Source organism: Cyclopterus lumpus, chromosome 9 (genome assembly GCF_009769545.1).
Source record: "Cyclopterus lumpus isolate fCycLum1 chromosome 9, fCycLum1.pri, whole genome shotgun sequence".
NCBI lineage: Eukaryota > Metazoa > Chordata > Actinopteri > Perciformes > Cyclopteridae > Cyclopterus > Cyclopterus lumpus.
In genome coordinates, this window is record NC_046974.1 from 11,038,624 (window position 1) to 11,182,802 (window position 144,179).

The 144,179-nt window shown below is 40.7% G+C and overlaps 2 protein-coding genes across 2 annotated transcripts; one reads left to right on the forward strand and one right to left on the reverse strand.

The window, feature by feature from the left end:
- Positions 1–5,829: 5,829 nt before the first annotated feature.
- On the reverse strand, positions 5,830–96,444 carry si:dkeyp-14d3.1 (transmembrane protein 132C). Its single transcript, XM_034540793.1, has 10 exons — positions 96,405–96,444; positions 94,537–95,425; positions 59,708–59,854; positions 35,721–35,907; positions 21,970–22,113; positions 17,484–17,692; positions 11,692–11,965; positions 9,461–9,652; positions 5,944–7,077; positions 5,830–5,865 (listed from the first exon to the last, which is right to left on the reverse strand). Exons 1-10 carry the CDS (start codon positions 96,442–96,444, stop codon positions 5,830–5,832), a joined length of 3,252 nt encoding a protein of 1,083 aa, XP_034396684.1.
- Positions 96,445–126,986: 30,542 nt separating this feature from the next.
- Positions 126,987–132,115, forward strand: asb6 (ankyrin repeat and SOCS box containing 6). Its single transcript, XM_034542647.1, has 7 exons — positions 126,987–127,098; positions 127,838–127,984; positions 128,335–128,516; positions 129,446–129,552; positions 129,659–129,768; positions 129,864–129,949; positions 130,924–132,115. Exons 2-7 carry the CDS (start codon positions 127,875–127,877, stop codon positions 131,637–131,639), a joined length of 1,311 nt encoding a protein of 436 aa, XP_034398538.1. The 5' UTR covers positions 126,987–127,098; positions 127,838–127,874; the 3' UTR covers positions 131,640–132,115.
- Positions 132,116–144,179: the final 12,064 nt, after the last annotated feature.

The window sequence follows — 144,179 nt, forward strand, 5'->3', positions numbered from 1 at the left end:
ACGGATTGTGCCTTACAGCCTGCCAGGATGCCTTCGAGATTAGGGCTATGCTTTGTTGCTCCGAAGGGAAACTCAAAGTAGACGCTGTAAATGATTTATATTACAGAAAACACACCCTGTGGCCGGCTGTTAGGGGAAAGGTTGCAAACAGAGGTTGAAATCCTTATTTTGCATTCCCAGTGGGGAAGGCAGTATATTTCTTCTTGGTTTCATCAGACACCGATAGAAATCAAGACGTCATCATAGATCATTTTTTAATGCTAAGCCCTCGCAGCCACGAGGCTCGGAGATGGCTATTTCCTGTTTAATTTGGTCAGAGAGCCCACATCACCGTGACTGAGCAGACAGCTTGATGTTGGAAACCAACAAGATGCCTCCAGGTCATAATTCCAGTGTGGCGGCTTCTTTCTCATGTTGAGAGGAATTTCTGACACGTCGAAGTGGTTATGGAGATGGAGCAAAGACCATTGAGATATATAGTTTTGGAGCTGACCTCCAAATATTTAAGTTGATTTACCGTCAGCATATGTTATAATACCTGCTACTCTTTAAGTTTTTTTTCTTTTAAGTGTTGATGTTTTTTGCATGTTGCAGGGCCCAAGGTAATGCACTGACTTTGGACTTTATAGAGTTCTAAATGTGATGGTATTCTTTTGTAAACCATCGTAGGATGATGTGAGGGTTCGAGCTGGCAATGTCGGTCTCTGTCGACCACCTTGGTTCAGTCTGAAATATCGCAACTATTAAATGGATTGTTATGAACGTTTGTACAGACATTCATGATCTTCAGAGGATTCATTCTGATGACTTTGGTAATCAATTGACATTTAAGTTAGTTCTTTAGCCTGTGAAATACCTCTATATCTGTTGGATGGGTTTTGAACAAACATTCATGGTTCCCTGAAGATGCATCCTGATGATTTAGGTGACTCCCTGACTTTCCTTTAGTGCCACAAAGAGGTCGACATTTGTGCTTTTGAGTGGAATATCTCAACAGTTACTGAATAGATTACCATGAAGTTTAGTACACACATTCATGTCTCCTTCAGGATGAAATATGAGACTTTTGGTCCCTTAAATGTTCAGCTAGTGCTATAATCAGGTCAAATTCTGTGTCAAATACTTTGGTTTATGCAAAAATAATGATATTCTCATCAGCCTCAGCTGTACTTAGTTTAGCAACTCAAATCCTTTGATTAGCACAACAACCTTGGCATTCATTCTACAAGTAGAAATACTTAGTGTAAAATTATACAAATTGTGATTTAGTCAGTGACTTTAATCTCCAGATATCTTTAGTTCTAGGTTGAAGTGTATCAACATGTTTTTGTGTTATCTATTAAAAATGTAATTGACATAGACAATTAATAAAGAAGGGAAGTTAGTCCCTGTATTTCCGTGCCTTTGACATTCATTTTCCAATGTGGCAGTATAACATACTACAAAATACTAAACTGCTTGTAATTGTTACTAAGTCTTACCTGTGTAATGAGCAACCGACAGATGCTCCAGAAGATGTTCCTCCAGTAATCGGAGGATTAGGAAGTATCATCACGTTAATTAAGATAAGCTAATGCAGACACAACGTTTAAGAAAACGGCCAAGCAGACAATTCGCCCATCTCTTAAGTACTAATCATCCGCATTTACACAGACCTAATTATCTTATCGGAGCTGTCTTTGTTGGGCGGCATCCTGCAGCCTTTTCTGCATGAGATTTTAAATGCGACAGTGTCGGGCACAAGACAAGTTGTTTAACTCGGGGTTCATCTGTTTCTAACGTGCTATTTACAATTAAGTTTTGCTGAGAATATGAGCGATGGAGGAAAACAAAACGCATGTCGAGCTTCGCACAATCCTGTTTCAGAAAGTGTTTGTTTTGTCTCTTGAAAGTCTGTTTTTCTGTGGGAACCGAGCACGTCTTTTGGTTAGGGATGTTCATTCAGACGGATGATCTGTGAAATGAGCACATGCATCGACATCCATCTGGATTCACGGCATCGACCTCAGATATCATGTGCAGGTCCTGTGGTTCAGACCATCTTATTTGTCCAGAATGGGGCTAGACAAAACCGTACAGGAATCAAAATACATTTATCTCAGCCACTCATCATTTGAGCTCGCCGTATCTCGACTGCCCTCTGACCTTCTATTGTTTTCCGGCAGTAAGACAAATGCCCCGACCTGTCTCAGGTCTCGGGCGCTGGCTGATATGTCGCTCCCCTGTGCCCGGTGCTCCGCTCCTGCTGGGCTGGTATACTTAAATGACATGGTTGGATTCTCACCTCTTGTTGCTGAAGGGCTGCGCTTGCTACTGGAGCTTTTTATTGCCTTTTTGTTGCCAATTTTGAGTCATGGCTCATACTTTTTGCAGTGCATATGTTTATACCGTTGTTTGTGTATACATCACATTGTCAGAATCAGAAGCTGATTGTTAAACGGTGTTGTGGGGATGCACCTTCATGCTGGTCTCCACAGTTTATTTAGGGGGATTTGGATTTCGAGTTAAGCTTACGAGTTATGGCTGGTGGTATTCTATATTTTTTGACTGTCAACAAATCCGAAACCATCAAAACCAACAAAGTCGGACAGGACTTATTCTTCTCTGCCATAGACTTTCATTGTTGTTCAAATACTATTTAAAAAAAAACCTGTGGTTTAACACCGTCTTGCTGTTGTAAATCAGTAACACCAAATATGTATTAGTCCACAGCTAAAAATAGTTTTTCATACATTTTGTAAATTTAGATCTTCAGCTGCAACTGACAGGGAAGTCAAAGTATTGAGCGATTAACATGCTACATGCTGAGTTTTTATGTTTTTGTGGCATTAATTGGCAATTAGAAAACTACATAATAATTTATCCTTATCCTGTATGGTTATGAATAGATGGAGGTAGCGGTCTCGGCTCACTGTAGTCCGTAAAGAGCCCTTTCAGGGCAAACTCTCTGTTTGTGAACATTGGTATGTGTGCCCTGGTGTGTGTCTTCCCACTGTGGTGCAGTGATCAGGTGGGAGATTGTGTTTACAAGACACCGATTGGGCACGGGGTTGTGTGTGAACGCTGTTGTCTTTTGTTCCCTGCGGCTCCATCTGTAAAAGTGTCTCGGACTGGAATGTCGAGCTGACCTTGTCATCCCTCTGCGACTGCTTGTTTGTGCATGTTTAGTTGCTGTGAAACCACTGTGAACTGATTTAAAAAAAATGAATTCACTGGAAGCAACATAAATCAAGCAGCGGATAATCATTTGGAAATTGCAAATACAGACCCGGCACATTAGGACCACAGAGAGCACTGGCAACCATTAATGTGAGTTTGTTGGTCTCACATCATCAATTTAATTAAAAATCCATTTAAGATGGAGGCCTGGGGAAGGCTTTTTCTTTTCCTTTCAGGGAAGTCAAGGCATCAAGGCCAACGCAAATGAGTCTTGAGTTACCACGCTCAAGAGTGGAGGAGAATACAATCTTTACATCTCCTGTGCCGCGTCTCAGCAGGTGTGAACACGTGTCTAAAGCCAAAGCCTCAAGGGGTTGGAGGCGGTAGGTCTTTAATGTTGACGCCGAAGAAACGAAGCCACCAACGACGGCCACAGAAAGAGAGTCGCAGCGGTGTTTTAATTACACAGGGCCCTTCATCAATCATGCCCCTTGTGGCTGACAGTTAAATCCCTCCCAGACCTACACTGGCTCTCCTCGCCCTTCACAGTCCACCAGCTGAGCACAGCAGCTCCGGTCCCAGCGCACAGCACACGCTGCACATGGACTCGCTTCAATCCCCTGCAGTCACTGATAGAGCCACAGAAGCAGCAACATCACACCGGCGAGAGAGCCAATCGCACCATAGGAAGAAACAAAAAAAACAAACATTTCAGGACAGCAGAAACAGAGACAAAAGAGTGAGCATGGAGAGTTTTTCCTCTGTGTGTGTGTGTGTAGAATACATTTTACAATGTAATGTCAAATGTTTTCACTCTTCAGTTGTTATACAGTTTGAATGAATATTATAAAGAATGAATTAGTGAGTTTTAGAGGCGCTGCAGTCAGATTTCTACAGAGCCAGGCTAGCTGTTCCCCCTTTTTCGAGTCTTTATGCTAAGCTAAGCTAATTTCCTGCTGGTTGCAGCTTCATATTCAATGCAAATAAAAGAGGGTGGTATAAATCTTCTACGACGGCAAACAGCAAATAAGCACATTTCCCAAAACGGCTCCCTTCCGTCATATCAATACCTATCATGACTTGTTATCTATCTATTTGAAGTTCATAGATGTTATGTTGTTGTGTTAATTCAGTGGCACAGCATCCAGTGAATCAATAGCAGCATCACAGACGTAGAAAAGAGAATCAGTCGACAAGCTGCTTGAACTAATTAAATAAAAGTAGAAAAAGCCACTGAACTTTCATACAGGTGTCTGGAGGCGCTCCATTCAGTGCCGACATAACTCACCTAATCTAAATGGCATCCCATAATTACACTCACGGTAGTGCTATCATTTGCTGGACTATCTCACCTTCCTTCTTCCAAGCTAATATTGTGAGCGTTGCTGATTAACAATCTGATCCACACTGCAGCAACAGTTAACATAACGTGAACGTTTCTCTGCTTGATGGAAAATAATAACACAAAAGATGCAATCAGCCGACACCACTGTGTTGGTAATAACATTCACTGAGGAAAATGCAATTTTTCAGCCGACTGCCTTTGTTTAGGAAGTTTTCAGAGATGATTATTATTTAAGCAATTATCTGAATACTTAAACATTGAATTTCCAAAAAGGAAACATTTCCCACCTTGCCTGTAATTATCCGTCTTTGTAGCTCCACTCTCCCGAGAGATGGAAAGCACATTTCCTCCCAGTTTGTCCATCAGCATGCTTTTCCTGGAGGTTATGGCACTGAGGTTAACGAGACCTCAATTGGCATTTTCTTCAAAGCTCACTTAACTTTAAACTTGGGGGTTGCAGTAGGAAATGTCAAATGACCATGATGTCCAGGCATTTAGTTTAAACGCTCCTTCATACATTGGCTGTCATGTTAGGGTACTGCATCTAATAGACAAGATGGGAGTATTAATGGGTGCTGCCTTCCTCCACCGACCAGCATTAAAGTGGAACAGATTGTTTTGTGGCTTGTGGGTAAATTGCATCTCATAAGATACTCTTGATACAAAGATGAATGTGTAATTGTCTTCTCTTCGTCAACCACATTCCTCAGCTGACCTTAGGGCTGAGAATTGAAAGGCCTAATGATGCTGCGATCAATAAAAGGTGATATACACTCTTGACATTGTTGTGTATTTTGAAATGTTATGAAAAATACAATATACAGAGCAACAATACAATGCTGTGGATATATATATATATATATATATATATATATATATATAGGTTTTCTGCCACGTTAAGGAGGATGATCATGAACCAGAAAGTTTTTAACCATCGACATGCAGATATTTCTGGTTGCTTGCTTTGCCCTTTCCAGAACTCTTCCATAGAATAAGGATCTGGCACAAGAAATTAATATCCAAATGTTACAAAACTTCCAAAACCATTTAATGTGCACTCACATTCAGAACATCTAACTAGACATGTTACTGTTTGTTTTAAAATCTACATGTTTAATGAATAGTACATAGTCCTGGGATCTAAACCCTGTAGTAATAAAATGATGACAACAAGGTAATCATCAACAAATGAAGAAGAAAACCACCTGACGTCCTAATTCATTGCTATTTTCTTCATTAGTGATCATCAGTCACTTGTGGAATCATGACAATCCTCTTTAATTAAATGACCCTTTGGCAGTTTGGGGATGATTCTGAAGTCAATTTCAGGGTCCGGTTTCTGTCCAGACCCACTTTCCTCTGAAAGGCATAAGGGTGAGTTTGTTACAAGTGCACACAGTACATTATGCCACCTCTTTTAAAGCGCTGTCATTTAATCTTTCCATGTAATTGCGCAACTCCTTGGAGTCTTCCAGCTCCACGTCTTGGCAAACCCACTTAATGTCCCGGCTGTGGCCTCCAGTCAGTGTGTTCACAGTGGGGTAGCTACTGTCTGAGGGGATGGTGGTGAACGTGGTGAACTTGACTCGCTTCCTCTTGGTGGTGGGTGAGTCTCCCTTGCTATCCTTGACTATGCACCCAGTGTCTGCTGCCCGGTGCACTTGGCCCTGCACGTTCTTCTGGGCTGAGCTTCCGTTCAGCAAGTGGCTGCCTTCCTCAAGCCCGCCGCTCGAGTCTATCATGGAGGTCTGTTCCTCCTGCTGGGGCGACAGGCTGATCTGGCTCTCCAGCAGCTCGGCCTCATTCCCCAACCACACCCAATCGTGGGCATGGTTCATGTTCTCCTGGCCCTCAATCGAGAGCTCCTTGTGGCGGTACTTCAGGGTATATGAAATGCAGTTGATGAGAAAGACCAGGATGGCAAGGCAGAAGACCCCCAGCAAAGCGTACATGCCGATCTCCAGGTCTGTGAGCCCACGAGCAGTTTGAATGAGGTCATCGTCCATATTGCGACCGCGGGGCAGGTCCACTTGTGCAGGGAAGTCAGCAAAGTCAATAGGCATGTTCTGCCTATCATCATCTGAAAGTTTATCTCCATTGGGTCTGCGCATTATTGCGCTTCTAGTGGTGGTGGCTCTCTTCAACACCCCATCCTCCATGTCAGAGATGGAGCTGCCATAGTAGTGAGTGTCGGGGCCGGTCCTGTCCTGGGATGGGGAGAGCCTGCCTCCGTTCTCCATGTCGTCTCCATCAGGGCTGTAGTCGCTGCTCCCTCCCCTTGAGCTGTCACTATGACCAAACTTCACTCTGACGTTACAGTTCCCTGCTGCCAGGATGCTGCGCCGCTTGAACTTCTGGCAGACCTCGCAAACAGTCATTTCCACCCTGACCAGCAGGCCTTGGCCCTCCGCCTCCGTCACGATGACAGGCCACTTCCACGAGGGGTTCTGCTGCACTGTTACTATTTCGTCATCTAGGGAGGTGGCCGTCAGGATAAAGAAGTCGGCATTGTACAGGTCTAGAGGAGCCACAGAGCCGTCGCTGAACTGCAGCCATGCGCTGATCAAGGCCTCCTGTGAGATCACACACACACAAACAACAACATGCAAAGAGAGAGAGAGAGGAAAATAGTCAGTGACACAGACAACATGTTGTGCCTTCATATTACAAAGAAATGGAAATGGAATAGATCAGATTGTTTTCAATGCATTAGCTCTGAAATCATCCTCTTGGTTGGAGAGTTAGATCATCCAACAGTTGTTGTTCAGGTACTGTGTACCAGCCCGTTGTTTGTTGCTACTGGCTTCTACACTCAGGAGTACAGTGACGTGGTAAAAATGAGACGCACAGTGATTATTTGCATATAGTTATATAGTTCCTTTTGTCAATGCACCAAATAGACTTACGATCAACACGGAGCGTTCTAGTTGTGGAAGACACTGTAAGACCAATACAAGACCAATACAAGCTCACTAAGTCGCACGGTTCTGATATCTCAGCAGCTATTCTTTCTAAACTAAGGGGGATAGAGATTAAAAGATAAGCAGAAAAGATCAAACTGGAACATTAAACGGGTGAGGATTTCCCACACATAGGCATCTCAATGCCCTCTCCTATTGCAACTTCACAATTTGCCTTTTAATGTTGCCAAAGGACAAATCCCCAAAGGCGCTGAAGTAGATCCCCACGGTGGTCTGTCAACGCTCCCTAATTACTGACACCAGGGGACTTACAGTGCATGCTTATCTTCACAGTTTGCGCGTGGAGATAGGGGAGATGAATGGCCTTCCCATCCTTCCTTACTTGGAGGAAGATGAGGGGAGATGAATGTAAAGGAGCAGTCCGGGGAACTTGTGAGAGGGCTTGATGGGCAGATCAAAGGGACCACAATGAGAATAGACAGGGCAAATGAGAAAGGGAAGCAAAATATGAAAGTTGGGGTTGTGAGTCACATTTTGGTACAAAAGCTGTGGTATTGCTTTTGCATGCGCTGAGATTAAGCTCCCGTTTCTATTAGCTGCCCAAGGAAACACATTCTGTCACACTCTGGCTTTCAGGCCTTGGAGTTAAGAGGGTTAGGGACGGTGTAGAACAAACAAATAGACACGTGTTTACTTGCACACTCGCAGCTTTCTTTGATTATAAAATTGCTCATTCAAGGACCCTGGTAGATTGAAATGGAATCTGGAAGTGAGTCTTTTGTTTTGAAAAGCACAGTAATCAAGGCTGCAGAATGCAAATTTTTTGTCTTCAGTAGATACACAGTAGAGTATAAAAATCTATTTTTCTTCAAATGTCTATCAATAATCAAAACAATTAATGCTGTGAGATAATAGTTACCGGTGTAAAACTACTTAACCGTATTCTCTTTTTTAATCAGACTTTACAAAATTGTGTTTGAAAATAATACTGGTCATTGTATGTAATCTATTAGATTAGAGGCTTTGTATTTAACCGAGGTGGCTAAGAGAGACAAGAGCTCTTAAGCAAAGCTCAAGAGCACTTAATTTGTTTTGAACTTCACCTCAGGTCTCTTACTGGGCTGCAACGATTATCTTCATTATCCATTAACTTACTGATTATCTCCACAATTAATCAATTCATAGCTTGGTCTATAAAAAGTCAAAAGATAAAGGGGAAAATGCATCCGAAAGTGATGTGAGGGCGATGATGAAATAGCTTGTTCTATTAGGCCAACATCCCGAAACCTAGATTATTCTGTCATCAGATATGACAAAGAAAAGCAGTAGATCGTTGATGAAGCTGGAACATATACATTTGGGGATTTCTGCTTAAATTATGACTAAATCCATCACCAAAATAGCTGAAGATAAATTTCTCTTGATAGATTATTGATTAATCAACTAACGTTGAAGCTCTACTTCAATCAGATGTCACGACCCTCCACCCTCCACCTGCGTTTTCTCTTCTCTGCCTTTGAGTGACAAGTGTTTGGTGTATTTAGATTCCCCCCCTCCTCTCTCTCTCTCTCTCTCTCTCTCTCTCTCTCTCTCTCTCACTTCTCACCTGGCTATGAGCTGCAATCAACGTTCCTGCCCGTGCAATCAACACACCTGTCTGTCAATCAAGCCAGGTGCTCTTCCCGACTAAAACCCTGCTCCAACAGCCCCTCTCCACAAGGCTGTTGTGCCGTTGACGGGATGCCAACGTGCCTCGCAGCCAGCGCTCAACTATAGCTTACCAGTTTGACATTATCATACACCTTGTCCTCTCCTCTCCTCTCTCTCCTGGACAACCTACCTGCCTTGTCTATTTGTAGAGCCACCTAGCTCTGCCCTCTTAATTCCCTCTGCCAAGCTTCCTCCCCTGCATCCCTTTCCACTCACCTCAGCCAGCCTCCATCTCACCTCCATTGTTAATAAAGAGACCGGCCAGTCTAGCTCCTGCGTCTGGGTTCAGCCTCACAATCTGTGACCTGTATAACAGTATCCTGACCTGTTTGGGGCTCTGCAGAATCTCCTGTGTGGTTGTGGTGGCCAGGATGGCTCTGTTGCTTCCTGGACTAAGCTGGAGGCTCATGGAGAGGCCCGTCACCAGCTGGACGCCCAGCTCTGTGATGGTCACTTTGTCATCCACCACTGTGATAGTCTTCTCTGCCAGGATGGAGTCGGACAAAGGAGACAACACCTAGGAGGTGCAAATACAGTAAAGAAAGAAAAGAGGCAGAAAATGATTAAAACTGTGACATTAAAGGATTTTTATTTTTTTGATGACGAATTTCGATTTTGTTCCACAACATTTCTCTCAAATACGTGATTGTCAAGCGAAAACCTGTGACATTCTGGTATGATCAATTACAGCTTGCCTACTCTACAATATTGAGTCAACCTATTGTATACCCTGTTCATTAAAGCTTTTTCATTTCCTGCTCTAAACCCCCAGGGCTGGGGAGATCTTTCCCAGGAGAAATCAGCAGCGACAGCAACTGTAGCTTAACACAGAAAAAGAGCTCTACTTAGAGAAACTTCACCAACTCCAAGCAGAAATAAGTCAACGCTGGTCACATCGTCTGACTGACAAGGGATTCCTGGCAGGTGGAATGCAAAAACATCCCATCAATAAGCGCTTAGCAGTAAAGATGTCACAGACATGAAAAAAAGCGGATTACCACACGTTATAGGTGATTTAAGAATATGTCTTTCAAAGTGTTTCATCTAACATAAAAAACTCACAAGCCCTTGCGCAGTATGCACAACTTAAATTTTTTAGCTCTTTACTCAGACTGTGTGGATAAAACAACTGGACTTGGCTGCCATCCAACCTCAAATACCTTGTGCAGGTAAGAATCCATTCCCTTTGATTAATACTGGCAATGCACAGGAAAGGCACACTTTAACCCCAATTCGGAAACAGGAAGAATTTATGATGAATGCCATGTGTGCCGTGTGCACGTCTTGAGCGTCTCCTCGCGCACCAGTCTGTGTGACGCATGGCACAGGTAGTCACAGCTGTCAGACCTTAGCGCTCATTGTGTTTTCCGCTCTGTGCTTGTTTTGTTAGCGCGTGGATGTTTTTTTGCACAAAGATAGACAGATGAGGCCTCGACGCCGGGGAGCAGAGCCCACTCACAGAGATGCCATTAGGAGGCTGATAATTATCCAGTTGGCCTGAAGAACATGACAGACCAAAGGGCTGAGTGGGAGGACCCACTCACTGCTAAGAGCCCGCAGTAGGCAGACGGGCTGTGACGCACCAGCAAGCACCTGTCTGCACTCCACAAAAGGAGGCATCTGTCAGACCACAGCAGCGACTGTGGCAGCTGTTATTGTCCCTGGAATAAACCATATGTTCTACTCTAACATGCATTTGTACTGACAGCACTCAAATGCATGTGGTGCTTTTATAATATCATATTTCAAATCATTCTAAAATAACTTTTACAGTAATAACATCATTAGTATATTAGTTTTGAGCTATCAAAATAATATTAGATTCATATTATATTCTGTAACTGCTAAATCAGACCTTTGCCAAGATCATTGACAGCCTCTAGTGACCTGCACTTTTCAGATTTTGGGAGGAATATGTACAAGAAGAAGCAAGAAGCAGGCAGAGATCTGAGAAAGGAGGGCAAGTGGTTATTCCTTCTTTGAGAGGGGTAACAACAGGGCTCATGGGGAATATAGTTTAAATTTATGAACGCACTGGCACAAGTGGAACCTTGAAATTGCTCGTTTTCCCTCTATGATTAACAATGCCACATTAACGAAGCTTACCAACTCTGATCTTTTTATTTCAGCCTATTTACTAAACCACTGCTGAGTGGAAGAATAGTTCAGGTTTATTACATCTTGGTCTTATTTTCTGAGTGTCAGCCATCATTTCTAATTATTATCACCATATTGTATACTGTGTGCGTGAACAACTACAGAAAGTACAGTAGGCTATAAGTTAAACCAGGAAGTGGGTCTGAATACTATGGTAGATGTTTGCATGCAGAGTTTACGTAGTTATAATACGTTTTGGCAAACTCTCTGATCGTCTGTCATATCAACTTCCTTTAAGCAATGTTGACACATTCCCAGCTCTCAGCAGTGGGACAAATATGAATGTATTATTACCAACAGAATGATGTCCAAATCTATCAAAATAAGACCCGAGTTCATAAACTGGAATTATTATCTAACAATAACATGAAATCCTTTAAAAGTTAAAACATGGCCCACCTGGATTGTTGTCATCCCCATGTCCAGTCCCACCAGGATCCTCCTGTCCAGTAGCTTTGCAATCTGCGGGTCCTCTACTTTTAGGAAGTCCCACACCAGCTCTGTGATGTCCACCTGCCAATCAGTGCCCAGCATGAAACTGGTTTGGCCTCGAGGATCAGCTGACTCAGCTACAAAATGGGTAAGGACTCTGATCATGGCGTGTTGGTACTGAAGAGTGCAGCTTCGCCCTCTTCTGTCTTCATCTTCATCATCCTCGCTGTCCCGTGTGGACCTTTGAAATAAAAACAGAATAAAAACCTGATGTGCAAACTGGGAGGAACTTTTTTTAATGCATAGCAATGTGGGTCGGCCCAATACATTGCTCTCTTAGTCCTGTTCATTACTCTATGCTACTGTACTTTGATTAAGCTCACATGTATCAAAGCTATCATATTAAATTATGTAATTATATGTACTTGGTGATTATTGCTATATTACAGTCTAACAAAGGCACAGTCCAAAATACTTGTTGCATATGTGCATAAATAAATAGATGAGATTAGAAATCTTTGGCTCTGCATTGATGTGTTTTCAGCAGTGTTTAACATAAACTGATCTCTGTCCAACATTCACCCACACAGAGCACAGGAAGGACTCCCCGACACAGATCAAGTAACGATGCAATGTTGTCGATGAAGCCACTAAGGGAGGATAATTTTTCTTTCTGAGTCTCTCCTTCACTATGCCGTGGCACCTGGTCCGGGTTGTGAATGTGCACATACCTTCTTACTGCTTTACTTAATAGCCTCCCTCATTGCTCTGTTGCCAGGAGATCTAATTGTATTACTTTAGGCAACAAATCAGCCAACAGGGCTCAGCTTTTTCTCACCAGGAAAATTGCTTTGAGTGTGAAAAGCTGGGTTTAAATGTTTAACAATGCAGCTTCAATATCATTAGATTTAGCTCATAACTGTTTTTATTTTTATTTTGCTTGAGCAAACAACAGATAAAGCACACTAAGATGTTGAGAAAGCAATGTCTGAACGGCTGATCTGGGAGAATAATTGCTACTCCAGCTCTTCAGTCTTACACTGGGGGATGTTAGGGCTCTTTAAAACAGTAAAAGTGCTTCGTCCACAAATCTGCTATTCATATACTGCATGTAGACACACCCGCCTTCTTTCTCCCTCAATCACACACAAACACACTAGCAAAGGTCCATCATGATAAAGTGGACGAGAAAACAATACAATCTCTTAAACAGTTTTTCTTTGGGATTATCCGCTCTGCTTGTCTCTTTTCTGTTTGAATCCCCTGAGAAATCTGACTGCACATGAAGCTGAAGGAATACAAATTTTAGCTGCACGCTCCAGAGAAAAGCCAGTGAGATTTGGAGTTAAGGGCTTAACACCGATTTCACATGCACCTGAATGAGTAATTTATTCTACTCTGGATATTGTATGATCACTAAAAGGAAATCTTTAGACTCTGATTCAACCAGAACAACTAGTGATCTAGCCAATTGACAACAAGTGCCTTAAAATAGTATTTTCAAATACAAAATATAATAAAAAAACAAAACAAACAAATGATTTCACTATTTGTTCGATGTTCGAGGCCCTGAAAATGTCATATCGTATTTATCCATAACATCAAATATTCATGACCGATTAAGCACAAATCTAAATTAAAAATAAAACAAGAGTTTAACTTAAACCCCGCGGATAACCTGCTAATTGGGTGTGTAGGAGTGTGGTTCGGTCGGATTTAATTCAAGAGTGACCAAACAACTGGCACATTTATGTCTCCATTTCCGGTTATAAGACAATTCCTCTATATGAATGAGGACATAGTCAAATTCAGTGTAGTTTTTTGAAAACTCAATAAAGTGAAAAGGAATGGTGTCATCACTCTACCGGAGTAGGACTCACGTCTGTTGATTTGTTTGTACTGTGCATCTGATGTTAGTCCTTTGCAGAGAGAGCACCGAACATGTTCCCAAACTGTGTTTTTAAAAAGTTAAAGTTTTGGCACAGTTTTAGAAACGCCTGCAACACTAGATTAACATAGCAGATCCGTTGTGCCTAAGCAGGACTGACACATTTAATGCATATTCATGAACGTTAACTCCTCCGCTTATGATTTTTATGTCACACTGCATTAAATCTCCAAGCGAGGAGTCCTTCTGGTCAATAATAGTTTTAGTTTGATCAAACATATGAAGCTTCCTCCCCGGGTGACTCGGATCCACAAAGAACTGCCTTCACACTGAGCACGACCTCAGCCTCCAACTGACCAACATGGATTTTGGTTCCGGAATTAGTAAAATGAATTGTCTCTTACATTTTTCTCTTTTACAATATCCCTTTCTTTGTTAACAGATTCCTGTTCACGACTGACTATTCACTCATTTACATATTATATGCAGACGAGAAAAACATCTGTCGCTGATTTCAGTCACCACTTTCCAATTATTCCAATGGCACTAATTGAAAGTTTCTCACCACTGACTGCTTCAGTAAAATCCCTTTGAATCTTTTTGTAAACAGAATTTGTTATTTGACATTCACACACGATGAGTTGACAAACGGCACTGATGTTACAGGCATCTGTGCCAACATATTGACTGAATCAGCATTTAAGCAGTGTGTTTACAAGTAGGATGCAATGGTTTCGGGAGTAAACAACATGATAGTGAAGTCTGATCGTTTTAGCTCAGGTATAAATCTGATCTGCCAGTGTTTGTGTCGCCACCTCAAAATCTAATCTAAGGTTAATCTAATAAACAAATCACACTCCGTGCCGAGAACAACCTGCTTCACAAAGCAATCTTTATTTCCGCTTCATTCACTTTCAAGCCCAGTTGTGACTTCAGAGGAGATGCTGCATATTCATTTGTGTGTGTCATGCTTATTTTTGTTGTGCCCTGTGGATCGTGTGCTGTATTTGTTTTGCCATTTCGCTGCATATTATTTTTGCTACAATGTGACGAAGGTCATTTCGACAAAAGAAGGCAGCGCTGCTTTTATACACATCCATGAAGCTCCATTTGACGCTTGATTTCTTTTTTTATTATTTTAATCTTGTATGGGATTCAAGTACAAGTTTGTTTTACAGTAGAAAAAGAGCCAAAACAAAAGGGCAACTGAGAGATTTTTTAGTTAACACAATAAAACAAGCAGGAAAAGGAATCACAATATGCACATCTTGAGAGATGTGTAAAAGGAGTGGTGCATGGCTGAGTGCTACGCCTACTCTCCGGTTCGCTGTCTGCGGAGGCTTATCTTGTCCCTGTTCTGACACGGCTTAGGGAGGGAAGGGGTGAGCCGTACAGGCAGTGCCAGTCAAAAACTGTGTGAAGAGTATTTTTTGTGACTATCCAACTTGCCTGATGTCTCTATTTCTCATGTCTCTCTCTCAACCCAACATGCCAGCCTGGCTGATAAAGGAAGGTCCCGCCACTTGCTGTTGTCGCTCTGTGACTCGGTTCCTTGTGGGCTTCTGGACAGTGGAGCAGTGCCCATTCTCACCAACACTTCGCAAGGTCACGCCTGTTATCCCCTGATAAACAAAGACGGGTGGAAGACCGAGAGAAACAAAACTCTATGCTGCCCGTCAGCTGTGGTGCCGGCGTCAACGATGACAACACAACTCAAAAAGATGCAGAAAAGCTGGTTCACGCGTTTGTTACTTCCAGACTAGATTACTGCAACTCCTTATTATCAGGCTGCCCTAATAAGTCTCTTAAATCCCTCCAGTTGATCCAGAATGCTGCAACTCGTGTACTTACAAAAACTAAGAAAAGAGATCACATTACTCCTGTATTAGCTGCGCTGCACTGGCTCCCTGTAAAATCAAGAATCACATTTAAAATTCTTCTCCTCACCTACAAAGCCTTGATTGGTGATGCACCATCATATCTTAAGGAGCTTGTAGTACCATATTGCCCCACTAGAGAGCTGCGCTCACTAAATGCGGGGCTACTTGTGGTTCCTAGAGTCCTAAAAAGTAGGATGGGAGCAAGAGCCTTCAGTTATCAAGCTCCTCTTTTATGGAACCAGCTTCCACTTTCAGTCCGGGAGGCAGACACAGTCACCTCATTCAAGAATAGACTTAAGACTTTCCTGTTTGATAGTGCTTATAGTTAGGGCTGAATCAGGTTTGCCCTGGTCGAGCCCCTTGATATGCTGCTATAGGCTTATAGGCTGCTGGGGGATATTTTAGGATACACTGAGCACCTCTCTCCTCTTCTATCTCTCCTTATGGATACATTTACATCTCTCCATTGCACCTTATTAACTCTGCTTCCTCCCCGGAGTCGTTGTGACTTCACGTCTCATAGGGTCCATTGGACCTGGAGGTGTCTGATGCCTGGTGAGCCGGCCTCCCACCTTGGCCCTGCTGATGCCCCGCCCCCCCTCCTCTCTACCTCCTTCTGTTTCATGGATTGGAGTTCCATTCATACATTGTCATATTCATGTAATGTGTTTATGTAACTTTGTAAATGCTGTTCATTCTGTACACATGACATCTATTGCTTCTGTCCATCCGGGGAGAGGGATCCTCCTCTGTTGCTCTCCTGAAGGTTTCTTCCCTTTTTTCCCTGTGAAAGGTTATTTTTGGGGAGTTTTTCCTGATTCGATGTGAGGTCCTGGGACAGGGATGTCGTATGTGTACAGATTGTAAAGCCCTCTGAGGCAAATTTGTAATTTGTGATATTGGGCTATACAAAATAAACTGAATTGAATTGAACTCAGCTGTCCACGCTGATAAAGGCCGACCGGCACACAGGTGGGAAAGCAACGTCCCCGACAAGCCATGGCATTGGTCGAATGCTGTACCTCTGTCACTCAAAATAAGAGGGGAGCAGGGATAATTAAAGCGGCCACACTGGTGACTCCAAGGCCACAACCAACCTCAATACCTTTCTAGAGGTAATTACTGCAGGTAGGGTGATAGCTGCTCCATCAATTGATGGATTTCAACAGTTGCAGAGAAGCACGGCACAGCGGTGCTGGCAGAGGTGCTGCTAGTGATGAGGCACCCCAGGGAGAGGTCCGACCTCAAGGCAGCTCTAATAATGTTCTTTTCTACTGACGGCTAAGAGGCCAAATGGCAGGCCACCGTAAGCCAGTCCTAATGACAAGCTGTATTGCACAGGTCAGACATCTTGTTATCAGCCAAGAACTGTCAGCAGGACCGAAGTCCAGAAGAGACAAGCGGAGTGGTGTTCTGTCACACGTCTCATCATTATCTTATCTTAGGCTGCTACGATTGAAATCAAATACATCACCTAGATTAAAGGCCATTCGTTACCCTCTTAAGAAGCTAGTGCTGCTGCAAAGGAGGATAAAAGGCTCTGATTGTGAACATTTCTGTGATGCCAACAAGGAAATCTAGAAGGGCTATTGGTAGAGAATGAAAATAAAAACCTTATGACTCAAACTTAAAATGTGTGACATTATGCTGTTTCATTCCATAATTGGAAATTGTGCCTGAATTACACTGCGCAGATGATGACACAAACATATTGAAGTGTGAAAATGAGGCCTTGGCAGAATGTTGAATTGTCACGCAAAAAGAAAAAAACGTCAACTTATAATGCGTCCAATTAGCCAAACATACACGACAATACCTTCCGATTATCTCTATTTCTCTGGTTTAATCTCATCCTGAACAATTCCAGAGAAATACTGAATAAGCTACTATTTCAGGATGAGTCGGTTAAAGGGGAAACGCTGTCGATTAAACACTTGTGTTGAATAAGAGACACATTGCTCTGTAACTGACAGAAGCATGCAGCACTGTACCTCTGACTGGTGGCCATGATGGGTACCCTCCACCCTTTGATCTGGCTCAGCTCCGTGTCAGACACCTCAATCTGGAGGGGCAGTCGAGGGATCCACACGTTGAGCTCCAGCTGAGCACTCAGGTATCCATAGGTGAAGTTCACCATCATCTTCACCTTGCCCTTCATCTCCTTTCCATTCACGAAAACATAGTCGCACCTATCTGACACCTGCGTGAGAGGAGATGGAAGGGTTAAGAAGTTGAGCTCTTCTGACAGTTGCACAAGATGACTACACGGTGCAATATACAGCACAGGGTACACTGTATAGCCTGGGCTCTCCAAGTTGATTATAAGGTTTACACTCCTCACTGATGCAGTATTCCTGTAACTACTTTGAACAAGATGAAAGGTCCTCTATGCGCTCCACACTCAGGACAAGAGTGAGTGGGGACAGCGAGGGCCTCTTTGAACCTGAGGGAAACAGGTCGTGGTCTGCTTTTTTATTATATTTCTGCCTACAGCTAAAAGAGGAACCAACAGATGGAAACGAGTAAGAGGAGAGCAGTTGTCTCTTGACAAAATGACCAAACTCTAAGCCATCTGGTTCATAAATTGCTTTGCAAAAGGAGTGAGTGGGCCAAATGTGTGCTATAGAAAGACAAAACACTTTGTTGCGTTGTGCTGCTCACTCTCTTTGAAGCCCCCCCCCCCCCTCAAAGCATCTTTTGGTACTTGTAACAGCATTTGATTAATGTCCAGAATCCACTCTTCCGCCATCTCTTTAAAAGCATTATCATATGGCCATGCAAGCAAAACAAACACATAACATTATGCACAATACCCAAAAGCCGAAGAAGATCTCCAGACAGATATTCAGAAGACACAGTATGTCTTTAACAGAGATACCCTGTTCTTTTCTGGGCACTTTGTCAATCCTATTGATCCCATCATATGGAGGACTAACACGGCTCGAATCAGATGGAATTAGATGGTCTGGGGAAATATCTTTTTTCCTCTATTCCCAAGTTATTTCTCCACAGCGAGATGAAACCATAAACAGCCATTAATCATGACGCCACGGCAGGATATCCTCTGTGACCAGGAAGAACACTTTCTGTGTGACAGTTTGTGTGAGCTCCCTCCAATTCACATCAGCTCTAGAGTGAAGCCAGCACAATACTTTTTGTGGAAACTAATGTTATCTTGTTGGTATACATAAAAGCAGGTATTTGGAGATTGAGTTCATTTGGTTTTACACTCGGTCCTAAAGAACCACTGACACAATAAGTATCTGTGTGTTTCATCAAAACAGTCAAAGACATTCCAGTTGATTCCCTTCAATGTATATTCATGAATAGGATGCAAGCGTCTACTTTATATGAACATTTGAATAGTGCAACATATTTAACTTCTTTTCTATTTTCTTCTTTGACCTTTCTTGTAAGTGTAAAAAATATATGAACATAATTTCCTGAAGGAATTCATTAATCCTCCCAATCATGCAATATGAGTGTAGTATAAAAGCTCTTTCTATAATTATACAATGAATAAAGGTGCATATTTTCATTTAAAAAGCAAATACATTTTAAAGTCAAGCTATACTACACATGTAAACACACAAATAAAACATTTTTTCCACATATTTGTAGAAATAGCATGAAGAGTTTAATTAAGTCCCACCCACACCGGATTTAAAATACTGAAACACACTTTGTGTTGTGTGAAGGTGCCTGTCACCTTCGTCTGTTAGCAAACAACAGAAAATGCATCACGGCTGCTGTGTGGTGGCTTGAACTACCAACAGAACACACAACTATGTTTTTATAAGCTGTCGAACCCAAACATCTAAATTACATTTATACTAATTTCTCAATTTTAGTACAACTATAAACTTCTTTTTTTTCTTCAGTAGTGGTGACTATAAAGGTTTCCCATCCAACAGCACGCTCACAAAAGTAGTGGACTCAAGACAAGAATCCCCCCCAAAAAAACCCTGTGAGAAAGCTGAAAGCACGCTGCAGGCCAACCATCAGAGGACTATAAGGACTGGAGGATCAGTGGATAGTTGCTCTGTTATTACAGCCAATGAATAGAACAGCGCACACGTGCAGTAGCAGTGCCTTGCTCATGCATTTATACAGCACAACACTCCCCGGCTACAGGCGGTCATGGATCAGATCTTCCAGTTTGAGTGTGGGTTTGATCGGATGAAGATGTCAGAGGAGTCGCTGCTCGTTATCAGCCCCTCAGTGTTTGTCTCTCGCTCTCTCTCACTGCACTCTCACTGTCGGCTGATACTTCGTCTCTGACTTCCCTCACAAGTTGGGGCCCTGCAACCCGTCCGCACAGGCGTTATCTTGCAGGGGAGAAGACATCTGACTGGGCTTCATGTGAAGCTCATGGACCAAATCTAACAATGATATGGATGATCAATAAAAACAATGTTGCTGTCAAATATATTTATGCCTACCGGTCTTGTTTTTCTTGCCACATTCACATAAAGCTGCAAGAAGTCAGTGTACCCTTATTTGTATTAGGTGAAGAAAGTGTAACGAGTGTGGGATTTATTAGCATTGAGGTTTGCTCCAGAATGTCCCATGACAGGGAAATGAACTGCCTGCTGGCATTTCTTTGATCTATTCCTAAATAATCTAAGCGGAAACAATTATGGCAAACATGGCAGCTGCCATCTTACATTACATTTATCACATTACACTGACATACTTACACCTTCCTGCTGAGCTGTATCATTGGCCAACATAGCTCCGAATCAATATTTTAACATAAAAAGACACGCTGAATTAATCAGCAGCCCCTTTAACCCCTCACACACCCTGCCAGCAGGATGTGTGCTGTGGCCGAGGGTGGGACTGTCTCTGTGAATTACAAACTCTCCGTCATTCTGATTCACAAAGTATCATAAACGTCCAGGAGGATCCACTGCCACATTAATCAGACGCATTAGGCAGCTAGCGGGAGAATTCTTACAGAGCACATTAAGGCTGTCTCTGGATCTAGCCCAGGAAATTAACAACTCACCGGACAGATACAATCCACGGCAGATATGAGCAATGGGAGTAGGGAGCATGAAGGTGGGGTGAGCCTGTGGTTTGTACACACAGTTGGCTTGACAGAAGCAATTAAGCCGCTCAGACTCCTCTGTGTAAGATACAGCGCTCACTTAATGCATCGGGAAGGTCTGTTCATATTCTAAAAGCCCTGCTCCCTGGAAGATCGGGTCCGGTCTACATCCAGGACATGGTCAAACCGTACACCCCAGCTCGTTCACTTCGCTCGGCTTCTGCCAATCGGCTTGTAGCTCCTTCACTTCGAGTTAAACACTCAACAAAGTCACGACTGTTTGCTGTGCTGGCTCCTCAATGGTGGAACGAGCTCCCCATTGACATCAGGACAGCAGAAAGTCTCTACATCTTCCGTCGCAAACTAAAAACACATCTTTTTCGACTATACCTTGAATAGGGAAGGTAGCGCCGTAGTAGCACTTTGGTAGCACTTAAATGTCTCTTACTGATAGCACTTTGTAGTTTAACTTTAGTGAAGAAATTGTACTTGCTTGATTCTTGTTGTTCTGAGTTTGGAGTCATGGTTTAGTGCACTTATTGTAAGTCGCTTTGGATACAAGCGTCAGCTAAATGACATGTAATGTAATGTAATGAAATGATCTTGAGATTCAAACACAATTGGAAGGAGGCCTTGGCACAGCAGGGTGCGGTTTCTATACCCAGCAACATCTCAGCCACTTATAATTGGAAACAGAACACAGACAGATGTGATTTATTTCTCTGGTTTTTATTGAGTCTTTCTGCAGATTATTAAAAAGTCATTGGAATTCTGGAAACGACATTGTTTTTTTGGAGAGCAAAGACACTGATACCAGGGCTCAACTTTATAAGGGACTTTTCGCTCTGTTGTGCCTTGTGCCCCAGGTTTGAAAGGGCTCTAAAAATAAAAGAACACTTGAGCAACCTGTCAGCACTGCATATCAAACGCACACTTTCATGTTGTTTGCTTGTGTTTGTTTATCCTTTCTGGAGGATTTATATAGACGTGCTAAACATAGAAAATCTTCTCATCTGTCGCATTTTTAATATTCACAGTATTGCTTTCGCATAAGCTCTAATGCAGTGTCTGTCAAACAAAACCTGCATTGTGTCAGTCATTAAATACACCTATTTCATCTCAGTCGCCAGGAATGATGTTGGCAATGCTTCAGAACAGCCTTGTCTCACGCCTGTTTCACAAACAGTAGTCTTCGGGGTGAAAGTCCTTTTTGGGTTTTATTTGGTCGCCATATCTCTTTTTATTGCACTTGGTTTCCATTTAGTTTTTCAATATACCAACTTTCCATTTCAGCCAAGCGTAATAACTTATTTGAAGATATTACAATTTTATTTTTCAGGTTTTCTTGAGTTTTGCTCAAATTGAAAATGTGCATAAACAGGTGGATGGAAAGGCTAATTTCTCCATAAATGTATCTTACTTACCTTGACCACATCTTCGTCTGTCGTGCGACACTTAACTGCTTCGGAGATGTCTGTGACAGAGGTGTCGACTCCGATGGTCACCACTTTTACAGGGACAGCCACTGTCTTCCCAGTCAGCACGGCGGTGTTCAAAATCTCAGAGTCCTGGAGACGGAAAGAGGCAGACAGATCAGCACAGCAATGTCTCTAATCCACCACCATCTAATAACAGACCCTTCATGATTACGAGCTGAGGGAGAATATACATATTATTGAAAATGAGCTAAGGAGGGTTTGCAGCGCTCAATTTGTGATTATAAACTGCTGGGTGGACGGTGGTGCAGCAGCTAAAAGTTTATGTTTTTATTTAAATTCAGCTGGACCAGGTACACTCTGCACCTTTGTTCTCCTGGAAATACTTTATTCCCATTTTAAAGGCGCAAATATTTTATGTTGATTGACTTTTGAGTTTCTGCTAAATATGAAAGTAACCATAATCTGGTTTCCCTAATTATTGTAATTGCAAGATATGTCAAGATAATTGCAAAACATCGTCCTCACTGCCACGCTCTTCAGCCAGCTAATTGATTAAAGTAATTAGCATAACATTGTGCTTGGCTGGCCACAGAGATTACTGATCGGCAGATAACATTTTTTGATTTCACTTGAATATCAACAGGAGACAAATGAAACGCTTAAATAATCATATTTTCATGTGGGGAATTTATTCATACATCAACATTTCTCTATGAGTTATTCACTCCTCTGCTGAGTCAGCGACAGTGATGCAGTGACATGAAGAGACTGTTCCTGTGGCAGTGGTCGATCCAGCCATTATGCATAGTGTCCTGGATTCACAGCAATTTGATGGCACTCTTGGCAGTAACTGTGGTGGTTGTGATTACCCTCCACTTGTGCATGTATATTTGCCTGGAAGACGTCTCAAACGCTGCCTTGTTTGGAATACATAGTGAATGTCATTCCATATGCTTGGCCTCTATTCTCAATGTGAAGATGAAACAACTCCAGCAAACCCTCTGCCCTAAAGCATTTATCTCCCAGACCACAGGGAGGATGGACAGACTGGAGAGGACTTCATAGAATCAGGCTCATACATAAATGATCAGTGTTACATTTAATTGATGAAGGGCTTTTCTGACAGGAATGCAAAGTGCAGTAAACACAGAAAACACAAGTGGTACCAGGAATCATATGGGGATAGAATGCAAGAACAATACTGCCCTACTAAGTGAAGTTGAGATCAAAGGGTTGAAAGTTTTCAAGTTCGCTGACAAACTGCAGAACTGGTAATGCCACCAGTTTAATGAATTTACTTCACATATATGTGCTAAAGGTATCTTAACCACACCAGATCACATGAATTTCCTGATAAAATCAAAACTTGACTGCAGTTCTCTTATGCTCAGAAATTATAATTACAATAATTTTTCTGTGTAAATTCGTACTTATTGGCCAATCAGCCATAGGCTCTGTCTGACTAAGGCTGGAATTTACCACTGAGCAGTCTAGACAGCCATGGTTCTTGAGGTTTTTTGGCCCGGCTTCATCACTATGAACATACATCTTAACCTTTCATTACACATGCGCACAGTCTCTCACACACAACTATTGTCACAGAAGATAATTGGGGCCAATTAAGATGAGTTTGAGGTAACTTTTTCTCTCTAAGGCCACATTGGATTGGAAAAATGTCTCTTCAATTAGACAGATTGCTATCGACCCCTGGGCAGTTCAGTAAATAGCTGCCTTGGAGGTCAAAGTGTAAGTCTCAATACTTGTACTGTGTAATGAACATGGCTGTTTTGCCATTGTGGAACTGAAATTACTTTCCATAGCTAATTGTGCAGCGTGACAAAGACCTCTTATTGTAATATGGTTTCATTCTGCCTTACAAAAAAACACCTGCTCTGATTTCTTTCATTTCAATGTGAAGGAACCCCAAGATACCTTTTGTTTGGCACTATGTTGAAGCTTTGCCAGCACTGAAGACAGTTCAGTGCTTTTCTGTTGAGGAAGCTATTATTTTGCTACTGAGGATTGATTCCTGTTGAATAAATTGTCACATTTGTTTTGAATAATACTGTTAAACCTGACAAGCGCAGACAGGACAAATCTACAGTGCCCGACTTCCTGTAAGCACATTCATGGGTATCCCATTGTCACCGGGGAAGAACACACGATTTGTACACTGCCCTCTTAACTCGGTTTCTAAACACTTCCCCTTGTGTTTGTGACAAGAAAAAGAGGATTAAGTTTGGTTGAAAGGAGCCTGGTCGTTTGTAAGCATCAATTACTGAGACCAGTCAGCTTTGGAGTGAAATGATTATTAGTTGAGCCAAGAGATAGCTATGAATCACAAAAAAACACTTAATCTTCAAATGGCTTTTCATTACAATTTTATAGACTGTGACAGTGTTATACAGCAATATACCCCCCCACCCCCCCTCTCCCTTTCCCTGTGCCTCTGACTTTGATTCAATTCCCCTTAAAATCGAGTGTTGCTGTAAATTAATTCTGTGTCTACTGGGATTCCTCCATTTCCAGAGGGTCATCTATAATACATGATGGGGTAAATGGTTAGGACCTGGTGAAAGCAGAGGCCAGTCTTATATTACAGCAGCTGGAGATGACCCAGCAGGTTGAGAGCATCAGAGAGGCACAGCGGGATCCCACAGTGATGCATTAATGGTCCAACACTCAGATAGACAGTGCAATTAAACACAGAATGGAGACCTGCAGCGTTACTTGACTGAATATCTTACAGTAGAGTGTGAAAGAAGACGTTTGTGAAACTGGAAGAATGACCCGATGAGAGTGTTTCTTGTGGTCAGAGATTAATGAGTTTCTTACATGCGACGCCAGATACTGAAAAGGGGGAATATCACCAAAATGTATTCAAACATTAGTTCTGTAGCTGCTGTGTTTTTGCGTTCCTTATTTATAGAAAATTAAAAGTTGCAACAAGCAGCAATGTGTGTGCCTGCAGGATGTAACGGTGTTACTAAATGTTCTTATCTGTCCTGAAAAAAGGATAAAAACAATAGTAATCCTTGATAACATCCGTGAAACAGTATTCAGATGAGGTTCATCAACATGAAGTTTGATTTAAACAGCCTGAATAGAAGATACATGATGCAGATGTGTTGTAAGTACATTTTCGGTCATAAAGCACTCAGGAAAATAACACGCCATGCATTATTCTTTCGAAGCGCAATTGGATTTGAATGGATTTGAATGGATTATATCCCTTTCACAATGGCTCCTGACCATCCAAGGGGACAGTGAGGTATATTGCTATTTTTATATTTTGGGGCAATATGCTCTTTAAATAGAATACAAGAGCCATAGTGCCATAATTGTGCCATGTTTTAGGGTCCCTTTTAGATTCTAAGATATAAGAATATGTAATGATGTAGATGCTACATTAAGGCTCCAGTCATTCCAGTTTATATTGTGTTTCTTGTGGCCGGGCCTGGTGGATTAGGTTACTGCCTGTTTCCTGCCTGCCATCGGACATTCAGCTTGTAAATAAAATGTTCTTTATTAAATTATGTAATTATTCCTGCTGCCTCCTCATCCTCCTCATCCTTTATTGTATAGACCTGTATTGTTGAAAAATTAGCATTGAGCAGAAATGTACTTTCTGTCCTTCATCTCTCTGTGATTCCCTATTGCCATGTATCCTCCTTTTGGTTACTCTCTCTTCTCCAGGTAGTATGAATAATAATGATAATATACCACTTCACATAGAAATGCTTAAACCAAGAACAAGTTGCAGTTGTTTGTGCTTTTCTTACTAGCAAATCTGTCCCCTCAAGTCTCACAGATTGTGTTCAATAATCTAGCAGAACTGCCCGTCTGCTTTATCAAGGATCTCTCTCTCTCTCTGTTAGCATTCAGCACGCTGCTGTGGCTGGTAATGTGTTCTGGGCCGTAATTTCTGCCTGTGTCTCAGTTGGATCTGAAAATAAGTGAGATTTATGGTGTCAGCCTGAGTGACACGGGTAGCATGAGAAGTAGCTAAGCTGCTGCCCGTCCTGCTGTAGCTATTAGCCTCTGCTTCTACCCAGCACTAACACATCTACACTCTGGCCTCACCATCCTGGCTATACGACAACAAATGAACAGGTCAAGCCCAGTGTTGAGTTGGGGATTTTAGAGCCTGCATTATTCATGGTGCAGAGAGAGAGGGTGGTATGCACAGTGTTTATGCTTAGTGTGTATTCCTGTCAGCCCCTTATTGTCGTGGCTGTCCCGAAGCCAAATAGCTCACCAGATGAACTCAAAATCACAAATCTGGGTAGTAAAAACTAAACTATAACCAGCTCATCTAACCAGCTTATCACCACAATGAATCCCTCTTTATGATATTTCATGTGATTTCTTGAGCAAAAGCATTAACAGGGGCTATGAAGTATGCCAATAGTCGACTACTCTGAAGGAAATTATCCTAGTTCCGATAAACATTTTCATCCCGTGGCGATATGGGATGCATATGTGCAAGGAAACTGTAATGGGAGTAGAGGGAGGAATGAATGATATGCTGTCGACATTAAACGCCACTCAGACAATGTCCTGAAGCTATTAAGCAGACTAAAAGAGGCATGTCCTTTCATCAGCTTCTTTCTCCACATTGTGCAATGCTCAATGTGGCACTTCCTCCCTTCCATTCCAGTGGGCGTTTAATTGGCTAGCAACTAGAAACATGGAGGAGAGTGGGAATAAAGGCCTTGGTAGCACCATGCAGAGCGATACATCACTGCATGACAGCACATTGAAGTAGTGGGATGGTTGTGAAGCCAACACACTGCCTTTTAATGAGGGTCTCTCTCTTGCTCCCTTCTTTTCTCTTCTCTTCCCACTCTTTGTTCCTCCAACAATGAGCCACTTCCTCTCCAGTCTTCCCGTAGCCCTTTTTCCTCTCTTATTCCCGGCTCACTGGATTAAGGTGGCGGCATTACGGTGCACACAAAGAGCCCGTTTCCAGTGACTGGCAGTGCCCTGCCTGAGGTACATGCCCGTCTGAGATCTAATCTGCTCATTGCTGTTGGCTGTGGCTGGAAGGGAGAAGACTAACTCGATGGCTGCTTTGATAGTGGATCCGCTCCCCAAAGTGTCAGTTTGAAAAGCGGGGTAATGGGAGATTACGGAAGCATCATATGGACAGGATAAATGGGTGCCTCGAAATGGGCAGGCATGTCTGGGGACTACGTTGCCGATTTTCAACAGTCTTTTCAATGCTCTGGGCACTGGTAACACGGAGGAGTCGCCGACTATCATTCATTTAAACAAACCTCCCGTTTGGAACAATACAAAGTAACAGTAATTAATTAATTCAGTAACATTATTGAGAAGATACATTATTCCCTATCAAAGTACGTAGTGGAAGTCAACTACAGAACAATTTCAATATGTGAATGAGCTGAATTGTTAGCCTGGTTTCTGTTATCGACAGGTATAGATTACAGGTTACTGTTAATAGTGTTTGCTCACACGGCTCCCTCCATCACAATCTCATCTTAATGTGCTTTTTGTATTGTTCATTGAACACGTGGGTGTGTATCACAGAAATAATTCGGCATTTTGAAAAAATAGCTTATTTGCTCTCTTGTCGAGAGAATATCGTTCCACTTTCATATCTGAATGGTAAATATGATTCTACAATCAACAGCGAAATATCTTAGCTGAGCATAACGCCTGGGAACAAGTGGAAACAGCAGGCATGGTTCTGTCCAAAGGTAAAATAAAGCTAATTAAATGTTCTCTCTGGTCGGTTTAATTGTTTAAAAAACAAGTGTTAAAACGTCCACTTTTTGTCTTACAAGAAATTATTTGCTGTACTAATTCTTGGCTGAAGTTTTCCAATAGTTTCTGCTGATCATTTCATGGTGATGACAAGTCTCCAGAAAGCAGCTGCATGTCCCAAAATCTCGATCTCTTCCTTCATGGGGGGGATCCAATCTCCCACAGAATCCTTGTTACCGCTCAAAATGTATAACTCCATGCTTTAATTATTCAATACCTTGAGTTACTGTAAGTGTATATGACTGAAATAAAACAATAAACTTCATCTGAATGTCTGACCAGGCCAGTGTGATTGTGGTAAGAAAGAAAACATCTGAAGACAAAATGATTGGCACTGATCCTGAAAAAGTGCAGCAGCATACAATGGACTTAGTGGTGGAATGATTTATGTTGTAGTGTTGCCCTCAGGAACTTAAAAAGAAGGGCAACCAATGACGTTTCAAGAAGTCCCTCCTCTTCATCTGAGCTGCTTTGGTCAGATTTGCATGAGGATTCACACAACAGTTCACTGTATTGATGTTTTAGTCACATTGAAATGCTCTCAACTGTAAATTATTTATGAGCGCACACGATTTATGGGTGAACTTTGACTGTGGGGAACTGTCACAATGACAACATGCTGACAGGACAAATCATCCCCGCCAAATATTAATTATATTATGTACTGGATTGCTGATCATATAAATCATTTTCTACAATGCAAAGAGTTGACAGAAGGATCTATCGTTTAATTTTCAAAAGAGACCTGAAGGGACGGAGACATCCTCTAGAGTCCAGTGGACATTAATTGGTCCTCATGCTGAGAAAAGGAGCTTGTGAATTAAACATGGCTGGACGTAGAAGTACAATATATTATGCTTATAGGACAAATCCCCTGCAATTCTCATGAATAACGTACCTGTAATACATCTAGATCAATGGGTCAGAAGGGAGAAGCGGGCGTCCCTGGTGAATGTCAACAACAGTCAGACTCGGCACCAGAAGAATCAAGGTCAGGCACCAGCTCTGTGCACACCTAGAGATGAGTGAAAGAGCAGCAGGGACTCACGGGAGGGAGCTGGCGGGGGCTTTGACTGAAGCTGGCTCCGGCACTGTGATGTCTCACTGGTACCCCCGCTGTTTGCCCACTGAGTCTGGGCCCGAAGGCTGTAAGGCAAGGAAATAAACCTGCCTCCGCCAGGCTGCTCAATTTCAGCCCAATACCTATCACATTGAGCCGATCGATGAAGAGTCCAACCATGCCTGTGAGAGATGACCTCCTGATCTCTGTTCTGATTTCTTCAGCCGGCAGTGATCGAGATCCATACTGGCAGCTTAGCTTGACTTAGCTTGGCTTAGCTGCCCTCTGGACACAGACCTCTCTCAGCAGACACAAAGGTCAGCTCCACTATGGAGTCCATTACCACAAAAAAATACACACATTCCTCTCAAACCTCAATGGGGCAAGATTAAAGTCAGAACGACTAGAACTTGGCCAGAGAGTGAAGTGGAATGTTAACAATTATGGCGAGGTGTGAAATATGGATGCAGACCCTGTCACGAGGAGATTGATCAGTTGGTCTGGATCCTGCCCTTCACTTCGTTGCTGCATTTCCTGTCTTGCTGTACAACCTATTTTTCCCATAACTGTCAGGTTGAGGGGCACAGAGAGGCCTACAGCGGGCGACTGTGGTTCAGTGGTAAGCAGGGTCGTCCTTCAATCAGAGGATCGGCAGTTCATTAGCTCCGCTAGCCCATGTCGATGTGTCCTTGAGCAAGACACTTAACCCCAAATTTCTCCCGTAGCTGTGCCTACGGTGTGTGAATGTAATGTGTGTATGAATGTTAGCTACTCCTGATGGGCAGTTGGAACCTTAGCCACTGCCATCTGGGTATGAATGGGTGTGAATGGGTGAATGATGACAAGTAGCGTGAAAGTGCTTTGAGTAGTCGGACGACTAGAAAAGCGCTCTACAAGTACAGTCCATTTACCATTTACAGTGACGGAGCATAAAGAAACTAGAATATAAGTGATTCAGGGTATATAGGTCTTCAGCATCTTCTGTTATCAGAGCAAAATAAACTTTTACACAAATGCATTAATCACACAATGCATTGTGGGTCATCGTCTGAGAATGTCAACGGCACAGTCAACAAGTGATTTGACCTCACTGCTTTCAACAGCATTGTGGGATGGTTAGCTTTTTTAAAGGTGACTGATGTAACCATAATGAGCGAGCTTCTGCAGCAGTAACTTCATCTAAACCTCTAATCACATACCGCACATGAGAGGTTGTGTGGGTGTGTGTGTTAAAAGGTAACAAACCCATCCCAATCACTTTCAATTACAAAAGAAGTTCGCAGTATATCGTCTTCCTGAGTGACATTGGAGGAATTAACAAATAAACCTCAGTGTATCTGTTCTTTTTGAAAGTCTTTTGAGTGCATCAGTGGGATGCAAGAGTCCAACCTTTCTCTTTCTCACTTGTCACCTTACATGCATTCGGATTGAAAAAGAGTGCCAGTCATTCTGAGTACCTTTTACATCCTGCGATGACAAAGGTCAATGAATATGGAAAATGTCAAGGCATAAATAGCCAAGAAGGTCCATAATATTCTGGAATAAGTGAACATTTGTCACAATCTGTTGTCCTAATTAGCATTACATGTTGTACATCACGTGCATATTGCGCAAGCATCAATTTGTGGGACCACTTCATCAGCAGGCTCTGAGCTCTAGTAGATGCTAATGGTTGCTCGCTTGGGGTCCATCCATTAACCCCTTATTGTAAACCATATGATTCATGCTGTGGAAAAAACATGCAATATTTTATCCTGTTTAAACAGCAGGGACCTGCGACAGAGAACTCAGCACGAGTAGGACTGAGTGGCTGAGGTTATTAGATAACTGAAATCAGGTACTTTCAAGCAAGGTGTACAGTACGTGCTATTCTTATTAACAGCGTGTATGATGTTACATGCGTTCATGTGGCATTTCTGCAGGATTAGCTGGCTTATGAGTGCTTGTGTCTGTATGTCTAACTATGTGCTTGATAAATGACTCCCAAGATCTAACTTGTCTGGCTGAGAAGATGTGCATCGCAACAGAGAGAATGGAATCGAAAGGAGTAAAATGAAACATTCATTGGAGGATCTTGATAAATGACTTTATCATGTGAGAGCACAAGTGGCCAGAGAGGGCCGGGGTGATGATGTATTGTTTAACGATACATTGGAGCGGAACGTGAATACAAACGGCTGCTTTCATTTCTCCTCCTCTCTATGCCCGAGAATGCTTGTGTGAATGAGCACAGTTTGGTGTCTCGGCTGGAACAGGAAGACTGATGAGTCCACATATGATGTATGCCCTGTCCTGCTGCTCCCTCTCCATCACCAGGCATCCAAAGCATGGGTAACGATGATGAGGGCAGCCTGGACAGGAGCATATTACTTCACGATGGTAAAAGATAATAGACCAGCCTCCTACTGTGCTGAGGAATCTGCTCAGGCATCCAATTACTGCCGTTAAGATCCATCTCGAGATGACCCAAAAAAACACGTCTCTTTCACACTTAAGTGAAACAGAGGATGCGACGAAAGGAGGCGGAGGGTGACAAGGGAGGCAATTAATCTATATTGTTAAGATATTAATGTATGTTTGTCTGGAGCAAGCAGAACAATGTAGGCATGGAGAGGAGGTGGGGGAAATAGAGGAAAAGATCCCCCACCCAAAAAAAAAGGTTGTGAAGAGAAGACAAGCCAGGACAGGCACGCGTTATTACAGTCGGCAGGTAGAGTTCTGAGGCGTTTCCTCGCTCTAAACTGACTAAAACATTTGAGGACTCTTTTCATTTTCTGCTTTAGAAATAATTGCTGCATTTGCAGAACTCATGCTTCGCGGTTTGAAATTGGTGACAAAGTGAAGAGCGGTGCTCTGAGCCCTCCCAATGCAGGTGGGTCTGTGGCAACATGCAGGAGGAGCCCTCTTCAAAGGGAGCGGGGGGGAAAGATAGTTTCATCTTTTCAAGCGATGACGCTCCTTTCTCAGATGTGTCACCTGTGGCAGAGCCCATCACTTGGCTGGGAAAATGCAATAAAAATACCTTTTTATGATAACCCATTCCAGTAGGGGCGCAGTCATTTAGAACATGACATAAATGTGCTGGGAACAGGCCTGAGGAGCCAGTGAAGTAATAGGCCATACATGTGATCAAACCCCAAAATAAGCTCCCCTATTTTAATAGTCATTAACTTTATTACATCAGAACCTAGTTGTATGATACGGCCAGCTATGGTTCCTCATTCAGAAAATTTGATTGATTCTGGTCAAAACACAATTACAGCAGCTTTTCCATTACAACAAAATACAGCGAGCTTATTATACTGATTAGTGCCAATTAAAGAGGAAACTACCTTCCAGAGCAAAACCAGAGAGCTGATGTGTCAACAGAGGCCTACAGCATGCTCTGTGAAGTCACTTAAAAAAAGTGTAGAATTCTGTTTCCCCCTATCTCTAAAAACACCCCCTTGTTCCTCTAAGTCTGTTTCTCCTCTGCTCTTCTTTCCATCTTTCTCTCATATAGCCTTCATTTACTGTCAATATCACTGATCACATTAATGATCTACTATTGCAAAACATACAGTCACCATAACGACACCAAAAAGACTATGTTAAAAAGGGCCTTTATTTCATCTTTACATGGAGTTACTGCAAAGTTCCTACAAAGTCAGCAAGACAATTGTATTTCTTTCAAATTTCTATAAAGCAATACTTTTTATTGTAATAAAGTTAACTGTCTGTGATCAAATATTGCTAAGATGATCATTATGAGCGTAAACAATGAACATGACTATAATAATTACCCACAGCTCCGGGGTTGAGCAATGAGTGCAAGGGAAGAGTAAACACAGACAGGTGGGTAGACAGGCAGGTAGCCCGTTCAATCATAACATTATGGCCAAATTAATTGATTGGACGAGCTTATCTGTTTTTGTCAGAGCATTTGATTAATTGATTGCTGTCAACATTTTATGACATTTCAACAAACTATCAAACATGTTTTTGAAAAAGGTAATTAATCCTACTTTTGATATTTATAGCTTGCCATAAGGGATACATTGACATTTCATACCTGTTTCTGAATATTGAGTAGCCACAGTCTCAAAGATTTCCACATAATTTAACAAGGCCAGCATCAAACATGCAAGGCTGTCTTGTGGCAAACAAAATGTAAAGATAGATTTCCTTTTATAAGGCTTCCTAATTTTAACCTACGAGTAGTGGAAAATGTCTTATGGTCAGTTAACTTTTACTCTTTTTTTCTCTCCTCGATGTACATCTGAAGAAATCTGTAGAAATATTACTGCCAACAGTCTGGAGCAGAACATGATGTTGGATCCGCACCATTGTGGGCAGACATCTTATGAGTTATGATGGTCGGACCACTGTTCTGCATGGTTTTCCATCATCTTATTCTCATGTTACACGATTGGTTTGACCCCTTAAGGTAATCTGACATCTCTGCTGTACGCCCACATTACTTATATCAAGTCTTTTCTACATCTCCATCTTCACTACTCTATCAGTGACTTCAGGTCTTTGTGCAGAAAAAAATTCTTTCTATTGGAAAACCTGATTTTGTTTTCCCTTCGGTGGAGGCAAGGTGGTGACGGTGGATGGTGATGTGTCAGCATGTGTGTGTGTGTGTCTGTGTAAGGGGGGTTGACGGCACTCCTCTTACATTACTTTACTTCCTCTTTTCTATCAGTGAGGAGTGTAGCAGGGGGAAGAGAGAGAAACTTATCTGTGGGCCTTTCATGCCACAGTGATCGCGAGTAATCTAATTCAGCCTTCCTCTTTCTCGCTTGTGTGCTTCTCTCATATTGGTGCATGCAGATAGATTGCAAAAGCCTTATATTCTGTCTGTGTGTGTGTATGTGTGTGTGTGTGTGAATGTGTGTGTGCGTGTGTGTGCATAAGAGTGAGGGAGAGAGAAAAGTGGACAGAGGGAAACAGATGGAGGTAATGAGTTCTGAATGTTTCTGCATGTATACGTATTTGTGTTGTGTGTTAAGTACCAGGGGAAGTTATCTGTGTGGGATAAGTACTTGGAAGAGTTGTAGAAAAGCAGAAGTCTTATGGTGAAGCAAAATAAAATGAAACATAATTATCCCAATTAAGATCTTTTCACAGGAAACAACTTAGTTGGGCTTATTTTGTTGCCTAAACTGGTTCTGTTCAAATGACTAGGGAATAGCATCTCTTAAGGTTTTCTGACAAATAAATCAAGGGTCTCAAGGGTGAAAGAGGTTTTTGTTTGTCTCATCCACCTTCCCTCAGGCTCTCTGTGGGTTCATGCAGTCTTTATACTTCCTGGTTTATGATTATGTGGATTACATATGAAATTGATTTTGTGGGATATCTACAAATTACAGTGCATTCATTTTCGTAGGTATAGCTACAAACGCTGTATGAGAACAGCCTGCATGGTAGCAGCTGCTTCACTGACAGGTCTAAGAATAGCACATCACACACACACACACACACACAGCTTTTGTACATATTAATCACTATTCATCTTTATCTCCTGAGAGGCTACTGCCTAAATTATCCTGGCCCTAATTGATTTCCCCAAGTTGAGCAAATACTTGTAATATCAGGTTAATTGAGATGCATTTGAGTAAAGTACTTTTGATGAGTAAAGCCTTTGCAAGATAATCATGCAAATTAACTTTGCACATTTTTGTCAGTGGAATGTGTGGGAGCAAACTATGTTTTGTTAGACAACATCAGGCTGTTGATACATCAGTGCCATGAAAAGGATGTGAGAGTACAACTCGAACAATACTGCAGCATTTATCACATTGCTTCAATTATCCTGAGAATGGATCAGTGGGTGAGGAAGCTCCGCATTCCTCTGAATCCAGGAACAGCCACCCACATGCATCTATCATCTACACAGCTACGGGCAATACTTAGAGAATAACACTGGCACACCAGTCAGGTCTTTATCATGCAGATCACAAGCACAGAAATATAAATGAAGGCAGTTTTTGTTTTAGTAATCAGCGCTGATGTGACAACATGTCTTTCTCTTAAGTCAACGCAAATTGATGTTGCTCATTTGTTCACCTGCATGCTCTTGATCTAAGTCAGAAGCTCTGGATTGCGAAACAAAGCTCTCTGTGAGAAGTTCTATAGGGGGAGTTTGGCTTAATCTACACAACAGAGTACCTGCGCCTCGCTGACGGAGACAAACAGCTCCAGGCTTACCCTCGGGCCAGAGCCAGACCCTGGACCCCATCTGAGGCCTGCTGGCAGCTCTCTTCCTGCCATGCTCCCAAACACAGACCCACTTTATAGCTGTGCCTTCTTTATCTAAGCAGCAATCAGTGGATGATTGGAGGAAGTATTCCGTAGCCTTTACTCAAGGAAAAGTAGGAATACTACAATATAATGGTACTCTGTTGCAAGTAAAAGTCCTGCCATCAAAATTGTACTCAAATAAATGTATCAGCAAAATGTACTGAAGTAAGGTAAACTCTGTCTGTAGAATGCCCCCTCAGAGGGTTATTGTTACTGATGCATGAGCATGTACGCAAAACATTGATGTTTGATATTTCAAAGATGAAATGATACAGTGTTGATAGTGTCGGCGGTATTCATAATTAGTTCTGAATGTTTTATTTTCTTTAAAAATAATTGTTCAGGTTTGTGTAGAACCTTGGTTAATTTTGTTTTATAAACTCATCACATGTTTTGCATGTAAATCCAAATCGGAAAAAAAGTAGTAACTACAGCTGTCAGATTCATGTACTTAAGTGACAGTAACAGCATTTCCCTCTCATTCTTGACTATGTGTTGTTTAATTACTTTCCGCTACAGTCCACACTAACTGATACACTGTATGTTGGTAAATTCTTCATGGACAAGCTGTTGGCGCTGAGCTGGAAGTGGCATGACTCACCATGGCCAGGGGCACGATGCCCGCCAGGTCCTCCTGCGCCAGTTGGATCTCCGTCTCAGCCTCTTGTGTGGTGGTACGACTGGCCGGGTACTCCACCTGCCAGGCCATCCAGCGGCTGCCCAACGGCTCAGGAAAGATTTCCATTTTCAGATCCACCTGGAGCACCCTCTGAACTCCCATCTCAGACCTGCCACAGAACAGGAAAAAAAAAAGTGCGTCAGTGAACGAACGATCAAGCAGATGACTGGACGAAAGTTTGTGCTCGTTCCACCTACTGTCTGCTCTAATGAGGACGAATAGAAAAGGCTGATGAATGTGTCTGTGGCGGAAATCTATGACATTTTAGCAACTGAAATTTTTCAAAATGTCAAGTCCCTTTGTGTTTTCCTCTCTGGTAAAACCTCTGCTTCGTGGAATAATATTGCAGCCCTTTTTCCTTATTCCTCTCACACTTTTCCACATATGCTGTGCACTGTAAATAGAACCAAATCATCTTGTGACTGGTCCTCAAAGCAGTTCAAAAGAATGCTTCACCAGGTGTCACCCCCGCTAAGGTGTTAATGGTCAGTTCTTTCACTAGTGCCCGTGTTTGCCATAGCAGAGCGTAAATTTACGTCATACTTTGGCACAATATACGGCAGGCCCGAATTAAGTCAGACAAATGGAGAGCGTTGATAATAAAATTTCCCATGGCACCATAAGTCTCTGGTGCTCAGAGTTTAAATATAGCCTGGAGGCAGGAAAGGTCAGCTTTACACGGGAGCCGGAGGAGATGGGAAATGGCACGAGGTCTGTTAGCCATGTCTTGCGTATCAAATGGCGGAACCCAGGGCCAATACATTTCATGCATGGTCTCTGTGGCACAAAACAGCATCTTGTAATTCGAACATGGTGAGGGAGGGAGAGACAGAGAAGAGGAGAGATGAATAAATATGCATGGTTCTTTGTTTGGAGAGGAGGTTGCATGTAACATGTTGAAAATATAGTAAAGCATGAAGCAAACAAAACATTGCCGAAGAGAGATAATACATATGAGATACATCTTGAAAAGACAACACAAGAAATGTATAACATGCTAAATTATGAATAGGGAAATAAAAACTGTAAAACAATAAATAATGGAAAATGTTGTATCAACTGCCCTCATATTCACATAGGTCTGACACGATTTCCACATCATTCTCATATTATTCAGTTTTATTCTGAGAGAATGAAGGATTTGTTGCGCAGAAGAGCACAACAACCCAATTTTCACATCCAACGGAGGTGTGTATGAATAATTGAGATGACAACCAAATAACTTGTGTCACATTTCATAACAGTGTACCAATCAGAGCACCGAGCCACTGAAGGCATAGTAGGACATCATGGACTTACATAACCGTCCCGCAATGCTGCGGGAAAAGACAGATGCTAATCTCAGGCCGGTAACGCCACAAGGTTCATCAGGCAAACAAAGTTAACAGATGATGCGCTGAACGTCCAGAAATAAACCTTTGAGAGCTCAAGAGTCAGTGAGCGTCACACAGGACCGGTGTCATCAGCCCAAATGGCCTACTTTCCACAGCACAGGCAGCCTTTTGCTCTGGCACACATTGCACGACATGCAGGCACAGAATGAAAGAGATTGCACAGCAGAAAGGTTTGATTTGACTACCAAGGAGAGATGCTAAATTCAAATCTTCACAAAGTTAAAGGGCCTCCAGAAAAGACAGAGGGGTTGACTGTTATTAGCTTTTTCTTCTCTTCAGAGATGTCAATTATTTCCCTCCTCGAATGATCCAGTTTTCCAGAGTTTAATAGCAGCTGCCTATGAATCCTATGAATTTGATGAGGTTTTTTATATTTCTTCATACAATAAAAATGCCAAGACAAAATGCAGACGTGCTGTTAATTCAGCATTTTTGTGACAGAAATATCCATCTTCAAAAGAGTATCTGAAAAGATGACAGCAGTGTAAAAAACCGTGACAAGTGAAGGGGAGCGAAGAAATAGTATATTGGAGAAGTGCAAAATGTAGATCAAGAACAAGAGCAATGAAATGCAAACTATCACTTTGACTTTGATTAACATGGAAATGAATGGAAACCATACTGCACAGTATGGAGAATGTGTGTGTGATTTAGTAAGAAATCGTGAAAGCTACGACCATAATAAATACAATGTTCATGGTGAAAGTGGTTTATTTATTGCATGTTTTATGATGAGTCTTAAAAGCCAAAGCTGATTCAGGCTGTATATCTAGCTCGCCAATACGTTGTCGAGCAGATGGCAAAAACAAGGAACAATAAACAGACATTTTGGGCTCTTAACCTCATGTAGAAAGCGACCCATTTTTTATTGTCCGCTGTACTCAACCCACATTGACACACGTCATAAAATTAAACCTGACAGAATCATCTGTGTCCGGGTAAATGTGACTCAGAAGATGTGTGCCCTGGTGGGCCGGCCTCCTGCCTCCGTGGCCCTGACCCCTGCCGTGGCCCTGCTGATGCCCCCACCCCCACCCCCACCTCCTCTCTTCCTCCTTCTGTTTCATGGATTGTGGACATCTGGATCGTGGTCCATGCCTACTACTAATTATTCATAAATGTCTATCATATTCATTGAATGTGTTGTAACTCTGTTCATTCTGTACACATGACATCTATTGCTTCTGTCCATCCGGGGAGAGGGATCCTCCTCTGTTGCTCCCCTGAAGGTTTCTTCCCTTTTTTCCCTGTGAAAGGTTTTTTTCTGTTTTTTTGTGGAGTTTTTTTGTGAGGTCCTGGGACAGGGATGTCTTATGTGTGCAGATTGTAAAGCCCTCTTAGGCAAATTTGTGATTTTGGGCTATACAAAATAAACTGATAGAAATTAATTGAATGACCATAGATACCAGTGTGCCATCATGGCTCGCTGGCGGGAAACTGTTAATTTCTCTGTTACTTCCAGCATGGAGTCTAATTCAATTAGCAACAAATGGCCGGTGGATATGTGCCACGCAGCTGGTCTCAACCTGATAATTATCTGTACAATAGCTGTGGTTTGACTAAATCTGAGGCCAGACAGACAACCGGAGGGCAGCCAAAGGCAATAGAGAGGGGCTCAGTAGATAACAGGCCCTCAAGTTGGAAGCAGCTGGCCCTCTGGCTTCAGAGAGCGAACTGGAGAGGAAATAGGACTTGACAAGGTGCTACCTGATGACTTACTGACAACGGACTCACTGAGAATAGCAGAGAGATGGTTATGAGGATAAGCACATTCAGGATGCTCATTAATCTCGACGACACTAGCAGATCTGTAGGATATGCAGTGACACACAATGAGAAATAAGTTATTAGCTTAGCAACATAATGTATCTCTTTAAGATGCTATATTTAGCATTCGTACACAAGGTAATGTTTGACACAAATAAAAGTTTCCGTTGTGATGACTAGTGACAGTACCTCTCACACAACAGGAAAGCTAATAATTCCCAAAATGTCTAATTATTGCTTTAATCAGATATTATTTGATCTATAAAAAGTCAGAAACTATTCTAAAAGACACATTACGTATTCACTTTTTGTCCTAAATCTTAAAATGTGATATATATATCACAGAACAAAAGCAATCCCTGACAATTGATAGAGAAATTCTTGACATAATAAAATAATTGCATTACTTTTCTGTCTATCAAATTGATTATTAGAATAGTTTCAGTTAAAAAGGCCAAGTCATTAGCAGAACGCTTTCAAGTTGGCACAAATAGAAAATAATGGCGAGTTAGCAGCAAACAGCATTAACAATGTTAACCGGGGAAGGGGGGACCCGAGGTTTGGTGCTATGCTTTTGTGACAACGGCTGTAACCACTGTATAAGCGCAATGCAGAGCAGCCGCCATGAGCTAACGAACATGCACTAAAAAGGCATGTGTGGCCGCCCGGCTCTGTAAACAAATAACAGCAAAGATTACAACACACTCAGTGGGAGAGCGACTTCCTCATTACTCCAGTATATCATTACAAAGCAAGTATAGTTGTCTGCTGCGGAATAGCGTGAACCTTTAACTTGGAATAATATTCTCCACATTTTGTCATCATCACGTTTCACCAACAAATACAAACTTCCGCTTTTTAACTTCTATCTTCACTAATTGCACAGCTTAGAAAAGCTCCTTGCAGAGGTGATTTAGCTCCATTTTAGCTTGATGGAGCATGGAAGACAGCTATTGAATTTAGGCTGCAAGAAGGTTAGAGAAAGATAGATTTAAATGTCAAAACAAATAAACAGAAACAGGACAAAGTTATTGGAGGAATTTCCTTTTTAGCAGATGTCTCTAGAGAAAGAGATGTAATTGAAAGAGCTTCTATTGTCCCATTATCAAACTCACTGTGTCATTGTGACACTCCTTGTTTAATCTCCCCCTGATGTGATAGGATCCGCGTGCTCACTGCTGCACCCAATGGGGATTAGAGAAGGCTTTGTGGGATAGATAAAGTGACATTTTCAGGTCCAATCTTTTCATTTTTCAACTTCTAGACATGTATGTAACATCAGAGCAACATGATATCAGGCAAAACATTTGCAGCCCAGGCCGGACTTTTGTATGTTTTATGTATACGATACATAAAGTAAGATGTAGAGCACATGCCACGAAGGGCAATAACAAACCTCAGCAGAGTTCGACGCTGCTGATTCACTGTAACAAGGGAAGTTGAACGGAAACAGAATGGCAGATGAAGATGCATAATGCAGGCTTCTGGAACCAGAGGAGATGCGGTCCACGGCAGTTTGAGGCTGCTGTGAATGTGTTTGTGTGTGTGATTTTGTGTGTATAGCTGTGTGTGTGAGAGGGGGGGCCCCATGCAAACTCTAAACTACTTGTGGAGGGAAAGAATTTGTGGCTTCAATGGTGCCTGAAAGCTGCACCTTGAAGCTCTGCTGTTCTCATGCTCCATCACCTGGAACAGCAATAAACCAGTCAGCACAATGGAGACACACACACACACAGCTCCACACACGCACAAATAACTATGCATACATGTATGCGCATGCACAGTATATACTGTACCCAAGAGCATCCGTGCAAAATGAATCTCTGCCTGCAAACATTGTGGACCTAATCACTCAAGCTACTTGAAGATTTCTCAATCTAATATAAACATAATGATATGCAATGTCTTGACTATGAAATATAATGGCATCTACATGTGTTTGCATCTCCACAACAGCTTCTACTGCATGCCACTACTGATGTGCTGCTTTGTGCATTTGACAAACTGTATACAGTTTGTCAAATGCACAAAGCAGCACATCAGTTTGTAAATTAAAATGTTATATGCAATTGTGTCAACAAGCTCAATTACGCCACTGCTATAAAACAGTAGTGCTGCAATGATGAGAAAGTCTCTGAAAAAGAGACTGAAAAACAGATATTTCATATTTTTAAATTACACAATTACAAAAAGCTTGATTTTAAGGCTAAGACTAACATTTACTTCCGTCATCAATTAATCTGCCTATTATTTTCTTGATTAATTGACAGTGACACATGTCTATTACAATTCATTTCATTCCTGGGGTATCTTGTTTTGACAAACCAACATTTCAATACCCAAAGACATTACATATAATTTCACCTTTGAGAAGCTATAAACAGAAAATGTCTGGAATTGTTCCATAAAAATAACTGAAATTAGTGATTGATAATCCAAATAGTTACAGTTTGCATGTTCTATCAATCAATCGATTGATTGATTATTCATTTTGGCTCAATGCAATTTTATGTTGAAGAGATACTCATTTAACATTCTGTATTCTCATGCAGAATTAGTATTTATAGTGGATTGTGTGTCTGATTGATAACATCTTACCAACGTCTGGCGCAGCATGTGACTATAAAAGTCTGACATTTTCCAACATAATTTTCACAACTGATTGTAAAATCCACTTATTTTTTAATTATGTATATGGTAAACGTACGATAATATAAACTGCTGTTTGTTTAAAACCTGCAGATTTCTTATAAAAAATACTAAAGACATGACCTCAATGTTGACTACTGCCCCGACCCAACAGAGTGATGTTTTGTCTATTAAATTGGTCACATTAAATAAAGAAATTATTGGAGGGACAGGTCGAGGAAATGATGAAGAGACACATAAACAGTTAGGTTAGACATGATATTTCAAATGATATGGTAACAAAACTATGACATGAATAGGAAGAGTTAATGCTAAAGTTTATAAAAAAACAAATACTTGATAGAAAAACACAAGGTCATGCCCACGAAAAGCTTGAAGCCCTTTAGAAGTGAATTGTCCCAGACCACTTCCAACAAGCATCCATCTCAGAGGTCAGAGCATCATTTTAGTCCTGATATCTGAGAAAGGACCCCAATGGTCACAGCGTGAAGTACAATCTCTCTGCTGGCGGAGCCCTGAGTCCTTGAGTCACATTGTACGGCTCTCTGATTAGCCACTCTACAATCTACAAAAAGTATAGAGCATTGATTTGAAAAGTAAAGTACTCTACAAACACTGCATATGGACTACCGTTTCCATATTGGTTAAAAAATATATAAAAAAGAAATGATATGTTAATATATTTATATTGCATTATTACATTATTACAAATTTGAGTGCGGAGAGCAGAAGCAATTGTACACTTCTGCAAGTTAGGCAGAATAACTAAGTACAAATCCAGGTATGGTAAGGCCATTAGTATCTTGATATTCCAACGATCGTTTTCCAGCATGTTTCAGCTAAAGTACAGGAAGGGGGATGAGGGAAGGAGAGAATATTAAGGGTGGGAGATGGGGGTTGCAAAGTGTAGGAGGAAAAGCTCCCTCAGACGTCTATAACCAGTCAACCTTTTCAATTCAGCCGTGTCCATAATAGAAATAGAGATAGTGACAGGAGAAGAGAAAAATGTGTAAACTCCCCCTGAAACACTTTCAAATAAAGGGAAGACAGGGATGAGAATAATAGTGATGTCAGTGAGGTGTAGCTGCCTCTATGGCTTTGGAGGTTCATGGTTATGCAGCAGCAGAGATATATTGTATGTAGTGGCCACAAGAGAGTTAGAGACGGATATAAGAAAGACAAATCTGACAAGAATACAGACAATTTAAGATTAAAGAGTGTGCAACCGCGATACAAATGTCACAAAGAAAGTTTTGAATTTATACAATTTTTTTAAAGAAAGGAAGAGTCACACTCTGCTTCTTTTTGGCGACAATGCGCAAGGTAATGCAGTTTTAATGCTAACAGCCTGCAACAAACTTTAAAGCAGCAGCTGCAGCTAATGTTAACCAGGTTCATGGACAGGGTTAGCGGGAAGCAGCTAGCCAGGTTCACCGATAGGAGCAACAGGAGGCTAACACAACAACAGTAGCAGCTAGCCAGGTACAACACAGGAGGAGTTAACGTTACACGTATTCAGATGCAGAGGAGAGAAACATTTGGGACTTCTAGTGACAGGTCAGGGATGGGATACACAACTGGTTTGACAGCAACTCAGCTCAACATTAAGCAGACCTAGCTAATAATCCTGGCTTGTGATGAAAACGCCAATGGCTTTGAAGATGAGTTTGATTGCGTAGCTGAATGGAGTTGTTATGGGTAACATGAGAATTCATTCCAATGCTGCGTGTGCAAATATACAATGTTAAATGTATAATAGTGTGCATCCAAACTCTAAAAGTCTAATGCTGGATGAGGCTATCTTTTTCAACAAAAGGCTTGGCTTGTTAGATTATGTAACTGCTGAAGGGACGGTGCGTAATTTTTTTTGTCTGCTGTGGAGCATGTACATTTAACCATGAATTTATCTCATTAATAATTTTACGGATAGCGTAGTAGCGAGCAGGCTCCAGGCTCAGCCAATTGGCTTAAGCTTTCAGTAGGCAACATAGTGAAAGGGATGGGCGCAATCAATCATTTAAAAATACTGATAGACAAGCTATACGCAATTTATGGAACATCTGACAAAAAAATCAAATGGAGTTGAGATAGTCTGCCAAAGTGTTGGGATGTCCAGCTATACAACGGTATGTTATACATTGGGTGGTTGGCATCAAGTTTTAGGACAGTTGAAGCAGTGTGGAGGAACTACCCAGTAACACTAGACAAGCATTATATGAAGCAGAAAGTAGACTTGTTATGTGCATACCTCCCCATGCTTTTGGAAACAACCTAGCCATCATGAATTATCATGAACTGTCACTCGAGCTTCAAAAAGAGAAAGTATCATCATTTTGCACACAAGACAATTTGTTGGGCCACATCGGCCAGGGAGCTGAACTGAACTCTTACCCGAGCCATCAATAGCATTCCCATAAGTGGTGAGCGTGGATTTTCTCAAATGAACCTGAAGTGTTCCTCCTGCACGAATCCACCATATCATATTTACTCTTTCTAAATCTTTTTGGTGAACAGGGAGGAGGAGAATGAGGACATGGGGTGTTCTGGACAACTAGATAAGGTGAGCATACATCTGTCTATTTATATTGAAGAAAAATTGTGTGATTCTTTACTGTGAGCTGTGAAGTAATAATAATAATAATATATTTTTTTAATTGAGGCTTTTAAGCCCCACAGTTTAGTAAGTGTGCCTTTGAGTACATTGCATGTTTGCAGCACCGTGTTCTGTACGCTATCCCGGGACTCCACTCATGCACTATTACAAAACATTTAACCATATGCAGTTTTTCCTAAGTTTGCCTAAGAACTAGGAGTACCGTATGTTATCTCAAGAGGGGCAGCTGCCTGAATAAAAGTAGATTTAACAAGTTAATTGAGGAGTTGAAGGTGCTTTACGCACAGATACTGTTTCCCCGTCATCCGTCAATACGTGTTTACACTGAGCGGCAACCTCAGGGAGTTGAAGCCCAAGCGGAAGTTGCAAAAAACATCAGTTCCTCAAACGCTCACTTGAGGCTGGCTCTAATCCTCATAGAAGTCCATGTTAAAATGCCTAACTTTGAAACAGATTGAACATGGTTACAGCCTGGTTATGGTCTCTAGCTAATTTCCATTACCAATTTCATTACAATTCTACAGTTTTTTTATTTTTTTTTATACAACTTACCAGTATAAATGATATTAAGGCTTAAATGTATGCATAATTAAGGACGTGGCTGCTTTGAGTGAGGTGTATGCACTAACTGCTAGTTTTACTCTGCTGTGTCACCAGGGCTTCACTGAAGGGTTAGGCCACGGTGACTACATCTGTGTTTTAAAAAGTATGATTTCCTTCTACTTAGACGTGATCCAACCCTTATCCTTAACCCTGAATACAGAGGGGCACTATGATTTTAACAGGAGGGAATCACCTTTTGACGAGGGAGCAGACTTGGACATATAATATACATCACTTATAAGTTAAGCACTGTTGAAAATAAGTAACATTTACTGAAGTAGTGTATCACGTTCTCTGAAAATAAAAAAAATAATGCTTTAATACAGTAAGAATCTTATATTTTCAAAAGGTGTTCTACATCATACTGCTTTGTTCTTCCCAATAGGCAAGATTTACATTGTGGGAAATTTAATTTCCTTTTATCACTTATTCTCCAGGAGCACATAAAACAGATTGCACTGATACATTTCAAATAACCTACAGTGCTTGAATTAAAACCCACTTTTAATAGGCGTCAGATTCCCTTTAATTTAATCATTTATTCTTTTCCCCTTTCTAACGAGCATACAGAGAAAAGGCCTGAGTACTATTAATTATACGATTATAATGAACCAAACTGAATGCTTCTGGCTTATGTGCATCAAACCCAATAAGGGGATCAAATTTCCGATTAGCTTAACAGTGTTCTGCAGCATTCATCAGACAAAATATTTAACTCCCTCCATACTCTCTGCTCGTGCTCTTTCCTCAGCTGGTCTCGCTCCCTCCCTAAGTAATACCAACTGTCACACACACATGATTAAATGTACATGGGGAAAAGGCAGAATCCTCTTTCTAAATAACTAACTGCCAAATGTGGCCTTGAAATGGACACAGTAGAGCTTCTGTCATAGCTTTAATTTATATCACTCAAATCATTTACTGCCACTTCATAACAATGTTTGGCAGGTTGGTCGGTTTCTAGAAACTAAAAGACTATATTTTACACATACATTTTAACAGTGCTATAATAGGCTGTGCCAAGAAAGTAGGGCCACTATATCTCCAGACAGTGAACGTAGTTAAAAGTTGATTTGTTCTAGGGGGGATTAACAGGGGACAGCTGCTCGATGCAAAAGGTAGAAGAGTGTCAAGAGGGGAATATTCCATTATTACATTTGTTTCTTAACTTGCTCCAGATTGCCTTGAGGGATACAGGGAGCAGTCTATTAGCCCGGGCTCAAACAGTGGCATATCAGTTCCCAGACAACAAAATCTCATCTTGGAGGTAATGAAATGCACCATGCCAACAATTGTCTAATGAAAACTAAATGCTTTTCTGCAGTGAAACATCATTAGAGTGCATCAGCTGAAAAAGGCTTCATAGTGTAATGGATCCCTAATGACAGTAGTTATCATCACCGGTGACCTCAGACCTTTGAGCAGCCAACATCACTTCCCAGTCAGTTGCACTCTATATCTGTCTCATTCATAGCAAAGCTATATAAGTAGCAAATTGCAATATAATAAATTGCTATTTGTCCCGACAGTTACACTCAATTTTCTTCACATCAAAGCACTCATCTCAAGGCTGGATAACAGGCATTAACCACAGGGAATGGCCAGCAAAGCTGCTGATAACTTAGCCACACACACACTAGGGGGCAGCAGACACTGAGCCCTGGGGCGGTGATGCATATGTTACTGCAGATAAACTCTCCCTCCCCCCCTCCCCCTTCCACATGCTCCCCCTGGTTGATCTGTGGGTGACATCATGTGACCGTCCGGGCCTGCCCTTGCACCTGTAGGTGCTGCGACACTGGCAGCGCCTGTCCTCCTCGGAAAAGTCCTTAAAGACCCACAAAACCTGTGGTCCTTTCAGCTCTGCCGTCGTTGGCATGGCAACAGAACCTGGAGGACACACAAGAGTCATTGACCAGAAGCACCCAGACCATCAGATCAATGGTACTCTAATGCAACCTATGTTTTACCCCCCTGCTTGTAGGATGTGTAAAGTTAAGCTCCGACTTTGTGAGACACAAAAAAGGGTGAAAGAGTCAGGGAAAGGATCAGCTCAGTGTTAAAGCATGTGTTCTGCAAGCAGGTCTCTGGTAAATAAGGACAGCACAGCCAGAAGTCAAATTTGCTATAACGGCAGAGTAAGATCAGTGGGAGGATCTTATGAAAAAGTAGTGCAAAGATCTTTTTAGTAAAGGTCATACAATAAATGTTAACTAATGCATGTACACTAAATATGCACATGTACACTTGCATTAGCTCACACGCACACATTTACATTTGCAAGTCACACTCCTGCTGTTTCATATGTGTAAACAGAGCTGCTTTGTTTGTGATAATTACAGTGTTGGTGAGGAAGTGATGCGGAGGCTGCATGGGCATGATTGCCTTGTTCTTTACTTTTAATGCAGCGCCAGAGATCAGAGGGGTAAAAGCGGAGGGTCAGTCCTGTACAACTCCAACCTTCTGAGGGAGTCCTTATGAGATCCATTTTAATTCAGAGACTCACAATAAATCTTGATGACACCCACACGCTGGCAATGATTTGACATTAAAAATCAGTTGTCCTCTTGCAAGAGAGATTGGCTTCCAAATGTGCTGAGAGTTTCAAATACGTTCTCTCTCCAAGAATTCTTTCATTTCACTGCTCATTTATCACTTATTATGCAAATAATTGTATGTGTTCTAGCTGTCAAACAATAAAAAGGCCAATGCATTAGCAGCTTGTCAAAAAGCTGGTCAATTAGCATCCACTTTGAACACTATAATGATTTGGCTGCTCATTTACTGTGAAAACGCAGTAATTATATCACAGATTCTTTGATTACTTATTTGATTGCTCTGGAATTCAAAATTTGATCGTAAAAGTATGGACACAAACATCACTTGAGAGGATGAATATAATAAGAACATTTTAAATGAATTTAACCTTGCGAGCTCCAGATTCTGAAGTTGCTTGCTCTTGGGATGCCCACCCAATCTGCATAAGAATTTGGGAAGCTTTCCTCATCAGTAAATGCATTTGAAATCCCTTTTGTACGTGAGCGTTATTTTTAAACCTGGACACATTGATGCTCTCAAGCCAATTAACAGTAAGATTAGTTAACATTTTGGATTCCTAAAACCCCTAAGCAGCTTTTAGGGCTACCTGAACCCACAGACCCTAATGGCCATTTTTAAAAACCATAAATAGTATAGAGAGTCTCAAAGCGCTATATCAGCACCTCCTCCCAGTATACGCCCAACTCCCAGTCAGGAGTGCATTTGGGTATTAAGAAGAATGTAGCCCCCTCTTATGCCCTATTTAATGAGTTCACTGGTAAATGACTACCAGAGCAATTACACCCACACCCACACACATATCAGCTGTATATTTCTCGACACACAACATCCACTAGACACACATCAATAGTACATATTCCAGACATACCTAACTGCATATTTGTTCAGATCTGATCAAGTCCATATAAAAAAAAAAAAAAGTCCTACGGGTGCACATAATACACATATCAGTACGCTTACAGCAGCAGAATTTCTCATTGATCAGCAGTTAGAGAGTGTGATGTGAACGGCCGTCTAGGCAGAGGAGAAATTATAAAGCATTTGGTAACGGAAACACTGCCGCCACACACCTAGAGGTCCGTGTGCAGAAATGAGACATTGATCCATAATTGGAAGCACTCAGTCATGAAATCTAAAGACTAATTTAAGACAGAGAGCTTTAATGGCACTCATTTACATAGTCAGCAGTTATTCAATGCTGCCTGCCGACTTGCAGCCAGTGGGAGATGGAGGACTGATCTGGAGGCTGCGTGGAGTCGAGTTAGATCACACTATGAGAGACTAATGACAAGTGTCTGACACGTCTGACTGCATCAGCGCATGACTAAGATGCGACTGTGGCTTGCCGTCACTGACGGACACATAAACTATGAAAAACATGCAGATATCTATCAAGGTCTAATTGTTAATCATGAAGATTGTCTTGGCACAAATGATGGTGAAGGCAGTAAAGTCGTCACTTAACTGGGGAGCTTCTGTGGAAGTCCTCCCAGTGTGACCTCCACAAGCCACCGACGGCTTCTGATGCTTAACTCTCACCAGAGGTTGGAACTCCAATCACCCTCACAGGCATCTGCCTGTGTGTGTAAAAATACATGCCAAGCCAGGTGTCTGTGCCGAGTGTCTGTGTTCAAGGTGGAATAGGTGACATGTACAAAGCGTGGCATCTCATCTGGAGGCGTGAACATGTCCGCTAGTCCTGCTGTGTTGAGGCGCTGAGGGTTCAGCTACACCTGATTACATGTCAGGGCTTGTACATCCTGCTAAACAGGCGAGAGGTGGGAGAGCCTAGATGGTGGCATCTTGTGCTTTTCCTTTGCACATTATCAGCTGAACGTAGTTCTGCTTTCAACCTGTTAGACTGGGAACGATAGCAGATTGCTTGTCAATGAGTCCACGCTCAAGTGCTGTAGAGGAGACGAGAGATTGTGACTTGTGCCTTCTCTGTTTGTCTTCTGGTTGATTGAATCTGCCTGACTGAAAGCAGAGCTGCCCATTTGTCTTCCATGTGCTGAGTTCCTCACCATCCGTTCCTTTTTGCACCCTTCTTGTATTTTCTTCTTCTTCTAATACTGCTTCTATACCTTTCTCAACAGCCCATGGCCTGTTTTAATAGGCTTATTTAAATATTTCTCCTCTGCAGGTTAGAGAAATGAAACAGCGTTGGTGCCAGAGCAGGCATTTCTTTAAGTGGAATTGGTTTCTGTATAAAAGCTAATCATCTTGAAGCTAAACTGAGGTTAATTGGAGGCAACTGTGGGCCAAAGTTTCTTTTGCCTATTCAGTTCGATAAATCTGTGGGGAAGGAGCTTTTGGGAGAAATTGGACCGGCAATATTAAAGACAAGTGGAGCTTATTCTCACTCCTCTGTGGTTGCTCATCAGTAGAGTGCTGAATGAGGGAAAACATCGATGCAATCCAAACTGAGTGCTTGTTCAATAGACACAACAAAAACGTAATTAGAAGAGAAACGTCCTGGATGTTTGTCAGAATTCCTGTAGACAAGTGCATGTTTACATCTCAAACCACTTTGCCTCCGTGGCAGAGTGCTACCTGCAGAGAGCAAAGCAACAATTTTGATCTCCACGAGTCTAAACGGTGTCGGTCTGCTCAGAAAACAAAAGGAAATCTCTGCAGATCTCTGCATACATTCATGTATGAAAGGAATTATGCTTATTTGTGACTTTTGTTTCACACTGAAGCATTTCAAAACACAAACAAAAGCTCCCGTTACTGGATGTTAATGCAGGGAGGAGTCAGTCTGTTTGTTCCAATTGTGTAGTTAGCTGGACCACTATTTACTAATGATGCTATCGAGCAAGTACCTTCTTCCTGGCTTAGCCTAATGCTTTTCTCCCAAATTACAATGATACACAATGGAATTTACCCCAAAGCTATTTTTTATTTGGATGCTAATTTCAAAATAATGTAACCATAAAGTCGTTATGTTCCTTGTTAAAGCTACAGGTGTCATATTCTGGGGTGCCTCTGGACAGAAGTGGTAGTGGAGTGAAACCCTTTAGATTTCACTGCATCAGGTGTCTGACAGTCTGCTCAGCTCAGTCTTGCTTCTGTTCTCCCGTGCCTGGCTTCACAGTAACTTTAAGCTATTATCTTCTTCACTTCACTCCTGGTGTTGCGAATTCAGTAAGTAATGTACTGATACCCCGTATGTACAAAATAATTACAAGATCCATTTTTAAACCAAAAAAGGATAAAAGAAATGGCACATCATGGCGTATGAATGACATACACTTTAAAGGCATAATGATCCAAACGTGACTGACACTAACCATCTCATGTGTCACTTATTTGTTTGTTCCATTTTTATTCAGGAGTTCAGTAATCTTGTTAAAACTAACTTATACATATGATTATTGGTGATTGGTATAAAAAAAATATGCAATAAAATATAAAACTTTTGAAAAGTATATAAAATGTACTTTACTATGTCTTTAACTGGTTATATATATATATATATATATATATATATATATATATATATATATATATATATATATTTATACATATATATATATATATATATATACATATATATATATATACATATATGTTTTGGATATATGTACATATATATATACATACAGTATATATATACCCTATATATGTTTGTATGTATATATATGTATATATATATATATATATATATATATATAATATATACATATATATATGTTTGTATAGCGTATGCTAATGACATGCCCTTACCTTTGAAAATAGGATAACGGCAGTGAGCTAGTTAACCAGGCATGCTAACTTTTAATATTAGACTTTTTTAAAAGCAATTTACTGTAAGTAACCACTCTAACACAAAAGGATAACCTCTGGTAATGCAACACTCCAAACACTGGGAGCCTCAATCTAATCCTCTGGGGGATTAAGCTTTTAAGAGTGCAGGATATTCACTCATAAACCTTTATAAATCTGAAACAAAAAAACTCTCTGGGACACATGCAAACTCAATCTGTCTCTCCACTGTGCTTACATTAACTGCTCCAGTGCATGGTGCATTGCACAAACACATTCTAATGGACAGCATCCACCATGGCCTGATTTGGGTCAACCTGAGCTATACTCTGTAATCAAACTGCTCCTTAAATCCCAGAAAAACTATTTAGGTCACGATGTGAAGCCTTTTGACAATGGTTTCCCTAGAAACTTCATGGTCACTTTGTGTAGATGTAAAGTCTACTGATCAGCCCTTCCCCGTTGAGTGTTACAGTATTACTATCTTTTTGGTGAACGGGGGAAAAGTGCAATGAGGCACACTGGGACATTATTTCCCCATATTGTTTCCTTGGCAGTGGAACAGAGGATCAGCTCGAACAGTCAGATGTAATCTGGGCTGACTGCTGTAATCAGATGGCTGTTCCGGGGAAAAAGAATATGCTTCATCTCTGCTCCGTTCTCTACTAAGCCACATCTATTCTATTACGTACATCTGAAAGTTTCTTTCTCATCAACCTTACAATACGGCCCCTAATATCACCCTCAGTGACTCCATCTTGATTTATAAATAAATAAAAAGTCGTGGTGACACGTCTGGGCGAGCATTGATTCAACGTAATTTCTATCATCAAGCAATGAGCAAGGAACTAGAGCAGTGAAGACAGTTGGTAAATATTGATAAATATTGCCAATGAAGCACCAATGAGAGTGTATACGGTACATGGAGGCCAAGGGAAATAGGGCTGATTCATTATCAAAGGTGTTAGCGTTAAGACTGTCAAGTTAACATTCCCGTTTGGCCCTAATGTAATTGGGCCATTTCATTTCAGCCTTGATTTATGCAGCATTATACAGCATTAAAGCCGGCCTGTGGCTCATTATCAGGACTGCTGCACCTTTAAAAAAACTGAGCACATCAAGGAGATTTAGCAACTAATTTTAAATAAAGTTTGAAAAAGGGCTGCAGCTATCGATTATTTTAATAATTGAGTATTCCACCGATTATTCCATTGCTTCATCAAGGTTACACAAAGTCTCGATGTATATCATTTGTATCAAGGATGTTTAGTGAATGACTTTGTTTAGTAAATGACAGGTTTTGTCAACAAATCATGTACTGTACTGATTGTGAAAATAATTGTGTCTTATACCTTGTCATTCTTTCTGTAACCTTTCCATATCTCGGGAGCAAAGCTCATCGGCACACATCAGAATGATACATCCTTGTATTGATATAGTAAAAAAAAAAATTCAGGGTTGAACATAGATATCCTGGGTCCTTTGTTTCATCGCAGTATTGCAGTAATCGTCACAAACTATAACAAATTATGTTCTTCAAGGTTCTCTAGACTTTGGAATTGAGATCAATTGTGAGGTTGGTGCCAAATTTCACCCGTTATTACATTGCTGTATGATTTCTTACCCTCTGGGATCCTAACCATTCACACTGATGAGATTTACAAGCTTGCTTTAGAGGAAAAGTCATGTATCTTTATAGTGAAATGAATGTATGTTGAATTTAATTTAATTAATCCAAACTCTATGCAGATTTGCTTTAATGTAAAACAGGCCAGCATGAGGCTGTTTGAAGTTTGGAAAATTAAAAAAAGATATTCAAATATATATGTCCTCTATATATCCCCTTCCCACTTGGTCTCTTGTGGAGTGGCTGTAATGAGTGGACTGTCTGATGTCCCGCTGCTGGGTGTGGTGTGGGGGATTAATGAAGCGGTGGCTCACTAGGGAGATCCATCTGCACCCAGACAGTCTTAATGAACTACCAAGGCCCAGACATGGCACTTTTACTGAGGCCTCTAATTATGGCTTATGACATGCTGAGGAAGCAGGGCTGCTTTTGTTTGGTATGGGCTTGCCTTTAATAGTGACAAAGTGAACTTTTCAATCTACCAGAGTGCATTTCAGCCAATTTTGTCCCTTTCCATAAGGGGTCATTTTAATTTATTTGATGTGCTGTAGCACCATGGGTAAACATCTCAACCTGTCAAAGAAAGGATGTCATGTTCCCTTCAAAAAAATAAATAATCAGCATATAGATGTGACTATAAATGCAACCTTTCGACTGCCATCTCTAATCATGCAAACTCATACAAAAAACGTAAAGTCCGGTAAGGAAACCCCCGCTCTCTTTATTTTACACCATATCAATTGATTATTTGTAAGACGACAAATAACAAACTGTCTCCAACAAAATGCAAATGAATAGTTAATAAGCCCTTCCCACTTTGTTACTTTTGCACGGCACACATTTCAACGCCCTATTTTATTTTATCAATTTCTTACACACTTCTGTGATAGTGATTTAAAAAGATCTGGTCAGCACTGTACTCAAAATTATTTACAGTACAGAATATCGTCCTTATTAGACCATGTCCTTAATCAGGCCTGTGGTGCTTAGTAACAGGTGCTAAGATACGATTGGCCATCGCTGTTCAGCGGCGGGGCGGAATGAACAGTCAATTAATTTTAACGCATTTATTTAAAAGCCATCAATAATCCGTCAGTTAATTACTTAGTATTTATAGTAATAAAGCTCTTAATTAGCATGTTATCTGACAGTATCTGATGATGAGGGGTAATTTCAGCAAATTATTTCTCTTAAAAACAAATGTTTTTTCCAAAAGCTTTTGTTATGCAGTCTGATTTGGCAATACATGAGTGCAGCTTTAAAGTACTGTGTGGGACCCTGCATGCAGTGCAGCTAGAGCAAATTTGTCTTTTTATTAAAACGACAAAATCCCAGACAGCAATTAACTCATTATTGCAGGCTCAGTAGAGTTCTGTCATTGAATTTAAAATAACTGAGAATCAGCTGTTTGGTGGCGTTTCCTTGAGGGTGAATTCAGCTCTGTTTCTTCTAGTCAAAAGCCCTCCTCTTTCTTTACACTGTAGAACCCATTGATGAAAAACTGTCACCTCAGTATTGGTTTTATTAGGCTGGAAGCCGCCAGTCAGGGCAGGGGAAAGTGTGTAGGTTTGCATATGAAGATCCCAAAGTCTCAAGCGCTGCGAAACAGATTCAAGATATGACACGTCGCTGAAAATAATGTTTTGTGTGAGGAATATTTCCAAAAATACATATTGTTTGATGGATACTGACAACAATGTATATCATGTTTAGCTATAAAACAAATGTCATTTTGAAGCTTGCGTGTCAGCAATAAGAATGTCAATTTTTTTAAATGGGTGTTTACAGCCAGTAAGGCGTGGTTGGAGCATCAGATGTGAACGGGGAATAAATTAGTGGCTCAGCTGGCCAGAGTGAGCAGCTTCAAGTGACTGAGTGAACCTGCACATAGAGTACACCTGACCCATCAGTATTGCGGTGCTCTCATGCTTGCAGTGGGGTTGGGCACACATACACACAGGCTTCAATTAGCAATCCCATACGCATTATTCAGTAACACTTGAGTCCATTCCAAAATCCAAGGTGCATTTTCATTGCCAACAATCATTTGTACCAAGGCTGACATTTTGAGCTCCGATTCCAATTTTCAGTGTGCACAAGTGTGTGCTCTTGGCTGGATGTGACTGTACATGTAATGCAGGGAAAGATAAAAAGAAAGCTCTGAAATGGTAAGGGCAGATGATTTCATACCATTTCTTTACTTTGACTGTGCTGCAGAAGAGGAATACAGTAATTGCAGCAAACACATCCATACTTTTCCAAAATGCGACTATCTTGTGTGTTTTCGAGCACCTTTTTGAATGGACTGGAAGTGAATACTTTCAGTAATCTACTAAATCATCAACTCTACCCTATGCATGCAATGCACAACATTTGTTTAAGGATGGGGACATAACTATGACACAAAAGTAACCCAAAGTATCCAAAAGTAGAGGTGGTCAATACTCAATACATTAATTTTGTTTTCCCTAAACTTTTAGGAAGATGGTCTTTTGAGAATAAAAGTCATGTGGATTCATGGATAATCATGTTCATATTGTTGTTAAAAGAACAGGGTGTACATTTGTTTGACCTACTGCATCCACACACCTCATCATCTCCCTAGCATCAAGGAAGTAACAGAAAAGAAGAAATCTGGCTGAAAGACAGCCTAACAGATGAGGTAGCTATGTTTAATCCCCTTTCAAAAGAGCTCCATTGAAATGACTGGGAGCGGGGAGGACAAGACGAAAGAAAAATTGGAGCATTGTGTATTGTATAGCCATCACGAGGCGTCCCGGGTCTTCTCTGTGAAGTGACTTTGACAGCTTCGGGGATTAAGGAGCAGTCCATCGTACATGGCCCAAACAGCAGGGATTAGACTAAATATGCTCACTCTTGTCTCTGGCTCCTTCACTTAGTGAATCAATAAAGCATGATTTTCTTTCTACAGTAACGGAGCATATCTGTGTGTGTGGGAGTGAGAGAGGGAGAGGTCGTGAGACCAGACAGGAGAAAAAAAATGTGCAGAAAGGGGGGGAATGCTCCTGAGGCAAGGAGGAGCCAGCTGACAAGTAATGCTGCTCACTGCTGCAGTTTGCTGAAAAGCTCCTTTTTACTGTGTGTTGTTAATGATGCTGCAGCTCTAACTTACGGCCACACGAGGCGTAATTTATTACCTCTTTGGGAGAGTTATTGTTAAAGGCCAAGAATTCACTTAGACAGCCTCTGCCAGCCCTTTCAAATATGTGTGCTGACAAGTAGCAAACGTAATGTATGGCAATAACAAATCGGATCACAGAAGTGTCATTTACAATTGAAGACAATATTCTGGCCATTATTTTTAGGTCAATTGAAGGACCACTGTGTAGGATTAATGTGGTATCTAGTGGTGAAGTTGCAGATTGCAACCAACTGAACACCCTTCTGCTCACCCATCCCCTTCCCAAGCGTGTGGACCCCAGGTTGTGTACAAATGCAAAAATAACCTCTCTAGAGCCAGTGTTTTGTTTGTCCAAACTCCCTCCTGGCAGGTCTACCTGCTAATGCCATTCGACCTCTACAGCTCATCCACAATGCAGCTGCTCGAACTGGTCTTCAACCTCCCGAAATTTACCCACACTACTCCGCTCCTCCGCGACCTTCACTGGTTACCGGGGGCCGCCCCGCATCCGCTTCAAAACATTGGTACTTGCGTACCGTGCTGCAAACAGATCGGGTCCGGTCTACATCCAGGATATGGTCAAACCGTACACCCCAGCCCGTTCACTTCGCTCGGCTTCTGCCAATCGGCTTGTAGCTCCTTCACTTCGAGCTAAACACTCAACAAAATCACAACTGTTTGCTGTGCTGGCTCCTTACCGATAGCACTTTGTTGTTTAGCACTATAGTAGCACTTAAATGGCACGTACGGATAGTACTCTGTAGTTTAACGTTATTGAAGAAATTGTACTTGCTTGATTCTTGTTGTTCTGAGTTTGGACTCATAGTTTAATGCACTTATTGTAAGTCACTTTGGATAAAAGCGTCAGCTAAATGACATGTAATGTAATGTCCACTCTGGGCTCCTGTAGAAACGAGGTGGTGCAACATAGCGAACTCCGTGAAGAGCTCGTTCTAATATAATAAAAACGCAACATTCCTTATTTCATGTAATTATACACTAATGAAAACCTAGTTGTGAAAATGTTATTCCATTTCTGTTAATAGATCTCCCTAAATCCTTTACATTTTGACCTTTTCTAAAGATAATGGATTAGCGGGGCTTGACGGAAAGCTTATTCGCGTAGCTGAGATTTTTTACAACTTACTTGTTTGAAATGGAAAGTGAGGGCCTAATATTAATAAAATAAAATAAAAAGGGAGTTGGACAATTAGACAAAAACAATTTCAACAATTCTAAATGTTATCAATTGAATATAGTATTGTCATGTATAGTGGTTATTTGCATATAAATACACAATTCAAAGGATTAGGTAATACATTATCTTTATTTTAATATTTGCTTTAATCAAACATGTTTTAATTCTGTATTGTAAACAGTTTAGAGCCTTAAGAAAGTTAAACAGGTGACACTTCCCTGTTTGATATTGATGTGAGAGCATATAGTTTAAACAACTGTATTTATTCTAAATTATTGTATTCATGCAAGTTTTCTCACCAAAAACTTAATTTTAAAAGATTATATGTCAACACATCATGATAACCTCCACCCAATCCTTATTTTTAAGATGTGGAGCTTGAATGCACCATAATGTAACTCAATGCAACCTCCGCTATCTGAGCAGCATGCACAGGAATAGGTTCCCATGTCAAAATGTCTCATTAAATTAGTTGTTCTACACAACAGGACTGGGCTGCCAACTGGCGGCTAACTGGCCGATTTCAACGGTTTTGTTGTTCACAGTGTAGCATTATCAGGGATCGACAATTCGATCAAATTAATGCTGATCTCTAGATTGCATATTTTAACTGAATATCAACCTCATAGACATCATATTTATTTTTAATAACACAGAGTTTAATGGTTCCAGACTAATAATAATGTCAATCCCAGCCAGACATAAAAGAACATTTTGGATCCTTGTATATTTTCAGGCAGCTGATACCTTTATCAGGCTGTCAAAACTTGTTAAAAGGCTGAATTGAAGAACTAGAAAGAAGTTTCAGTGCGTAGGTGACTGTTTGAAACACACTTGCTAGTAAAATCAAATAAAGTTAAACTGTATGTAAAGTAAAGTAAAAATATGAATCCCATATAATAAAGGAAATACACCACTGAGATCTGAATGTAAGGATCAGCAACGACTGAGCTGCTGCTCTGAATATGGCTCTGCAGTATCACACAATACTTTACTGAATAAGGAGTCTATTGAAGAACATCTTCTAGCAGTTTAAAGGCAGGCACATACTGTATATATTTGTATATATCTTTGTTTAACGTGCTGTGTGCATTGCAGTTACACTATGATCATTCCTCGTAGAGATCCATTAATAGCAGCATGACTAAACAAATCACTGGACCAACTGATTCAAATTACCAATGTTTCATAGGCTGCTCTACACTTAATAACCCTTGCACAACTTGATTATAAAGTTGCAGTTGTGATGTCAAGTGTCCTGTTTCTTAAGGGAGTGGTTTAGAATTTGTTAAGTGGAACGAAAGCTAAAGAGAAAATAAGTGGAGCTTTACCCCAAACCCAAATCTGCCTCTAATCCATAACATTACACCTGTCACTAGAAAGTTAGATCTATTAAAACTACTTCCTGATCCGAGAGGAAAAACCATTAAAACACACAAAGGCCTTCAATCAGCACTTAATTAACACAGCAACCTTTTTCCCAGTTCTGGCAATCACCCATATCTGCCAGATTAGTTTAAGGACGTGAATACAGATGACCAAAACAACTTTGAGGATGTGGACAGCAAAAAAAAAAGTATGCAAATAAAATAGGGGGGAGGAAGGGTAGAGAGAGAGAGAGAGAGAGAGGAGAGAGAGAGAGAGAGAGAAGACTGGATATCGCAATGGTCTACTCTAACTCCTCCCGCCCACAGTGGTCTCAACAGACATCTCAGGCCTTAATCTCAAGTCAAGTATGTCATTCAGCAGAGGGAACATCACTGATATACACTCACACTGTATGAATCAGTTCCTATGTATCGCTTGCATAAAAGAATCCCCGAAAGCAATTTCTAAGAATAAATGAAAAGGTTTTATGAGATTGAACCGCTACTCAGTCTGAGTGATGGGGCTCGATGGTTGAGTATCACAAGAGTGAGAGGATGAGAATTTGTAGCAGACCTATGCATTCAAGCAATTCTTAATCCTATTCTAAAAATCAGTTTTTTTACAATGATTTGTTTTTGTGCATAAAATGTCAAAGAAATATATTACAAAAATCAGACCATTTAAAGAACAAACACATTACATCTGCTGTGTCAACTAAATGTAAAGGTAGAGGCCTGTATAGGAGACTAAAAACAATGGAAAACATTCCCGTGTCACGTGAAAGGGGTCACCAGTAATGATAAACTCACCTAGAATTGGCAACCAGTTCTGCAGTTCCCTTCAACTCTGTGGAGATTTGCTGCCTCTTCCAGCTCATTGTTGTGACTTTATGGTCCTAAACTTTTGTTTGTTTGTTTGTGACAAAAAAAGCTCTGAAGTCATTGTTCGCTACCTGCCCGGCACAAAGTTGCTAGCTGGTTAACATAGAGGAGCATTTAGTAGCTAAAGGGCTTTATCATTTCTTTGTGAAGACCAAGGTAATGATAATGATCATCATGCACTCGAATAAATGCAACCAAATGAAATTTTAACTTGCATACTGACAAAAAATGGCAGTCCTGCATGTAGTGTTTTGTTGTGCTTCCCACGTGACCAAAACTGTCAGTTCCTGGTGTATTTTTGGTGTATTCCTCTTAAAGTGATGTATTTTTTGTGCTCACCTTTGCTGATCGTAGCCGGATTCCTTCCTGCGGCAGTGGAGAGTCACCACTCGGTGGCCTTCGCTCCTCACATCCTGGCTAACTATCCACTGAGTGGGATTGCTGGGACGAGCCCCAAGAAACGTCAATCCTTCTTTCAACTTCACTCTGGGGAGAAAAAAAAGACGAGTTAATGAACGTATTAGGCTGAGAGATTCTACTTCTGTTACCAAGAATATCCTCATTTCAGTGACTCATTGGATGCATCCAGCTGATCCATGTGTGGCAGCTGCGTCCAGACAGACAATTATTATTATTTCTTTCTGCCATTTTTCTCTCTAGCAATACATTATCCAGATGGTTCCCTGCACTCTCTAGTCTTCAAAAGATGTCCCAGCTGTTATCTCTTTTTGATCACACTAGTGTTGCCCCCCAAGAGGACAATTGCCTGTATTTAAACATGTGTGTTATCTCATGTGTTCTGCTGGTCAATCAAGTAATCAAAACCTGCTAAAATGAGCTAATAAAAAGTAACTAATACTTTGGGATCTTCCATCCATAGTGAATGTGCTGTTTGCCATAAAGGGTGCTCTATAAGTGTGATGTGACCATCCTAATATGCCACTCCTCTTCCTCCTTTACCTCCCTCAGTAATAAATTCACCCTCTCGCAATCTGAAAAGGACATTATGAAAAAGTTTCTTTGACTTCGGCAAAATTACAGCATCAATGTCCTTGGCTCAGTCGACTACAAAGGAGGAAAATGTCCATGAGGGAAAAAAACTAATGCAAAACTGAATGAAAATCTCTTACACGTGTAACCCAGATTATAAATATGTGATTTGTGTGAAAGTGTTGACGTAAAATATAGTAAGACTAATGTTCCATAACATGTGAACAGTGTGTTTTTGTCTGAAATGTGCAAAGTTCCAGGATTGAAGAGAAGATTAAATTCTAGGAGAATGCCCGACCATTTTCCCTATCCAATCCATACAAGGTTGGCAGCTGAGACCAACCATAGGACTTTGCTTTCATCTTGAATTTGTTGCTCCACTTTACCAAGCACTTTGCAATTGTGTGTCTGTATAGCAATGAACACATCTGCCCTCTCCAGTCATGCTTCTTTTCTTTGATGTAATGTCATATTGTGATGGGGGTTACATACAAAGTCAAAATGGGTAATTTGACATAGGGTATGCTTTCCCTTTCTATAAGAATGAAGATGAACACTACATCTAAGGGTCAATCTGAATGCGTTTGGTGTGCGTTGCAGTCTTCCAAATATGATTTGATATCTTTTTTTGCCAACTGCGCCCCTCTCTGTTGTGTGTCTATGAATGAAGGCCGACTGTTGTGTACTGAGGAGCAGGACTGTTTTATCTGTCAGTTTATCTATTCATAAAAGCATTGGTTATTCTTAAGATTGTATAAAATAACATTTAATTGACCAAAAATAGATATTGGAAAACTTGTCAGATTAATATTTCAATATTTTATTCAATCAACTTCATCAACAAATGTAACAAGATGATATACCTTATTTGTCAGAGGTCTGAACAGAAAATCATGGGCCTCAAATACAAAAGGATTGCTGTGACACAGATTCATTTATCACTGTGTGTCAAAGCAGCCCTTTCCCTGAACTGGAGAATCTGTATTTCTATTTAAGCACTTGACTTAAAAGGGTTACGACATGGCTTTATTTAATCACTGGAATAATATGCAGTGAAGATAATCACTGACAAATGTATTTTTGCATCAGTGTGTACATTGAAATAATGTCATAAACAGTCTCAAATGTTTATGTTTAAGCCATCTTATCACTCATATATGGCGTAAACAGAACAGTAAACAGAAAATATAGTAACATTACCTTATCATAACGGCATAGGTGCAGAAATCACTATTGTGTTAATAATTCTAATACACCTATCATATATACCGGGATGTTTTCACTTTTGGAAGTGTTTGTGCAAGACATCCAACAGTTGTACTGCTGCAATAAGCCATTTTACATTGTTTGGGTCTCTGTCTGAGATACTCCCACAATTTAGATGAGCGTGGGCAAGTTTATTTTTAGCTGTAGCTTTAACTCCGGGGGGGAATCCATGCTTCGACCAGGACTCTACGGATGAATATGATGGAACACGATGAGAATGTTGTCAAAACCGTCAGGAGAAGACACGCTTGGTCAGTGGCTCGCGTCGTCTGCACGGACGCACTTGGGAACCTTTTAGCGTCGTATGAGACATCTCAGGCTTTTAACTAACTCTTAATGTAAAACCACAAACAGCATTATTAGACGGTCAGAGCAACAGAGCGAAACAATTCTGCACAGGGAGGGCGTGAGGGGAGACCGCTGCTCATGTCCCGTGATTATCCACATTAGTTGTAATATAAATAATGAATATTAATATAAATACATGAACTACTGAAATTAAATGAATAAACATTGTTTGATATCAAATTAAATATAGGCTACTGAACTTTCCTTCCACAGTAGTACAAGTATCAACCGCAATATATTATATATCTTCCCCCTTAATAATCCTCAATGTTCACAGTGTTAGTTTTATAAAATGCTATATTAATTCTCCCTTTCGTCCTCCTTTGACTGAAAGCAACAAGAACAGGCAAACATTTTGGAAAATCAGGAAATCACCTAAACGTGTCCACTTTAACTGGAATAAATGGATGAGAAGTGGCGACACCAAAAGGTGAATTACAACCCACTGCAAATACTGAGGTACACAGGACATCACGAAATACATTACAGTGTCAGTCCAAGGGCGTATTTTTGTGCCACTAAATGGGAGATCCTCTATTCAAGCCAGAGTGAAAGGAAGTGCTGAGGAGGAACTTGCTGGCAGTGCATACAACTGTAACAAAAAGAGCTCATGCACAGTCCTCCTCGGGTGCCAACGGGAGCACCGGGTCTTGTATCTGGTTGCTTTACACTTCAGTGATCAGGATGTCTATCAGTGGTTCCCAGTGAGGCTTCAGAATGTTTTAAACACATTTGAGTCCCACAGGGAAGCCAGTCATTACTCCACAGACCATATCCAAGCTTACTGAGTATGGTTGAAGCGTCTTTTATTATTTGGCCTTGTAGCCAGCCAGCGTAGAGTCTCCTGCAGGTTAAATAGCATCATACAAACTAATATGTTTGGTTCATTATGAAGCTGTGGCGGGATAAAAAAAACGTTGACAACTTGAGATACTGCTCAAGTGGCAATGAATACAGTGCTAACAACTGTGGCTCAGTGGTTAGCAGCTCCATCCCTGATCAGTGCATCGGGGTTCGATCCCCGGCTCTGCTAGTCCATGTCGATGTGCCCTTGAGCAAGACACTGAACCCCGGATTGCTCCCCGTAGCTGTGTCTACGGCGTATGAATGTAAGTTTATTCCAAGTAACACTTGCAATGGAGCCATTTTGCATAATGAGTACTTATACTTTAAGTACAATTTGCTGCTCATAGGCATACTGTATGTTTACTTAAGTAAGATTTTGAGAATATTAACTTTGTGACATTTAGCTACTTTGAACTGAATCCTAACATGGACATGCTCACAGTGCAACATGATCACAATGACAATGCTCACATGGCGGCGTTGAGCAGGTATAATGTTTACTATGTCTGCCCTCATATGGTAGCATGCTAACCATTTCAAATACAACTGAGGCTGAAAGGGGAATAATGACCCGAGACCATTTCACTAAATGACATGAGATACCTTGAGCCATGTTGTCCGTGTGGCTATTATAGGAGTCTTATATACCGTAGAAAGTGCATGATCAATGGTTCAGTTGCAGTCTTGTGTCACTCTGTTGGGAAGGCATTCCAGGACACAAATAAGGAGTGAAGTCGAGGGCAAACCAGACAACAATTGTGTAGAACTCACCACAAAGTTTAACAAGCTGACAACCCCCATTGAAATGGAAGGAGCAGGGAACACTTTATATCAAAACTCCTGTGAGCTACAACCAAGATTAGATGTTCTGAATACCAAGTACTACACAACTAGAGGGGCATTTGAGACACCAGCCCACGGAGAGAAGAGGGCTAACAGTGTAAAAAGGCAACAGTGTTTAGCTGTAACTTCTTTAAATTATCAGACATCATAAAATAACCTGACAAGTATTCAGTGGCAAATCTGAGCGAAACTGTGGTGAACAAAGAGAAATGAATGCAGATAGTGCAATCTGGATCCAATCCAGATTCTTATGCCATTTTATCTTCTTATTCTTTTTCTCTCTTACCCCTGTCTCTCCCCTGTCCCTGCTGCCCATCTACCCTCAACCTGATTGTATGCTTAGACTCCACAGGGGCGCCCTTAATGAATAGTGATGAGATAAGTGAGAGCTTCTCCTCAGTGGACAGTGAAAGGAATAAACATTTCCAGAGAAATCCAATAAGGTCGCGGCTGGACGACAATGGGTGTCCCCAACCAGTGTTCTGTGTCCCGCGGCCCCGACTGCACTCCAGTACCCACTGTGGCCAGCTTCCATCTGGCTCTGTGGGTCTGCTCCTGGCTCACATGCATCACAGGGTTTGGTAAACCTATTCTGACCGTTTTTCTCCACCGACATCCCTGAGGACCACATACATCCACAATCAGTAGCTCCCCGAGAAAGCATTTCCTGTTTTATTGTGCCATCACACCTACATAAACAGCGTGCAGGAATGCAACAGCTCAATGGGGCAGGGGGGAAAAGAGAGAAGCTGCAGTGGGTGTGTGGGGGGGGAGGGGTTGTGGGGGGAACAGCAGGAGGACAGCACTTTGTGATGGTTTGTGGTTGACGGCTAATGGAACAGTGTAAAGTACCGCGCTCATCTGTGAGTCTGCTGCTCCACAGACCATAACTGCTGCAGGAGCAGGCATTGGAAACAAACACGCACACACACTGTGGCAAAGAAAAAAAATAATCAAGCCGAACGCCTACACTCCGAAGTGACACATCAAAACAAACCTATTTTATTTCCGCAATGTACATAGAAACTTTTGCAAAGTCTTAAAAAGAAGAATAAAGTATTTTCAATGATTCTTTACTGATTTTATGTTTGTATGTGTCTGAGAGTACAAGGGGTCTTGTGTTAATACATTCTGGTATTATTGATAGTTCTACCCCACTAAGCGATTAGACCGTATTGAGCTAGGGGGTGTGCCTGCTCGATGATTAATGTATGCGCGTTAGGTAGCAACGTTAGGGACCACTTTTGGTCCGTGTGGGGGCCCAATGTTTTTCCAAAGATTGGGAATGGTGGAGGAAGTGCATTGTGGCCGGAAGTGGATGAAGAAGATTACGCATAATAAGTGACTTTTTTTCCAGCTCCATCCTGAGGTTGGCATTTGTCATTTGGAATGAAAACGTGTCATTAACTATTGGATGGATTGCTCTGAAATTTGGTGCCTACATTCATATATATATATATATATATATATATATAGTATATATATATATATATATATATATATACACAAAGGTTCATACTCAATGCATGTTGCATTTAAATGTAACATACTACTTTGTCATTACGTTGCACCTTAAACCCGCTTTGCTCATATATCCACTGCGCAGAGGAAAAGTTCTGAAAAGGCAGAAAAGCATGCTGGCTTGCATTCTGTAAAGTATGCCTATAGATGCAGTAGGATATCCTGGTTTGACAACAACTATGTATTGGGGCATACAACATATTTTTTCAGCATATTAAATATTATGCTAATATGGATATGGGAAAGCACGTTCTTTCCAAGAGAGGAACCAAATGCTGTTGGTAATGTCATATGTGGGAGTTAAGGTTTATATACAAACAGTGAGGCAGGTTAGAGAAGAGGATGACTGCGCACTGCAGCTACTTAAATCAACGTGTCTTTGTGTTCAACTTCACCGTTCAACAGAAGGAAATCAAATACCATACATTACAAGAATACAACATTAGCACTATTTGTAGACGTACAGGGTAAGTGAAATTATTATGAAGTGTTAAGGACAACAGATTGATTTAAAAATAATGCACTGACCTAACACTTTATGTCCCTTTATGAAAACTAATATAAGCATGAGGCGGGCCAGACTTTCACTGTCTGTTGACCATCAGCATGGTCAGGTAAACATGGTATTCTCACACTAGCCTTTTCTCATTGTATGACTTATTCATGTTCTCCTTCTTTGTATGCTGCATAGTGTCAACATGAGTGATGATAAAGCATTTTGAAATAATAACATTTATTATGGCATAGAGACAGCCATATTTTAAAACAACGCAAAATATAAGGCAAGTCTGTGCCTTTTGCTCATGTCTCAATAGGTGAGCTACCTGCAGTCGCAGCCATTTCACCCATATGCCAGGAGACACATTTCATTGGCTTTTCATTTCTGAATCACACAGCAGAGATTACAGAAGCATCCATTGTTATGCTGAGTGGCCATAAAAGAGAGAGGAAACACATTTTGTGTCGAGATCTGTTTTGCCAATTACTCTATCATTTGTGTAGACACGGTGTGAGCAACCAGAGGGGAGCATCGGAAATCCCATTTGAAGAATTCACATGATTGCTATCATGGAGCGCAGATTTGTGGTGTTCTCGCAGAATGTGTCCACCTAATTGGATTTTCACGACATTCAAGAGCACAGCGAGAGGGGGAAACCATGAACGCAGGACGGGGGAAAAAGCGTTACAGTTAATAATACTTGGATGGGATGTAATTTAAGACTTTAACAGATATGTTTTTCACCTCAAGCCAGACACTAATTTATTTTTACAAAATGAATGATTTTTAATTTTTAATGCAACATGAATCAGTGCAGTTAGTTAGTTTAAGGGTTTGTGAAATAGTTCTTATAGCCTGTGAATTGCAGGATTGTCTAACAATAGGATGTTAAAGTTATTTTGAGAGGAACTGATTTAGATGAGTAGGTAGTGGGCTCAACAAAGCCCACTGAAAAGTGTATATTTCTAATCTGCAGATGAATAGACACACACACACACACACACACACACACACACACACACACACACTCACAGATCATTTTGAGCACAAAAGCAAATGGGCTCGGAACTTACACAAGCCGGGCACAGGAAAATGTGCTTGTACACACACAAACGTCCACAAATATACAAATACATATATGCACATATGTACTCATGTGTGCATGTATGGCTCCCACATGTTGTCACATGCACCCTCAAACAAACCCATAGGAGCAGGCCTCTGTTAAGCTGTGACAAAGAGATAATGTCACATTGTTGCCTTAGGCAATAGAGATTAACCCGCACACTTGTTTTCCATTTTTTCCTCCCTGTTTTTGCTCCTTTTCATTTCATTTCCAGTTTTGAGAAAATAGGGGAAATAAATAGTTGCGTGCCCAGAGGAAATGGTTAGTAAATGAGAAACTATACATTCAAGGCTTTGTCTCTGCTGCTCACACTTTGATGTCTCATCTCTGGTTTCATATAGTGTGTTGTCAAAGGGCCATTACTGTAAAGCTGGAGATTGAAAATACCTCAGATGATTTTGAGGAAACTCAAATGTTTTAAAATCAGTACCTTCTCCCCTGTCGGTGCTAAGTAAAAGGTAGGAGCAATTTTAAGGCAATATGCCTTCTGTTCCTAAGTGTGTCTCATCCAAACACGTCACTGAGTTCATCTCATTGCTTTTTGAGCTACTGCACACTAAGTTTCCATTGTTAACTCATGTGATGAGAGTTTGACAAAAAAAAACTACGTTATTATTGTCCATCCATTTGCACACTCTGTTGCTGCATTCTGCCTGAGAAATAGCCAAATCACTTCCAACTGCAAGCTGTCAGAGCTACTACAGCAAACTGGAGAGTTATAATTTGCTATTTTGACACAGTGAAAATGGTTCCACGTTGGAGATAAAAGTGGTAGATTGAAAAACTTTAGAAATCAAGGAAGGTATTTCACACAACCATAAGACATCTGTATTGTCCTCACAACCGCATCAGATAACAAAAGTCACCAGGTTTTTGCCTGAAGTAACAGTGATGGCACTAATTGGAAACCAAAAAACATTCAATCTTCCAGCTGAAGTATACCAATTCAGTATTAATACATAAGGTGTCCATTAACCAGGGTGATGGTTACTGACAAATAGAGACCTTACTGATACACTGATGTGATGCCATCATGGCACAGAAGCTCTGTCATGTCGGGAGGACAGGGTGTGTGCAGAGGGAACTCGCATTCTTCAGGGATAACACAGTATGGTGTTGGCTTCTTAACCTTCCTCCAGATGCCTGGGTTATTCACACCAGCCAAGAGCTTCTTGTCGTTTTTCACCACATCCCCTCAACCCCCGCCTGGCCCCCATGTCTCCCCTTCACAAGGGAGTTGGTAAAAGATGAGCTTTGTGTTGGGCAGAGGCAACTGATACCGCTTCAACAACATGAGGATATAGCCTGCGAACAGAGAACTAATGCCCTGCACGTGCTGGGAATCCCTGATACACACACCCGCACCCATCTGCTCATGCATACCTAAACATGAATGAAAAGGCATGCGCTCGCACAACTCACGCATACGCTCATGCATGTGCAGTCACATTCAGAGAGTAAAATAAGCTTAACCGAGGCACCCATCAGTTCACACGGAGACAAGCGGGTTCACACACAAGCTTAGTATGAGGTAATAAACCGCCTGCAGCAGTAAACTGCTCCCGGCCTTGGCTTACTCTAATGCTCACAAAATAGTTTTTAATTGGTGGAAGAGAATAAATCAATGCAAACCATGTTTAGAATAGGAGAGGAAAGAGGGCAAAAACAGAGAGGAACAAAGGCTGGTGTGGGCAGTTAAGACAATGCTGTTTTCGAAATGAAAAATGTTTATCTGAAAATTCTCTCTATATCCTTATACTCATGTTACATGTGAATTGCAACTTTTCCCAGCACTACTAGACTCTGGATCGAAGCAGACTGCAAGGCCATATCGCCACATAGTGAGCCAGTAGCTTGATAAGTAGTGTAGAATCCTCAGAGAAGCGAGGAGCCTCGGGGCGTCCTGCATCTCGGCCCCCCCTCGCCCACAGTTGCTTTGATGAAAATTAGCTGTCAGTGTGTGGCACTCATCTGATCGACACAACTTCATCCGCAGCTCACTGACCTTAAAGAGAGAGCAGGGGAAGGGCGGCCGTCCACCTCGCACAGCGAGATTCAAACACACCGAGAGATAAAACAATAAACAATCTCAGACGCTCCATGAGATGACACAGCAAAGGGGTTAACTCCTCACAGAAAGACCATCCTGGAGCCCAGTGGGTCTGAGGTGTACAAAAGGATGCAGTTATGTGTATGTGGTGCATGCGAGTGTAAGAGAGTGTGTGTGAGAGTGTGTGTTCCAGTAACAAAAAGCTAGTAAGGTAAGGTAAGAACATCAATGGCTTGAGGGAGATAAAAGGCCGAACCACATGCAAGAAGGACAGTCTCTTTACCGAAGACAAATCCAATAGAACACAAGAAATATATTTTAATCTCCAGTGTGTCGCCGCCACGTTACCGAATGATCACAAAATGAAAATTGCACCCTTTCTCTTCAGTTACTCGAAAGGGGTTGATAGGCCTTAACATATGGAAATGTACAGGCTCACCAGGTAACATCCATTAAAGCCATTCAGTAACGTCAATTGAATTAGGGCTGCTGCGTGTAAAGCATGGATTCCCTGTGCCTTCAGCTGAGTGGCTCTGGCTGGCACCTTGTTTGCGACCAGAAGGCAAATGGGATTAGAAGGAGACACTGGCAGCTAATGTAATGACACAACTTTTCTAATCATGCAAAACTGCAGAGAGACACTAACGGCCCTAATACAGTACAGAGAGAAAGCATTGCAGTCTATTAAAGAATCAATTCGTATCTGGAAAATTGGCACCTGAATTTCTGAAAATCTGTTATCTGACTGTTACTTGTTTACGTGTGAATTCAGTGGGTAGAGGACATTGTCTTCACCTAGAAATGTAATGTGTAAACACAAGAATGGGTTTTGTTATGACACACACACACACACACGCACACACACACACAGTTTGTACTGACTGAAGCAGGACAACGAAGTCTTGAGAATGCAGCTGAGACAAATGTAATTACAGTGTAAAGTTTCTGAATACTTTTAAAAGAAACATCTTTCCCTCAAGCATCTTAAGATCGTACATATTGCACATAAAAGCCTGGCAGCAAAGAGCTCAGGCTTCTTTCTCGGCCTATGAAGAGACAATACCACCATGAAAGAGGAAGAGACAACAGCAGCAGCAGCCTGAACCACTTTAACTTTTCTCAGAGAAATAGTCGTAATTAAGAATTGTGGGAGACCAATTAAAGAGTAATTTTTCTAACTAGCCTACTTACTGTAAGATGACTACAAACACCATGCAAAATAAATATTTGATTTGGAAATAAGATGTTTGCTGTGGCTCAATGGTGAGCAGGGTTGTCCTTCAATCAGAGGATCAGAGGATCGGCGGTTCGATCCCCGGCTCCACTAGTCCATGTCGATTTGTCCTTGATCAAGACACTTTACCCCAAAATTGCCCCATAGCTGTGCCTACGGTTTATGAATGTTAGTTACTGCTGATGTGCAGGTGGAACCTTAGCCCCTCTCATCAGGGTGTGAAATGTAGTGTTAAAGTGGCTTTGAGTGGTCAGAAGACTAGAAAAGTGTTGTACAGATCCATCAACCTTTTTTGAAGATCAACTGTGTATTAGTTTGTTCTGCTGAAATGTTTCCTCAAGAAAAGAGTTGGACTCATCCTCTTCTTGTACACAGAATAGAAGCTGTATGGAAAACATCTTTACATGTTTGCATTTGTCAAAGAGTTGATGCGCTAGATGGATAATAGAGAGGCCTTTTGTCGAATACATTCTCACAAAGTGGACATTTAACTCTCAGCTGTTTCTGCTGTTGGCCTCATCGTGGATATTCCTACAACATGCAAATGCTTGTCCTGATCTCGAACAGCATGACACATGGCCCATTGTATCAGCCATGGAAACAACAATTAAAACTTGCTCATTTGAAACAATTCCTGAATAATGTCTTCACGTAGATAGAGTGAATGAGCAAGCTGACATGTTTTGTTTGGGCTAACAACCTCTTTTTATTCCACTCTGTTCCTGGCAGGTCTCAGCTAGGCATAGCCTGCACCTGCCAAACTACACTATAGTGAATAGGATTCAGATTTTTGTATCGATGTGGCCATTTGCTAAGACTCTCGTATCGATCCTTTCGCCATGTATTGCTTTCATCTTTACACCCCTATTGATTGCTACAATATGCTTCATGAATAATTCAATGTCTTTGCTGATGCAAAATGACTATATGCCATGTACAATGTGATAGAGGACAGGTGGACATAAACCATCCCCATCAACATGCATGTTACACAAACACACAAACATAAGATGTCAAGCTCCAAAGACCCCAAACCCAATGCCAACCCATCTGGCCTTCTTATGACCGACAGCTCCCCTCAGCATCCCCTACAGTACATCTCAGTGAGTCGCTTTTACCTCTTCATCAGTCTCCTGCCATATTGTATGTAGCAGGAGCAGTTAATGCTGAACAGTGACAGTTTGCCTTGCCAGTTAGTAAGTGGGTGTCATGTTCTATGTAGATTAAGGATGTGCATTAACTGGTGCTTATTTCACGGCTAGTTATTCCATTGACAGGAGTGTGATATTAGAGAGGCTGATTTATGACCATCTGTCTCTGATTACTCAGTGTCATGATGAGGCTGAGGATGTGAAGGATGAAGGATGAAGGAAATTAAAGGAAAGGAAAGGGGAGGAATGCTGTTTAATTTCCATCTCTTTCCGTCTGTTTCTCTGATTTCCATTGTATATTCCCTCTTAGTTGTTCATCCTCACCCTTTTCTCTCTACTATTTCCACTTGTCTGTAATCACCCTTGAGCCAATCCATTTTACAGAACACCCACAAAGACACACACTCTTTATACTCACTGCTAAGTGCACATTTGCAGTATGCTTCATTTAATCTTAGCTAAAGCTGTTTGCTCGGCATAGACTGTGAGTTAATGAGACTGTAACAATTAATGCCTCTTGTATACAAAGTGGTGATGTTGTCGCCGCTGAATTGTCTTGAATGAAATTCTTTAAAGTGAAAACTGTGAACTACAGGTGTTCGTAAAGCTTGTGTGCACTTAGTGGTACAGTGGTAAATGTCTGCAAATAACTTCTCGTATGATATCTAAAGGAGGCACGGTGCCAAGCTTAATGCTCATGTCACATTACAACAGGGTGTATAATGAACACGCCATCAACCATCTGCCTTTTAGAGAATTGCTTGGTTTGAATTTTATTTAGGATGTAAAATGGGGCTTGAAATCACCTCCTCACAATGTTGAGGAAAGCACTCAAGCTATCTCTGCTATCTGTGCAGCAAGGAAACAGCACAGCTCAAAGCCTTCCTCGAGCTGCCACCAGCTTCAAACACGTACATCAGATGTACAAACAATGTCAACATTGTGTTGTTGTCATCCACTCCTTTGCAGTGAGAGAAGTGCTGCAGTTTGTGCAAAAATAAATATTGTGGCATTTTACCAAGGCTCAGGAGGATGGATATAGCTGACACTCGCGTCCTCTGCTCAGCAGCAAGGAGATGGGGACGTCACACAGTAAATTGCCTACAGAACAGGAAAGCTGAATCCTGTGAAATTTGCATTTTAACAGCTACAGTACACAAAAGTGTCAAGAGCCACTGCCATACAAGATGATACACTGAAAACCAGGAAGAGGTGAGGGAGAGAATATGTGAAGGGAGTCTGACTGTTGAGAACCAGGAGGCGGCAGATATCACATAAGGGAACTTAGCAGTTTTTAATGTGTACGTTGGCAATTTTACACCTACTGTCGCCTTTTTACTTCTATTAACTGTCATAAACGACTAGGACTACAGCACAACCGCTGGATGGGTACAAGTGGTTGAATATGTATGGCCAAAAACACACAACAGCTTTTTGATTTAAGGTTTTGGGAATTACATCTTGTTTGCAAATTTTCCCTAAATCCTGAATCATTGTTCCTTGTGCACTAAGATAAAGTGCTTGATTTCAGTAGCCAATCACAAAAGACCAACGCATCCGCCTAAAACTAATGTCATTGAAGTCGGCAGATCATGTTTCACCATGACAACATACTTTGTGCCGTCGTTGGAGCGAGTTAAAAGAGAAAGTTAAAGAAACAGAACTAGCCTCCGATATTGAGAAAATGCCCTATATGTCAAATAAATTTGTTAATTAAGGGGCCCAAACTTGAATGAGGGCCATTGAGTGAATGCTTCAGAGACGTTGGGGTAAGTCTCCCACATAGACCTGCCGTCTATTCTGGATGATTTGTTTTAATGTTTTACATTAATTGTCAGGGTTGAAGATTCACAATGTATTGTAAAGAGGTGGCAGTCCCAGCTTCTTTATTACGAACAGAAATGAGGAAGACTTGAGAAGAGCGACAGTGATACGCCAACCAAGATGCCACGGACAAAGAATCTATGCCAGATTCATACTGCCACAAAATGCCGGGTTGAGTACGAGGTCAATAATAATGTTTCCAGACAACAAAGCAAATTGCCATTCAATACTTTTAATCTAACAAGAACAGCCTCGATAACAGCGTCATTGTCTTCTGTTGTGGTCTCCATTGTTGTTATTTTTCCTCATCGGTTGAAACACCCAGCTGACAGTGCTTCACAAGAGCTTGTCTGTCCCACTCTTGGCGCTGATTGGCTTGTTGGTCAATTACTTTTTAACACTGCAGTTTTATCAGTTAATTTGAATTTGGTGGAATGGGAGGATTCTGTACCCTGGCTACGGATACATACCTGCACAAAACCACATCGGAGACAATTTGAGCAAATATACTCACACCTGTTACCAACGGTAAAATTGTGAGCCGGGCCTAAACTGACTAATACAGGTATATAGACCTCCTTCAACTCATTACTGCATGTTAAAAGCTCTGGTGTGTTCATGTGAAACAGTTTTTTAGAGTTTAGAGTCCCCCCAACCCGTCTTTTTTGCCCTGGTTTGTTCGGTGTGTCATTAGCATTACCTTTATTATACCATTGAGTTGTTCATTTAGAACAATGTATTAGTTTATGTCTGCATCATAGAAGTCTGGACATTTTTCCATTCTAAAATGTATCGCAAGGCGTTAGTGGATGATTCTGCATGAATGCAGTGACAGAGAATAATCGGGAGTTTGGTTTCATTTCAGCTCATTGAGAGTCTTTACTGCGTTTTGCTGCCATTTATTGTCACGCTACTTTCTCTCCTCTTTCCTCTTTCTCTCCTCTCGTAGTTGTTGCTGTTTCACCGAGGATGGAGCTTTGAACACTCAAACACTCGGCAGTCGCTTACTTGTTGCTCTGGCTACCAGTATAGGTCCAGTATTAGTAGCAAGCGTAGTTTAAATGGCACCTGCGCATTAGGAATGCACCCGCAACGAGGAAGGGATTATGTCATTGATCACAAATTCCCCCTACCAATAAAATGCCATGTGTAGCATGGCATTTTATTGGTAGGGGAATTTTGACATGGTTGTTGCACACAAAATCCAAGCTCAAAAGAGAATTCTGAGAGCAGATGTTTGACGAGCCCACGTGTGAGGCTGAAGCTGGAGCGCAAGCGGGCTATTTGAGTGCAAAGAGGGGAAGCATTCAAACATCAGAATTTAAATCAATGCGTAATGCTCTTGAATAGAAAGACCACACTCTTAGAGATAGTTAAAAAAAAGCTTCATACGGTACAGGTAAGAGGAAACATATTTATTTTTTTGCCTTTAAATTATCAGGCAATAAAATGCTTTTTTTCCCCCACGGATCTACTCTACATACCTGCATTTCAAACTAAACTCTAATTATTTTTATTTAGGTTTGTAAAGACTCGTTCCTTATTTTACTCACACTGGTGCAATAAACACTAATCTTCGAGGGATACCTTTTATATCTGTTATTTAATCTAAGGTCCATTTTGCCTGGAGGGTTCTGATGCTTTTGCCATAGTAAAGGACACCCAGCAGAGAGGTGATCAAATAAGAAAAATCCATAATCTCTTTTCTTTGCCCTCAAGGTGACTTCTGTTTTAAAAGAACTCTAATCTGAGTTTATATAAAAGGACTTTCAAAAGCCATTTCAATAGCTTTTTTGTTTGTGTGTGTGTGTGTGTAAACTTCCCCTGGTGTCCTCTGTCTCACAGAGAAAAAGCAGAGCCAGTGATTATGTAAAAAGGTTCCTCTGAAGCCTGGAAGAAAAACAAACTGAACCCTCACCTTATGGACACCATTATGTATTTTGCATTGACAATGAGACACAATGTCTGAATCTGCTTACTTAAGCTTCAATGTTCATTAGGGTGGTCCCAAAGCCACCCTTTGCGTTCTCTGTTACTGCGAGTCATTACGGTCTCTTTCATCCCTTCTGGCATTGGATAATGAATTTAAAAAACACTTCATTGATATATAATAATAATATGGAAATTCTAATTAATTCAGAAGATGATGAAGATTGGGAACTTGGTCTTGTTAGAGCACCTGAGGTCTGAGCATTGTCCGAGCTATCATCCTTACCCGAACAGACAGGCTCCTCTGCCTCGTCTGTGAATGAGAAAGGCTGTTAAACACTGTATGCTCCTAATGGTGGGCAGTAGCTGGGTCCCTGATTCCAGCAAGCTGGTGTTCACTTTTCCAGCTATCTCCCAGTATCAGCTGGAAAAGTGATGGATAGCAGGTGGAGGGAGAGAGAACAGGGCTCCTCAGAGGCCGTCAGGCTCTCTCCCACTGCCCATTAGTCTTCCATTTAGCCAAGCTCCGGGCCAGCCACCCTGATCACACACACACTTGAATTTTCTGATCAATGATGAATCCCTAACCTTCCTGCTGCAGCATGGGCCTGCAGGCTCCTTTCATGGGGAGAGAAAGAGGCCACTACGGTTCATCTTTCTCAGTCTTTAGCCACTCAGACCAACCACTTTGCTCCGCTTCCCCTTTCCTCCCTGTCAGATAGTGCCTAATGCTACAGGAGGAGCTGTCATATTCTCAATGTCTGTCTATGGTAGATATATATTGCAGAGGGACAGGACTATTCTCTGCAGGAGAGCCAAACACTGTAGGAGTACATTGTAAAAAGAAAAAGAAAAAAATGCGGTGGAGCAAAAGAGCAATTTTACTTGACAGGGATAAACTTGGGGTCAGCTGTTTTTTTTTAAATGTTTTCTCTTGCTTTGGTGCCAATGGGCTTTTCAAACAGTCTTTGCTGTGCAACGGCAATTCTGCAGCCTGTTGAATAAACCTTGGAAGAACAAGTAGGGAGTGACAGGCAGAAAAGATCACTCAGGGCCTGCTGAGAATTGATTGTTGGTGCCGATCAGCCCCCTCTGTATCCCTAACAAGCACAAACCTCTGACCATTCGCCCCGTAAAAACTCAACTAAATGTTGAACACAGATACATTGACAATGAAGACACCAAATGAACAAGTAAAGGTTTGTGACCTTTGGAAATGCCAGACAGTTGAATAACATAACCAAATCTGGTGCATGTAAAATGCCAAAATTCAGCATTCTGAGCAGTCAAATCCCAAGGTGTTGTGTTGAGAGTGAGAGGAGATGGAAATAATTTACCGCCAGTGCACTTGAAATATGAGAAAAACAATGCTGTTTCATTTGTAGACAGAGTGCATGTTAGCATTATCAAGAGTCAATCAAGGTGAGATGCATCTACATCAAATCGGTCCTTGAAACAAAGAATCCCAAGCCCTTACTGTACGTGCAAGCCAAATATTACATTATCCCACCACAACTTCCTGGCACACAATTCTTAATCTTTAAGGTCATTTCACATTCCATCTCCATATTCCTCTTACGAGAACAGGGTCTCCGCGGTTAATAACAGTTGCTTGCAAAGATTGAAGAAACTGTTACTCAAGGATGAAATGTAAATAAGGGATCTTGCATTTTGATAATGCAGAGCTCTGCTCCATGTCCATTTCAGAACTGACTAAATGTAGAAATGGTTTATCAACATGGGATACTTGACGAAGGAGAAATTAATATATTTGACAAACATAGGCATGCATATAACCCTTTTGAGTGCTTTTCCATTTAGAATCCAACAAGGACACAGTATGTTGCCACAGGAGACAATTTCCCAGCGTGATGCTATCTATGTGCTTCACTTCACTCCATAAATGTACTGGGAAGCTTATGTTGGGGTCATGTTGAACTGTAGTGGCTTGGTTTTACCTCAACCTAACTACTGCTGTGTCAGGGTAACTATGTGGCATACAATAACATGGATGAAGCCTAAAATGTGTTATCATGACATGTGCAATTAACTTAAAATGCGCTAAGGCCTTCCCATGAGGTTGGTTTTGAAGAGCAAAACAAGGGGTTATAGATGTTATTTATCATACAAGTGTTGTGAATGGAGCTTTCCATAATAGAGACATATATTTGAAAGACAAAACTACATTTAGCTTTTCACTAAAGGTTATTTGACAGAGGTCAACATTGCTTTATTCTTCTTCTATGTAAACCAATGTCTTGCTTGATCAGCAATACAAGAAGTTCCAAAATCATTCCAATACATTGGCAGCTAAACAATTAGCTAAGTGATTAGCTTTCATTCAGAAACATATTCTTATTAGCAAAACTGCAGCGGACGAGGATGGACGGCTGCTCGCCAAACACTCCAAAACTCTGCATGTCTGCAGATTTATGTTCTGCTTGTTCGCCAAACGTTTTGATAAATTGCTGGTATTACTTTTTTGTTGTATTGCATTTGTGACAATGAGAGTTATCAGCATCTACTGGAGTAAAATGTATCTTTTCCTTCTCTCCGCCACGATGTGTGTCTCACGCTGTCCCGAACCGGAGCCGGTGTGTTTGTCAGAGTAAAGCACTACTTTGCACCTTGTGCAAAGAAAGGCACAGAGATGGAGAGAGGAGGGTTGACACGAGGAGATCACCGTTTGTAGCTTCCAAAGCACCGATAGCAGAACCATTAGCTCCTAATTAATACTTTGGGTTTTTACTGATTTAGAACCGGTTACCGGTCTTAAAACTCAGAGACGCTTCCCCTGTGGATTCTTTCTCAGCTGTACAGTGTTTTCAAAAAGTAAAGCAAGGATAAAGTTCAAATAATGTGATCTTAGAGCACATGTAATGAAGGGAACGAATGTGAGGTTCATCGCTCTCTCATGACACTTTTTACTTCTACTCCACTACTATTCAGAAGGCTGAACCTTTTTCTCCAAACACATTTATTTGACAGCTGTAGTTACCACATACTTGACACACTCCATAAGGTTTTACATACAAAACTTATAATGAGCAAACTTGTTCAGATATATAAATACATTTTAGATTTTTACTACTGAACGATGTGTAAAATAAATCTGTGAATAACTATGCCAATAAAATATTACTCGAACATTAATAATTCATTTAATTATTTAAAAACTCACAGAGGGCAGGTATTCTGCATATTATTATTAGTAATACTTTAAGTACATTTTCATAATCAGCAGCAGCGACAGCGATACTCAGATTCTTTTCAGCTTGTGAGTCTGTGTGTCATCACGGTTGAAAGTGGGCGTGTAGACACCACAGAGTCAGTTTTGAGTATTTTGCCAGGTGTTTGTATTTCCGTGGACAGTTTTTGTGATGATGTTGCAAGATGCAGCCACAAACCTTTGTAGGTGTTTAGTTGAGCTCAAAATGAAGGCCAAGTTGGAAGATATGTGTGGTCCGAGTAAGTTATGCTGTTATTCAGTACATCTGTACATGTAGACATTGACTTTTAGTATAGTGCATTTGTGATATATTGTTACTTTCACTTCACAGCATTCAGGCAGGATGGGAAAAGGGAAGAAGCTGCCTTCGATATAGAGGTATAATGGCGCTCTGCCTGAAACCATTGATTTGATGCGGTTCTGCTGGGGTGGGGCTGCGCTGGGAGACTGTCATCACAGGGGCTCGGTCTGTGGAGAGCAGAGCTGCCCTGATCCCTGCATGCAGCCAGCCAGACTCGCACTGTAGTATAAGATGGGAACCAAATAACTTCTACATTCAAAGTGGCTTCCAACAGATTTTGGACAGGGGTTGTCAGAATCAGGAAAATAGATTATGTGTAAAATATTGGATCGGCAAGGCAACATGTAAGCCAAAGAAATCCAACCTGAGGATTGTGAATAGTCAATGAATTAGTTGTTGGTGCTGGAGTGTGTAGCTCTAAGTATTTGAGTATTTGTACTAATTGGGGATTTCGGATTGCCAGTGGATTGGAAAAGTTGCAATAATGTGAAAAAATGCACAAAAGGAGAATTTAAAATGCTCACATTGATTCAATAGAGACAACAGACGGTTTTCTGACTTCAAACTCTTAAACTAGTGAGAATGAATCAGAGGCCAACTGCGATGTTCAACTGTTCTTCGACAATTAAATCCTTTGTTATGTTGATTGTTGTCTGTATTCAAGAAAAAAGTCTTAAAATGAAATTAGCTGTAAATGAAGAGTTTTACATTTTGGGAAAATATGCTTGTTTGAGTTCTAGATGAGAGTTAAATAAGATTAATACTATGCTCATGTGAAAGTGGTGAGAGTGGTATAAATCATCTCTTCCAACTCTGGGCAGGGAATCAAATAAGAATATTTCCAAAGATGGCAAACCAGACTGTCATCGGGTGTGGAAAAAAAAACATTCATATAGAAAAATGTCCTCTGTCTTCCAAATTGAATCTACTAAGCATCTGATAAATTTGATTGCACTTGTATGTGGTGGAAAGATAATCCTCTTATTTATATTCGTATCTGGATGTCTGAAGAATGGAGTAGTGAAAGAGCCCTCGAGAATCACCATGTTTCTAACCTCTGACTACTTTTTTAATTTACTTCCCGTAACTGCAATAATGCAGCTAACTACGATAATTACCCACTGTCAGTGAACATGTTGCTACAAGTGTCAGGGATAATATAATACCACCAATTAAACTGCCAATTATAGAGTTTTAAAGGAACATTAAAGTCCATGAAAATGGATAAGGAAATCATTACATTTTAAATTCTATCTTTGTACTTCCCCGACTGCTAATAAGAATCATTCAAGGCCGAATGGATGACACAATTGAACTGAGCCAAGGAGTCAAGGTTTAACTGTAGTCTGCGTGACAAACTGTGTCAATAGTTACATCATAGTCACCACATGTAAGAGTAGACTTAAGACTTTCCTCTTTAATAGCGCTTATAGTTAGGGCTGAATCAGGTTTGCCCTGGTCCAGCCCTTAGATATGCTGCTATAGGCCTATAGGCTGCTGGGGGATGTTTTAGGATACACTGAGCTCCTCTCTCCTCTTCTCTCTCTCCTTATGGATGAATTTACATCTCTCCATTGCACCTTATTAACTCTGCTTCCTCCCCGGAGTCTTTGTGCCTTCTCGCCTCATAGGGTCCATTGGAACTGGCTGTGTCTGAAGCTGGTCCTGGCTCCTTGTCCCTGCTTCCTGCATCCAGCCCTGAACCTGGCCTCCTTCCCAATGGCCCTGCCTCCTTCTTTGTGCCTCCTGCCTCAAGAGCCTGGCTTCATTGGTCCGGCCTCTTTCGCGATGCCTCCTGCCTGGTGGGCCGGCCTCCTGCCTCAGTAGCCCTGCCCCCTGTCATGGCCATGCTGATGCCCACCCCCACCTCCTCTCTTCCTCCTTCTGTTTCATGGATTGTGGACATCTGGATCATGGTCCATGCCTACTATTCATTATTCATCATTTCTGTCATATTCATTGAATGTGTTGTAACTCTGTTCATTCTGTACACATGACATCTATTGCTTCTGTCCATCCGGGGAGAGGGATCCTCCTCTGTTGCTCTCCTGAAGGTTTCTTCCCTTTTTTCCCTGTAAAAGGTTATTTTCTGGGTTTTTTGGGAGTTTTTCCTGATCCGATGTGAGCTCCTGGGACAGGGATGTTGTATGTGTCATATATATGTGTTATAATTTGTGATTTGGGGCTATACAAAATAAACTGAATTGAATTGAATCATGAGGATGATAGATTGATGGTTCTTTTAGCACATTTAAAAAAATCCAATAAACCTCTCTTCTATACATCTGCTTCGTCGTAGATTGTGTCATATAATATATATATGACCATTGATGAGTGTAAACAACTATAAATCAATACCATCATTTTTCGATTTGTTTAAAGATTATCATCTTTAATGATGAATGGCCATGCTTTACAAAAGACACATTTAAATCAGGAGTTTAGGATGGACAACTATTAATACAAGGCGGGAAGAGTACACACAATACTGAACCTAACTTAAACATGAAACTACCCGCTAACAGGGTCTAGCTTAGACTCTGTAATTAATTACAAGAGAAACGCTTTGATCATGTTTATGCTTAGAAAGGAACAAAAGGGGCATGAACGTGTAAGTGAAAGACCTGGGACTGAATAAGCTGACCCACTAGTTAGTGCTGAATAACAGTGAATTATTGTAATTAATTTCAGTCATTCTACAAAGACTTAATTACTGTTGCATTTATAATGTTGAGAGCAGGAACGTTTTTTGACCTTTGAGGCTCTGTTCTGGTCAATATATTTATCAGTGGTGTGAGCGTGGCCTCTATTAGCCTTCGTACGACATACAATTAGCACGCTGATCTTACCTGTAACAGTCGGTTACAAATGTAATCAGTGGATCAAACAGAAAGATAAAGTCATCTTTATGTAAATTCTGGCCGATTGGTGGTGGAGAAGAGCTCAAACAACATTGAGACTGCTGTTGAAATCCAAGAAAAATTATATTTTTTACCAGAAAAGACTACAGAGCTATATTTGTCTCTAAATTGTGAACAGGAAATGGGATATTTTGAAATACAGAAACTTTTTTTTGCAAGTGCGTTATTGCTCATCACAAAAAAAATAAAAGGACAAGACGACAGGGCAAGGTGGGGAAACTAAATGAGAGGTTTTTTTTAGTTATTTATGTTGGTTATTTGGTTATTTAATAATTAGCTGTATGAAAAAAAAGTATTTATTGTGGTGAAAAGATCATTATGGGTGACGGTTTCAGCTCTTAAACATTTGACTTGATGTTTGATCTGTTTACTAGTTTGCTAAACTTTACATTAGGAAAAATGTAAACACATCCCAACTTTGATTTTTTGTTTGTTAACGAAGTGTTGTCATGTGCGGATTTTCCAACTTTCTTCTTCTGCAGGGGCATTACTGTGTGATTGTGCTAAATTTATCCAGAGCGACCATTAACACATTAACACATATGCACACACATTAGCTGTTATATGCACACATTAGTTGTAATATGCACAGATTAGATCTTACATGCACACATTAGCTGTAATATTCACACATTAGTTGTTATATGCACACATTAGTTGTTATATGCACACATTAGCTGTAATATTCACACATTAGTTGTTATATGCACACATTAGCTGTAATATTCACACATTAGTTGTTATATGCACACATTAGCTGTAATATGCACACATTAGCTGTTATATGCACACATTAGTTGTAATATGCACACATTAGCTGTTGTATGCACACATTAACTGTTATATGTTATATGTGTGTTATATGCACACATTAGCTGTTATATGCACATGTGTGGCAGAGGAGGTGGCACCCTGGTTTCCGAGGGAAGCCTGCAAGCTTCGAGGTGTTCAAATATGATCCAGTGTTTCCTGTTGATAACTTCCCCTAAAATAAAAAAAAATATTCATCTATTTGTATATATCTTTATACTGTCACATATTTAATTATTGCAGGGTTGCAAGTTTTATTGTGCACTGTTGACTGTATTGTCAAAACTACTGAATCAAGTGATACTAGACTATGAAGTAGATTCATTTTCTGCACTAAAAATGTTTCATAGTTGAGACACAAATAAATCGTCATACATATGCAGAGAGTTGCAATGAAAAAACATTCCGCTATGTAACGAGAAAGCCAACAGTATATCCTTATTGCTGTCTAATTTTATATGAAAGCTATTCCTGGGTATGCAACACTGTGTTTCCACTAAGAGGGAGACTAGAAGGAGCCCCCCCATCCCCACCCCCGCGGAGCTGTGTGGGATCGATGGGGGCTAGATGTGGGTGCTATGCACCACTCTGACCTGCTCTATTACAGTGTTTGCACCTCTCCGTGCACACAGATTTTGGCAGCAGTGTTTGTTAACAGGACCTCAGTAGCCCGCTGGCAAGGCCACACACTCTAGCAGCTTATAAAAATGTTACAATCATTATGGGACAAATTTAAATAGGCAAGCTCAGCATAAAATACGTTGATGTTTGACACCTTGTGGCTCCCGTTGTGCTGCCTTAATGAAAACTTGAGGGCACTCCTCACTACGTGAAGAGAAAACAGCTCCTGAACATCCCAGCGCTGTGTGTCGTCGTTGTTGTTATTTGTGTATGTTTTTTAAGGAATGTAAATTATTGCATCCACAGTTTGTGCTTTTGACACTATTGGACACTTTAAACGAGAAGAAGGATTTGGAAAACCACAAGCAATCTGCCGCATGTTGCCAAATCACAATACATCCTCTCACCAACTAAATATAAACAAACTACAGAGAAATTATTCATTATGACTGGGAGACATCTGGGCCCTATTTCTCGTACGTGGCTCAACTAAGTCGATCAAATGTCCTATTAGCCAGTTTAAATTTACACGGTGATTGAAAGCAGGCTATCCCGGTTTCTCAAAGTCTGATCCGCGCTCAAACTATCTCGTTAATTTGAGCCAGACGTCAGTTCACAGGATAGTTGCGCGTGACTTCAAAAAGTCGATCACCGAAACCATGATTTTCTAACAGCACAAAGGCAAATAAACTTAAAGGAAGAGACTCTTTTTTCTCCACTGAGGAGCAGGAGATGATCATGAACGTATTTGAGGAATTCCAGACCATAATCATGGCAAAATCTAATCAATTCATTCACTTCACTCGAGCTGGAGAGGGGGCGTGGCTTATCTCCATGGAAACAGTTATAACTTCCGTCTGCACCATGGAAGAAATTTCTGCTTTATATTTGTTGTGGAAATCCCTCAAATATCGGAACATCTAATGCCCTCGTGTTTGGGTTCATAACATTATATATATATATATATATATATATATATATATATATATATATATATATATATATATATACATAACATCACCCGTAGCCTCACACAGGTAACTTTCACCGAGTTACATTTAGATAAGTGGATGAAAATCCTCTTTATTCGCATCCATTCGTCTGTGCATTGACTTTCATGGAATCTACTCGCACTGTTTTTGGTGTGAACGCGTGTTCTCATCACCCCAATCAATCCGATTATATTTCTTTAAATGTGCCTGCTGGCAGTCGGCTTAATGGCATGCATCATCCAATGAGATCTAAAATAACTATCTCAACTCTTTCAGAACAAGTAGATAATATGTGTATATACATGTATGTGGAGATGACTATATAGAACTTTTTGCATTTACTCAGACATGGCCAGGGAACGTAATGAACACATCCAGGAGTCTCTTAAACACTAAATAAACATTACGAACACCACATACAGCGGCTTTCCCGATGTTCTGCATCACTGACTGTGGCAGTGGGGTGTGGTTAGGCTCAGCTGCAGAGTGGGTGGAGCGGGGGTGTGCTTCAGGGAACAGTGCCATGATGTGTAATCCGCCTCAGCTGGGGTCAATTAAATGTTTGTCTCTTCAGTATAAGAGTAGGTAGTGGCTGGAGAACGGGAGAGAGAGCAGGGAGCAGACGCTGACCGAGCGTTCGGAAGCAGGACGGAACCGGAAGCGTGAAGTAATAAAACCGGTTACTTGTGGAATACCGTGTGTTGCCGTCTTTTATCGTTTGCCAGAACTCACACTTGTTACACTGACACTGTACAACAATGTACCACAATGTACAACACGGTACCACACTGTACCACAATGTACAACAATGTACCACAAGGCTCTGCACAGTCTGTGAGACCGGCTGCGTAGTGTGGGGTTCAATGTACAGCTCGAAAAGGTCTGTAAATAAATGATTCCTTGTGGGCAGAATGGATAGCGCTCATATAGGAAGTCATCATGACGTGATAAGAATTCTCTCCCTATAAAACGCTAATCTAACTAATATCGCTCCTTCCTCATGGCGTTTTTATTTTCTTCCGGGAGTGGCCAGCTTATCCAGCTAGACTGAATGAGCCTGTGCAGGTTCAAATTTTTGTATGTGTTGCTATGGTGATTTTGCCGAACTTGCTTCGTGGAACCGAAAGGCCTGACTTGTGTAATCTCATCTGGAATATTTATCCCGCTAACTGCGTTAGCCAGGTACGAGAAATAGGGCCCCTGACAATATGTATTTATTGCATGTTTGAAGCTGCTTTCTCAGATAGGTGTAGTCTTAACCATCTATATCTCGTCCCTGCAGTGCTTCTTTCCCCCACTTTCAAATGCAGACGATTTTTTTGCAAAATGGCTTATGGCTTTAATGCCTGCCAATAAATGACAATACATTTTTCTTAGTCTTTCATCACATATTTCCCCCTGCAGAAGCACCCCAGTGTTTGCTGATTCAGAGGCTGTTTATAGCCATCGATGATGGCTTTCAAATGAGATTGCCACCGTAATGTATTGGTGTGTGTGACCCACTGAGTTCATCTGTGAGTTATGTTGCTATCCATTCCTCAACATGAGTAGTTATTCATTTATTTCTATGAATTATTAGTTTTATTTGGAGGTTTTTGTCCCATGAGTGGTCAGCTGCTATCTGAAATAACATGCTTACAGCCATTGGTGACATGTCACTATAGTACGTATTGTATGCAACTGTATCCTTCTGCTCCACTACATATTAGAGATAGATATTGTACTTGTACTCCATACATTTGTGTGACAACTTTAGTTTCTAGTTACTTTTTTCAGATTACAATATCCATGACCTTCCTGCAGGATGTATCATGTATCTCCATGAAAATCCACAACTTGTATTCTTTTTCTTATGAGTTGGGAAAATCCTCATACTTCTTAAACTGAATACACTCTTATAAAATGCATTGTCATAAAGATGAAAACAAGGCAGATTTTTCCCTAAAAATACTTTTTTAGCGATATGTGTTTTTTTACAGGACAGCAGCAACATATGACCCCTCTTGTAGAATACATTGTGTTGCTGCATATCATATTTTCCAACAGTATAAACAAATTAAGGCAGCAGTAATATTGATCATATATAAAACCTTTGCTGATACATACTTTTACTTAAGTTAGTTAGTGGAGTATTTTTACAGTGGTGACTTCATTTAAGTAAAGGATGTGAATACTTCCTCCACCAACGCGTACACCTGACTTCACAAGCATTCTGTCAGCCTTTAGAGACAGAGGGTTGTCCATTTAGAATACAACATTATTCTGTTTAATGTGCACATGAACACATTGTTAGTATAATTCAAAATCAAGGAGGCACATGCTTTTGACATATTCAGTACACAGAATTGCAATGTCATCTGAATTACTATTGGCCCATGTAAGCCTTCGTAATTGATAAGAGGGAGGACAGTCTGGGGAGTTCTCTCTTGAACTGAAATGATTATTTGATTAATAAATGAATCATTTACCGATTAAAACAGTTGTCAAATTCTTGACAGCAAATTAATCTGCAACAATATCAATGGCCTGTTTCAGTCAATCATTTTAGTTCATTATCAAGCAAAAATGTAAAATCTATCCAGAAAATAAATTCTTTGACTCGTACAATGATTTAAAGTGTATATGGAACTGTGACTTGTACCCCAGATTAGACGTTTCTTAATGCTTGTTTTCTCTTCTTTCCCAGCCCTGCTGTTATTTTAGGCCCCTGCCTCTTGCATACATCAGCCACTGTTGTCCATCAGTACACATAATCAAGCATAATGGTAAATCATTTGTTCACTGATGCACTGCCTTGTAAAGACGAGGCCAATTGATTCCATCGCAGTCGCTCATACAATACTTTCAGTATTCTCAGTGCACAACATGGCACGGCGGCTCTGATGTGTCGGCAAACAACCACACACACTTCTGTACACTGTTCACAAACACGTGCACAAATACTCCCATACGTACACAGACACACACGCGTACACAATGGGATCGCAAAAGGCTGACAGTTTTATTGAAATTTGTTTGCAAACAAATGTTTGGTGGAGTGTTCTCCATGGGAGGCAAACGATTAAAACAAACTGCATGCAGAAGACCAGCAGTGTGCATCGGGTGGGCAAAACACGTCAGCTGAAACATACAATCAGTGTTCACACAACTCACCTGCACCCACTGTACATCTGCCTGCACACACAGCGACTCACACAAAGAATACATACAAGCACATTGGCCCAGCTTCTACATCCTTTTTACCACATACAAAACATGGCTGAGAGTACAACCACAGTCATTTCAACCAATTGTATCCCAATCTTTCCTTTCCCATTTCAGAGCCTTTTAAGGGCCTAAAGTCAAATAATGACCAAGGCAGCAAGATCAAACAAATATAATTTTTTTGGGAAACACTTGTTAGATCCAGGTCTAAATGTAAGGTCACTCCCTGTGAAATGCACTTTCCAGGAGCTGAGGGGGAAAAGTCTGACTTTTTCTGGAGAGCTTGAGTGGGCCTTTTATCTTTTTTGCATCCCATATTAATGTTTCATTTCAAACCTTTCTTGTGAGAGAATGCAGTGCAAGTGGATCTTTACAGTTATCAGTAAAAACAATTAAAGTCTGACAGACTGCATACATTTTACATTTGATCTCAAATATTTTTTATATAATTTGAAGGGGGGGTTGAAGAAAACGTATTGCAGTGGTAACTAAACATGCTGCTATCTCTGCCCCGTTCATTCATTTAGTGGTCGTTAAAACATTTATTTATTCATAACTCTTCATTCAAACTGCTGAAATATTTACAACCTTGTAATTTTTGTCATGAATGTTGTCTTTTTTTCTATTTCAGTACTGATGTGTGTAATAGGGCCTATGTGACAAATATTGGATTTGTTATCTACACTATCTACACTATTTCTTTTGTTATGACTTTTTTAGTTATCAATGGTGCAACACGTTTTCCCTATACTGAAGTAATATTTTGAAATATTTGGGGGATAAGTGTTACAGATTTCTCTTAGCAAACAACTATCTTAATTATCTTATTGTCCAATTTTTATGCACCACCTTCCAAGACAAATTCCTTGTATGTCCAATATAGTTGGCAATAAATGGTTCTGATTCTGATTCTGATTCAGAGTGGAGTAATGTCTCCCTGAGCAGAGAAGGAAGTCTCTCCCCTCCTGTGTGTGTCGTTATCGTCTTCTTGCTTTGTTGTAAAAATATATATATGCAAAATATGATAAACTGTCTGAAGTGATGTCACTTGAATGAGTGGTGGTTGGTACTGAAAACAACAAGATGGGAAATTAATAAAAATATATCTGGGTTTCTGGATATATTGAACTTGTGTGATGTGATTGTGTATTTACTCTGTAGAGTGATGCAGGTGTGCTACATACAGATGTACAGGATATCTTGTGTTTAGGTACGAAATGAGGATGACCTCTTTTTATTTATTTTTATGTATCGTGAGGGCTGCACGGTGGTGTAGTGGCTAGCACTGTTGCCTCACAGCAAGAGGGCGCGGGTTCCAATTACCCGGTCGGAGCGGTCCTTCTGTGTGGAGTTTTGCATGTTCTCCGCCGTCGGCAGCGTGGGTTCTCTCCGGGCTCTCCGGCTTCCTCCCACAGTCCAAAGACATGCTGCAGGTTAAATTTGATCTACTAAATGTCCCATAGGTGTGAATGTGAGATGTCCCTACATGTGCCCTCGATGGACTGGCGGCCTGTCCAGGGTGTCCCCTGCCTTCGCCCTATGTCAGCTGGGATAGGCTCCAGCGCCCCTGCGACCCTAATGAGGATAAGCGGTATTGAAAATGGATGTATGGATGGATGGTAAGTAATATACAAAGAGGTTATAAATACAACATGCTCGGGAGACCATCTGCTCTAGTGAAATGTTATGTTACTTAAATCGACTAATCTATTGTTAAAATTATGGCCAAGGCCGCCCAGGGAGGATAATGCACATGTAATGACCCTCACTGTACAGTAGTGACTCATGCTGTATGGCAGCACTGCACCAAGACAGAAATAGAGCCATTTTCTTTGGTGCTGTTTTATTTTCTTCTTTATACAACTAGAGACTTCAGGAGGAAAAAAAGATCCTTTAAAAGTATTTCCTTTACTGCATTTCATTTGCATATCATACTGATATACTGAGTGATAATAATGAATTATCAACGACATATAACAATCTAAATCTTTCGCAGTGATACAAGAAATATATTATGATTAATGAGCTTATACATTACTTTTATATTCAATTTAATGGGCATTCTAGTTCTAAGTGCCTTTTTAATGTCCTTTCCTTTATTTGACTCCCATGCTGCTGTGCAGAATCTGCTGGTGTGCAGAAATGTTGTTTGAAGGAGTGACTCCTGCTCACGATGAAACAGCTCGACTGGAGACTATGATGTGATCCTGCTTCTCATTCAGCACAATAAAGCAGGGAGATATCAAAGAAGGAAGACAGCAACACACCGCTGCCAAAGAGTTAATCCTGTCTAATCCAGTTTTGTTCACAGTAATTTATATTGGATGATATCCTTTGATATTCACAAGACATTTGAAAACCATCATAAGATGTTATGTTTTATAATTCCCTGTATGTTTAGTCAATTTCTACAAGACGTTTATCACCTTGTATTAAAATGACTGCAGGATGTGTAAACTTGTAAGAAAAAACGTCATGAAATATCTTGAGGTGATTAACTGTAACTACATTTCACAGATATATTTAAAAAAGTATCCTCATTATTTTAAATAAAAGAAAACTACATTTTGGCATGTTTCTCTAAAAACCTGTTTTCTTGATTATATAAACAAATACAATGTTTAGGAGACGGGTAAGCCACGTAGATTCTGACACGTCTTGGTCACCAATTCAGTTTGTGAATGCCACATGGCATTTGCTGTGTGAAGTATTATTTCTGCTCTTTTTGTTGAAGATAAATGCTTTATTTCATGTAACTATGTACAAATTTTTATGATGGTAATATAGGTGGTCTTTGTTTCAGGGCAATGCTACCCACCTCTGCTTTAATACCTGAAGACTACCTTTATCTCAATGGGACATTTTGGTTGAATTAAAAGATACATAAAAAAACAAAGCGGCAAACCCTGTATTGAAGCAAATAGCCACGATGACCTTATTAGCAATTGAAAATGTTCTACTGATGTTGAATTGAAAATGCCACTAAATGTACAGCATTGAACTATTTTACTCTGAAACAGTGTCGGAATTGATATGGTTTAAACTCCTGTACGTATTTAACGCGTAATAGTGCAAGACTTCACACATTCAGATAGATAAGTGTCCAACAAAAGAAAAAAAAGAAAACAAATGTTGCACCCAAATTAAAAATGCCAAACTTTAAAATCAGAGCCAGAGAATGACCTATGCATCAGGTTAGGTTAAGTAAGATCCTTCTTATTTCTTCGTCTTGATAGTTGGTGTCTTACTTTAAATAATATATTTTGAACAACTCCATGTTTTTACCAGAGTTGAATTTTTAAATATGAATTTGTCTGACCTGAACCACTTAAATACTTCAAATATTGGTAACTTTCCTTTTAATTTGTGAATACATAATAATACTGTGGGCTGAATTCAAACCAAACGTTTTCAGAAATTCAGAATAAAATGAGAAGTATAGCTTGTATTATGAAATAAAATAAGATCATCTCATGAGCATTTGGTGAACACTGTAATAATTCTGCACACTCCTTAAGTACCTTATACTATCAGGGGCATGTTTTTTAACATGGTTGATCCCTCAACATTGGCATTACCATGCAGATGATGGCAGTTTATTTTTATATATATTATATTAACAGCAAACACAATAGTCTTTTAGTATTGATATTCAGGGAGTTTCTCTTTCAATTCACATTTGAATCAAATAATATTTCTCCGGTGGACAATGGCTTGTCAAAGGGAGAAGAGACAGGAAATAGAAATACACACATACATTAGGAGGACTCATGATAGTTACTAAAAGCAGCAACTATTTGATGCCCCACATCAAAGCCCCTCTAAATCCGAGCAAACCGCACTAAAATAAGTTTGCTTTCTGAGTGACACAGCCTATTAACACAGAGGAGGTCATATCAATCAGAGTCCATCAAATTAAAAGTATCATGTCAAGACAGGCATACCATGCTGGGAATCCACAAAGCAATAAATTGGTTGGATGATTGGCTATTAAAAATATGTGAAATTAGCTCTCATTGCATAGCATCACTGCATGAGCATTTCAGCATAATGGATAAGACGAAGGTGAAATCTGAATTGGAGAAGAGAAAATCATTTCTGAAGGCCACAGTGGCCATTTACATTGTCCTTTTCTTTCCCCTTTTTCTGCCATATGTAGAAAAATAGTGAGCATTTTAATACCGATGTGTTGTTTACATATGCCCAAACCCCCCAAAAAAGTATGGCGGACTTGGAATTTGTTAATAAATGTATGAAACCGGGCATCCAATAAACATGTAAAACCAAAGTGGTAGAAGGTCTGTTTGACAGATTTTACAGCCTCATAAGCGTTCAGGGCTCCACAGCCAACAATGGCTAACACAGAAGTGTGCAGTACACAGATGATAATGATGTTGTGAATATAGAGATCAAAGTCTTCTCGCTGTGGTGATTACGCGTCCTAACAAATGCATGTACGAGGACAGTCTTATCACCTAGCACCACACAGAGGCCTTTTCATATCTGTCGCTCTCAGATGGCCAACCTGCGCCCGCCGTGCGCTACTCTGCCAAATAAAAACAGCACAGGCGTGGTTGCCTCTGCGGCCAGCCTGGCCGGCTCATTTGACTGATGAAAGGAGAGTTTCTAGATTTAGAAAACGGGAAAAAGTTCTAATGCCTTATCACTTCAGTAAAAAATGTTTGGGTAGTTCAATGAAACACAAGAAGGACATAAGTCTGGATAATGTATTCAACTTGTTCAAACTTCACAGCTCAGCTCAAATGTTGTTGTTTTTAAGCTGGGTGAATTATCTTAATTTCTCACCTGGAAGAGGAAAAGGACTGTGGAACAGCTTTTTTATAAACAATAAGTTTCATTATAAAATTGCCTCACCAAGCTTTTCACCTTGCCGAAGCACAAAACACTCTTATTCAGCATACGGCTTGTTTTCATTTACACAGGTTGACAAATTGGCGTGACCCCTTGTTGCAGCTTCTCGAGAAGGTTTATACATGTTCAAAACCAGTGTGATTAATATCGGCTTCAGTCATTCCACTAATGGACATGCATTTTAATTAAAGACATCCTAATTTGCATTGCATGTTAATTATCTAAATCATTTTCTCTCATCTGTTCACTGTAAATAGTATCTATCAACAGCTTGACTGAATCAAGTTATTTCCGAGAGATAACCCTGCTCTTTCACTGTGGAAGACATTTTACCCGAGAAGATAAAAAACAACAACATAACTTCTAGAATGTTACAAAACCCATAAAAAAACTAACTTGGTGGTAGAGGTCACCCGATTAATCTGTGCAGATATAAAGTTTTCAAAATTATCCGCATCGTTGTCACTGGGCTCCGATAATGGCCGACGGCTGCTCAGCCATCAGTTACGCAAGGATGTACATCATCATTTTACATAGAGGCTCCTTACACATAATGAGGGATGCTTTTGCATGTTATTTCAAAAAGTGTTTCTCTACTCTGTGGAAAAACCTCTAATACATTATTGTGGCCATAGGGTTAGTAAATAGGGACTACATTTTCCCCGGGGAACAGCAGATTTTATAGCAAGCGGACAACTGGTATTCATGTCACATCTGACCCGTTTTCAAACCCTTCACAAAAGTAATCTTTCCAATATATATAATGCAACACTATCAGCTCTTCAGTCCGTGATACAAGACCAGCAAACAGGGAGGAATAGGGTAGGCTGTAGTTCATGGGGGAGAGTGGTTGTCCTGTGACCACAAGGTAGCCGGTTCGATACATAGTTGCATATCAAAGTGTCCTTGAGCAGGACCCTCAGTTGCTCCCCGGGCGCTTCACTGCAGCCCACTGCTCCTTAATAACTAAGGATGGGTCAAATGCAGAGAAGAATTTCCCCACGGGGATCAATAAAAGTGTCAATTTCTTTCTTCTTTTAAATAAATCATTCAACCGTACCAAGTTGGCGTTCTGTCTTCCAATTAAACCAGCCACATAACTATCCATTCATGAAATGAAATTGCACACTTTAGGGTCCTCTTTATCCTGGAAATATGATCCAACAATAATGGTTGGTATGACTGGCATTTAACAATTTAACGAGACGCGCAACAGAATTAATCCTGCACAGTAATAAACCACAGAGCAGCATCGGCCATTGTAAATACATATATATATATATTCTAACAATGTCATACATTACACGTCACTATATTCTCTTACTAATGAATACATTTGGAGTGCCAAAAAACTGGTTTATTAAAAACAGTGTATACATAAGTAGCCGACTAGGCTGCTGCAGAAGTTAAACTTGTCATAAACTCAGACTGATATCGGGGGGATAAAGGTGAATTTCCTTTTAAAGAAAAAGTATTTGCTCACTATTTGTATGGTTAGTTTAATGTTCAGTCCCATATTTATATATTTGTTTAGGTATTTATTATTTTGACCGATTGGCCAAAAATCTTCTATCTGCTTTTTCTTCCTCAAAACAATAGTTATTATATCGGCCTTAAAAAGTCCACTCTCATTGGAAAGTAACTTCCTGGAGTCTGCGCTGATTGCCTAGCAACTGGTTCCAGCAAAAGAAGTCCGGCACATAGGCCCAGAAAATACAAACAGGTCAATTCAGGTAATTTACCAACATCATACCTTAAAAAGATCTAAAGATAAGTATGAGTCCATGTTTGTCAATGCATGGTTCGCAGCTTGGTCCCTTGAATTGGTTGTTGTCTTTTGTGAGCGTGTATGTGCAGACGTGCAGACTTATATGGAGTGCGTGATGAAGGTCAATTGACAGAAAACAAACATCCGCTCCTGTTGACAGATTCACTTATTCTCCGGCACACATGCCTGAACACAGGTGACAACTAAGATTACTTCTCTAAAATAACGGCACATGCCTTCACAGATGTAGACATGTGCTGAAGATGTGCGAACTCTCTCTCATCACTCCAATACAGCCAATCGAGCAGTAAAGTTGTCGTCAGCTTGTGTTTACGTTCATGTTGTCAGACGACTTCACGATCAATGCTGATTTGATCAAGGGGCACAATGTGGCAGCACAGGAATGGCTGTTTATCTTGGTTAACAGGTGGCGTTTATGAGCTGCAATCAAATAATTAGTTCATCTGATTCAGTTGTTTGACTACAGAAAAAGAAGAAATAACTCAATGAGAACAACTAAATTGTGATTATAATGAAACACAATACGAGTGATCGTGGAGAGCAGGGGAGAGAACAGAGGTTTAACCGGCTGTGAGAAAGAACAGTTACCAATCTGAGTTGTGGATCACAGTGTTTGCTCATAAAAAAAGAGTATATAGAAAGAAAATAAGATTTAGCCATGTTTCAGTGTGGATGTATACATTTTTGAAAAACCTTAGTGTGGCAAAAAGAGTCAATAGACACTGACTGCAGAGTCTTAGACTGACAGAGAAAGTCTGCAACCAGACACTTTGCACGAGAACAACAAGAAAGGTGTTCTTACCTTAGAGTAAACATCTCCACAGGCGAGTCGGCTGACACAGTGATGTACGCAGAGACGGTTTCTCTCTGTCTCACGGGTGTTGCTGGCACCATGACCATAAAGTTGTTATCAAGCCTGTGTTCAACAAGGGGCGGTGGAGTGGGGTTCTGGTAGAGCCTCACACCACCGATCCTACGCAGCGGTGTGGAGGTGTAGGAACCAAACAGCCCTTCCTGGCTTGAGCGGATGAAGTCGTCCTTCCTGGCCTCCTCTGAGTGGCACTCCCCTGCTTCTGCGGACTGCAGCATGTAGTACAGCTCCACTGGTGTGCCCTCGGACACCTCAAGGTTCCTCTGGCGTCCTGGCACTATACTGGGTGGGCTGAACCAGCTGGCCAAGGGCTCCAGCTCAGCCACACACAGCCCCAGCCCCCCCTTCAGTTGGCATGTGCCACGCACCTCCTGGGTTTCATGGAAAGCAAACATGTGCACACAGGGCAGCTTGTCGATAGCGCTGTAATCGTCCCAGTCCCTGCCTGCAACATAAAACAGCACCTGGACTTTGGGCTTGGCCAAGTGAATCCTGGTATTCATGATAAAGGTCTGCACCTTCCAGTTGAAGGTAAAAACAGAAGAGGCAGGAAATGTCCCCGGGCTCTGTAGGAGCTCTAAAGGGACAGGTTGTTCCACGGAGAGGGGCCCATAGCTAGTGTTCATTGAGGGCAAACTTCTGGCCTGGTAGATAAAGAAGGGCTCAGTCCGGGACATCAGGCTAGAGTTCCTCATGAAGTCCTGGTTGGCTTCCTTCAGGAAGAACGCCAAGTCCGCGTTGAGCACCCGATAGTTGACCGGCAGGTATGTGGGGCTGGAGGAATATCTCTGCAATCCCTCTAAGACTCGACAGTCGGTTACTAAAAGACAAAGGAGAATACAAAGTCAGGGCAAGCTCACTTGGTGTACACAGACAGTCAAAACTAGACAAATAGTGAGTGACAGCCATTTGAAGCAGTGACAAACTGGTACAACACATCTCAATGTTCAACTGTGGTGGGTCAACTGGTCACCACAGTGATAGTTCCTATTCTTAATGGGATGTTACATATGTTTACCTGCCACCTAGTCTCTGACTCATCATATTGTTGTCAATAGAAATTAGGTTGTGAGAATTGTGAAGGCGCGTGTAGTGAAGTGTTTGTATTGTAACAGTATAACAGAGAGAAGACACAATCCATCACAACATAATTAATGCTGAAACAATAAAGCAATTAATCAAACAATTAAAAAAACAACACTTTAATCAATTTATCAATTAAGTCTATTTGTTGGTTACAGCTTGCTGCTATGTGACTGAAAATAAATATACAGTATATTTGTGCAAATCTCTTGATGCAAAAAGCTAAACAGATTTGATAAAAAGTATTACATTTAAACACAAAATACTGAAATTACAAACAGAATTCAAAACGCTAAATGAAATGCTTCATCTTGTATTGTTGTTGCATTTACTGCAGCGTAAAGTCAGACTCTAGATCTCATGATCGAAACCAGCATATTACACCATATTGCTTTTATTTTCTGCATGAATAACACTTTTTTCTCATTGCATTATGTGTATAATCTTCAGGAAATGACAGTTTACCAAATTATGTATTGTTTGTATAGCATTATTTTTTATATATTTTTATATATAAGACAATTACATTTTGAGACACAATGAGAGAAATCAGTGGTCAACATGTGAACTATTGTAATGCTCTGATAAACTTACTGTGTGCTGTATACAATTATTTAATAGAAATGTATCATTTCAAAATAATAAAATGCTGTACTTTATTGCTTTATATTCAATACAAAGTTTGCAAACCCACTCAAATGCAATAAAAGCCTGACTTTTGAGGCCGCTGGGGGTCTGGTGCCCCAAGGTAGACATGTCCAGAGTATCAAAAATGTTCAAAAGAATCAAATCTACCATCGAATTCCTGATCGGATATATAATCTTGTTTACTATGCTTTGATCAAATAGTTTCTGTAGGAAATCATAAACTTCCCCATTTTATTTTACTATGGCAAAGTTATTGGATATCCTCTTGGGTTTATATAATATTTCAAAATGTTGAAATCTTTAGAGAAAAATATTTCTCTATTGAACTTCAACATCATTTTGGCACAGACCAAAATATGAACCATTAGTATGTCATACTCTGATAAGGGTCCAACACAATTAGGAGATTATTATAAATAATGTTTGGATGTTCAGGTACTGGTATGGCTGCTCATCAAATCATCTAAAAACAGATATGTGCCAGATATGTGCAGTTTTGGAAAGATAAAGTTCACAGTACAGTTTGCTTTATTGCCTATGGCCCTGCTGGTTGAGGAGCAGCACAGCCCGCTTAAAAAAAAAGATTTAAATCACAATAAGAAAGGGCTTTGACATTCTCAAGAGCAATCTGCTGAGTGATTACACTCCCTCAGCATACCACAATCTTCCTGTTAGCTGCCAGAGGATTTCTTTCCTCTTATCATCTGTGTAAAATCAATGTCCCTACAGTTTACAAATCGGACAGGGATTTGTGATTCATGGTGCCCTTCTTGACCTCAGCGCTGCTGTCCCACTGAGGGTGCAAAGGTGGCGGCGGGCTCTGACCCTCAACCAAGGGGCAGCACCAGTCCTACTTAGGGCATCGGAGTAAAACACTCTGATCCGGACCTTGTCTTTACGACAGGGAACACAGACTTCTGAGCAACAGAGCACCACAGATCAATTTGTATTTTCTCCTGAACAAGCAGGAGCCTTGTGCTGTTTGTTGGCAATAGGCATTCCTGTGGCTTTGTGCTGCTGACAAATGAAAAGCTTGATAGTCCGGCAAGACAGAACAGTCAGGAACAAAGTCATCCTCTGGTCCCTTGGGGCTACGGTAGCGTTCCCCTCACTGGTGTCTGAGCCCTCATGTCTCAAGGAAAGTAAAGTCTCCACTGGACTGTGCAGCTTACGCACTGTGTTCAAATGGGATGATTCACAGCAGACAGAAAGGACTCAAATGTGCTCAGACCTTTGCTTCTACAGAAAATCACTCCTTATTCAAAATATTTTTTTCAATGCATATTAAGCTCCTGATTAATGACTGGACATGTCATTGTTGCTTTGCTTATATATTATACATTGTGCATCAGAAAGAGGCTCTTGATCCACTATTTAGAATCTGATAAAAACATTACAAATAATGAACTTGTAAAACGCTCTTCTGTTAATATTTAATGCCAGCCAAAATGATAAAGTCATAAACCAGACCAAATGAATGAGTCCTAACTATTTACAATTACAAGTGCTGCAAACATGAAGAAAGACCTTGTTGAAGGAACCCACGGTTTCATCAAACTACCATGTCCACCTATCAAAGAAGTAATTTGAATGCTATTCAAAGCAAAGCACCGAGGCACATATTGTGTACAAACAACATCTAAAATAAGATGAGCTGAGGTGGAAAGGGGGAAATGAAACAGAAGATGGAAAATTCCAATTCTAATTAGGATCTTGATATGTCTGCACCAAACTGTTACTGTGAGTAGTAGAATATACAGTGTGTCTAATAATTACTTTTGGACGCTCAGGTGATCAATACTAAAGAAAGTTGAACTTGATGTTGATTTAGCACAAACAATTAAAAAACATTGCTTTAATCCATGCATGTTTTTCTGTTCAGTGTTTTCCAGTGTGTATGTGTGTGTGTGTGTGTGTGTGAGTGTGTGTGTGTGTGTGTGTGTGTGTGTCCAAACAGTTGCAAACCAGCTCACCTAGCAGCAGCCTATGCTAGCAAACCTTTTCTCAGACCAGTGTCTGGAAAGAAAAACATTGAATTCATAAACTGCAAAATAATCTCAAGACACATAAAGCCTGGAAATCTCCAAACCCAGATCCAGCATAATCCAAATCAGCATGCTTGTGTTAGATATTGGAATTAATAAATCATACACAGCTATTTTAAGAGGAATAGCTCCCTCCTTTGTTCTGGGGAGGAGAAATCGAAAAAACACATTACAAACGTACTTTTCAAACTCCAGTAGTTCTTTGTTTTTCTGTGCAGCAGGGGTGTAGCTTAGATATCTGGACCCCCTGAGAGAATATTGCTCTCGGCACTCCTGTTCAATAAAAGCTCTCTTTTGGAGGCTGTCTGGGCCCCCTCCTGCTCTGGCCCCTACAACTGGCTTGTTATAATGTCCCTTTGGCCAGATTTCCCTTTACTTCACTTCACTGGATTGTTTATTAGCAGTATGTGCACCATTAACAAAAGTATGCAGCAGAATGTTCTGTTTCAAAGGACTAGTTGGACATTCACAAAATAATGCTGAATATTTTCTTTCCAAGAGTTAGATGTGAAGATTGATACCACTCATGTCTGTACAATAAATATATATATATACATCCAGAAGCCAGCTAGCTTAGCTTAGCATAAAGACTGCAGAGAGGAGGAAACAGCTAACCAGGTTTTGTCCAACCGTAACAAAATACACCTACCAGCACCTACACCCATGTAGTTAACATTTTAGATATTGTTTGTTTAATCTGCACACAAACCAAAGTGTTAAAAACAAGTTGTCGTTTGTAATTTTTTTACACTCAGACAGAGCCTGGTTGATCATTGTGCTGCTAGGCTTCACAACCCAATTAATAAACAGATGACAGTCTGAGATGTCTCGCTGATTTGCCAACAATTAATTTATCATCTCTGTTCTCAGTTGTCCCTGCAAGTTCTTGTATTTTTCGCCATGATGAGTCTGATACAGGCACCATATATGATGTACCATGAGAAAGTTGCTGGGAACACACCAAGCACACTGGCTTCCCATTTAACTATTTTAACCTCTTTTCTACCGGAAATAGCTCCTGCATGGACAGTCGCCTACAGTGTGCCCCCCAGTGGACAAATTGGAATAGCAGTGTATTTCATTGCAGTTGAGCTGTAGAAATATTAATGGTAAATGTTAAAAGATGCCAAGTGTACCAGTCAGATTTCTTCAATATAGGGGGAGGTGGAGGGATGCACATAACTATTAGCTGGCAGAGAAATGCTAAGGCAAAGGAAAAATAATGATAATTAAACTGAGAAAACTGTCTATTTCAGCATACACTTTATGATCCACATCATGTATAATTAAACTTCCTATTGTGGGGCATTACATTGTAAAACAATAGGCAGCATTTTGCTGAGCCAGATAAATTAAAATCTTTGAGGCTCTTTCTTCATTTCCAGTTTTTAATAAGATGTTTTTTTTTTCTTTCTCTCCGTGGAAACTGTTGAAGCTGTATTTTCCTCATGAAACAGCTGTCAGGACCTCTCACCGATGAAACCCTGGTGATTTTGAACAAATACAGAGCATGGTAGCTTCATACATTTGATTGGAAAATGGCCATTATTAAAGCACTGTATGTTTGCACAAAAGTAGTTATTTAGATTCGTACACAGGCTAAATTGGTTGGTCCACCACTTTGGCCCAGATTAAAGTATCTAAATAATTTCTGAATTTATTGTCATCAAGTTCTGTACAGATATTATTGGTCTTACAAGGATGAATCCTAATAACTTTAGCAATCTCCTGACATGTCATCTTGTGCCACCAGCAGGTCAAAGTTTTCACTCATCCAGTGAAGCATTCCCGTATCTACTGGATTGCTTGCTACACAATTTTGTACAGACAATCACAGTTCCCAGATGATCCTCTGACCTTTCATCTAGTGCTACCATGAGATTTACATTCGTGGTTTTGAGGGAAATAACTCAATTTGAGGGGACAGACTAGTTCTGGCCATAACACAGCTCAGTGGAAAACAATCTCAAAGTCTCACAGAAGATATGGAGCTACAATCTCAGCACTGGTCCAGTTTCTGTGTACAAGCGTACAGCATGTAAAAAGCCTTACACAAATATCTGCTCCAATTAGTTTAGTTGTCACTCTAAAATATCTGGTGCCACTCCCACACAGCTTTCTCATTTCTGAGGTTAACAGTTTTCCGGTCAGACACGGCTGTGTAGAGAGGTGTGCTGGGGGGAAAGATAGGTCTCAGGTGAGTGTTAACAAGTCAAGCAGCACCCCTTCTATGCCCAGCCTCATCTACACTTGGATATGTAGAGCTGGAATAGGACTCGCGGAGCGAAGAGCAGCCTTCACACTCGCAGAAGCAGAGTAAATGAAAAGCCACAATAGAGGACACCAGGGAAGGAAAGGCAGCATTCCTGCTGTCCACTCCTGGCTGTAGTAACATGGGTGGAGACAGAAGCGAATGGCTGCCCGGGTGTCTGGCCGGTCTGTTGCCTGTCTTTATGCTTCATCGCACATGTCAAGAGAGACCAGTAATAAGCAACAAGGACAGAATGCTCAATAGGAAGTAGCAAAAGTAGATCGTGAGCAACAATGGACAAAGTAATAGAGAAAAGGTTGGATGTTTCTGGGAATATATGAATTCTCTTAAAATATCAGTTTTGAATGGTCTCCTACACAAGGGTCACATATAAAAGGATTGTGTGCACATTATTGCAAAGCTGCTATTTGTCGAGGTTTACAATTACAGTGCCTTTGAACACATCCTGACCCTGAATCCTTCTGAGCTTTGTCATGAATGCCAAACAGGACCATCTTAAACATGAGGGATGACTGAAAGCTCTCTAGTCCCATTGAATTACCCACATCATATTTCTCTCCTTGTTCAATTAATAAGGGCTATTGAATTTGTGACCATGCGTCAAGAATAATAATTACACTATTTCCTTCAAGGATTATTTGCCGATGATTTATGCTTTTCAGTCACCAAGAAATTCAAGAAAGAGGGACTGGAAAAATAATCAATACATGCCACAGTATGGTTTTACTTCATGCCAGCTTCCATCGAAAAGAAATCATTCAGGCACATAGAGGTCTGTGGAGTCCGCCCAGCTGATAAGTAAGAGTCATGGAGGATGGAGGTAGGGACACAATACAACGTTTTAAAATCTTCTGAGAGAATATTCTACACAGATGACTCTTCTTTATCTTGGAGATGAGCTGAATCCAATGCACAAAGATTGCTCTTGATTAAGGGTCAGTTTACATTAGTGTATGTGTGTGTTTGTGTGTCCGTGTGTGTGTGTGTGTGTGTGTGTGTGTGTGTGTTTGTGTATGTGCTAGCAGACTACCAAGGGACCTGCTGGGGCTGTTTGTTGCCTCGCCGCTAATGGACGGCCACATTTAAGATACTAAGAGCTAATAAAGAGTAATGGGCCCGTGGCTTCACAAGGGAGGAGGATGAGCTATTTTGAGTTCATGAGAGAAAGCATCATCTTGGGGATTAAAGAATATCGACCGATGAAGACTAAACACTGCAACGTCGTGCCGCTGGCCTGTTTGGTGAAGCTGTGGATGCAAGAGACACTCCCAAATAGGCACCGCTGTTAGTGGGATGGCCAGTGGGGATGTCATTCAGGGATGCCGAGAAGGGCCTCCAGGTGCTGCGAGGAGGCCTGATATGTCTGGACCAGTGTTGCCACAGCAGGAGACTGCAGACTGGGTGGCAAGAACTCTGAGCATCCTGGGCATCCTGCGGGCAGAGAACAGCTCCTCCTTTGTTCCACCCAGTGCACATGGCTGGAGGGGAAAGGGGTTGAGAGCTTTTGGCTTGGGTCAGGAGCGTGAGACAAGAACATATCTGTGTGACAATCAGTATTCACGTGGCCCCTCCGGACTTCTCTAAAACATAAACTGAGCTCCTTAATGAATCTCTTCCCCTCACACTGGCCTTTATTGCGAAACGATATCGTAAATCAGGCTAAATACAGAGGCATTCGCGGGCAGTCAGTCGTCCTCTTTGTGAGTGCAGAGGGACATTTAATGGTGATTGAGCTCTGTTAGGGCAAAGGAACAAGTGGATACAAATACAACCAGGACTTATTGGCCCCCTACTGATGAGAGCTACGTTAGAAATGATACAATTACACGGCAAATAGAATTCTAGAGGCAGATTGATTACATGACGATTGATAGTAATCACTGAAAAATGGAAATTCAGATCAGTTACTGTAATTCACATTTCAATGTTCCCCAACTCTATCATAGTTCCCCTCTTCTAGTGTTATCGCCAAGAAATCATGTTAACACTGCACTAAATCAAGTGAACCAAAGAAAATCAAGCAGTTTGATTATGAAGCCTGAAAATGCCGCTTGAAAATGAAGTAGTGTCTCTCTGATGAGTGTGAGGAGCCTGCATCTGATAATGAAAATGGGTGTGATTCAAGCCAAAAATATCAAGACACATCAACTCAAACTTTTACAAAGCCAGCAAAAAACATAACTTCCGAGTTCAACTATGGTCCATTGAAAAAATCTCACAATGAACAGTTACATTATTTATGAAAGCCAACATTGTGAAGTCTTTGCTGAGGAACCTCGGGATGATAGCTGTAAGATCCGTAAGTTAATTAAATCACTTTATATAGTCAGTACAGAGAGAAGATTTCCCCCAAATCACTTTATTTATAGCAAGGTGTGAAAAATAGAGCTTATGAATGAAAGAGTTCTGTAGCACAGTGTCTTTGTATGCTTAAGTACCTCCTTATCCAACCGTGCTCCCTCCCTAAGTTTACTGGTAAACCTCTCCCCAAGGTCACCCACATATAGGATGATAAATTCTGCCTGGAGCTCTCCTGACAAGGCTGAATCCTTATGAATGCAGCCACACTGTGAGACTTGACTACGCAGTGGTTATGAATGTAGTGTAAGCTTATCTCTGAGTTCTTAAGAAGCTTTCTCTTCTTAAGTTTTACTGCACCAGACAGTAGGTGCATTGCAAATGAATAGACAATAATTAGGATGATAATCGTCCCTCATTGGATAATACTTTGCAGTATTCTTAGCCTGGATATGCTTAATGTCTTCAATTCAAACTGAATGGTGCATTTGGATAAATTGCTGAGCAAAAATTGGGGGTGTTATGAATGTATTCAATGTCATGAGAAAGACGTCAATGGTGAGAAAGAAATGTAGATTCACTCCAGGTGGTGGAGTTGCAAAGATTTTTCTGCTTAAATGGAAGGATCTTGAGCCAGAAATTAAGAGTTATGACATTCTGTTCATTTCCACAAAGCAAGCAGCATAAAGTAACGGGAATGGTGGAAAATTAGAAAGAGTTTCTGGTTGGCTATAGAGTCCATCTTTGTCAGCTGTCAGTCAAACACATTTTGGTGTGGGTAGTTGCTCAGGGAAAAACAGCCGCTGGACGTATGCCTAATAATCATGGATGAAAAACATTTGAACCTTTAAATCTATATGGATATAGAAATACCTTATAAGTCTACATCAAACAATGGATTGCTTTGAAGTGTTTGTGTGAAGCTCCATCGTCTAAGACTCGAAAGTTGAAAGCCAAATAACATAAGCTTTGTCCCACTGTCACAGCACGTACTCATTCTTAGTACGTGAATTGTATTTTGTGTATATGAAGTGACACAGTAAATAAAATTTCAGTTTGAGCAACATTATCAGTGTTTTTGTTAAGATTCCTTATTTCTTGTTTTAACCATGACAGGGCACTTTGATGATTCGCACTATGTACTTCATAGTGTGGAAGTAGAATACATCTATTAATGGCACACGTTAGTCTTATGTGTGCTTTTACAAAATCACAAACAAATTGAGTTTTTGCAGCTCATTATGGTGGCAGTCCAGCAATCAGCTGACCAAACTGCAAAAATGAGTGAACATTGTTTCCATATGAGCTTTCTTCAAGTACATCTAGCTTTTCCTTCATAGCAAAACCAGCAGGTCACTTATGGTCAAATAAATCTACTCAATGAATTAGAAATATAATCGGCACAGATGTTCATGATCGCCAGTAGATGAATCTCAGTGGATTTAGTGATACTCTGATTATTTCTGTAGCCCCATTCACAGCTTAACCTTTAACTGTGTCCATTACATTGGTTAATGACCAAATACCTGCAAAATAAGGACTTAGTTGTACTTTGGGCTTAGCTCTAATCACCAAATGGCCACATTTTAAAGTGATAGTTTGGATGTTTTTAAGTGGGGTTGTATGATGTGATTATTCAGTCAGTGTATTACTTATAGTAATTATCACTGGAATGAAGTCTAAATCTAGAAATGTGATATTTTGAATCAAGGTAAAGTTGAGAATATACCATCATGCAATCCAAAAGCAAGAAACAACAACAAACTAATATTGTTTTATCTGGAAATTTCAGAACTTAACATAAGTGTCAAAGCATAGTGGAGGTCCCGTAACAGACCTTCCCTGTATGTAGTCAAACATAACCTAACCTAACATAACCCTAACCCTTGAATTAAGTCAAACAGCCTTGTATAGTAATCATTAGGAAATCCAATCCATACTCAAAACAATTTAGATTTAATTTGAAATCTGGATATAAGATTATCTCACTGGCGTAAAAATAAAGTTGTTGCAGTGAACTACAATGGGCTACAGTAACAAAAACAGTTAACCACAGCATAGCAATGAATGAATGATGATATATTCTTGTTAACAATGCACTGGTGAATTTGGTAATCGGGACTTCAAAGAAAGCCAAGACTGTGAAACCGCACCAAAACCGCATCAGGCTAATATTGTCAAGCACCTCACAATACAATATATCGCGATATATTGCAATTTTTTAATGAAAATATAAAAATAGAGCTGAAAAGACATATAGAAGTGTTGGCCGGATCATGTGACAGGCTGGGAGAAGGCAATAGGCTGCAGCATCTAGTGTTACAGGAGCAGAAGAGGAGGTTGATTGACACACACAGGGATTCGAGGCAAGGACATTTTAAATCTGTTTAAATCTGTTTAGATCTGTCGCGGACTTATCATTACACTATCGTTTAAAAACACATTGCGGTATTAAGCTATATCGATATTTTTGCACAGTCCGAAATCAGACTCAACCCTGGATTCTTCAAGTCAACATTCGCTATTTTACACCGCCAATACAGACGGGTACAGTCACAGGTCCTAGGTTTGGAGAGATTACGCCGGTAAGTCAGAAGGACAAATCCCTGCTATCAATACAAAGGATTTGTTTGCCGCTATCAATAGTTTTCAAACTGGCTAATAACTAAACACACTCTTGCCAGATCCCAGCACTGTGTCTATCATCATAATTGTAGGACTGTAGTGACTAATAGCAACGGTTGATGCTGCACACTGCACAGATGTCATCTGGCTTTCTGTACTTGTCTTTTTGGCTTTTAGGCACTAAACTGTACCAAGAGACAAAAGGAAAACACATAGATATAAATCTTGTACTACTAAGTCTATAGGGACTTTAACATTTAACCCACACACATACACTCATCAAGATCTATCATCATTCTCTGGGTATTCAAGGTGTTCATTCCCGAGTGGGTTGTTGTATACATCAACACATACAGCAAGGTCATTGCAATCACTAGTGATATTTGGAATATTCTAATCCTTGGAAATATGGCCAACGCTGTCTCGTTCCCTTCTGAAAAGAGGAGCTTTCTTTTGTAGCTGCAGATGGGTTGGCTTTAAATCTGCAGTTTAACCTACAATCTGTCAGATTGGAAACTAACTCCATGAACAAGATCTATTCTGGGCCAGGGAAAAAAGCTATTAAAGCAAGGAGAGTGAAATGTTTCTATTTGAGACTAGATCAGAAGGAACAGCTTTCACAATCACTGACAACATTTGTTAATTTTCACAAAATATTTCGACCTTGCAATGCAGCGGGGCACATTTTATTTACAAAAGCCAGCTGCCAAGCTGAATTGTATTTCAGTGACTGACAACCACTCACTCTGAGCTCCAGCAAACAGGTCTCTAGGAATCCTAAAAGATTGGACGATTCCTGTTGAGCGAAGTTTTCAGATGTGGACTTTTCATTGTTTTGAAAAAGAAATAGCTAAGGGAGCAGAAGCTCATTATAATTTTAGTTTTACAAACATTTCTTGGATGCAGAGCTGCTCTACAGGCAGAACAATAACAATATTATTGTTTGAGTTAATCCTCAATAGGCCAAGCTAAAGCACCACAGGTTTTCCTGGCTAACTAATGTTAGACTGAAAAGCAGAGACGGGAGGGGGGCAGCAATTATTATGAAGCCTCATGCTCTTGCTGTGAAAAAAGAAAGGACAAATAAATTAATCTTGGCATATTTAATTAATCCTGTTAGCCATTAAACCGCGCTGCAACGTGAGTGTCACGTGACCGATAGAGACAGCTATAGGAGTAGTTTGAGACTTTTCATTAGCCTGACTAGCTAGTCTGCTGTCACTGTAAGAAGCCAATCGATGAAGAATATGAAACAAACTTGTCTCTGAAACATTAGCTTGTTGATTAGTACTAGTAAGTAGTACACTACATTACTCCAGTACTGCAACATTTCTTCATTAGTTCACCTCTAATGAACTTTAAAAGAAAGTAACCTAAATGTGATGGGAATGTAATCAATACAAAAAAAATCAAAGGTCAAATGTACAAAATAATTAGAGAAACAAACTACTAGAACAACAACAAACTATATACTTGCATTCATCTACACATAACTTCTAGTTGATTAGATTTAGAAAAGTTTCATTGCAGATTTTTCCCTTCAATGTTTTAATGTATTTCACCCAGAAAAAGAACACAGCTCAATGCTATTGTAGCAGAGAGACACAAAATAAATCTCAAATATAAATTATTCTGAAAATTTATTATTATATTAAAATATATGTAACATTAAAACACATAAAACGGCACCAATAAACCCACAGTGAATGTGGTCCATACTGTAATGAGAGCTAGCTTGCACAGCCACAGTAAATATGCTAGCAAATTAGCTTGCTTGCAAAAGTGTCAAAGAAGTTGTCCCAGATGTCCCTTTTGAAACATATAACTGAAGTCCAAAAATAAGTTTTGGAGTACTGTGATGTGTAGCACTATTACTGCAGATAATAATGACCTCTGGCTTTTTGGGATGTCGCCACATATCTCCAACAAGCTATGACATTACTCAGAAAACCATTAAACACTCAGGTGAGAGAGTTTATTATCACCTATTCCTTATCAACTGAATACTGCTGCAGTGGAGCTGCTCAGCCTCTATCAGACAGCGGAGGTTATGGTGCATCCAGGTGTAAAATATTACAAACTATATAACTTTGACATAGCTGCCTCCCTTCATAAATTAGGTATGTGCGCTGAAAAATGTGCTATAAAAACATCATCACATTAACAGTGCTGCCAAAAATATGTATGCCTACCATACACAAGACAAGACAGTGATATCTTAGTAAATGTAATACTAAAAGAGCAGTTTATATATGATAAGTCAAAGATCCAACACCATGAGCACGACCCGCAAGAACATTTTCGTATTACATGTAATAGCCTTTAATTTGGTTTCCATTCTCCACACTAAAGGATTCAGCATTTCAGTTCCGTGCACCCAGGGTTCCCACTTCCTTATTCATAAACAAACCAAGCGTGAAGTCACATGGACTGACAACTAACTTGCTCATTGGAGGATTATGGTGACTTGTCGGCATAATACTGTAAAACCTGTGAAAGAAAGAACCAAAACAACCCTTATTCAGAAGCCTGCCAGCAAGTATTCTACACTTTATTTTAGATTTATTTTCTCTGGTGGTCTTAACTGCACAGAGCTAATAAAGAAAAAGTAGGACGCAGTTGGATCTGCAGTCAAGAGTACAGTGTAGCCGGTGACTTTGTCTGGATTCGCTTTCAAAGAAATGTCACATATGCATATCCAATATCAATACATTCTGTCACTGGTCCATGTTGCTCACACAACACCATGGTTTGACTGAAAATGGATCCAGTCCTACCTTTGTTGATGGTTTCAATTCAAATTATTCAGAGCAGATTAAATTCAGAGCAGATTAAATTGACAACAGACCCGGAGCAGTTTTACTCGGTCAGCATTAAATTAGATAAAAAGGAAACATGAAGCAAAATCTGCAACCAAGAGTGTGTAAAGACCACTAAAATGAATGTAGTTCCATTCTTATTCTACATTGAGTTCTAGCGCCGCTAGATATACCAAAAATAAATCTTTCTGTGAAATTGTGTGCAACTCCTGAACTCTTATCAAATAATGGATAGAATGTTCCTATACCCGACACTTTCTTTTATGGACTCTGTATGCTTTTGTGTGAGAGGATCTGTATTGTATTGTTTTTTGTCTCTTATTGTTTGTCTCAGTGGTGAGCTCATGTTTACTGTGCCATATCACAGAGAGTGATTCTTCACCTCTCATCTGTCTTCATTCACAGGAGACTGCCATCTCAGAGATCAACACACCTCTATCTGCTGGTCAGCTCACTGTATATTTCCAGACATATTTCTCATTCGGACAAAAGTGCCGTTGTCAACATTCAGGTCAGATCCTGAATATTTCTTTGGATGAACAACTCTGGCTTCCATCTCTGAAAAGACAGATAAGAGCAGCATGCTCAGTTGTAGTTCCTTTCTCCTTATCATGCGGTACTTTTTTCTCTGCATTCCCCTGTCCTTTGGCATGGATATTGTTGAAGCAGTCATGCATGCTTCAATCATACAAGGTAGCCCAGCTTGTGTTATAAACTTTGCATCCTCTGTCAAAGCAATATACGCGTGTGTTAGTCCCTCCAGATTGGCTATAAAAAATACAACTGGACAGAGAAAGGCTATATAGGATTTTTCTTTTTTCATCAACTGGTAAAAAGCTTGCGGTTTTTCACTCTGGTGGGCTAAATTAGCCATCCTCCACATGGCATGTGCAATTAAGGATGGAGCACTGATTACATCACTCAATTCCAGCGGTAGCCTTAGTCCCAAAACATCTAATTACGAGGCATTCACACAACAATCTTCAAGGTTCTCCGAGAAAACAGCATGAAACAAGACAGAAATAATAATCAAAAAAGCAACCCAGGAGGACAAGCACTTGCCAACTGCTTGTTTGCATTTATCTCTGGCTTATACAGGGGATAGTTAGTGTTCTCTGAGCGAATCATGTGGAGGCCTCCATCATAATTCTGCACATCCTTCTGCCGAATAGATTCCACCGCCCAAAAAGATTCAAATAAAATATTAAGATTATTTTGGCCACATGGTTTTTAAAGGTTACAAACGTATGACTTCTATGCTGCAAAATTCTTATATCATTTTTAAGTCCGTACTATATTTTTTCTGCTGTAGAAAAAATGCTGCTAAGCTTTTAATGGATGCAAAGTCCACCACCATGTTATCCTCCCTCCACTGCCTGCCAATAAAGGTCAGAGTCAATTATAAGGTTTTAACCAGCACTTTTAACACAGTCAAGGATCCACCCTACATGTCTGAACTTTTAACCCAGAACCCAGGGTTCTCTATTATCATTTTCTTAGTTCTTACTTTTGGGGATTGTCATGCCACTGTGTGTGCATCCTACAACTGCATTCCAAAGTAGAAGAGTAATATACTGTATATTACTCCCTTTTGAAAACATTGAATACTGCATCCAGTTAAAGAGGAATCTTATTTGAAGTGTAATTTTTATTTTTTATTTTTTTTATTAGTAGGAACAACGTGAAAGCAGTTGTCTGTTTACTTAAATGGGAAAGTGCAATAAATATATACAAAATCTATCAATAATTGTGATTATTAATTGCAATTAGCAATTTGGCCATAGTCATTCAGTCCTATTGTGTAGGTACTTGGTCTTAAATTAAAGTATTTGAATAAAAAAGTTGCCCTGTTCATGGTTCTAGATGAGAAGTGAGTGTAATTCACCCAAAGGACAACATTTCATGGCAATCCATCCAATAGGTGTTGAGACATTTCACTCAGAGAAATCACATAAGTAGGGATAACCCCCGAAATCGGTTCCAAGTTAGTAAACACCCGAGGTGTTTACAAGGTGTGGCGTTAACGGTTCTGCTCTCGGATCTTTAAAGTGAAAAATAGCAGCGTCTCAAACCTCCTCTCTCTGGTACGAAGTGCTTAAATGCAATAAATCTCTTATAAGTAAGGGAAGTAAAACCAGCAATTTACCAAAACATTTGGCGAACAAACGGAACATAAATGTGCCAGCGGCCGCCCATCTCCGTCCACTGGGGGTAACGTTAGCGATGCCATACGGAGTTGGCAAAGACAGCATTCAGCGTTTCATTCACATACATTATATTTCCTAATTTGAATTCAACTTTCATATCTTTTAGGCTAACCCATCATTATCATTGAGGTCATTCTGTCTCAGCGTGGTGTGGCTTCTTTCAATTTGTGTGAAATTAAAGGCCTCGAGGGTTAAGAGGAGAATCTGCAGGAACAGATAGTGGTTGAGAACGAGTTGCGGCAGTGTTTGCCCACTGCCAGGGCCTGTGCGACACCACTGAGCCCCACAGGGCCAATGACTCACTATTACCACGCTGTCTATGTTGTGACTGGACAAATCTAATCCTCCCTCGTCATCAGCTCACTGTCCCCCAGGATGAGAGAAACAAAGAAGCATTGACGCTCCAAGCTGCCAACAACCGAGGACGGCAGGCTGCTGGAGAGCCAGGGCAAGATGACAGCGTGAAATCCTTGCTACACATATAGAAGATCGGGATATATAAGGGCAATGCTTTTTAGATCCAGAAAGTTAATGTGCGTAAGAGGACTTTTGTGCTCTTTGTTTATGGACATAGTCACGTTGACTCAGTGAGTTCACTCGAGGGAGTTCATTAAGTACTCTGGGGTGGTATTACTTTCACTCTGATTAGGAACCAGTGATTGTGTCAAGACTGATCGGGGACGCAGACATACACTGGCATTTCAATTACACCAAGTACCATCTAGCCAATGGTCAGTGCGTACTTCAGGTAATTTACATTTAACTGAGTTGTAATAAATGAACAAATGATTGTTCTGTAAATGTATTTCTGTGGGGTATCGGGTTTAAATATTCATCACATCCCATGATCAACACTCTGCATTTGAAAATGATTCTTTGACTTTCTTTCACCGGTCCAACTTGAATGCATATTTATAAATCCATATGTATAATAAAACACCACATATAGTCTTCGTATGCATTGTATATGTGCATTGGAGTGAATGATTTCTATTGTCTTTATAAACACACAACATCAGCAAACATGTTTTATAGGGACCCCTACATTTGCTTATTAAAGTTGCACCACTCCATATTTTTATAATAACAATGATAAGGACTATATCTCTAAGAGATCTGTCATGGTGACGAACCCAACTGACTCTTTTCCCCTCCGAGTGTTTTCCTCTTTACTGTTTTAATTCAATCTTATCAACAGTGTTTGCAGTCGAATGCAGCTGTTTACAAGGGTAAAGCCAGTGTTCGCAACCTGCCAAGCACAAAACAGCAGACAAACAAAGTTAACAACTCGCTAATGAACATAGTGGAGCATTTAGCAGGTAAAGAGCAAGATATTCCCCTCAGGAGTTTGTGGAGACCAAAACAGTTAAAAGGAGAGTGAGTATTCAACTTACATTTGCTGGTGTCCTGGAACATGACTTCAAATGAATGCTAATATCGCTCTGTGTCTGCTGGAAGAGAGGTTACTGATTGCTAACAAGTTTGCCTTATTAGGCCCTATCACAAAGAGACACAAAGCACAACGCAAACTGTCATTGCTAGTTTCAGACTGATGCAGTTGTCATTACCATGCCCAGCGCGCACATTGTGTCCGTATGTACTATCTGTGTGCCGGGGTGTTAAAATGAGGTGTCTTCAGGCGCATTGTTGGAGCATTGCTATCTAGAGGCCGCAGAAATCATTTGCACAACTGACAAACAAAAACCTGCTTGAAAGCAGTCAATGGTGCTTTTAGCACCATTGACTGCTAGCCGCCAGCTCAGTTTACGGTTCATTTCTCCCCGGCATTGAAGAGTTAGTTTATGGCATTCTGCCAGTAACATGTTGACTTCTTGCTTCTTCGCATAATATTGTGTTTGTCTGCTCTCTGGTGCTTCAGAGAATTCTGCAACAAACAACGCGTCGATGCTCGACGCGTTGTTTGTTCGTGCTCGTAGCTCGCGTGGCATCTGTGGAGGCCTGCGCCACAGAACCTTGCGAGCTAGAATAAACAAAGCTTCACACACCGCCTCTTCCACCATGGCATGACTTTTCTATTTTGTTATTTCATGGCCTATATCAACACCAAAAAAAGATTACTGCAGTCAAACAAAATCATATGGAACTCACATTTTTGAAGATACAGTAGTGATGACTGACTACATTTCATGACATTTTAACATGAAAAACAAGTTTTAATTTAATTAAATATATCCAAGAATTAACCCTGTCTAGAGAACATCTTTATAATAACACGTTTGCAGTATAGTTGATTTTAAGTTATTTGTTAAGATGGCAGCTGATATTGTACCATATTTGTATCACCACAGGAATAGTGCTTTGTTGCTCTGTTTATGTTTATTGGTGATACTTTGTTCCTGCAACTAAGCAATAGTATAAGAGAAATGTTAATGAATACTAATGAAGCAGCTGTTAGACACCACTGTTGATACCTAACATACAAGCTAAGCATGTATATGATAGTTCTGATATTGATATTTTGAACAGTGACAAACAGACTGGTGGCTCGGTCAAAATGATCAACCACAGAGCTGAAATGTAAATGTACATGTATCTATAGCTATCTATCACTGTATAAATCTGTGATGCCCCACTGATGTAAAGCCCAGAGCTGCTTCACTGACAATAGATGATTTCATACAGTGATTTATTTGTATTTCCAAAATAGTTTCATATTCTGATAATGCTGTTTGTTTCAAATTATAAAATGTGCTGTGTCAGAGGCACCTTTCCATCTACCATAATTCATTCCTCATGCAGCTGCATAATAGTTTGCTGTCACCGATGAGAGGACACAACCAACTCTCCAGCCAATAGCGATTATTCCAAAACAGAATGGACTGTTGATAGGTTAAAACTAATATTGTAAAATTCAAATTCAATGATAGTTTTAAGGCTGCTGTTTGGCATTATTGCATGAGCACACAACTATGAATCACAAAGAGGTGCACGCCTCCCATTTTAACATAATCTCAAACAATCAATCAGCCTCACCACAAAGAAGTCAATGAGCCTTGACAATATGTATCTGTCAGATCATTGCCTCTAATGCATTTAGCTCTGATGCCTCTGATAGACAATGACAGCTCTGCACACATCCAAGTGCCCCTCTCTCTCAGATGTAGTGACAGCCTATTGTCCAGCCACCTGCCTGTCATTATTCAAATAAAAAATGCATAACCAATTGAGTTATTGATGCATCTATGACAGGAAGGAAGCAAGACTCTGCTAGACACATAAAAAGCGATGCTATAATTAGCTGGAAAAATAGTAAATATGTCTCAGTATACCTTATACAAAATATGTGTAAAAAAAAAAGTGGGATTATATATGTAATATTAATATTACATAGTATTATATTTAATTTAGCACAAATTCACATTTGTGGTTGCACTGACGCCCCAAAATTACAGTACAAGGAAATTAAGTTATTGGGTTTATTCATATTGTTTACTGTAAGCCTTGATGCAGAATATATTACATTAATATCTAATATTGTGGGATGCTGTCCTAGAAGTTGGGTTTTTTTCAGAGAAAGCTCCCAGGCTAATGGCATTTTATTAATTTATTGAAGAAATACAAACATAATTCTTTTATTACTTTAGTGTTTTTCTTTCTAATATCTTATGATTCAATAGCTTTGACATTATTCTAAACAGTGGACATGTATTCTAACCCTCTTTCATGCAGAAACTAATGTTATCGAAGATATAAGTTACAATGGGATGTTATTTGCAAGATATAAATCATCATATCCCAAAACACTGTTAAGATGTTGGAGTTTGTATGAATGCCCACAAAACAAACTAATTGATTAGAAGAAAACATCAAGTCATATGTTTAAGAGCTGAAACCATTACTGATAAACTGCAAACCAGGGTCTTTTACACTAAGCTGTTGAATGTTAGGAAAACAAAATAACAATTTTAAACATACGTATTACATCTTTTCATCAGTATTCAATTAAGTCTCTTGCAAATCTTAATTAAATGTGATCTGTTTAGGGACTTATAAGCAAGACATTAAGCCATACTAGCAGTGGGGCTCTAAAGGATAGCATGGGGCCTCCTTAGAAAGGAAGAATCTTTATCATTTTTCTGATCCCCTGATTTTTATACAGTCTCAATCTCACTTATCCAGTTAATTATCTCACATTCTACTGACATATTGGCACACCATTTCATACAGACATGTATGGTCCCCAGAGGATCTTACAGACTTTTTTGATTTTTGAATAGACTGTCTCAACAACTGTTGTTGGCATTTAATTTGGTGCGCATTATTTGTGGTGCCCAGACAATGAATTATAACAATTTTGACGGCCCCATGTATTTTCAACTAGCTCCACCATCAGGTCAAAATATTGATTTGTGCAATACTTTGGTTTATGACCAAATGTCTGCAAACCTAAATGTCAGCCTCAGTAGTTCTTTGAGTTTAGTGTCAGTTGGTCAATCTCAGCATACAAACACATGCAAGCACTGCCTGCTCAACATCAGCATGGTAGCATTTTTATTGCGAACATGGTAGGATGTTAACGTCCTACAGAAGCGCTTGCACGGTCGGAGACTCTTTGACCTACCACACAAGACAATAATGTCACACAAATGCCTTGAATTATGAGTTCTAAATCTGATACCTAGCAATTCTAAATTAAAATTTGCAGCACAGCCTGAGTTCATGATGAACAGTGAAGTTACATTAAAGTATGAGTTTGAGCCTGCAGTCTGACACAAACTGGTGGTCTCTGGTGTGTTACACTACATCCAGTCGACGCAGCGCGACTGAAGCACACAGTCTGGCTGTGAACTCCCCGACAGATTTATGAGGGGGAAGTCCTCTGTTCAGACACAACTATCCAGTGATGAGAGAAAGCACAAACACTACATCAGCATGTTGCAGTGTTTGTGCTTTCTCTCATCAGGGGATAGTTGTTTAAAGCTTTTACACAGATTTCCTCCATTCACCCTCCCTAATCATGAAACCTGATTAAATTGAATGTGAGATCATGGACAGTTATAAAGAGGCCATTAACACAAGGCAGATGTGCTTTGTGGGAATGTTATAGGACATTACACTGATGGTATATGAATTAATGTATGCCTCCCACAGAAACACTAAGGATTATGAGTGGAAAAGAGGAGTACAAGGGATTTCCTTTAGAGTCCACCAACTCAGTGTGTTTACGGTCATTAAACAAACAAAGGTGCTCCATTTGACACACAAACCATTGGCGTAAGAAATGTGTGATGGTTGGTAATCACACGGCAGAGAAGTCCAAACCCTGCTTAGGCTGTGCTGCTATTGTGATTCTCCTTTATTTTCTCCTTCCATGAAGAGAACTGCCGAAAACACCCAAGCAACACCAAAATTGGATTGAGAGAAGGAAAAAATCTGCCTCTTTTTATCAGCGTCCTCCCTCACAAATCTAAAAAGTGCACCACAGTGTGCTCAAAGCATAGCTGTGAGATAGTCTTGATAACAATACCACCAAGCCAGGGATTACCTCTGTTCTTTTCATGTTCTCTAATCTGTAAACAAACACCATTACCGAGCTGATGCCAACAAACAAGAAAAATGATATTACAGGTCTTAAGACCGAGACTCATTCACACTTTGATGGCAATATGCTTCTTATACAAATATAATCGATAATCTGTTCATGTTTTGAAACTGAATTTGGGATCAGTGGTTTTCAATGAGATTCCCTGCAATTATCGATTGCTAGAATGCTAATGTCCACCAGAATGCTGATCAAATTAGGCATTGTGGTTATCTTTAATTCAACAAAAAAATAGCTGTTAGTTTAATGCCAATTTGATGTAGTAAACTGAATGAAATAAAATGAACGTCAACTAAAGAAACACAAACGTGACAGTATGCTAACAAAGACATCAAGACTGTCGAGAGGTTAAACCCAACATGTCATACAGATGACTTTTAGACCATTGATTTATGTCATATTTCCCTTTTTCTCGTGACAACAACCCATGTTCTGTGCCTGCAGTAGCCTATGTCAACCCTCTCTCTCATTTCTTGGTCCTTGCTCGAGAACATGAGTTGCAAGGCTTTAAAACAATGCCAGGGGCAGGAGACAAGGAGCTGGATGTGTGCCACGGTGCCGGAGCGCAGGACCGCGGTGGATCTATCAGAGGACAATTACTGATAAAAACTCTCCGCTGAGAAAGAGCCAGAGAAAGAATCTCTGCTGGGTTGGTAACACGTTGGTGTTCCAAAAAAAATAAAAATACTGCAGGACAAGCCCAGTCCTTGTTGGGGATATAGACGCATAAGGACAGACACAGTCGGGACAAGAGAAGGCATGGTGCTTAGTACTTAAAGATGTAGACTGAAGGCTATCCCTGCTTGATCCCTTTTTGGATCATGTTAAGCTCAAGGATAAGATGACGGGAGGGAAGATTGGATATTCCACTCAGGAATCCCAGCGAGGTGTCTCAATGGAGAACACCTAGCGGCTTCAATCAATAGAGAGGACATACTTTTTAAAATATATTAAATAAGGCCAGTTCTCTGAAAACAGAAAAAAAGACCTTTAGATCTTTTATCTTCACTTTATCACAATGACATTTTATTCAAGAGATTCTGAGGCAATATTTTTAGGTCTCTGTGCCAATAATAAGTGTGCTTTTGCAAATAAAGTGTATAGTCACAGTCACACCAGAATACCAGAAGGTTTCACTCCCTAATTACGGCTTCATTATGCCGTGCAGGCATTTTTCTAGCATGGATTTGATCCTCTCATTTCCTGGAGTGAGTTATCAATTCCCATCACTATTCACAGTGAGAATCTGTGTCTTGCAGCTTTATGACACACAATGCTCAATTAGGATCATACTGTGTATGGTTACTGAGAAGGCCTTTGCATATAGCCAACATCATTACCGTGCACTTCCAGTCAGTGAGTCAGCACTGATGCCAAATAAGAGTCGTCCTCTTAACGGACTTCTACATGAATAATCAAATGGTGTTTCTTGGAAAGAAAGATGTTTTTCATTTTAAATTGAATACCTGCGGCTGCAAAACTTAAACAATTTAAACATAGACATAATGTTTATAAACAGCCTTTTTGGTTCAACAAGACAGCCAGAAGGGAATCATTTGCCAGACCACCAGTGGCCCCAAGATCTGTACATTCTGGCTGTAAAACAGCCAAAGTAAATCCAAAGCTCCTTGTGGTACTTAATGATTGATGGGAACATTTACATGTTCACTGTTTTAGCAAGAAGTCAGAAAGATAGAGAAAAGTCCTGCAACATATTTGTCCACAAAATGCAGTGACTATCACTGCGTATGTCATGTTGTGATTTGATATCTCACCACAGCATGTCTCTGTAACTTTTCCCATAAAATGAGTATGTGCTGTGAGATGAATTTTGATGTTATAATGTGACAAGCCAAGAGGTAATAAAGCCACAATGCCTCTGTTGCACAAGAGAATCCCTGTCATATTGAAATATGCATGGGATAAATGTCATTTAAGGCCAGAACTGCTCTGGGTATGTTGTACAGGTGCAGTGGGTTCTTCATAATACATAATGCATATCTGAACCAATACGGATTCTAATTTGTGTCATGGAATATAACTTAATTAGATACTATGCAAAATAACACCGTGTGGCTCATATATTCAGATATAAATTAGAGCAGATTGACACCCACACAGCAGTGTGTCTGTCCCCCATGTGTCAGGTAGGATGTGTCCCAAATACCCGGCTTGAACTCAGCGACAGTTTCTGTTTAACTTCTTCATGTCTGGCTGCGAATCATGAGTATAAGAACACATATCCTCAGTTGAAAGAATGGAACAAAAGGCACAAAGGCAGATTTAATTATATTGTTCTTACCTCCAAAAAGTAACACCGCCGACTGAAGTGCAAGGATATGCAACATGTTTTCCGAATTCCCCCACCCCCCCAACCAAAAAAAATGTATGGAAGCCAAAATTGCTTAATTGAAAGAAAAAAGTCCCTCTTGCAGCATCATTAGTAGAAATTTAAAAACCACATGTTCTGGCAAAAAAAAATGTCTCATGCCTCATCCAGTCATTTGCAATTGCTACAACAACAAAACACGAAAGCAAAATCCTCGTCACTTATCTAGTGTTTTTTGTCTGGAAGATACAAGAACTGGAGAGAAGAAACTTGCGTGCAGCTTTGCATTACTCTTTGGAGCATATTTAGAAGAGAACGACTCTGAGCCGCCTGGTAGAATGACCAGTGCGGAGACGTCCGTAGTTATACATCTTCACAATGACTCTCCGAAAACAAATTCCTCCAAAAAAAAAAACAGGCACATTGAAAACGTTTCAATCCCTTGTCCTCGGTTGGTCAGTTTGTCTGTCTCTGTTTCCTCCGCATCACCCGGCACTTGAAGTTGGCTGCTATGCAGTGCGTAAAGTACGACACTTGGGGACGGACGAACAGGAGCAGTTCCCACCCGGCACCATGTATGGTATCATATGTAAAAGTAAAGAAGTTGAAATTGCTACACAGGTCAGCGTACATCCACTCCCAGGCACGTGCTGAGCGCAACTCCAGCAGCAGCAACGCAGCAGCAGAGCGCACGGAGCTCTGCAAGCCAACTGTTCAGCTTATTACCACTTCTAATTACACTTTGGCACCAAGTGCTTTAAATGGCCTGCTTACGTCCGCTTTCAAGCCTTCATCGTTCGATGTTTATGTAGACAGCAGGCAATAGGCTACAGTTTCAGTGGAGCGTATACGCACCGCCAGCCGTCCAATGCGCGTCGAGAGAGAGAGAAGAAAGCCGAGAGCCGGGATATGAACTGGCACTGGCACACATGGGGAGGCGCGTGGCGCTCCAGCAGCACAGCATTCTGCACAGGTAGTGGTGAGAATACACACGCGTGTTTATATTCATCACTGTTGACCAACTGAATTCGCACTCAACCCAAAAGGCATAACTCCCCTAAGGACAGTTCTTCTGCAGGTGGGACGTGTTTTACCGAAGCCATATAGCTTCTGCCCTCTGTGGACAAAAAGAAGGACTTCAAAAGTTGTTATCGAACATGTCCAATTGATTTGCATGATTGCGCCACTCGGCATGCACGAGTGACCCCGTGTGGCACGGAAGTGAACTGAACAGAGATGCTCAGGCGTGACAGCAAGAAGGCAGTGGACACGTAACACTGTGGGGCACCATAAAGATCCAATTAGAAACCAGTGATTAAAGAGATTTACTGAGGGAACATCTCCAATTTGATGAAAGCATGTTACCGATGACGCCTTGACTTTGACATGTTATAGATAAATAGATAGATAGATAGATAGATAGATAGATATATAGATAGATAGATAGATAGATAGATAGATAGATAGATAGATAGATAGATAGATAGATAGATAGATAGATAGATAGATAGATAGATAGATAGATAGATAGATAGATAGATAGATAGATAGATAGATAGATAGATAGATAGATAGATAGAGATAGATAGATAGATAGAAGAGATTTACAGAGGGAACATCTCCAATTTGATGAAAGCATGTTACCGATGACGCCTTGACTTTGACATATTATAGATAAATAGATAGATAGATAGATAGATAGATAGATAGATAGATAGATAGATAGATAGATAGAAGAGATTTACAGAGGGAACATCTCCAATTTGATGAAAGCATGTTACCGATGACGCCTTGACTTTGACATGTTATAGATAAATAGATAGATAGATAGATAGATAGATATAGAGATAGATAGATAGATAGATAGATAGATAGATAGATAGATAGATAGATAGATAGATAGATAGATAGATAAATAGATGGATAGATAGATAGATATATAGATAGATAGATAGATAGATAGATAGATAGATAGATAGATAGATAGATAGATAGATAGATAGATAGATAGATAGATAGATAGATTATTCATCCCCAGGGGGACATTTCTTTGTAGCAGCAGCAACACGGTTTATATATATATATATATATATATATATATATATATATATATATATATATATATATATATATACAATACACTGCAGTGTGTTCAGTTATGGCTGTGGTGCTCCTTTCTAGTGTCCTTGTTGCATTTTGATTTCTTCATTCATTTATTATTATTTTCCATACGTATTCCTATTTAAGAAAGGAAGAGAGACACCAAACTTGTAACATGGGCATACTACCATCAGCAAACTCTGATGCAGCTTTATCCATGATTTTATGTAGAAGTGGTCATGTTTGAAATCATTTTCTGCGACTCCACAATGTCACTCTGATGGATTTTTCAGAATTAAAACAACCTCAGATGGGAAAATTAAATGAAATATGGTTTATTATTGTAATCTGGTAATTGATTAAACCGTGAGCCAGGTTTTTTTCTGGGCAGGCCAGATGGTGTTGTGAAGGAAAGATAAATAAAGATCCATGAACGCTAAATACAAAAATATAAGATGAGTCACCAACCAGTCTAATCCTTCTTTTCATGGGTGTTTGTTTCATAGCTTTGCTTGTCTGCCATGCTGTGATCACTGTAAACGAGGACCTAACATTCTGTGGATTTGTACTTTGATAGTGGGAAAGATGCTCATGCTGTTCTGGGATATATTTCATGTAAGTATGATTATACAAAGGAAGATCATGTTTACCTAACAATGATGTTTACAATGTAGTAATACTTTATGTGGAGAAACAAAAGACATGTTCTGACCACACCAATTTTATATATATCAGTCGCATGCATAAAGCTTGCAGACCCGACTGAAAACTCATCTCACTCTGTCAGTTTATCACAACTGAAAAGCTAAACTAAAGTACATCAGCAAACCAAGATGTGGTATACAACCTATACTTTGACTCTATGCAGCAGTTATCACTAAAAAGGCACGGAGAAAGGAAATCACTGAGAGCACTACCTACATTGACACAAATAGTGTGTGAATACAACTTCCTTTAGTTGTTGTGAAGATGTTTTTGAAGGTAAGGTTTGAAAACCCTTTAAACACTAAATCATAGTTACAGCCACTGCATCTGTCCGTATTTAAGGCATCCTTTCTAGTTGACTTCAAATTCCATTTGCTCCTTAAGGAGCCAAGCTTTTGCTTCCCCCTAAATGTGTGCAATTTGATCGTGGAAACTAATCCACTACAGCTGCAAGAAGCATTAGAGGTGGAGGGGACACAAGTGTTGATGTAGAGCAGCCACTTCCCGAGCTGTAATGGTGGAGCTGGAACAGCACTCACACAAAGGCTGGTAGCTGTCCAAATGTAGTCCGTCTATAGCCTAACACTTAAACAAATCCCTTGAAGCCCGCACTGCACTGCGGTCCATTCAACAGCTGGAAATCAGAGAGAGCACCAGACAGAGCCAGAATGGCTTGGGTTACATTGCCTGTGTAGCTGCAAGTCATTATAAGAGCTGAAACCCTGTCAGTCCCGCATATGGGAAGTCCATTTCCTTGGCTGCTGTAAAAACTCACACGCCATCTCTCCCCTTCCTGAAGATGATAAGTCACATTAGATTAGGACAAAATGAAAGTTTTAAAAATAGGTATAGCAGTGGTAATCAATATTTAAGGAGGAATCTAGGAGGCAAAAACACAAGCGACTGTGATCCGCAGTCCTCTCTGAGGACAGGTCGTAAGAAAAGCTATCAAGTCTTTAATGTCGTGACAAAGAGCTGGAAGCTTTCACACCTTGAAAATAGGCCGAAGACTGAAATGTCGGACGCACGAACACACTTGCATCTCCACTTTCAGGCATCGATTGTTGGATTTTACTTTTTTAAGTTTATTTTCCTGCAAGAGCAAATATTTTCTGATAAACAATAGTACAAACAATTCCTGGTAAATGTGGTATGTATATTTATGTGGAATATACAGAAATGAAGAATACCGTATTGGTGAATAGAAACACACTACAGGCTGTATTTTTGAACCCCCCATGACCTTCAGTCCTGTCGGTCCCTGGGGAATAGACCATCCTATCCTCAATGATGAATCGGCCCCTGTGCCTCCTTTTGGGGTGGTATTCTTCATCTATGACCTTAACCCGCCTCAGTACCTTGTCCTCCAGTCAGTTGGTAGACAGGAGGCCCAAATTCATCACTACTTTTCATTGTTCTCCCCCAGCCTATCTGATGTATGATAGCATTAATAATAACCGCTGCAGAATGCCCTGTCGCCCTCTGCGGCCGCCTTGCCCACATGCCGCCTGCGCAGATTACCACTAGCCATTCACAGCCCATTAAAACTGTATTTACTTATCAGCCTCTCTGGGGCCATCACTCTGTTTTCAAGCCTGATGCCCAGAGGGATGGCAAAGGGTGACCTTCCTGTAGCCCGCAGTGCTGGAAGTCACTAGTCCACTCCCACATGATTTGTCCTTTATTATGCTGCCTAAACTCTACTGAAAGCAACGTTAGCCTCTTACTATAACACAACATAAACAATGTAATAAAGCCAATAAAATGATACAAAAAGGGTGTTTATTTTAAGTCGGTATCGACCCTTGTTTTTTTTATTTTTATAAAGGGTGAGTAGTTAGATTATTACAATTATACAGGTCAACGAGCTTTGTCCAATGGTTATTAAATATTGCCGCTCACTAATTAACACGTCATATCTTGTTTGTACAATAACTGAAGTGTTAACTTTGTTTTTATTACGAGGGGTTTTTATGTGCTACACTTATTATTACCTGGGAGCAGAAACATCATGAAGTCTGGTTGCCAGACAGGCCAAAATGTCAAAAATATTCCTTTAATTGGTATTTTTTTAAAGCTCTAGAAAGGGACTGTAAGCTACAGAAACAGAAGTAGCAACACATAGGGATAACATAAGAGTAAATACTTGAACATCCATTCTGCCAGGGGCCAGAAACACAAGTCCAAAAGAATGCCAATGTTGCTTTATGTCAGCTTGACGTGTCAATCGGCAAACACGTTAGCCATATCATCTTCAAACCAGTTTTCTGCTATTCCTGTTTTCCTACATGCTCTAAGTCAACTCATTGGTTTAATGTGATGCAATTTAGGATGGTTTCGACGTATATCTGTTCTGAAATACTTTAAAGATGAATATTACAATGCTATCCGGCTACAGTGACTGTAATGCAAACTCTGTTTGTCTCAAAGTATGTTAATCAGAGCAAAGAGTTTCCTACAGTTGTGGTTGAACGCATATGTGCAGATTATATTTGACAGACAGTTGAACAAGCGTGATTGCATAAATGGGACAAGGTGAAATCTCCTCATTCTTCCTTAACCAGACAGTTATTTTCTTATCAGTCAGAATGTGTCATAGTCTACTTTAAGTGTGCTTAGAACTTCCTCTGACCTTTAAAATAGATGATTATTTCCATCCACAATCTTCACTCTGCAAACGCTGCCAGCACAAAAGGATATTAGGCCCAGCCTTGCTGGTCTGATAATTCCAGCTCTCTGTAGGAACTGAGGGAAACCAAACCACAATGCCCTGCCACTCTTTTATCATTTCACTGCCTCCACTTTCACCTTCACCACTGCTATTCCATCACCTTTCACCTCAGAGTGTGTGCAACGTTTTCAGGAGCTGAACAGTTCTTTATTCCATCTTAAAAGTACTCTGTATTCAAGGTAATTAACTTCTCCTTTCTGAATCACCCTCCCCTGGGACAAACTAGACATCTTTGCGTAGCCCAGAATACTTTGTAGGTGTGTAAATCTTCTCAGAGTTGGGAGACCCATCATGCCTCCAGCTCCCCTGACAGCACTGTGTGATAGAAATAGAGGGGATCTCAAAGGGCAACAGGTCTAAATGTTTAATAGATTCTTATTTTACTCGCGGTAATCTGGTAATCAGAGGTTTGAGGGGGTTACATCTATCACCCAGGGAACAAATAAAAGTCTTATTGTGTCCTGCTCCCTCTCACCTCAGGAGGAAATGTGAACCAGATAAATGATGGCCTTGTTTCAAGAGAGGCTCAATCTATTGCCGACCATTTGTGGCCAACAAAGTAATTTCGATACCGTTCTTTGTATTGATAAATGGGGCCTAAATTTAATAAAGAGCCAATTTACTCGTAAGCGGTATAGGAATGGGACTGCAGTTATCTTCCCTATTTTTCCCTCTTTGCCTCCATCCGATCAATCCAGCTCAAAAACCGATGGATGGAAAATGACAAACAACACGCACACAAAATGTGTCAAAGATTTGCTCTTAACTATCTTACTCTTCGATACCTACAATCCCTGTGAGCTATTTCATAGAGTTTATGGAATGTTTGTGAGTAAATGTTTTGTTGAATAACATTTTTTGGCTGACTCTTAAGCTTTAACAGAGGACCATAAAACACCTGCTCAGTATTTCAGGTCATGTTAACTTGAGCATTTCCTCCTTCTACCCCAGGGAGAATACAAATAACAGTGGCTTAGAGGATCTTTTAAGAAGCGGTTTCAAACCTTGCATTTTGATGACTACTTGAAATGCAACATTGACACTCGCTGTGCCATCGTGATGTTGCTAAACCTCCTCAAGAACCTGCATGAATGCTAAGCCTCATAGCTGGAAAGAGGGGCCCTGCAGCTGAGACGCTTTCATGGCCAAACACCGGATGTGTGTTGCCACCTACTCTTACTGTTGCCTGACAAGAAACATGCTCTTGCGACCACATGGTGGCAAAGGGACCGATTAACCTCAGAGTGAAAAAAGAAGGTGACGTGCTTCACCCAGGGAACCCCCGCCAGGTGTGTGCACAAACTCTTAAGCACTAATCGCTGGCAGATTTGTTAGAGGAGAGGTGAAGTGTGATTATTCATGAGCACATGGCTTGAAAATTGAGCGTAAATTGAGCCCTAAATTGAGCCCTAAAAATAGCAAAAGAGACTTTAGCCACATTAGAGGGATTTTGAGCAGCCTGTCATGTGTTCAGGGAACAATGCTTTATTGATCGGGTGACTGGACGTGAAAATAATAATTGTCACAAAAGTGACAAAATTAGAATTAATCAAGCCGTGATTAAATTACTGCATTCTGTTTTCCACTTGAGAGGAGGTGCTCTCGGTATGACGAACATATTATCACAGGACTGTTTGCATTTTTGCCCGTGTTTACATTTGCACAAGGGCCTGTGCTTGCCTCCATGCATGCGTAACATTGTGCACTCATGCATGTGCTGTACAAATGTGTACCACTGATTCTGAGCTCAGAGATCTGTGTAGGCCTGTGATGCACTGCTGCCACCTAAAGACTGGGTTTGAATCTACCATCTTTTGGTCTGAAATCATATATAGCCAACTGTACTTTACCTAACATAATACACACAACTGCAGTAAAAACATTAAAATGATTCCCATTTAATTTATTTGTTCAACATCATTTTAACACATTTTACACAACAGAATCTAAGGTTTGCATGTATTATTAATAATACAATGTAGGTACAGTAGGAGCTTCACATAAAGCGCTTTCATTGAAACTGTCAGAAACTGCATATTCAGATTTTTCTTTTGACTGAATGTTGCTTTTTCATTGAAGTCACTTAAAAAATGTGCAATGTCATCACCATATGCTGTGTTCAAAATCAGAGGCACAGATGTGTGTCTTACTCTTTTGTAAGAGAGCACTCCTCAATAGCTCTCAAAGCGAGCCATCTGTCACCAAACCCACACGGCAGGAGTTTGTTTGCTAAACAGGACAAAGGCAACTGTTACCAACCAGATGCTGTAAGAGTAATGGAGTAGTTGTAAAAAATAATAATAATGGAATGCTGCTGTTTTAGACGAATGTGCCAAATGAACAAAGTAAAAAAAATGTTGTTGGTCACATTTAATTGGTGAGAACGTCAAACAAAAATGACAAATGTAAATCAATGTCTTTAATCTCTGGAAGAAATAGACCTTACAAAAATGGTCTGTTATTGTGGTTTGTCAAATACACGAGGAACATGTTAGTGGACTGTGAATTATTATTTGTCAACAATGTTGCCAGATGAGATGGACAGTTTCTTTCATAATAACAATTTAAAACCCACCCAATTCAATAAAAGTCCTAACCTTGCCAGAAACCTTTGTAAAACCGTACAACCATCCCGTGCTTAATATAAAACTAATAATACGCATACAAAGCTTCATATCTGCACTGAAACAAACTAAATTCAGTTTGTTACAAATAGAAACACATTTCTGACAATGTTGTTGAAAAGAAAGAGAGAAAAGCTTCTGCATCACGCAGTTTATTTAATAACTGGAGTCATACGCCAGATGGCTGTTTGTATGTTAATTTATTCGTATCTCTTTTTGAATACGTGAACTGGATACGTCTTGTTTTGTGCGTGACATTTTAGCTACAGTTCAAGGACAGAGCGGCAAGAGGAACCTTCGTTACCCTCTTGTGCAGTAAAGGGGAATGAAAACACAGTCGGACTGACGTAAATGACGTAAGTGACGTAAGCGAAGCTTCCTGTTGTGAAGGGAAACAACTGTCGTGAGTGTCTGAGTGAGTTTATTACAACTTACCCTGTTAAAGTAAGTTATCTCAAACACTTAAATTCATAATTTAGGAATTAAATGAGTAATACAATCAGCCACCTATGCTGGCGCCGACTGTGACGTATTACACTTGCCCGCAAAATTAGCTCACGAGCGTTACACTACGAACCAATAATTGTTTTATTTGAACGTTTTGAAATTGAACTTTGCTTGACTTTTTTATACACACATCTGATGCTTTATTCTATCAATTATATTTTTCATGTATTTGTCAATCAATATGTTCCAAATGACTTCATATCATTGGTCTCTTTTCTACTTTTTACAAACAATACCAATGTCTGCTCATAGGGACTCCAGTAAACATCACTTAATCGCAGCCTATGCACTTTGTATATACATATATAAAATAGAATACATAGATACAATATTTGCCATGGTTCCTTCAAACACTTGCAGGGAGTTTGGATCCCTTTAGAAAGAGACAGACACAGATTAATGTGTGGTTTTTTTTCCTACAATATGCACATTATTTGCAACTTTGACACACAGTAATACTAATAGTGTTTCTTTCTTTCAGAATATATCAATTACATAACTATTAATGTTTTGAGAATAAGTTAACATTTTCTATGAAGGTTGTTTCTTACAGTAGTCCGTTGTCAGTAGTCAGTTGTCACTCTGCTAAATGTGTTGACAGGATGAGGGTTAAGCAAGTTAATCTGAAGAGAAGCCCGAGATACGACTTGTGTTCTCTTGTACATTTGTTCTCCAGGTTTTGGCTTCCAAGAGTTGTGAAGACTGGAGGAGCCATGCCTTTCCTCCATGGGTTTCGTAGGATCATATATGAGTATCAGCCACTGGTAGATGCTGTCATGTGTGTTGTTGGACTGGAGGAAGCAGACAGTAGTCATAAGGACAGGTAAAGCGAAGCCACAATATTTTTTATTAATTATTTAGTCGAGTGCAGAATTTAATTCAAGTACGTTTTACCATTGAGTTACTATAGTAAGCTTTTTTTGTGACAGAGGGAATAATAATTCCATTTAGCTGTAGTGCTTTTTTCTTACATACCTAATTGACTGTGACAAAACTAACCTTTCCTAATTTCTCTTTCATAATTGGAAAATGTAGTTCTGTTTAAATGTTCAATTGTTTGTGACAGTTCATTTTACTCCAGCTATAGTATCATAACCGCTGTACGTACAGAATGCATTTGATAGAAACACTGTTTGACTGAAACAGAGTGACACTCTCTGCTCCTGTGTCCAGAGTCAGAAGCCCTGAAGATCAGTCTGGTGTTTGTGGCTCTCTAGCGCAGCTTCTGGAGCGCGAGTCCAAGTCCGACGTGTTTATGGAAGGCATCGGCTACGCTCTGTTTAAGGTGGCAGAGCGGGGACTGGTGAATGCAGCTGAAATCCTTCTACGCTATGGAGCTGATCTAAATTTTGAAGGTGAGAAATAACTTGTGAGTGGGCTGTAAATACATAGTACAAACTTTTATTAATATAACCAAGCACCTAAAATAGGAGTAGCCAACCAGAAAAGCCAACACATTAATATTGATTACTCTGCTGGCTATTGCACTCTATCACACTTGACCTACAATGAACTGTGCGCAACGCATCGTTCATGTTACTCTGATTTGTGCCCATTTGAGCGATTATTTTAAACAAAAAATACTATTTTGGCAAACGAGTTGCAGACTTTAAGTAGACCTGCCATTTTCACTTCTCCAGACATATTGGAAATGTAGTGAGTTTTCATCCATATACACTGAGAGAATAAGTCTCCCTTCAGCAAATTGCAATAGAAAGAGCAGCATGTCTGGCGGTGGTGATGAAACCTACCAGGGCTCAGCCAGACTCCGCTGTGGTGACCTCTTGTGGGAGTAAAAATGTCTTTCCCCAGGGACATAATTAGGGAAGCCTGGCAGAGGCAGCTTCATTCATCTTTTACATCTCTTGAATGCCTTTTTCCAGAAAGTTAAAGCTGACAAATTCTCCCTTGTAACATGCAAGTTTCTCTATTATTTTTAAAGTTTTTGTCATCCTTTTCCTTCCTGTTTAAGAATAGCTTGTGCCAGTTATTTGACAGGCACTAGTTACAAGTCATATATGTGGAATTTAATAATCTTGACACTTATTATAATCTATGCATAAAATAGAATTCATCAGTTATGTTATGCATTAAGTAACATTCAGTGTTCCACTGAGAAACCTCAGTCAGGTGCAGTTCTGTTGCATGTCAAACTGAGAATTAAGGTTTATTATGTACTTTTATATTGAAGTACTGGTTGTACTACGTTGTGTAGCAGATTTTTATATTTAATCTGTGTGATAAAGAATCATTTTGTTAATGTGAATGTGTGTCTCCCCTCCAGACCCAGTGTCTTACTACAATCCTCTACACATCGCTGTTTTGAGGAACAAGCCAAACATGGTGAGGCTGCTGGTCGGGCATGGAGCAAGTGTTGAAAGGAGAGACAGGGTGAGGCAATTCTCGAACGGGGATTCATGTCCTCTCTTGTTTTTGTGATCCCCCCCTTTTGTTTTCTTGGCATTCCATGTCAATGATGTACATTTTTACTTGGTAGATCCATGAGAGCAGTCCTTTGGATCTTGCCGGTGAGGAGTCAGAGAGGCTCACCTGCCTGCTCACCCTGCTGGACCTGGGTGCTGATGTGAATGCAATGGATAAACATGGTACATTTACATTACCCGGCCTGATTAAAACATGGTCATTCTTCTACTGATTCCTTCATTCTGAAAGCCGATTGCTTTGCTCTTGTCTCCAAAGGAAAAAACCCCTTTGCTCCATGCATTGGCAAGCAGCGATGGACTCACTGTGCACAACACAGAGAACATCCATCTTCTACTTCAGAGAGGTACTGACTGAAAAACACCCTTCATCTTCCCTTCACCTTCTTCTCCACTTATGAATACCTTCTCAAGGTTAAACCACTACATTCAGAGTCTTGTGTTAGTCTGCATACCTGCCTGCCCACCTGTATGCATTTTGAGATCAAAGTAAACTGTCAGTGGTTGTCAGGCTAAAATATAAAAAAGTCTAAATGGAGCAGAACCAATCATGTGATCCAGGCATAAATCAACTGATTGATAATATTGTAACGACAGGATGTTGAGGGCTCAAAGTATGTCTTTTATTGTCTTCACAGTAGACTGTAGACTTCATGGTCTTTTCTCTTTTAGGGAATTACAACCAGGTCACAGGTCTTTGTTTTTTTTCCAAAGCCAGATCTTTTATGGACAATTTCATCAATGTTTTTTTAATGTTGATAAATATTTTCAGTTCTTTAAGATAAGTCTCTTAACACAAGTAGGTGTTCTGTCATCTGTCAGAGGTAAAATCATTTTTGTTATAATTTATTTGAATTAAGATTTGTATTCACGTCTTCTCACTATGCCAGTTAAAGAAGGTCAGAAGTGAGAGATGCAGATTGGGATACTGACTTCCTGCCTACTGATGATATATCATTTATTGTCATTTGATGGCAATAAATTAAAACATAATTTACATTTATTGTTTTTAGACTTGGAACGTAAGGACATCCAGATACCTTCTTTGATTTAGCCCTTTTTTTCCTAACCTTTCGAAGTCCACCAACTTTATGGTAGTACTACATTGCTGGAATAACCCTTAAATGTAAGCCAAGCCGCAAAGACTCATTTAAAAACTAACCAGTTAAAGCTTTCTCAGCTTTCTTAAGTAGTTTTGTGATGTAGGACGTGAACAATTACTCTGTGGTCAAACGAATCATTGATAAATAGTGTCATATATGCTCTAATGTGCATGTAACAGTTGTACATGTGGTTCTGAGTGATGCTTTCTTCACGACAGGTGCCGACGTTAAGGCTGCTACTGTAGACGGTGACACAGTTGAGTCCTCCTTGGTGTTTCTGGTGAAGGAGGCTCTGGAGGCCAATACGGAGGACGCTGCGGAGATCGGTAACTTCTGCGTGAAAACCACACAGCTACTGCTAGCTCACGGCGTGGACCCCAGCTGCTGTCTGAATGAGGATGGCGAGCCCTCCCTGACACAGACGAGCCTGGAGCACTTTGACCTGCTCTTCCCTCTGGCTGTGCTCTTAATCCAAAGCGGAGCCTCTTTTGTTTGCTCCTATCACGGCGAGTCCTGTTGGTCAGGTTACAGCCTTCTTTTCCAGCGGCTGCAAACAGCCCTGCAGCAGTGCTCGGATCGAAGTCACAATTCTGAGCTTCTGGAGCAAGCAGAGGTGTTGCTCGACTTAGCGAGGGTAGACGTCCCCTTGCTGCATCTGCCTCTCAGGCTGGAGCTCCCTGTGGCCGGTGGGGACCCTCACCCCTATGCTCAGGCTCTGGTAGACCTGCACGACCGTGTAGTACAAGTGAGCCCTCCTGCTCTACGATGCCTTTGTAGGGCATTCATAAGGAGCCACCTACAGCCTTGGCCCCTGACAGACAGAGTCAAAGCCTTGCCATTACCCGACAGACTGAAAGACTTTATTCTTCCTGAACACACATATACCCCAAAGCCTGGCTGGGACTGCTTCAAACCCCAACATAGCCAGCGCTGACAATGTCGGTCTGTAATAATTTGTATAACATGTCTGACCATAAATTAACCTAAAACTAACAAACTATTGAGGCCTTTGTTTAATCTTATTGTTGTTGTCTGTGCTAAATGAGAAGACACATGCGGGTATATTTACTTTATGATACAAAGGTATGCCTGTAAAAATGACCCTGTGACTTTTCACTGAGTTCTCACTGGTATGATTAAACTGCTGTACAGTTGAGCGAATCATATTGATGTGTAAAGGGATCTGCAATACAAAATACAAGCCACCAGATGGCAGTGTTGATCTTGCGTCTCAAAAGCGCCTCAGATGTCGGGGTCAAAGATTTAGTTATTCACAGTGCAGCCTATTTAAGTTGTTCCAGTGCAGTAGGCTCCATCTATATTTCATCTCCTCAACGTGATGGTGGTGCTTTGTGGTATCCCCTGCTTAATCTGAAGTTGAACCAATAAAACAGGCATGTGTCTCGCCAACAGTGTCCTGATAGCTTGTTCTATCCAGAAATATGTGTTTGTCAACATGTTACAGCTTGACACTGACCAGGTAGTGGCAGTGCAGCGCTGAATGTGACTCAAACTCTCTGACTACTTGTATATAAGGAAATAATTGTTTCTATATTTACCTTGTGGTTGTGTTCATACACCAAGCATCAGTTGAGTGAATGCTAGAATAAAGAAGCAGGAATATAATGCTGCAACACGGCAGGAAGCCTGTAGATGTCTCGACATGGTTTAACTGTGACATCATGGAGCTGCAGTGGCTGCTGGCGTGGAAAGTTTTGCCAAGCATTCTTAATTCTTATGTTTAAATTCGAATGAATTTAGGGACCCCTGTCCTCTTTTTTGTGGGGTTTTGTTTTCCAACATGAACAAACCCCATTCTGCACATCTGGACTTTGGTCATAAACGAACAGCGGCTTAGAGAAACATACTATGATTGTACGGGAACACCAGTGTTTGTGTGCCTGTGTGTGTGTGTGTGTGTGTGTGTGTGTGTACGACGAGCAAACTAAATAGGACATTGTGTTACACAACTAACCCCTTCCTGACATTGCTGAAGCTGGAGTGGCTCCAAGGCTTGCAAGCGCTCCAGCTCCTCTTGGTTATCTAGGTCACAGCCTCTGAGGAGACGAGCCTCAGCAGCAGCAGCAGCAGCAGCAGCAGCAGCAGCAGCCCTGCATGACACACGCTTCACTCTCCTGTCTGTCTCAATCTCTTGACAAAACCTCAACGCCGGCCCTGGTCGAATGAGGAAGAGAGAAGGAGGGAGGGGGTTGCAGGAGGCAGAGCAGTGAAGAAAAAAAAAAGTTACAGAGACGGCATATGTGGAGTGGTTGTGGGAGCACTCATGGAGGACGCATGGAAATGAAAATGGCAACGTTGGATTACATTTAAACAATACACTATAGCTGGAGGGACATAATCCACCCAACCAACAATCATAACAGTGGGGAAAAACAGCCTTCTTCTGGAGAGTCCAATCCCTGCTAGTAGAAGGTGATAGAATAGAGATAGCAGGGGGGAGGGCTAAGGCAGTTCCCTCCATCCAGCATTTATTGGAAAACAGTGCGAGTGAAGCTCGGTACTGAAATTAGTTATTGATCCATTCTCTCCCTGAAGCCCATGGGTCTTTCCCACCACACCTGCTCATTCTCTCATAGCCTTTTCTTTCACTGCAACCCAGTGTGTCTTTCAGCCGTTGCTTAGAGCTTCTGCGCCCTTTTTGCTTGTGTTGTAGATCTTTTTATTTTCCTCATAAGGAGAAGTCATAACATATGATCCTGATAATATTCTACGAGGAAGTTTGATATTTATAAAGGACAAAACCGTAGTGGTTTTGGAGGGCAGCAAACAAAGTGTTTATGTGTTTAAATGCTTCGGAGTCAACAAAGTTTACACAATAATTCCAAAATGGAATTTTGAAATAAAAAAGTGTGGACTTAAGTCAGACTCTAGTCATTTTTTGAATTACTTTAGACTCGACTTTACAACATAACAAAGACTTCAAACTGGACCTGCACTTTAACACCAATAACTCCTGACTTCACTTGGACTTCAGCCTTTTGACTTAAAATACTTGATTCCTTCGCCCAATGCCAAAGATGAACAAGTATCTGTATGTAATTTGTGCCACTAATTTAATTCATATCACGAAACATTCAAAGGAAATCAACAACTGATCATTGTTTAAGTTCAGTCATGCTCGTTATAACAAACTGATTAGCAAATGAATACACAATTTAAAAAGCATTCATAAAAATACAATTAGTATGACTTTTTTAGAACTTAAAACTCAAAGTTTAGGACTTGACGTTGAATGCAAAGACTTAGTTGTGACAATGAGCTGGTCCCAACTCTGTGTGCTTGGTATATTGCACTCTTTATTTGAAAGTCTTTCTATCAATTAGTTTTTATCTATAACGTGTTTTCATGTTAGACAACCGAGTATTTGTTGTTTTTCATTCATAATTCTGGGTCTTAGCCAGTCTCTGACACCATCATCACCTTCAGCTGTACAGACTATTAAAGCTTCACAGACAAAAAAAAAGGACATTTAATATCACGTTGAAAGTATTTTACCAGTATGAATTCATAAATGGAAGAGACACTGGGCTCTTTTCGAGATAACAAATAAAGTACGGCAAAGCAGCTGTGAGCATAAAATATACAGAACAAAACAATAACAGCGTTCATTTAATATTCACTGGAATATTTCCAAAATAATGCAGTTTTTTGTTGTTGTTGGCTGAGTTCCTAGTCTGGCCTTAACCTTTTCATTAACCACTGTGTCACCAACTGAAAGACATTGTGGTCTGTCCCAGCCTTTTCTTCTATTGAGCGCAGCCTGAGCAGAGTATGTATCTCCTTGTCTTCCCGTAGACATCGTCTAGACGGGGTGATTGCAGACATCACTGAACACTCAGCTGCTGCCTGAAACCTCATGGGAGTTTTGGTGGACTTCGGAGGGACATGGCCAGCATCAGTGGGGGGGGGGGGGGGAGGGGGGGTCACACACTCACTCCCCTTTTAGATAGTGTATGTGTTTGCCCATACATCTATGAGCTGCAGTGTGTTTGTTGGTGTGAAGGCAAGCGTGGACTCAGATGTGAGTGGGAGAGAGAAAAAGAAAGCCCGAAAAGAGAGCGTAGACATTGAAACACAGTGTTCATAACCGCAGATGTGGTGACTTCATCTGAAAGAATTGTACCCCGTCCTATTGCTCTGCTTGCATTGATGGAGGTCACCAACATGAATGGCTGGTAATGTTAAGACGAATAAAAGCAAACTCTCCCTGGATATCGATGTGTTTATGCGCTTTCCATTCAGCGTATTGTATCTCATGTAAGATTATTGTTGTTTGGCTGAGGCACTGTTAAATGTAATGCTTCGACTGGGTGTGGGGATGTGTGTGTGTGTGCGTGTGTGCGTGTGCGTGTGTGTGTGTGTGTGTGTGTGTGTGTGCGTGTGTGTGTGTGTGTGTGTGTGTGGGGGGGGGGGGGGGGGGGGGGGGGGGGGGGTTGGTTGGTCCTCTGAGAGATGGTCGCAGGTCGCCGGGTTCACTCAGTAGGGGTGGGATTGGCTGCAGGATAAAGTGAATCCTGTTTGGGGCAGGACACCTTCTCCTTCTGCTCCAGGTGTTGGTTTCCTCCTTCAGACGCATGCTGACTGGTGTGCTCATCAGCCTTTATAGTTCTCATTTAACGCTTTGAGGTTATATTGAGGAGTTCTATTTTTTATTACCTCTATTCTATTGAGGGAAAATATGTCAAGATACTTCATTGCTTGTTGGAAAATAGTGAGATTGTCTTTTCGACAATTCCTCTACTTTTTTATTCACTATTGTAATGTTTAATGCAACTCTTCCAGAGTGTGTTTTCCATAGTTTCCTAGTTCTTTGTTGAACTTATAGCTGTTTTTCAAAATTCTTTAGAAAACTGCCTCCAACGAGCAAAGTAACCATCCTGCTACACACTACTGTTCACACAAAGCTGGTCTTGCTCTTTGAAGGGGGGAATAATTTGAAAGTGTAGCACACCAAAAAAGTTACGGTTATTCTTCGACTTCTATTTTCGAAGCACACAAATCCACCACCCTCTACATTTCTACAACTGACGCCATTTCACAGAAATTCCAGACAACTGGCGCGGAGCTCTGCCTCAAGAAGGACATGATGATAGGACAACACCCTTGGTATGCTAGTGAATGGTAGAATATATGGCACACTGCAGTGTTACAGGACTAGATTCATTACAGCCTCTCGTCCTCGCTCTTTAGAGTGTCGTTTCTCTGCTTTTCTCTCCCTGCGTTTCAAGCTGCTCGCCTATTTTTAAAAGCTTGAATTTGAGTGAAATGCACTGAGGCACCAGTAAGGCAAGCTCCAGCTCTCTCCAGCTCTGGTTCCTGATCCACCTCTTTGTTGTGGTCTATGCATGCCTGCTCTAGTCACATGACTGCGTTGCTATGGCAACTCGGGTTTGAGTAATCATTTGCGTTACGACCTTTATTCCCTTGAGGAAAGGGGAGGGGGAGGTTAGACTGAGCCTGTAGGAAGGGGGAGCAAGAGGAAAGAGAAAAGACAGGCAGAAGGGGAGAGGCACAGGAAAGAAAATAGGCAAAAACAGCGGCTGTGGAGGAAAAATTCATCTCTTTCTCGCCTTTATATTTTGTGTTTATCTATTTCTCTTCATACCACATGCAACCCCTACCTCGCCTTATTCAGTAGTTGGGGGTGGGGAAGAAAGCCTGCCACTAAACACTGGGATGTGTGCTTCAGTTTCACCATAATATCTTTTCTGTTGTGGTGACTCACTCACTGACGAGGACAGGCCAGTGAGCGGAGAGGCAGCAGCCATACATGTTTCATGTTTCAAGGACCAACACACACACACCCGCACCCGCAAAAGACACCCATTTACCCTCCCACACACACACACCACACACCACACACACACACACACACACACACACACACACACACACACACACCACACACACACACAAACACACACACACACACACACACACACACACACACACACACACACACACACACACACACACACACACCTCCCCTTCACTTCTTCTCGGAGGAAAAGCAGTGCCACATGTGCAAGTCTCAGCAGAAACAGATTCTGTATGTTCCTGTTTCTTGCTCTCCCGGCTGTGTTGTCATGGTTACCGAGCTAGTCCACCAAGGCACACAGCTCCTCTTCCTCTCCCTCTCCCTCTTTCTCTCCTCCCCCTCTCCTCCCCTCCCCTCTCCTCTCCTCTCCCTCTACCTCTCCCCTCCCCTCTCTCTCTTTCTCTCTCTCTCTCTCTCCCTCTTCCTCTCCCCCCCTCCTCTCTCCCTCTACCTCTCCCCCTCCCCTCCCCTCTCCTCTCCTCTCCCTCTCCCCTCCCCTCCTCTCCCTCTCTCCCCCCTCTCCCCCCTCTCCCTCCCCCCTCCCTCCCTCCCTCTCTCCCCTCTCCCTCTCCCTCTCCCCTCCCCCTCCTTCTCCCTCTCTCCTCTCTCCCTCTCTTGCCACCGTTGGGTGATTTAACCCATCAGTTGGGTTGTGTCAGCTCATAGATGGAGTTTCTAGCTCCTACATCTCCTAAATAGAGTTTTTCAGTTTGGACTTGTGTTCCAATTGGATTGTAGTTTGAGAAAATGGAATAAGTTTGTTTTTGTGTGTGTGTGTGTGTGTGTCTTTTGTGGGTGTATTTTACCAGCAGTAAGGGGGATCCAGCATTGACAGGAGGTGGGCTCGACCAGGGGGGCTGGTGATAGACACTATGGGGGTTGTGTAGTGGTTGTGAAGGTGGTGCTGGCTGCTTCCAGGTGCCTGCGACTGGGGCTGAATATGAATGAGGGGCCCCGGTTCTCCAGAGATGGCTAAAACCAGAGACCGGTGGAGCCTGGCTGGTTGAGAGGCCCCCACAAGCTGCTGACAGGAGCTGGAGCTAGCCATCACGTTAATTAGCGTTTTTACTCTAGCAGCGGCGAATAGGGGGAGTGGGTTAGAGAGGGATGTGGGGGTGGTATATGACTCATAGACACAGTATGGTTTATTCATGATGGAGGAAGGGGATGTGTGTGCGTACGTGTGTGCGTGTATGTGTGAGTGTGTGTGTGTGTGTTGAGCGAGAGAGAGAGAGAGAGAGAGAGACATAGAGGGAGAAAGGAAACAGACATTTGATTTGCACACAGTTCTCTCTGTGTGTGTGTGTGTGTGTGTGCCTGTATTCCTGCGTGTGTGTGTTGCCTAAGTAGATCATTGATTGGCACCAAGCCAAGATATTATTATGTCTTCAACATAATACCAGACATTCATTGTTATTTTCATTGAGTTTTTCTTCTATACTTTTACAATACACACTGAAATGAGGTAAGACTAGATATTTCCTATGATTCTGTAATACATACATGTAACAGGATTTTGTTTAATGCAAAGATAAAGATGATGCAAGCTACAGAAGTAGGAGCCGTTGTATCGTTGATTTATTTCAGTTTCTACTGTTACCGAGACATTATTGATCACAGGCTTTTGAGGCCTGTCTGGGAAGTATCAGTCTGATGAAATGGGTTAAAGGTGCCTCTCTCATAGGTGACCTGACCTTGTCTCCGCTGCCTCAGCCCCTGACAGTGATCCTCCCGCCCCTGAGGGATGCCTGGGATCGATAGATTGGTCTTTTACCCACACCAATCACCCATATCCAGGTTGAGGAGAGCTGAAGAGAAGAGCTGCTGCAGTATAAAAAACATTCCAGAAGAAGCGTCTCCTCCTCAGTCTGTTAGCTCGCTTCATGCCAGAGCAGGGATGCAAGAGGCTTGTGTGTTTGTTTGTGAGTGTGTGTGTGTGTGTGTGTGTGTGTATAAGAGGGTGTAAGGGGGAGTTACATTACAGCTATGCTATTGTCTAATTGTCTCCTCTTATCATTAGTGACAACCATGACCTCTGTTATTGGCATATCTGCATTCTGCCTGCACTGCAGAGCCTCCACCACACTACTCACAGCGTTTTCTCTCCCAAGAGCGGCAAGGCCCATGCCTCATAAATACAAACACAATCTCTCCTACACCTCCTGACTGCAGGACAGGACTCCACACATATCTGCCCGTGGAGCGCAGCCCATTTGCATACATATTAAAGTGACGCCTCAGAAAAAAGGAAGAGAGAGAAAGATGGGGAGGGGCGGGGGGGTGGGGGGAGGAGGGAGAGCGGGTATATGCAAACAAGGCTTTCATCTAATATGCAAGAACCAGCAATGCTCTGGCATAAATCTGCATCTGAGCTCAGGCAAAGAGAGCGGAGCCCATTTGACAGTAAATGGGCTAGGGGTAGCTGTCAGATGCACAGGGGAACACTGCGTTACCCCACTGAGTACAGGGGCGATTGATCAGTATGGCATGACACATATAGCAAGAACTACAAAGTAACAATAGTACATGCTAAAAAAAATGGGGGATAGACGATAGAGTATGTAAAAAAAATCAAATGTGCTTCAAGGAAAAGTTAAATATGTGCTGCAATGTGCTTGTTTGTTGTTTATTTATATTGAGTAAACAAACCAGATAAAGGAGATTTAGAGGTGCTGGGAGTCGCTTGCATGTTGTTACCTTTGGACAGAAGGTTTCCACTCTGTGTGCTAAGCTAAGCTAAGCTAACTGGCAGCTGGCTCCAGTGTCATATTTACCAGATGAGATTTGAGATGAGAATGGTATTGATCTGATCACAGCAAACAACATATTCCCCTGTTTTCAATAGAAAACATTAGCATGCGGGCATGCTAAACTAATATGGTGCACCTCTAAACCTTATAGGCTACTTGCGAAACATAAGCATGTTAACATTGTCATTGTTAGCATTTTAGCATGCAAACAAAAGCACAATAGCATTGACTGCACAGAACCACTGGTGCAGCTGTAAACCCTTGGTCTTGTTTTAGCTTTGGACACAGCCACTCTTTCAATTAGCCTTGTTTCTGGTCTTTATGCTAAGCTAAGCTAACTGGCTGTTGGTACAGCAACATATTCATCATGAAGACTTTAGAGTGGTATAGATCTTCTCATTTATCTTTTGACAAGAAAGCAATGAAAATTGTTTCCCAAACTGTTGAACTATTCTTTTAAAAAGGCAATGTATTTGTTCCAAAAGTATACCGTAGGCCGACTGTATGTACGCTGCATGATCCCATTAACATGCACTGGAATGTATGAATTGTCCTCCAACAGGCAGTTGTTAGGCACTTCTAGAACAATTTTGCACAAGCAAAAGTAAAGCACATGATGGCAGTGCTAAAGCAAAAAACTAAAACAAAAGTGCACTTGTGAAACTTTATTACTTTCTTCAGAAACTGAAGTGCTGCCGTGCACTCTGGGTTTTCCCTAACTGTGAGTATTTCATGTTGGACACCCTTGAACTCCCTTTCCTGTTTTCCTGCCTGAGCATGTTGCATTGAAGCCCGCCATTCTGTCTGTACAGGTGATCTTACGCACAGGAAATGGAAACTCTGAATGTGCATGTGTATAGTATACGTGTGTGTGTGTGTGTGTGTGTGTGTGTGTGTATGCAGTGTTAGTGCGTGCATGTGTAAGAGCGTTGGAAGGAGGGGGGGGGGGGGGGGGGGGGGGGGTTGGTGAAACAGGATATGTTGGGAATAACACAAAGCACAAAAAGTGTCACATGATCTGAAGCACAGGATTGATTTATTTGGCTTCAGAAAGAATCTGTTGCATGTGGTTTGGAGGAGAGAATGTTTTCCTTCTTTGCTCTCAATGTGCTCAGACACAACACATGGAAACATTTTCAGAGAGGCCATCGGTCTGTGAATAAAAGCTCCAGACATTTTATTTCTTCTCCTTTTTTTCATAGCTTTTTCGGTTCTTTTTTTCTTCTTTTTTCTTTACTGATTGAATTACACACATCTGCTTGCCATATGTCGAAATACCCCCCTAATGCATATGTGTGATGCACTCAGGGGCTGTGACGTGCAATTACTAGATAAGTTAATAGTTTATTTTGGTAAGCATCAACTGTCAGAGTGGTGTACCAAGGGGTGGCCTCTTCACTTATTCCCTTCAAGTGTGGTGGGGATATATCAATGAACATCCTATTTACAGCCTCTATTTCAGTCTGTAATAAATACTCTTCCACTCACATGAGACAGTTGCAGGTCTGCTCTATTGTCTGCCATAAATATGCTGGAAGGGTTGGTTAAATATTGATAACACCAATTTTCTGCTTTCCCCCCCCGCCCCACACCCTCTCTCCATCACCACCACACACACAAACACGTACACACACACATCACACACTCATACAAACCCCCTCCTTCTTTCTCTCCTTCTATCTCGCGGTTATTTCACCCTCACAGTAACCTTGCTTATGCATATTGCATATGTAAATAAAGCACCCCGCCTCTGAAGTAATTGTGTGCATCTTCTACAGAGCTGCCTATCTCAGCTCTGTGTTTAAGAGGACGCACTATGGAAAGGCTCAATTCTCTTTGTTTAGCAGGTGATTCTTTTCTGTTTGGACTCAACCAGCAACTCCAGAACTATAGATTTGTTGACAAGAAGAGTGCTGGAAGAACAATGTTTACAATGTTTGGAGTTAGGAAGGAGTTTGTTATAAGCAGAGCTGATTTCTGGCAGATACACTTAAAATCTTTTATTAACACAAGTAGTATGAAGTAACTTTGCTATGTCAATTTAGGTTGAATACTAATGAAGAAACATAACTAACGTGTTAATTGTTTTTATATGAGAATATCAAAATGTTTTCGATCAAATTAGTATCATTCATCATTATTATTGTTGTTTGTTTCAGCTCATAACAAATTGTTTATCAGATGTTCATTTCAAAGTCACAATGGTATTTTTCCTGTCTTCACAAAACTCTGTATCAAGTGAGAGACCAATGCTGGTACAGTTTGTTGTCCTAACAAAGGCTCATATAAGCCTACAAATTATTCAAAATGATAAGAGGCTTTCTCTTTGTCAGTTGAATGTGTGGTTCATGTGTGGTAAAAAAAGAAGTTACAAAATATTAATTTGTTTCCTTTATTGAGCAAAATTGTACTGCGAAAATAGAAAAAACAGCTCATTGTCATATCGATGGAAAGCCTACCTTACTCTCCGTTTTTGGTGAGAATTATACTTGATTTGTTTGTCTGTCAACTCAACTCTGGTATGTTATTAGGGTGTCATTAGCGGTGATGCTACATTGAACAATGTTTTATTAAAGGTGTTTTAGAAATTAAATTGAATATAATCATTATGCAAAAGTTAGTTTTGTGGAAGTTCCTTGTATAACTATACTATCTGAATTGTATTTTAATTGAGAGTACTTTCTTTGCTCTTCTCTCTTATCAGGAAGTTTAAATCAAAGTCTTACTTTCAGTTTCAGGTTTGGTGCATGTGGTAATGGGATTGGAAGGCAGCAGTACAGAGAGAAAATAAATAAATAAGAACAAACCACTGTTAAAATAAAGAACATCATATGTTTAATCTCCCTCAGGTAACATCTAAATCGTATTCAGGACATTCAACTTGACACTTACCTCATCCCAACAGACTGTAGACACGGTGTACGATACCACCCATACACAGTACTACATGATATGATTACATTTACTAGCATCTTCCTTCATTTAAGATTTCACCATGCCTATATTTGTTTTAGAGATTAGGAATCATACTTCAGTTTCTTATTATATTATTGTTGTCATTTTCTTCTTCTTATTTATAGGTTTGTGAATTGTCTGTTTAAAAAACATGTTTTAGTTAATGCATATTATGTTCAGTCATATTAATACCCTTATTCTTTTCATTATTACTGAATGGGTTTTTACATTCAACCAGCAAAGACTTCTCTCTTATGAGCTTGGACTTAAGTCAACAGGAGTGTGTGCAAGTAATTACAGCAGTGTCTTCAAAAGTGAAACTTGGTCCATTTGACATTAGGTCTGACCTTTCCCTCTGTCCCTGGTTTCTCTCATGTGATGCTCAATAACATGTTTGTCATGGTTATGTTTTTTTTTTCAGTGTGACATTTTGGCACCTACCTTCTTTTTGTCACACTTGCATTTCAGTGGCTTTACCATTTAGCCACCCATAATGCAACACTTAATCCAGAACATGATACACAAAACGTCTATCAAGGGGATGTGCATTATTTTTGCTCTCAAGGTTCTTGTCCCCACCTTAGTATTTTATATATGTATTTAATCATTACAAATGTGCTTGGGATCATAAAAAAACACACAAAAAACAGAGCAAGACCATGATATATTTTCCCCCAAATACCCTATACTTTCCTATACTATGCTCTACTTTACTACACAATATAATCGGTCAAACAGTGCTAATCATCCAGAATATCTGTTCCAGGGTGACTTAGATAGGGATAGGAGTATTCAAATATTGCAATCAAAGGTGTAAGATCCGAGATTGGGAACATTTTGATTACCTCTCAACGGCACTCATAATGGCCAGCTCCTCACAACTAGCGGCGCTAACGGTTCTAGCGGCGCCAACGGCGCTAACAGTGCAAACTACAATGAAAGTACTGACGGAGTAATTACCTGAGGGGGAACCTGAGGCTGGGCCCTACACTTCCACAACAACACTGTCAGCTGGGACGGTGTTATCAGCCGTAACCTCTGAATGAGAGCAGTGACGAGTGGCGGCAGTGAGCTAACCAGTGAGGCCTGCTCACATGCACGAACATGCACTAAAAGCACGCGCTGACGGCCCGACTATGTCAGCAAAGCTGTGATTATAACGCACACATAGGGAGAGCGACTTCGTTCTCTGCTCAGGTAAACGTTACTCTGCTGTATCTTATTTACATTGCAAATAGCTGTTTGCTGCTACGATAATGCTCTGAATGTTAAATATAGCTCCTTTAAAATGGTACTAAAGAAATATATCCAGTATTTACTGTACTACAAATTGCTCAACCATAGGCCTACCATTAAATGCAATGCTATGTCGTAACATGTCACGCTGTGCCATAAAATGTGATATCAATCTGCTCTCTGCCATTTACACTATCCCAGAGAGAGCACACATGTCAGACTCCAATTTACACCATTACCAGAGCATGATAACCGTAATAGTGACTGTCCTCCTGATTCACGTATTTGGCAGGAAATCAAAGTCACATCCAGGTGTTCAGGATGATGTCAGCCATCTGTATGTGTACACATAAACAGATGTGGAGCACGGATGACAGATAATCTCTCTACAAAGAGCTTTTACTCCACACATGTGAGAGCAGTGACAATATTTATATTATCAGAGGCAGTAATGACATCATTTTCACGTCCAAACAGTACAATCATAATCAACTCTGTGTGTGTGAATTAAACATATGTATAATGTACATATGAGTACATGTGATTTGGCTTTTGAGAAAATATTTGTTTTATAAACGGGTATAGTACAGTACAGGACAGTACAGTATAGTATAGTATAGGATATTGTACATAATTGTATAGTATTGTGTAGAAGTGAATATTGTTTTCTCCAGAGTTCTCTTCTTTCTGTTCT

Excerpts from the sequence above, each read along its gene's own strand:
- asb6 (XM_034542647.1), top strand. The coding sequence starts at position 127,875 with ATGCCTTTCCTCCATGGGTTTCGTAGGATCATATATGAGTATCAGCCA. Across the intron at positions 127,985-128,334 it reads GACAGTAGTCATAAGGACAG|AGTCAGAAGCCCTGAAGATC; the intron begins GTAAAGCGAAGC and ends TCCTGTGTCCAG. Across the intron at positions 129,950-130,923 it reads CCATCTTCTACTTCAGAGAG|GTGCCGACGTTAAGGCTGCT; the intron begins GTACTGACTGAA and ends TCTTCACGACAG.
- si:dkeyp-14d3.1 (XM_034540793.1), bottom strand. The coding sequence starts at position 96,444 with ATGTCTACCTTGGGGCACCAGACCCCCAGCGGCCTCAAAA. Across the intron at positions 22,114-35,720 it reads GCATCGTGCCCCTGGCCATG|GACTCTGAGATTTTGAACAC; the intron begins GTGAGTCATGCC and ends TTCCGTCTCCAG. Across the intron at positions 17,693-21,969 it reads CAGACGAAGATGTGGTCAAG|GTGTCAGATAGGTGCGACTA; the intron begins GTAAGTAAGATA and ends CCTCTCACGCAG.